This window comes from Procambarus clarkii, chromosome 38, assembly GCF_040958095.1.
Source record: "Procambarus clarkii isolate CNS0578487 chromosome 38, FALCON_Pclarkii_2.0, whole genome shotgun sequence".
NCBI lineage: Eukaryota > Metazoa > Arthropoda > Malacostraca > Decapoda > Cambaridae > Procambarus > Procambarus clarkii.
In genome coordinates this window covers 38,213,011-38,357,189 of record NC_091187.1, presented here as the reverse complement: position 1 = coordinate 38,357,189, position 144,179 = coordinate 38,213,011, and the positions used below count along the sequence as shown (strand labels likewise).

General features: G+C 44.4%; 2 protein-coding genes across 2 annotated transcripts; both read left to right on the top strand.

Moving 5' to 3' along the window:
- Positions 1-66,693: 66,693 nt before the first annotated feature.
- On the top strand, positions 66,694-82,965 carry LOC138372338 (tripartite motif-containing protein 59-like). The gene is made up of 2 exons (XM_069337619.1): positions 66,694-66,773; positions 82,267-82,965. Exons 1-2 carry the CDS (start codon positions 66,768-66,770, stop codon positions 82,963-82,965), a joined length of 705 nt encoding a protein of 234 aa, XP_069193720.1. The 5' UTR covers positions 66,694-66,767.
- A 625-nt stretch (positions 82,966-83,590) lies between these two features.
- Positions 83,591-130,166, top strand: LOC138372429 (uncharacterized). The gene is made up of 3 exons (XM_069337916.1): positions 83,591-83,855; positions 111,846-112,025; positions 112,142-130,166. The coding sequence occupies exons 1-3, from the start codon at positions 83,739-83,741 to the stop codon at positions 112,652-112,654; spliced, it is 810 nt and encodes a 269-aa protein (XP_069194017.1). The 5' UTR covers positions 83,591-83,738; the 3' UTR covers positions 112,655-130,166.
- The last annotated feature ends 14,013 nt before the right edge of the window (positions 130,167-144,179 follow it).

The window sequence follows — 144,179 nt, the reverse complement described above, 5'->3', positions numbered from 1 at the left end:
AAAGTTGTATTAGCTTAATTAGCAATAACATTATCCTGATTCATATAATCCTCTGTCAATTATATTATCCAAACTGGCAATTATATTAAGATGATTGTGAATTACATAAACCTTACTGGCAATTATATTAGCATGACTGTCAATTTATATCAAAGAGATATTTATTTATGTTGTGGTGCTCGTGGGTTCTAATACATCTATCAATGGAGAGTTTCAGATCAGGAGTAGCATTTAGGAACAAGGTTTTGTACATGTAAACAGCACAAGAGAATGTGTAGAGCGAGTGTATATTTAGCGTGTTCAGGGATTTAAACAGAGAGGCTGTGTGTTGTTTGAAGACAGTTTTATTGTTCTGATAACAGATTTTTATTGGGTGATGCAAATTACCTGATGAGCATCAGGTAATTTGCAGTGGATGAATGAACCCCATGCACAGATACCATATGTTCACATACCAACCCTGATTTTCAAAGAAACCTCTAGATTTTTAGCTCCAGCCATTTCAGTGCTCTACAACAAATCATTTGAACTCCAAACCTTTCCTGATATTCTAAGGGGAAAAAAAGCAGGAGTAACCTTAGTCCATTAAAGTGTCAATCTCACTAAAGTCAACAATTATAGACCAATATCAACTCTGCAGATTTTGTCTAAAATGTTTTAAAGAGTTAATCTACACGCAGCCTTAATCCTATTTAGCAAAACAAAATTTACTTAGTTCTTGCCATAATGGTTTCAGGCCCAAAAAAGGACCAATCATGCACCGATTAGTATGATTAACTTTATATATGCAGCTCTTGGAAGAAATGAGTACCCTTGTTCATTTATTTGTTGACCTACATTAAGACTTTTTTCACTGTTAACACATTAACTTTCTTAAATTACAACATTACGGAGTAAGAGGTTAATCCCTCCAATACCTACAATCTTACCTTAGTGACAGGCTCCAGTATGTCTCTGTGAATGATTCCAATTCACCCACTCTACCTATTAACACTGGTGTTACACTGGGCAGTATTCTTCACCCACTTGTCTTTCTCATCTCCCCCTCCCTTTCCAGCCCGTTGCCATCATGAGGGGGCTTGGTTGGCGGATGGTAGAGTGTGATGCTCCATGGGACAGTGTCCTCTGTCCTTTTGAAGCCTAATGCTCTTGCTGCCATCTTCGCTAATTGTGCTGAATACTTTTTCCTATTAAGTTTAATTTTTCCTTCCCAATTCTCCTGTTTAATTGCTATTTCCTTGTGACGTTTTGCAATTCTTGATTATTCTTTCAGATGTTTTCTTCTGTTTAGACACCGGGTTTTTGGGGAGGCACACCCTCTCACCCGTAAAACTGTGGTACTCGGCATTGTCGAGCAAGAGGACACCTTTATTGTGAATCTTTTCCTTCATTGCTGAGCCCAATTATATCGTGCTGAGCTTCCATTATATCTTGACGGACTGATGATTCCTATCGTTGCGATTGTAGGGCGTATATCTACAGTGCACCCCTGGGGGAGGGGGGCCTTTGTCTTGTTGGGTGTCCTATCCTCTAATTGTGGCTCCATGGTGGGTATGGGGCCTTGCTTGTTGATGAAATGTTTACTCATTCATTTACATGCTGATATCTGACCCTCTTTTTAACTTCTAAGATGAGAAGTGTGGGAGACCAGGCCCCCAAGTCGGACTGTGATGGAAAGCTGGGCTCTGTAGCCCACATTACACTGGTCCCAGATCAGGCAGCTCCTGACTCTCCCTGCTTGATGGGGTTCTGGGAGCTCTTCTACTACCTGACTTGTGAGTGCTTGGTCCACCAGGTCCCAACTACCCCTATCTGCTCCCCCTCCCACCTCTGTGGCTGGGTTGAGCCCCAAGCTCCCAATGATGACCACCTCATCACATGGAGTGGCTCCATCTCTCATTGTAACAACTGGGCCTCTTTGTCAGGTAACTATCAACAGTCTCTGTACCTAATGCCTATTAATTCCACTGACGTCAATGAGATAATCCTTTCCCTTAAAACCAAGTCTGGTGCCCTTGAGGAGACACCAACTTTAATTTACAAAAAAGCCTCCAGATCTTTAGCCCCTGCTATTGCATTGCTCTTCAACAAGTTACTTGAACTCCAAACCTTTCCAGATATCCTAAAAAAAAGCGAGAGTAACCCCTGTCCACAAATGTGGTGATCTCACAGATGTTAACAACTACAGACCTATAAAAATCCTGCCTAACTGGTAAAAATTTTTTGAAAAACTAATCTACAAGCAGCTTTACTCTTATCTAGCCAAACACAATATACTTAGCTCTTGTCAATATGGCTTCAGACCCAAAAAAAAGCACTAACGATGCACTTATTAGTATGTTTAACTTGATTCATACAGCTCTTGATAAAAATGAGTTCGCTGTTGGGTTATTTGTGGACCTGCGTAAGGCTTTTGACACTGTCAACCACCAAAATCTTCTTCTTAAATTACATCATTATGGAGTCAGAGGACACTCCCTGCAATACCTCAAATCCTACCTTACTGACAGGCTCCAGTATGTTTCTGTGAATAATTCAATTTCTCCCACCCTACCCATCAACATTTGTGTTCCTCAGGGCAGCATAATTGGCCCTCTCCTCTTTCTCATCTACATTAATGACCTTCCAAATGCCTCCCAACACCTCAAACCAATTCTATTTGCTGACGACACAACCTTCATTTACTCCAGTCCTGACCCCCTTGCTCTAAATGCCACAGTAAATACTGAGCTAAATAAAGTCCATCTTTGGCTAACTGCCAACAAACTCACCCTTAACATTGACAAAACTTTCTATATTCTGTTTGGCAATAAATCCTCTAATCAAATAAATCTCAAAATAAACAATACCCAAATTTGTAACAAATTAGATGGCAAATTCTTTGGCATTCTCATTGACCACAAGCTGAATTTCCAGGGACACATTCTAAATATATCAAAACAAGTTTCAAAAACTGTTGGCATTCTTTCTAAGATCAGATATTATGTACCCCGCCCTTCCCTGGTGACTCTCTATTACTCCCTCATCTATCCATATCTCAACTATGGTATTTGTGCTTGGGGTTCTACTACCCAAAATCATTTACGTCCTCTAATTACTCAACACAAAGCTGCTATTAGGACAATATCCAACTCTGGCCCCAGACATCACCCGGTACCCCTACTCAAATCTCTGAATATGTTAGATATTAAGTCACTGCACATTCTCTCATGTGTATTATACATATATAAAACGCTGAACTGTAATGCCAATCCTGACCTCAAAAGCTTCATAGAAGGTTGTAACAGAACCCATGAGCACCACACCAGAAATAAATACAGTTTTGATATTCCTTGAGTACGACTTAATCAAACTAGAAATGCTCTACAAATCAAGGGACCCAGAATGCGGAATGACCTTCCCAACCATGTTAAAGACTGTACCTCTTTCAACCAGTTTAAGATAAACATGAAGCTATACCAAATAAATTCCCTGTAACCTACCTTACCCCTCTATTGTCAACCAGTCTGTTTTTTTTTCTTTTTTAAATGACGCTGTTTGTCGACAGAATTGTATTTGTGCTGCTTTTTCAGCCATGTTCCCCCCTCTTTTTATCTCTTTTTTTATTTTGTTCTCAACTCATTTTATTCTTTTTGCTCAATTAGTATTAAGCTTTAGTCATTTAAGTTTTTCATGCCCGAAACGCTTTGCGTAATAGTGGCTTTAGGCATTGTATGTACTAGCCCTATCTGTAAATCCATCACTCTTTGTAAAATCTCTTGTATGTATGTACCTTACCTAAATAAACATTTGATTTGATTTGATTGAGTTAGGAACATGATATCTTATTTTGGAGAGTATTCCAACTGTTTTAGAGACTTTCTTAGTTATGTGTTGAATGTGGGTGCTGAAGTTGAGTCTCTTGTCTAGGAATAGGCCAAGAAACTTGCCATCATTTTTATTACTGATGTTAACGTTGTCTATCTCTAGCTGAATTGCATTTGATGATTTGCTTCCAAATAAGATGTAGTAGGTCTTTTCTATGTTTAGTGTTAGTTTGTTAGTTGACATCCATAAGTGGACTTTTTTTAATTCATTATTTAGTGTATGTGGGTTGGGGTCTGAATAGATAAGGGTAGTATCATCAGCAAACAATATAGGTTTGAGAATATTAGAGACATTAGGCAGATCATTGATATATATAAGAAACAGAAGAGGTCCTAAGATGCTGCCCTGTGGCACTCCAACGGTAATTGGTAGAGTGGAAGAAGTTGTGCCATTGATGGTTACACATTGGGGTCTGTCACTAAGATAGGATCGGATGTAGTCGAGGGCAAGGCCTCGGATTCCATAATGCTGGAGTTTAAGTAAGAGGTAGTTGTGATTAACAGTATCAAAGGCTTTTCTTAGGTCACTGAAGAGTCCAATCGGAAACTCATTTTTGTCAAGGGCTGAGTAGATTACGTCAAGGAGACTAATGATTGCATCATTGGTGCTCTTTTGGGACCGGAAGCCAAACTGGCAGGGGCTGAGTATGTCGAATTTTATGAGGTAAGAATAGAGCTGTTTGTAAATAATTTTTTCAAATATTTTTGATAGAATGGGTAGATTTGATATTGGTCTATAATTATTTATGTCCGCCGGATTGCCTCCTTTATGGACTGGCGTTACTCTTGCTTTTTAATGATATCAGGTAAGGTGTGACTTTTTTGGATGAACCATAGATGTGTGGCTCCTCTTGCATGATAGTATGATGATAGATGGAATTACTGGTGTCCATTTCACTTTGCCTCAGATCTACAAGATCTTGTTGAAGTTCTCGGTGTACTGCTGCTCTCAAATTGCTCATTGACAATCCAAGGTTACACTCAACATCTCCTGTAAAGGCAGATTCTTTGGCTAACTTATCAGCTCTATCATGAATTCGGAGGCCAACATGAGATGGAGACCACATGAAATGAACTTTGTTAGAATCCTTAATAATTTTGTCTAGCTTCAGACACGAGCACGTTACAGTTATGTGTTAAAGAGTTGAGAGCAATTAAGGATGATAAGGAGTCACTTACAATTAATGTATCAAGTTTGGAGACTTGTACACATTTCAGTGCAAGAAGCAAGGCAAATAGTTCGGTCTGAAGGGTAGAGGCCCAGTTGTTTATACGGACTCCCCACTCAAAGTACAAGCCATCGCCCATTGTCAGAACAACTGCACCCGTGGTGCGGTGTAGGGAACCATCAGTGTATATGATTTGAGAGAGAGAATGCTCTGTGGACAGAGCATCAATATGGCTTAAGGCATTGATCTTTGCCTCAAGACGAAGCTTGGGCTGCCCTCTAATTTGTTTCTTGGGTGGAAAGGGAGGGATTAAAATTGGAAAGGGTTAATCTCCCACGGTGCAGGAAAGTGTCGTTGTTGTTTCTCTTGGTACAAATTATAAACCTGATACATTCTGAGTTGAGTTCCAGTTTTTGTTATCCATTTGGAACAATGCTGATCTTCAATAAAGAAATTCTGGAGGGCTTCTGTGCAAGGGTTAGGATGAGTTAGCCTAAGCATTTTTATACCAATTTACCAGTTAATTTCAGTAACACGATCAACAAGAGCGTGTTTATTAAGATATTAAATAAGGTAGGACTGAGGACATCTCCCTGCGGGGTGCCTAGTTATCCATTGATGGATAACTTAGGCACCCCCTGCAGAGTGTCTAAGTTATCCATCCTTAGCTGGACCATCTCTGTGAATTACATAATTTATCAGTATTGTGCAGCCTGTGATCCCTGCCTGGCTGGACACTGATACCTAGGTAATTGTAAACATATGTAGTTTCACTTGGGCTTTAAATATGTCTATGGATATAGTACTTAATATGAAGCTTATGTTTCCGTCTTTCTTAAGACATATAAAACATCTTTGTTTATTAACGAATTTACGTGAAATAAACCTTGATGTGAGAGAGAGAGAGTAGCTCCGTCGATCGATCAAATATCTTCGGTTGTACTTAAAATATTTGTCTGGTAGATATCTTACATATAGTTTCCATTTCTGTCTTTATTCTGACTAATAATTTTGGTTTAATAAGTTATCAAGATGTTTTCAACAATATTCTTTCGGCGTTCGTCTATTCCAACATGGGGTGACAATTTTGAAAACGCGATACATTGGTTAACCCAACTGATACTTGGGTCTGTTTCCATTATTTTTCAGAACGCTTTAGACATATATAAATTTTAGGAGTTATAAATTTCCAATTTAAGTGGGTAATTACTTAAAATTAAATTTGTATTTACCCTGTATTTAGGTTAATAGTGCATAGGCGATATGCCTCCTTTATCACTATTAAGACCAAACTAAACTAAGTCCAAACTTTGGACTAAAAACCAAAGTTGGGAACATTAGTGAAATACCATCATGGTATTCAAGAGTACCTCCCATGCCCTTGCACCACCCATAGCTTTGCTGTGGGTGGTGCAACCCTTGCTCAGCCCTTGACAAAAGTGAGTTTCCGATTGGACTCTTCATTGACCTGAGAAAGGCTATTGATACCATAACTACCTCTTAATTAAAATCCACCATTATAGAATCCGTGGCCTTACCCTGAACTGTATCTGATTTTGTACCCCCCAAATGTATCCAAACCTATCATACTGACAGGCGCCATTATGTAGCCATCAGTGATACATCCTCTCCCACTCTACCGTAGGGGTGCCGCAGGGCAGCATCCTAGGACCTCTCCTATTTCGTATATACATCAATGATCTGCCTAATGTCTCTAACATGCTTAAAAAAAATTTTTGGTCAGGCTGAGTGAAGCCATGAAAGGCGATTTTGTTTTTATTAATAAACACTTTACTCCAACGCGGACACAAGATCGTGTCCGCCGGGGGTCACTTGAAACTGCCCGAGTAGTTTCAAGATTTACTTTTTGCCCGAGTTAGTTAGTTTAGTTCATTTATTATGCACCCCATACCCATCTTGTGGGCGGTAGTGGAAAGGGTCACTGAGGCACATAATGGGCTCAGGGACTGAACCCCACAATTCATTTAGCTAAGCAAGTTACAATCTTGATGAGCTAGTTACAAAATTCAATATAAGTCGTCACATCAACAATGGGTTCGAGATCGACCTCAAGTACAGGTTCTAAATTAAGCAACTGACATATGTGGAGAGCTAGTGTCACAATTGATATGTTTGTCCTGCACATCGCCCCCCATCCAGTGGGCAGCGGTGGATAGGTTACAATCACTCAATTACTATACCTACAGTTAGCAAACTGGGGATATTTGGCTAAAATTTCTGATAGCAGATCATTTTGAATGAAATATTCACACATCGCTGGAACATTGGTTATAGAATTGTCTCTAAATTCACGTATCTTTTCGCACTCCATCACATAGTGACGGAGGGTGTGCGAATAATTTTGTTGACACAGTTTACATTTGGTCAGGTCTACATCAGCAGATAATGAGAATTCCCATAGATACTTGTAACCGAGTCTAAGCCGAGCAGTAGTAACATATAGACGTCTGCTGATTTTATTGGATGATCCAGAGATGTGTGGCTCGTCTTGCATGATAGTATGATGATAGATGGAATTACTGGTGTCCATTTCACTTTGCCTCAGATCTACAAGATCTTGTTGAAGTTCTCGGTGTACTGCTGCTCTCAGATTGCTCATTGACAATCCAAGGTTACACTCAACAGCTCCTTTAAAGGCAGATTCTTTGGCTAACTTATCAGCTCTATCATGCATTCGGAGGCCAACATGAGATGGAGACCACATGAAATGGACTCTGTTACCATCATTAATAATTTTGTTGTATTTGTGTCTAGCTTCGGACACGAGCATGTTACAGTTATGTCTTAAAGATTTGAGACATAACTGCAACATGCTCGTGTCCGAAGTATTTTTATTTTTTTTTATTGCCCGAGTAAAAATTCAATTCTTATCCGATCGACTTGGGGATAGTATGAACATGTTTACCATAAAATTTACGTTTTCTCTAATAGCCACATAGCCTTTTTTGGGAGAACGGCATTGTTGAGATGTATAACATTAGAAGCTATTGACAGTCATCTTCAAATTCTCAAACCGACTGAATCCTATGCCTTTACTGATGGCTCTGTGCAGTTAGGACCTGGTAGAACAGGTTGTGCATGTGCAGTGTACAAAGGGAATGAAATGATCATGACTAGTACACAGAGATTGAACAACTGGGCAAGCACGACACAGACCGAGCTATTGGGTATTTATCTAGCCACTGAATACCTTAAGCTCAATGGTGGTGGAGTTATTTTCTGACTCTAAAAGTGCTCTGCTGTCCTTAAATAACCCATCACAATGTATGTTGGAAGTAGCTTGTAATATTAAATGGAATGTAATTTTTGCCAATGATAATAACTCTTGTATAAAATTTGTGTGGATCCCATCCCATGCTGGAGTTGGAAAACATGACTTTGTAGATCAATTGGCCAATGAGGCTTGCAGGAAATAAAACATTGATTATGACTTTGCACTATCTAATGCAGTTATTAGAAACATACAAATTAAAGAAATTAATTCAGATTTAGAAGAACTAAGAAATGCCCAGAGACCTGGAAGCTGCAGTATTAAAAGTTATGACAAGTTTTGTAATAACTGGTATTTGTATGGTCAGCACAGTAACCGAACCAGGCAGTGTGATGTAGTCACTGCGCGAATTCGCCTTGGCTATAGACACATCTGGCAGGTTAGTGAGGCTGAGTCACTACCAGAATACTCAGATTGTAAACTCTGTGATAAACCTTTAATGCATTCACTAGAACACTATATTGATGAATGTGAAGCCGTTAAGGATTTTAGACCTCCTGACCTCTTGTACCACCAACTGTGTAACTATTTTATTGACTCAGGTGTTCTGGACGACATCCTAACAATTTATCCAAAATTTGCTTGTCCATTTTAAAGAATGAAGAACAATTTTATTTATATTACTTCTAAGCTGCATCACTATGAACCCATCCCTGCCCTTCTGTGGCAGTACGCAGTAGAAAGTTGTTTTCACATATCCATACATTAAAACATTGATTGTAACCATGATATATATGTGCTTCAGCCTACAGTTTAAATCTATTGTCTTATGTATGACCCTCTGTCCTGCGTGACAGTGAATACCAGCATTATCCTCACTTTAATAACACTATCAAAATCCTCAGATTAGGCAAAATTGTAATTAATTTTGTCAATAAAGATGTTAATAATAAATAACTGTTAGTGGAGAGAATTAAAGTGTTATATTAATTAATTAATTAAAGCAGCCAGGATGAGTGAAGCCATTAAAGGTGATTTTGTTTTTATTAATTAAAGCAGCCAAATGTTGCTGGCAAATGGGGCAAAACTGCAAAAGTGGATGGTGTGGTGCTGCCTTCAGGTGTGGTGCTGCCTTCAGGTGTGGTGCTGCCTTCAGGTGTGGATCAGCCTTCAGGTGTGGTGCTGCCTTCAGGTGTGGTGCTGCCTTCAGGTGTGGATCAGCCTTCAGGTGTGGTGCTGCCTTCAGGTGTGGTGCTGCCTTCAGGTGTGGTGCTGCCTTCAGGTGTGGTGCTGCCTTCAGGTGTGAATCAGCCTTCAGGTGTGGTGCTGCCTTCAGGTGTGGTGCTGCCTTCAGGTGTGGTGCTGCCTTCAGTTGTGGTGCTGCCTTCAGGTGTGGTGCTGCCTTCAGTTGTGGTGCTGCCTTCAGGTGTGATGCTGCCTTCAGGTGTGGTGCTGCCTTCAGGTGTGGTGCTGCCTTCAGGTGTGGTGCTGCCTTCAGGTGTGGTGCTGCCTTCAGGTGTGGATCAGCCTTCAGGTGTGGTGCTGCCTTCAGGTGTGGTGCTGCCTTCAGGTGTGGTGCTGCCTTCAGTTGTGGTGCTGCCTTCAGGTGTGGTGCTGCCTTCAGTTGTGGTGCTGCCTTCAGGTGTGATGCTGCCTTCAGGTGTGGTGCTGCCTTCAGGTGTGGTGCTGCCTTCAGGTGTGGTGCTGCCTTCAGGTGTGGTGCTGCCTTCAGGTGTGGATCAGCCTTCAGGTGTGGTGCTGCCTTCAGGTGTGGTGCTGCCTTCAGGTGTGGATCAGCCTTCAGGTGTGGTGCTGCCTTCAGGTGTGGATCAGCCTTCAGGTGTGGATCAGCCTTCAGGTGTTGTTCCTCTTGGATGATCTTGTCCCTCTCTGTCTCACACCTGTAAGAATGAGTGATATGATTGATGGGAAACAAAGTGCAGGCAAGACAATGGAGGCCAGTAGTAATCAGCTTGTCAGTACACAACTTTTGCCCTTGCTTCAAAAGAGCCAGGATTCCACTATTATTTTTGGGTGATAAGTGCTTCTCTTCAATAGTGTACTTGTTAGCATCCTGTAATATATAAAATATTTAATGGGATTTAAGACATTTACAAATTTGTCTGAAAATACTAAAGAAATTAGAATATATAAATAATGAAAATTTTTTGATAAAAGTTCACATGTAAAGGACACCAGTATATTAAAACCATGGAATTGTCTACCTGACAAAGCCATAAATAGCAAGACATAAAGTATAAAATTAGTATATATAAGTCTAAAGTTCTGCTGGATAAATGTTTATGAAGAACTGAATTGTAACACACATTTAATTTAGGCTGTTAGCTTACCTTGCTTAGATATGAAGGGAAAATTCCACATAACTCTTTAGTATGTTTGGTTAAAATCTCTCTCTTCTTCTTGTAATATGTGAGATAATGCAGCATTTCTTGAATGGTATGTTGTTGCTCCTCTCTGGATCTCTTCTCAAGCTCCACATCTTCTACTGCCTTCTTTTTTTGAGCCAGGGACACTAATAAAAGAAGAAAATTTATTTATAATAATAATAATAATAATAATATTTATTTAGGTAAAGGTACATACATAAAGAGATTTTACAAAGTTTGTTTTCTTTATAGATAAAGCTAGTACATACAATGCCTAAAGCCACTATTACGCAAAGTGTTTCGGGCAGGAAAAAACACTAATGACTAAAGCTTAAAACTAATGGGTAAAAAGAACAAAATATGTTGAGTACAAATAAAAATAGAGGTAAAAGAGGGGGGAACATTGTTGAAAAAGCAGCACAAATACAATTACAAATTATTACAGAAAATTACATTCAAACAGCGTTGATTTGAAAAACAAGAAAAAACAAAAAACATACATGGGTTGACAATAGAGGGGTAAGGTAGGTTACAGGGAATTTATTAGGTATAGCTTCGTTTTTAACTTAAACTGGTTGAGAGAGGTACAGCCTTTAACATGGTTGGGAAGGTCATTCCACATTCTGGGCCCCTTGATTTGTAGAGCATTTCTAGTTTGATTAAGTCGTACTCTAGGAATATCAAAATTGTATTTATTTCTGGTGTGGTGCTCATTGGTTCTGTTACAACCTTCTATGAAGCTTTTGAGATCAGGATTGGCATTATAGTTTAGCGTCTTATATATGTATAATACACATGAGAGAATGTGCAGTGACTTAATGTCTAACATATTCAGAGATTTGAGTAGGGGTACCGAGTGATGTCTGGGGCCAGAATTGGATATTGTCCTAATAGCAGCTTTGTGTTGAGTAATTAGAGGACGTAAGTGATTTTGGGTAGTAGAGCCCCAAGCACAAATACCATAGTTGAGATATGGATAGATAAGGGAGTAATAGAGAGTCACCAGGGCAGGGCGTGGTACATAATATCTGATCTTAGAAAGAATGCCCACAGTTTTTGAAACTTTTTTTGATATGTTTAGAATGTGTCCCTGGAAATTCAGCTTGTGGTCAATGAGAATGCCAAGGAATTTGCCATCTAATTTGTTACAAATTTGGGTATTGTTTATTTTGAGGTTTATTTGATTAGAGGATTTATTGCCAAACAGAATATAGAAAGTTTTGTCAATGTTAAGGGTGAGTTTGTTGGCAGTTAGCCACAGATGGACTTTATTTAGCTCAGTATTTACTGTGGCATTTAGAGCAAGGGGATCAGGACTGGAGTAAATGAAGGTTGTGTCGTCAGCAAATAGAATTGGTTTGAGGTGTTGGGAGGCATTTGGAAGGTCATTAATGTAGATGAGAAAGAGGAGAGGGCCAAGTATGCTGCCCTGGGGAACACCAATGTTGATGGGTAGGGTGGGAGAAATTGTATTATTCACAGAAACACGTTGGAGCCTGTCAGTAAGGTACAATTTGAGGTATTGTATTTATTATTTACTGTAAGTAAACTAATACTCAATTTAATGTAATTACAGTTTAGGTACTTGCATAATACATTTATTTATTTATTTATATATATACAGAAGGTACATTGGGATAGAGGATACATAGCATAGTAATTACAACCTTGTAAAGCCACTAGTATGCGCAGCGTTTCGGCCAGGTCCTTAATCTAAGAAAATTTTAAGTAGGTAAATACTTTTAAAATTTATAAAAAATGATAACAGTTACAAAGCAAGAAAAAAAATAAAAGATGAGGGAAAATTGTAGGTATATTAAAACACAAATAAAATAATAAATAAATAAATGTTTATTTAGGTAAGGTACATACATACAAGAGATTTTACAAAGTTTGTTGGGTTAATACATATAGCTAGTACATACAATGCCTAAAGCCACTATTACGCAAAGCGTTTCAGGCAGGAAAAACATTAATGACTAAAGCTTAATACTAATGGGTATAAAGAATAAAATGTGTTGAGAACAAATAAAAATAGAGGTAAAAGAGGGGGGAACATGGCTGAAAAAGCAGCACAAATACAATTACAAATTATTACAGACAATTACATTCAAACAGCGTTGTTTTAAAAAAACAGACATGGGTTGACAACAGAGGGGTAAGGTAGGTTACTGGGAATTTATTAGGTAGTGCTTCGTTTTTATCTTAAACTGGTTGAGAGAGGTACAGTCTTTAACATGGTTGGGAAGGTCATTCCACATTCTGGGTCCCTTGATTTGAAGAGCATTTCTAGTTTGATTAAGACGTACTCTAGGAATATCAAAACTGTATTTATTTCTGGTATGGTGCTCATGGGTTCTGTTACAACCTTCAATGAATCTTTTGAGGTCAGGATTGGCATTGCAGTTCAGCGTTTTATATATGTATAATACACATGAGAGAATGTGCAGTGACTTAATGTCTAACATATTCAGAGATTTGAGTAGGGGTACCGGGTGATGTCTGGGGCTAGAGTTGGATATTGTCCTAATAGCAGCTTTGTGTTGAGTAATTAGAGGACGTAAATGATTTTGGGTAGTAGAACCCCAAGCACAAATACCATAGTTGAGATATGGATAGATGAGGGAGTAATAGAGAGTCACCAGGGCAGGGCGGGGTACATAATATCTGATCTTAGAAAGAATGCCAACAGTTTTTGAAACTTTTTTTGATATATTTAGAATGTGTCCCTGGAAAATCAGCTTGTGGTCGATGAGAACGCCAAGGAATTTTCCATCTAATTTGTTACAAATTTGGGTATTGTTTATTTTGAGATTTATTTGATTAGAGGATTTATTGCCAAACAGAATATAAAACGTTTTGTCAATTTTAAGGGTGAGTTTGTTGGCAGTTAGCCAAAGATGGACTTTCTTTAGCTCAGTATTTACTGTGGCATTTAGAGCAAGGGGGTCAGGACTGGAGTAAATGAAGGTTGTGTCGTCAGCAAATAGAATTGGTTTGAGGTGTTGGGAGGCATTTGGAAGGTCATTAATGTAGATGAGAAAGAGGAGGGGGCCAAGTATGCTGCCCTGAGGAACACCAATGTTGATGGGTAGGGTGGGAGAAGTTGTATTATTCACAGAAGCATACTGGAGCCTGTCAGTAAGGTAGAATTTGAGGTATTGCAGGGAGTGTCCTCTGACTCCATAATGATGATGTAATTTAAGAAGAAGGTTTTGGTGGTTGACAGTGTCAAAAGCCTTACGCAGGTCCACAAATAACCCAACAGGGAACTCCTTTTTATCAAGAGCTGCGTGAATCAAGTTAATCATACTTATAAGTGCATCGTTAGTGCTTTTTTTGGGTCTGAAGCCATATCGACAAGAGCTAAGTATATTGTGTTTGGCTAGAAAAGAGTAAAGCTGCTTGTAGATTAGTTTTTCAAATATTTTTGACAAGTTAGGCAGGATTGATATAGGTCTGTAGTTGTTAACATCTGTGAGATCATCACATTTGTGGACAGGGGTTACTCTTGCTTTTTTTAGAATGTCTGGAAAGGTTTGGAGTTCAAGTGACTTGTTGAATAGCAATGCAATAGCAGGAGCTAAAGATCTGGAGGCTTTTTTGTAAATTAAAGTTGGTATCTCCTCGAGGGCATTAGACTTGGTTTTAAGGGAAAGGATTATCTCATTGACATCAGTGGAATTAGTAGGCTTTAGGTACAGAGACAGTGGATAGTTACCTGTAAGATAGTCCTTAACATCAGTACTGGAAGATGGAATATCATTTACAAGGGATGACCCAATGGAAGAGAAGAACCTATTGAACTCAATAGCAGAATCAGAGGCTGAAAGCTGACCAACGTTATTGGACAGGAGTGTTGGTTTGTTATTTAAAATCTTCTTTGATCCCAATATTTGTGAAATTGTGTTCCAAGTTTTTTTAATGTTGCTTTTTATTTGGGTAAATTTATCTTCATAGTATTTAGTTTTGGCTCGTCTAATTATTTTAGATAGCAATAACGAGTAATTCTTTGAGAATTCTTTGGAGACGGTTCCTAACCTATACTTCTTCTCAAGGTCATGTTTTTTGTTAATGGATTTAAGTATTCCCTTTGTAAGCCAAGGATTGTTAAGCCTTTTGTTTGTGACTTGTTTTGTAAGCATAGGACAGTGGGTGTTATAAAGGCTAAGAGTTGTTTGTAGAAAAGATTGCACTGCTAGGTTGATGTCCCCTATGTTACCTAACTCGGACACCCAGTTGACATTATCAGCAGCAGTTATAAAATTGTTTATAGCAGTTTCATTGTGCAGCCTAAAGCTTAACTCCCTTGTCTCTAGAGGTGGTTTGCTAATGTTAGTTAAGAGAAATGTGGGGTAATGGTCTGTAGTGCTATTGGTGATTATACCTGAAGTAAGCGGAGAGGTTATGTTGGTCCAGATGTAATCTAGAGTCGTAGCAGTACTATCAGTGATTCTAGTAGGTCTAGTGATTAAGGGTATGAGGAAGCAGGAATTCATACAGTTGAGGAAGCTAACAGCAGTAGGTGTTCAGGCTTGCAGAGGTCAATATTAAAGTCCCCTGCGATAATTAGATGGTTTTTGTTCAGTCTGTTATCTAGTATTAGATTTCTAAGGTTTGAATAGAATTCGGACACATCAGTGTTAGGAATTCTATAGACTGCTCCCACAGTCAGGACAGACTCAGCACCCTTGACTCTGAAACTGGCGAAGATATACTCCCCACAGTAGTCTCTAGTTCTAATTATTTTTAAGCATGTTAGTTCTTGGTGGTAGTAAAGAGCAGTACCACCACCTCTCTGAATTTGACGACAGTTGTGAATTGCCGAGTATAATAGTAATATTACATTGCCGAGTAATATTACAGTATATTATATGACAAGTGAAATTCAGTTCCTTGTCAATGTGAACACTAAAAATAATTTTCCAACTACTCTGCTTTCAATTTGGGTGTAGTTAATGTTAGTGTAATATGGTCCATAGCAAGTCATTGAGCGTTCCTCGTACAACAGGTGTCAAGGTCACTAACCAGCAGAGTCACCCCATAAATGTATCTCGTTTTCTGTCAAACAAGAATCACAGAGAATGTTGAAATTTGTCAATTACATAAACTGTGTAACTTCAGAGATATCTAAGTCAATATGTGGATTTATTCCGTGATAGAGTGACAATTATAGACCAAGTAACATAAATAAGTTAAAATACATGCCTAAGGGACATGTGGGAGTACTGGATAAAACTGGGTTAAAATGTTTATCATAAAAATCATAGCTTCCGGTCCCTCACCGGATTTCCCTAACTGGACCGAGAATCAGTGGTTTGTAGCGAGTAAACCTATACTCACTTCATTATCTCAACATCTTGATGACATAACTAATTACACAAGCTATAATCCTCTCCCTATTTACAGGTAACGGGTTTTCCACCCTCCTATCTTACTGTGACGTGTAGTAACCGTATATAAGCCAGCGATAGCAGAATGGGAAACACACATCATTCCTGGCATCGGTAGCAGCAGCACGTCGTGCTCACAGTGAGATCTAGGCGATACGCTGTTTGAGCGCCCCCGCACCTGCAACCACCTGCCTCTGCATTATTGCAGCTACATGGGACCACCGTTTTAAGGCATCTGATATCACAACCACCACAGTGATAAAAGTTAGTTAGTTTAGTTCATTTATTATGCACCCCATACCCATCTTGTGGGCGATAGTGGAAAGGGTTACAGAAGCACATAATGGGCTCAGGGACTGAACCCCACAATTCATTTAGCTAAGCAAGTTACAATCTTGATGAGCTAGTTACAAAATTCAATATAAGTCGTCACATCAACAATGGGTTTGAGATCGACCTCAAGTACAGGTTCTAAATTAAGCAACTGACATATGTGGAGAGCTAGTGTCAAAATTTATATGTTTGTCCTGCACACCGCCCCCCATCCAGTGGGCAACGGTGGATAGGTTACAATCACTTAGTTACTACTTACAGTTAGCAAACTGGGGATATTTGGCTAAAATTTCTGGTAGCAGATCATTTTGAATGAAATATTGACACATCGCTAGAACATTGGTTATAGAATTGTCTCCGAATTCACGTACCTTTTCGCACTCCATCACATAGTGACGGAGGGTGTGCGAATAATTTTGCTGACACAGTTTACATTTGGTCAGGTCTACATCAGCAGATAATGAGAATTCCCAGAGATACTTGTAACCGAGTCTAAGCCGAGCAGTAGTAACATCTAGAAGTCTGCTGATTTTATTGGATGATCCATAGATGTGTGGCTCCTCTTGCATGATAGTATGATGATAGATGGAATTACTGGTGTCAATTTCACTTTGCCTCAGATGTATAAGATCTTGTTGAAGTTCTCGGTGTACTGCTGCTCTCAGATTGCTCATTGACAATCCAAGGTTACACTCAACGTCTCCTTTAAAGGCAGATTCTTTGGCTAACTTATCAGCTCTATCATGCATTCGGAGGCCAACATGAGATGGAGACCACATGCAATGGACTCTGTTGCCATCATTAATAATTTTAAATAAATAAATAAATATAAATAAATATGTTTATTCAGGTAAGGTACATACATACAAGTGATGTTACATTAATGGATCAATATATAGATAGAGTTAGTACATACAATGCCTAAAGCCACTATTACGCAATGCATTTCTTGCAGGGCAATTTTTGTTGTGTTTGTGTGTAGCTTCGGACACGAGAATGTTACAGTTATGTCTTAAAGAGTTGAGAGCAATTAAGGATGATGAAGAGTCACTTACAATTAATGTATCAAGTTTGGAGACTTGTACACATTTCAGTGCAAGGATCAAGACAAATAGTTCGGTCTCAAGGGTAGAGGCCCAGTTGTTTATACGGACTCCCCACTCAAAATATAAGCCATCGCCCATTGTCAGGACAACTGCACTTCCAGCTGCACCCGTGGTGCGGTGTAGGGAACCATCAGTGTATATGATTTGAGAGAGAGAATGCTCTGTGGACAGAGCATCAATATGCAGGAAAGTGCCGTAGTTGTCTCTCTTGGTACAAATCATAAGCCTGATACATTCTGAGTTGAGTTCCAGTTTTAGTTATCCATTTGGAACAATGTTGACCTTCAATAAAGAAATTCTGGAGGGCTTCTGTGCAAGGGTTAGGATGAGTTAGCCTAAGCATTTTTATACCAATTTGACAGTTAATTTCAGTAACACAATCAACATCGCTCAGAATATTAAGTTCCTTTCTCATATTAAGTATCTTTGTGGTACGAGGGCACCCAAGGATAATCTTCAAGGCTTCGTTCCGCAGTTTTTCAAGCCCCTCAAGCTTTCTTTCAGGCATCAAAACAAGCAGAGGTGCAGCATAATCCACTAATCATCTGATGTATGCAAGGTACATCATTTTGACAATTACAAAAATACAAATACAAATATTTATTCAGGTAGAGTACATACATACAGGGTAAGATACAAAAGTTGATGGATTTATAGATAGAGCTAGTACATACTAGCTCCTACCTCCTAGCTCCTGTAACCTACCTTACCCTTCTATTGTCAACCAATGTCTGTTTTTTTTTTTAAAGCGCGGTTTGTCGACATTATTGTATTTGTGCTGCTTTTTCATCTATGTTTTCATTTCTTGTTTTCATTCTACTCATTATGCTCAATTAGTATTAAGTTTATCATGCCAGAAACGCTTTGCGTAATAGTGGCTTTAGGCATTGTATGTACTAGCTCTACCTATAAGTCAACCAATCTTTGTAAAATTTATTGTATGTATGTACCTTACCTAAATAAACATTTTATTTTATTTTTTCATTTTTATACAATGCCTAAAGCCACTATTACGCAAAGCGTTTCGGGCAGGAAAAACACTAAGACTAAAACTTAATACTAATTGAGATTAAAGTATAAAATGTGTTGAGAAAAAATAAGGAAAAAATGAAAAAAGGGGGGGAGGGAACATAGCAGAAAAACAAAACAAAAGTACAATTTGGTTAACAAACAGCATTGTTTAATTGTTTAAAATCGTAGACATGGGTTGACATTTAAGGGGTGAGGTAGGTTACATTGAGTTAATTAGGTAGTACTTAGTTTTTATCTTAAACTGGTTGGGAGAGGTACAGTCTTTAACATAGTTGGGAAGGTCATTCCACATTCTGGGTCCCTTGATTTGTAAAGCATTTCTAGTTTGACCAAGTCGTACTCTTGGAATATCAAATAAGTATTTGTTTTTGGTGTGGTGCTCATGGGGTCTGTTACAACCTTCTAGGAAGCTTTTAAGGTCAGGATTGACATTACAGTTCAGCGTTTTATATATATGAAATACACATGAGAGGATGTGCAGTGACTTAATATCTAGCATATTCAGAGATTTGAGTAAGGGTACCGAGTGATGTCTGGGGCCAGAGTTAGATATTATACTAATAGCAGCTTTGTGTTGAGTAATTAGAGAACGTAAATGATTTTGGGTAGTAGAACCCCAAGCACAAATACCATAGCTGAGATAAGGATAGATGAGAGAGTGATAGAGTGTCACCAGGGCAGGGCGAGGTACATAATATCTGATCTTAGGAAGAATGCCAACAGTTTTTGAAACTTTTTTGGGATATATTTAGAATGTGTCCCTGGAAATTCAGCTTGCGATCAATGAGAACGCCAAGGAATTTGCCATCTACTTTGTTACAAATTTGGGTATTGTTAATCCTGAGATTTATTTGATTTGAGAATTTATTGCCAAACAAAATATAGAAAATTTTGTCAATATTGAGGGTGAGTTTGTTGGCAGTTAGCCAGTGATGGACTTTATTTAGCTCAGTATTCACTGTGACATTTAGAGCAAGGGGGTCAGGACTGGAGTAAATGAAGGTCGTGTCGTCAGCAAATAGAATTGGTTTGAGATGTTGGGAGGCATTTGGAAGGTCATTAATGTAGATGAGAAAGAGGAGAGGGCCAAGTATGCTGCCCTGAGGAACACCAATGTTGATGGGTAGGGTGGGAGAAATAGAATTGTTCACAGAAACATATTGGAGCCTGTCAGTAAGGTAAGACTTACGGTACTGCAGGGAGTGACCTCTGACTCCATAATGTTGTAATTTAAGAAGAAGGTTTTGGTAGTTGACAGTGTCAAAAGCCTTACGCAGGTCCACAAATAACCCAACAGGGAACTCATTTTTATCAAGAGCTGCATGTATCAAGTTAATCATACTAATAAGTGCATCGTTAATGCTTTTTTGGGGTCTGAAGCCATATTGACAAGAGCTAAGTATATTGTGTTTGGCTAGATAAGAGTAAAGCTGCTTGTAGATTAGTTTTTCAAATATTTTAGACAAGTTTGACAGAATTGATATAGGTCTGTAGTTGTTGACATCTGTGAGATCACATTTGTGGACAGGGGTTACTCTTGCTTTTTTTAGAATGTCTGGAAAGGTTTGGAGTTCAAGTGACTTGTTGAAGAGCAATGCAATGGCAGGAGCTAAAAATCTGGAGGCTTTTTTGTAAATAAGAGTCGGTATCTCCTCAAGGGCACTAGACTTGGTTTGAAGGGAAAGGATTATGTCAGTAACTTCAGTGGAATTAGTAGGCATTAGGTACAAAGAATGTGGATAGTTACCTGTAAGATTGTCCTGAATATTAGTACTGGACTGTACTAATTTGGACTTAACTCGACTGGACTTAAAGACTGTACCTCTCCCAATCAGTTTAAGATAAAAACAAAGTACTACCATATTAACTCCATGTAACCTACCTCACCCCCAAAATGTCAACCCATGTCTACTACTTGAAACAATGCTGTTTGTTGACCAAATTGTATTTTTTCTTTTTTCTTCAATGTTTACCCCTCCAACTTTTTTAATTTTTTTCTTATTTTTTCTCAACACAATTTATGCTTTAATCTCAATTAGTATTAAGTTTTAGTCTTAGTGTTTTTCCTGCCCGAAACGCTTTGCGTAATAGTGGCTTTAGGCATTGTATGTACTAGCTCTATCTATAAATCCATCAACTTTTGTATCTCACCTTGTATGTATGTACTCTACCTGAATAAATATTTGTATTTGTATTTGTATTTGTATTTGGAAGATGGAATATCATTTGCAAGGGATGACCCAATGGAAGAGAAGAACCTATTGAACTCAATAGCAGAATCAGAGGCTGAAAGCTGACCATCGTTATTAGACAGGAGAGTCGGTTTGTTATTTAAAGACTTCTTTGATCCCAATATTTGTGAAATTGTTCTCCAAGTTTGTTTAATGTTGCTCTTTATTTGGGTAAATTTATCTTCGTAGTATTTAGTTTTGGCTCGTCTAATTATCTTAGAGAGCAATAATGAGTAATTCTTTGAGAATTCTTTGGAGACAATTCCTAACCTATACTTCTTCTCAAGGTCATGTTTTTTATTAATAGATTTAAGTATTCCCTTTGTAAGCCAGGGATTGTTAAGCCTTTTGGTTGTGACTTGTTTTGTAAGCATAGGACAGTGGGTATTATAAAGGCTAAGAGTTTTTTGAAGAAAAGATTGCTCTGCTAGGTTGATGTCCTCTATGTTACCTAACTCGGACTCCCAGTTGACATTATCAGTAGCAGTTATAAAATTGTCTATAGCAGTTTCATCGTGTAGTTTAAAACGTATCTCTCTTGACTCAAGAGGTGGTTTGCTAATGTTAGTTAAGAGAAATGTGGGGTAATGGTCTGTAGTGCTATCGGTGATTATACCTGAAGTAAGCGGAGAGGTTATGTTTGTCCAGATGTGATCTAGATTCGTGGCAGTGCTATCAGTGATTCTAGTGGGTCTAGTGATTAAGGGTATGAGGAAGCAGGAATTCATACAGTTGAGGAAGCTAACAGCAGTAGGGTGTTCTGGCTCGCAGAGGTCAATATTAAAGTCCCCTGCGATAATTAGGTGGTTTTTGTTCAGTCTGTTATCAAGTATTAGATTTCTAAGGTTTGAGTTGAATTCAGACACATCAGTGTTAGGAATTCTATAAACTGCACCCTCAGACAGGACAGACTCGGCACCCTTGACTCTGAAGCTGGCGAAGATATACTCCCCATAGCAGTCTCTAGTTCTAATTTCTTTTAAGCATGTTAGTTCTTGGTGGTAGTAAAGAGCAGTGCCACCACCTCTCTGAAGTTGGCGACAGTTGTGAATTGCTGAGTAGTTAGGCATGTTAAAGAGTTGAGTAGTATCCTCTTTCAACCATGTTTCAGTAAGTATAATAAAAGAGAATTTGTTGTCAATAGCTTCAATCAAGGCATTAACATCATCGAAGTGTTTACCTAGGGATCTAACGTTCAAATTGATTACAGAGATATTGTGATTATGAGTTAATACATTGTTTACATCATGTGCTGCAAAATATCTGCAATTTAGATCATTAAAGTGATTATTGTCATAGATAGTGGATAAGAGGTTAAGTTCTGGGTCTATACTTGACTGCATAAAAAAAGCTGATTGCAGGAAAATCAAGGAAAGAAAGGCAAATTACAAGGTAGAAATAAGCTATAAAATAGGGGAAAAAAATGTACACAATACTGTACAAAACAAACACAAAAGGGGCTTACAGGGGTACAATGGAGTAAGGGAGTATGGCTAGGCTAGGCAACCTAGGTAATAAATGAGATTAAAGAAAAAACATATAAACATGGATTATACAAAACACAAGATATAGACATACAAAACAAAAATATAAACAAGACTAAGCAATACAAAAACAAATTGAGCAAAAATGAAAAATGAGGTAGATTGCTTACAAGTACTCTCAGGTACACTGTAAGTAACAATAGATAGATAATATATATCAATATAGATAAGAATGTCACGATACAATAAGATAAGCAATTACAGGAACAGATGAAAACTAATCTGCTGTAAAATAGAAAGTAATTATAGCAAAACACAACAATATAATAATATAACAATGGAGAAAGACATTAAAACGGGGGCATGAAAGGCAGAACTACTGAATGACAGAGACCGAGTTCATGGGGGAATTGTGTGAAACCTGGTTTGGCTTCAGTGGAAGCCTTGGGATCCTTGTGGGTGCAGTAGTACTCCAAGTTGCAATTCATTTGACCATGTCGTAGCGCAGTGGACTACAGCATGCATCTGAGAACACTCAGTGCATGGGGTTCGAACCCTCATCACAGTTCCTGTGATATATCACGATACTGTGATTTTTCTGTATACACATTTGATATTACTTTGAATCATGCAATTAGGCTAATAAAATTAAATACTATATACTTTACACAAATTAACCTTATTGTTATATTGCAAAAGTTCAAGCAGTTAATTCTAGGAAATGGTAGCTAATTTATAATGGAAAATATATGTAGTACATGATCTGAACCCATAGCTAACCTATAAATGCATTATAATACCTTTCACATATAAATACATTGATGGATGGAAAATGACAATGTCCAATCGAACAGCATTGCTCTGCTTTTTCCTTAATTAATCTCTGCATTTTTGAATGTGAAACCGTAAAGGACTTTAGACCTCCTGGCCTCTTGTATCACCAACTGTACAACTATTTTATTGACTCAGGTGTTCTGGACGACATCCTAACAATTTATCCAAAATTTGCTTGTCCTTTTTAAAGAATGAAGAACAATTTTATTTATATTACTTCTAAGCTGCATCACTTATGAACCCATCCCTGCCCTTCTGTGGAAGTGCACAGTAGAAAGTTGTTTTCACATATCTATACATTAAAACATTGATTGTAACCATGATATATAAGTGGTTCAGTCTACAGTTTAGACCTATTGTCTTGTGTATGACCCTCTGTCCTGCGTGACAGTGAATACCAGCATTATCCTCACTCTAATAGGACTTAATTGAAATCCTCAGATTAGGCAAAATTGTAATTAATTTTGTTAATTATATTTCGACCCCCTACCGACCCTGTGGGCGGCAGTGGACCCCCTACCGACCCTGTGGGCGGCAGTGGACCCCCTACCGACCCTGTGGATGGTAGTGGACCCTCTACCGACCCTGTGGGCGATAGTGGACCCCTTACCGACCCTGTGGGCGGCAGTGGACCCCCTACCGACCCTGTGGGCAGTAGTGGACCCCCTACCGACCCTGTGGGCCGCAGTGGATCCCTACCGACCCTGTGGGCAGTAGTGGACCCCCTACCAACCCTGTGGGCGGTAGTAGACCCCCTACCGACCCTGTGGGCGGCAGTGGACCCCCTACCGACCCTGTGGGCGGTAGTGGACCCTCTACCGACCCTGTGGATGGTAGTGGACCCCCTACCGACCCTGTGGGCGGCAGTGGATCCCTACCGACCCTGTGGGCGGTAGTGGACCCCTACCGACCCAGTGGGGGCAGTGGACCCTCTACCGACCCTGTGGGCGGTAGTGGACCCCTACCGACCCTGTGGGCGGCAGTGGATCCCCTACTGACCCTGTGGGCGGTAGTGGACCCCTACTGACCCAGTGGGGGCAGTGGACCCTCTACCGACCCTGTGGGTGGTAGTGGACCCCTACCGACCCTGTGGGCGGCAGTGGATCCCCTACCGACCCTGTGGGCGGTAGTGGACCCCTACCGACCCTAAGGGCAGCAGTGGATCCCCTACCGACCCTGTGGGCGGTAATGGACCCCTACCGACCCTGTGGGCGGTAGTGGACCCCTTACCGACCCTGTGGGCGGTAGTGGACCCCTTACCGACCTTGTGGGCGGTAGTGGAGAGTATACCAGAATGCAGCAATTTTGCTTTTTTCAGGTGCTGTGATACCTTGACATTTATATGCTAATGGCCAGCAATACCTTATCCCTATACCTGAGGTCGCTTTTCGCGACGTCGATAAACAACTACAACAACTGATCAGTAGAATGTATTTGTTTGTTATATATAATAAGTTAGGTTAGGATGGTTTGATCGGGTTTATGCATATTAGAAAATATGAGCAATGAGCGAAAATACGAGCCAATGTAGCTGAATATCAACTCTGATGAAGCACAGAGTACAGTTGAGGTATTAAGCCTGATTAAGAGTTCACACTTATGTGTGAACCTCCTAGGGTCCGCATTTAGCACGTTGGCGCCTTGCGCCGCATTAGGGATGATGACGTCAGAAAAGAAGGCCTTATATCAAAACATGAGAGGCTTGCTTTTACTGAATGTAGTATTCCTATATATGTACACTGAATGAGTATTTTTAATTGGTTATATGCTACAGTAAGGTGTGGGGGAGGTATGTTTTTGAGAGAATGTGAGATGTGCATATATATTTATGTACATGCATATATATTTATGCGTTATGAAGCTATATTGGATTCGTACTGAAATCGCATTGAAGTCACCATGCCTGGCAGGGGACTGTTTTCTTACAAATGGATGATAGTGGGTTTTCATTTTTATTTGCCCTATGCTCAATAAGCATTCCTTGAAGAAAAGATTGACAAAGCTTAAATTGCATTATCTACAAAGGCGAAGAAGAAATAGGGGAAACATGGCAAAAGGGATATTAATGGGTTATTAATACTGTAAACACGAAACAATGGACATAAATTGTAATAAGTTTTTGATTTAGGAAAATGATCTGGGTAAATACTGGTTGTGTAACAAGGTTGAACTCATTTCTTACTTTAATATGAAATCTCGCCTATAAAATGTTCTTAGACAATGGGAAACAGAATGGTAATACATTATTGAGAAAAACGAGCTTATAATGGTTAACGTCATTGAACATTAGGTTTGACAGAAGGCAGCATTTGAATCCCCCCTTTGCTATAAATATTGAAAATGGGAATAAATACACTATAACAGAAAACGGACTTATTCAGGGAAGATGAAAATGGGGTGACATCATTGTCCATTAGTGATGTCTGTCCATCGGTCACCGGGCTAACGATAAACGTGTATACCAGAACCCTGCAGTCAAATCTCACCGGGGTAACGGAAAACGTGTATGCCAGAACGCTGCAGTCAAATCTCACCGAGGTAACGGAAAACGTGTATATCATGGTTACAATCAATGTTTTAATGTATAGATATGTGAAAACAACTTTCTACTGTGCACTGCCACACAAGGGCAGGGATGGGTTCATAAATGATGCAGCTTAGAAGTAATATAAATAAAATTGTTCTCCATTCTTTAAAATGGACAAGCAAATTTTGGATAAATTGTTAGGATGTCGTCCAGAACACCTGAGTCAATAAAATAGTTACACAGTTGGTGGTACAAGAGGCCAGGAGGTCTTAAGTCCTTTACGGTTTCACATTCAAAAAATGCAAAGATTAATAAGGAGAAAGCAGGACAATGCTGTTTGATTGGACATTGACATTTTCCATCCATCAATGTATTTATATGTGAAAGGTATTATAATGCATTTATAGGTTAGTTATGGGTTCAAATCATGTACTACATATATTTTCCATTATAAATTAGCTACCATTTCCTTGAATTAACTGCTTGAACTTATACAATGTAACAATAAAGTTAATTTGTGTTAAGTATATAGTATTTAATTTTATTAACCTAAATGTATGAATCAAAGTAATATCAAATGTGTACACCGAGAAATCACAGTATCGTGATATATCACAGGAACTGTGATGAGGGTTCGAACCCCCATGCACTGAGTGTTCTCAGATGCATGCTCTAGTCCACTGCGCTACGACATGGTCAAATGAATTGCAACTTGGAGTACTACAGCACCCACAAGGATCCCAAGGCTTCCACTGAAGCCAAACCAGGTTTCACACAATTCCCTCCATTGAACTCGGTCTCTGTCATTCAGTAGTTCTGCCTTTCATGCCCCCATTTCAATGTCTTTCTCCATGTATTGATATATCACAATAATATGAATTCTATGTGTATTGAAAGGTCCATCAGAGGTAGAACTACTGGAGGTCATAGACCAAGTGCATGGGGAACTGCATGTACAACCGCCCATGGAATGGGGAAGGGGCTGCATAATAAAGAAAAAATGAATTGTGGGTGCAGTAGTAGCCTAGGTTGCAATTCTTTTGACCATGTTGTGGCACATTCGACTAGAGCAAGCATCTAGGAATGCCAAGCCCAGAGGTTCGAACCACTCATCACGGTTAATGTGATTTGTTCATTAAATTTATTATATTTTCAAATAGGCCAGAGAGACGGAAATAACAGTTTCAAATGAGATCGATAAACTTGATGTTCAAAAGTCATTGATTCAAGAATGGCGATCTGACCTACAAATGATTTGTAAGGAGTTAGAGTTAAACACTGGAACCACCTCGAGGAACATCAAATATTCTATTGAGGCAGTTGCAGACTCTATTAGGCATCGCAAAAATCTGATTGCCACTCATGTAGGTAGGCCTACTATTTGTCTTTGTTAACTCTGAAGCATTTTCTGTTTAACTCTTGTCTATAATTTCTATGTAGGTAAAGGATAAGGAAAATTTCGTAACAACTTTAAAACTTTCAGCCAAAAAAACTTTATTTGCAGCATCCAGTAAAATGCGCTGTTCACTCCAGCACAAAAATGAGTGTGACAGGAAAAAGCTTCAAGGCTTCATAAAAACCTACAATAGTGAAAACTCTGAAACTCTCAGTGAAAAGGATGCAATAGAAGGTATCCTGCCATGGCACAATTTACTGCCTCATACCTTACCTTGAGGTTACCTTGAGGTGCTTCCGGGGCTTAGCGTCCCCGCGGCCCGGTCGTCGACCAGGCCTCCTGGTTGCCTGGTTGCTCATCATAGCAAAAATGGTATGTAACTACATCTTATTTTATCAGGGGTTACAATTTGGCATTATCAAGACAAGTAACATTTAGCATGCATAATGGATAAGCTTTGCTTATTTTTAAAGACAAATATCATCACTACTATTTGTAAAATAGGCGCAGTATCATAATCTGTAGGTTTTTATCAGGTTGATACTGCACAATAAACTATGTATGCAATGTACCTAATTACCCAATCTCCCAATCTTTATGTACTTAACCCAAACAACTTTATCATTGTGTTCATTGCTGTCTTCTTTTATGTGCTAGCCATATGCTGTATTGTGCCTACTAATTTTTGTTAAACTGCCATTCAAGCTGTCATTGCAATCAATCTGAGCTACCTACCTTGAGGTTACCTTGAGGTGCTTCCGGGGCTTTGCGTCCCCGCGGCCCGGTCGTCGACCAGGCCTCCTGGTTGCCGGACTGATCAACCAGGCTGTTGGACGCGGCTGCTCGCAGCCTGACGTATGAGTCACAGCCTGGTTGATCAGGTATCCTTTGGAGGTGCTTATCCAGTTCTCTCTTGAACACTGTGAGGGGTCGGCCAGTTAAGTGTAGTGGAAGCGTGTTGAACAGTCTCGGGCCTCTGATGTTGATAGAGTTCTCTCTCAGAGTACCTGTTGCACCTCTGCTTTTCAACGGGGGTATTCTGCACATCCTGCCATGTCTTCTGGTCTCATGTGATGTTATTTCTGTGTGCAGGTTTGGGACCAGCCTCTCTAATATTTTCCACGTGTAAATTATTATGTATTTCTCCCGCCTGCGCTCAAGGGAGTTCAGTTTTATGCTCTTTAGTCGGTCCCAATAGTTTAGATGTTTTACTGAGTGGATTCTAGCAGTAAAGGATCTCTCTGCACGCTCTCCAGGTCAGCAATTTCTCCAGCTTTGAAAGGGGCTGTCATTGTGCAGCAGTACTCCACTCTAGAGAGCACAAGCGTTTTGAAAAGTATCATCATCGGTATAGCATCTCTAGTGTGAAAAGTTCTTGTTATCCAACCTGTCATTTTTCTTGCAGTTGTGACGGCTACTTTATTGTGTTCTTTAAAGGTGAGGTCTTTCGACATGAGTACACCCAGATCCTTTACATTGTCTTTTCGTTTTATGTTATTATTTGCCTGAGTTTTGTACGTGGTTTCCGTTTTTATATTTTCATTTTTTCCATAGCGCATGAGCTGGAACTTATCTTCGTTAAACACCATATTATTTTCTGTAGCCCATAGAAAGACCTGATCTACATCTGACTGGAGGTTTGCCGTGTTCTCTATGTTGCCTACTCTCATGAAGATCCTAGTGTCATCTGCAAAGGATGATACCGCGCTATAGGTTGTGTTCTTGTCTATGTCCGATATGAGGATGAGAAAAAGTACTGGAGCAAGCAAAGTACCCTGGGGGAGTGAGCTCTTCACGGTTGATGGGCTGGATTTTATTTTGTTGACTATTACACATTGGGTTCTGTTAGTCAAGAAATTGTAGATCCATCTGCCTATTTTTCCGGTAATTCCTTTTGAACGCATTTTATGTGTAATAACACCATGGTCACATTTATCAAAAGCTTTTGCGAAATCTGTGTAAATTACATCAGCGTTTTGTTTGTCTTCCATAGCATCTAATGCCATATCATAGTGGTCGAGCAACTGCGACAGGCAAGAGTGCCCTGTTTTGAAACCATGTTGTCCGGGGTTATGGAGATGCTGTGATTCCATGTATTTTGTGATCTTACTTCTTAGCACTCTCTCAAAATTTTTTATGATGTGCGATGTTAGTGCTTTCGGTCTGTAATTTTTTGCCTCTGCCTTATTTCCTCCTTTATGAAGTGGTGCTATCTCTGCTGTTTTTAGTATATCAGGAATAACGCTAGTATCTAGGCTTTGTCTCCACAGAATGTGGAGGGCCTGCGATAGTGGTTTTTTACAGTTCTTGATGAATATGGAGTTCCAAGAATCCGGGCCTGGTGCAGAGTGCATAGGCATACTGTTTATGGCTTCTTCAAAATTCAGTGGGGATAGGGTGACGTCTGATATATGATGTGGGAACCGACCTGTGAGATTTATATTTATTTAATTTATATGAATTTATATTTACGTTAATTTATATACTTCGATAGCAATTTGTATGATGATAAGTGGACTGTATTTCTGCAATAATCTCATAATCTCACAAATCGATCCTCTACACATTAGGGGGGGTTTATATTAATTTAATTTATATATATGCAGCCAATCAAACTACAGTATTAGACTACATATATTGAAGAGGTTCCTTATCTTATAGTACAGCAGGTCTTAGTCCACCAGGTATAACTAGGTTGTAGACACCACATTTTCCCTCTTTGAGGTAGCTTCCATCACCCTGGTAACTGATGCACAAAGCATGCTTCCTCGTCTTGACCTGTCAAAAAGGCGCTAGCTGTAAAGCCAGAATCCTATATATGACAGGTATATCAGAGAAACACTGTACATGGAACAATGAAGACCTGGCTTAATTACCTTTAGTATGAGGCTATGTCGTGCTCTAACTGGGTCACTCTATATAATGACATTAATGGCCATAAATGAAAGTTAATCGGGTTTCGGAAAGAACACTTAACTTGATTTGTTGACAGCGTGTTGATAATGGTACACCTTTGGTTTCCATAACACTTCGTCCAATTAAAATTAACAGGATCCGAATTTGCTCCCGTGAGCCTCTGGTCTAGTACAAACAATGCAACCCGTTCTCGCAAATTTAATAAGTCAATATTGACTTATTAGTTGCGTGCATAGGTGACATACTAAACATAAAAGTTTCCCTTGAAAAGCTTCATAGAAAACACCGACCTTACCTAACCTACTTAGTATGTTAAAATAAGCATCTTATAGCTTCGTAATTACAATTGTTACTTAACCTATTATAGGCATAGGTTAGGTAATAATTGTAATTACGAAGCAATAAGATGCTTATCTTAACATACTAAGTAGGTTAGGTAAGGTCGGTGTTTTCTATGAAGCTTTTCAAGGGAAACTATTATATTAAGTATGTCACCTATGCACATATTTAATAAGTCAATATTGACTTATTAAATTTGCGAGAACGGGTTGAAACAATGGCTGCCCCTCCCTCACCCTGACGCCTGGCTTACATTGTCCAGATGACAGAAAGTGATAGAAGGGTCACATTTACTCTACATTAATATTGATAATTAAGTTAATTTATATGAGATGTTTTATGATGGTAAAGTCTAAAGACTAATGTATTTAAGAATAATTCCCACCATAATAGGTGGTGAATATAATAGTATGTGGTGATGATATCCCGTTTTCTTTTGACGGTAATTCCACTACAAGTTACGTTTTCTATGGGTTAACTTGTTTATACAATACAGCTATTATCTGTCTGTATGATATGTTAAATGCTGTCGGATTTTCCGACATATGATTTGATGTTGGTATCATATCCATGAAAAATTCATTTGGGTTATCAATCTTTAGGGTGTTTAATGACTTGCTGAAAACAGTCGTACTGCTTCCTCAGTAGCTCGCTCATTTCTTTGTTGTCATCGGTGAAAGTTCCATCTTCCTTTCGCAGGGGCCCGATGCTAGTTGTGGTTTTTGATCTTGATTTTGCATAGGAGAAAAAATATTTCGGATTTCTCTCTATTTCACTGATGGCCTTTTGCTCTCTTTGCCTCTCCTGGGTTTTGTATGATTCTTGTAGCTTCCGTTCAATTGTTTCTATTTCTCTACCCAACCTTCTTCGCCGTTCTTGAGATAGGGTGCGACTCTCAAGTTGTTCCGCGATTCGTTTTCTTCACCTATATAGGGAACGACGTTCCCGTTCCAATCTGCATCTCTTCCTCTTTTTTCTTAGGGGTATGCGGTTTGGACATATTTCTAGTGCTACTGAGCTTATTTTTTCCAGGCACTGGTTCAGGTTTGCATTTTCTAGCTGTTCTTACCAGTTTATTTCTGTGAAGTCCTGGTTTATTTGCTCCCAGTTTATCTGTTTATCATTGAAGTTGAATTTGCTGAAATCTCCTCCACCGGGAATCTGGACTGGTTTTGAAGGTCTACTCCCCATGCTTGTCAGAACTTCAATTAAGTTGTGATCTGAGTAACAGTTATTTGTAATCATTATGTTCCTGATCAATTCATCATTATTAGTGAAAATGAGGTCCAGCGTGTTCTCCTTCCTAGTTGGTTCTACTATTTGCTGGTATAAGGCAAACCTGTCGCACATCCGTAGCAGGTCATTTGCATGTGCCTGTTCATTTAGGCTACTTCCTGGTATTCTTTCTGATATTACTGTATTAGCCAGGTGCTTCCATTTCAGGTGCCGTAGGTTGAAGTCCCCAAGCAGGATGATGTTCGGAGCTGGATTTGTAAGGTTTTCGAAGCAGTGTTCTATTTTCATTAGTTGGTCTTTAAACTGCTGAGGGTTTGCCTCCAATGACTTATATACAAGGACAATAACTACATTTAGAATCTCTATTTTGATTATCAGCACTTCCACCATATCATTTGAGGTGTTTAGCAGCTCAGTACAGATGAGTGTGTCTTTGATGTAGAAGCTGACCCTACCCTGCAGCCGGTGTTTCCTATCACATCTGAAAAGATTGTACTCTGAGATCCATATTTCACCATCATGGTAGTCCTTTGTGTGAGTTTCTGTTATGGCTGCAAACACTGCATTTGCCTCATGAAGGAGACCATCAATAAAGTGAACTTTGTTGGATTTGCGTGTTTTTATACCCTGGATGTTGGCAAACATAAATGATGTTATCGTGTTAGTGGAAGTGCTGGATGCCTTACTTGGTGTTAATATCTGGGGCTCTGGTAAGGAGGCCACTGTGTTTGCGTCCAGGGTGTGTTGTTTTGGAAGTTATTCGTCCAGTTTTGGTAGTAGGACGGGTGTTGTGTCGTGTAGTACCTGTGTGCTTGTTGATAGTTTGTATTCCAGTCTTGTGGGTGTCTCCCTTCCCCTCTGTAATCCTGTAGTGATTCCATCTGACTGTTCCTCTCTCTTATATTTACTACTCTGTTTCTGCCTTCCTCTAAAAAATTTCCAGTAGTGTCATATTGATCTTCCCGTCTATAACGCTGTGTACCTCTCACGTGGAATTCCGGACGCTGAAGATTGTAGCATTTTTTGTCCCTAATTGAAAATTGACATAATTTAGGGTGGAAGTATCTACACCCTGTTCCAAAACGGCATGTACCCCTCTCCAACATGTTCCTGCATTTTCGAGGATGCACAAAATGGCATTTTGCTCCTGATTTTCCATATTTGCATATTCCTTTAGCATAGAATTTGCAAATATGTTCAGGTTTTGCGTTTTTCAAGGTATTTATATCTCTGTCTGTCTTGTCTACCTCTTTATTGGAGCCATCTCCGTTTTTCGTCCCAATTCCTTTAACTATGCACTCTGTCTCACTGTTGCTCTCATTGTTTATATTACCTGGCTCTGCAATATTGGTTATTTTGTACCACAATAGCCTCTTCCTCCACACTACTGCTGCGGTTCTCTAAACTATCCTCTCCTTCTGGTCTTCCTTCCCGTCATTCTCCTCCGTCTCTCGGCTCACCACGCCACCTGACTGTGCGGGCCGATGTCCATCGCTCTCCTGGTGGTCATGTTGTTCGCTCGCGCTCTTCTTCTCCTTTCGAGGTGCTGGAGTCTGTTGCCCAGTACATTGCTGCGGGGAAACCTGTCTCTTTGAGTCAGAAGCAGAAACCTGGCTCCTCTCCTTCCACTACCCACAGGGTCCACTACCGCCCACAGGGTGAGTAGGGGGTCCACTACCACCCACAGGGTCGGTAGGGGGTCCACTACTGCCCACAGGGTCGGTAGGGGGTCCACTACCGCCCACAAGATCAGTAGGGGGTCCACTGCCGCCCACAGGGTCGGTAGGGGGTCCACTACCACCCACAGGGTCGGTAGAGGGTCCACTACCGCCCACAGGGTCGGTAGGGGGTCCACTGCCACCCACAGGGACGGTAGGGGGTCCACTGCCGCCCTCAGGGTCGGTAGGGGGTCAAAATATAATTAACAAAATTAATTACAATTTTGCCTAATCTGAGGATTTCAATTAAGTCCTATTAAAGTGTGGATAATGTTGGTATTCACTGTCACGCAGGACAGAGGGTCATACATAAGACAATAGGTCTAAACTGCAGGCTGAAGCACATATATATCATGGTTACAATCAATGTTTTAATGTATGGATATGTGAAAACAACTTTCTACTGTGCACTGCCACAGAAGGGCAGGGATGGGTTCAGAAGTGATGCAGCTTAGAAGTAATATAAATAAAATTGTTCTTCATTCTTTAAAATGGACAAGCAAATTTTGGATAAATTGTTAGGATGTCGTCCAGAACACCTGAGTCAATAAAATAGTTACACAGTTGGTGGTACAAGAGGCCAGGAGGTCTTAAGTCCTTTACGGTTTCACATTAAAAAAATGCAGAGATTAATTAAGGAGAAAGCAGAGCAATGCTGTTCGATTAGACATTGTCATTTTCCATCCATCAATGTATTTATATGTGAAAGGTATTATAATGTATTTATAGGTTAGTTATGGGTTCAGAACATGTACTACATATATTTTCCATTATAAATTATCTACCATTTCCTTGAATTAACTGCTTGAACTTTTGCAATATAACAATAAGGTTAATTTGTGTAAAGTATATAGTATTTAATTTTATTAACTTAAATGTATGATGCAAAGTAATATCAAATGTGTACACAGAAAAATCACAGTATCGTGATATATCACAGGAACTGTGATGAGGGTTCGAACCCCCATGCACTGAGTGTTCTCAGATGCATGCTCTAGTCCACTGCGCTACGACATGGTCAAATGAATTGCAACTTGGAGTGCTACTGCACCCACAAGGATCCCAAGGCTTCCACTGAAGCCAAACAGGTTTCACACAATTCCGTCATGAACTCGGTCTCTGTCATTCAGTAGTTCTGCCTTTCATGCCCCCATTTCAATGTCTTTCTCCATGTATTGATATATCACAATAATATGAATTCTATGTGTATTGAAAGAGCCATCAGAGGTAGAACTACTGGAGGACATAGACCAAGTGCATGGGGAACTGCATGCACAACCGCCCATGGAATGGGTATGGGGTGCATAATAAAGAAAAAATGAATTGTGGGTGCAGTAGTAGCCTAGGTTGCAATTCTTTTGACCATGTTGTGGCACATTCGACTAGAGCAAGCATCTGGGAATGCCAACCCCAGAGGTTCGAACCACTCATCACGGTTAATGTGATTTGTTCATTAAATTTATTACATTTTCAAATAGGCCAGAGAGACGGAAATAACAGTTTCAAATGAGATCGACAAACTTGATGTTCAAAAGTCATTGATTCCAGAATGGCGATCTGACCTACAAATGATTTGTAAGGAGTTAGAGTTAAACACTGGAACAACCTCGAGGAACATCAAATATTCTATTGAGGCAGTTGCAGACTCTATTAGGCATCGCAAAAATCTGATTGCCACTCATGTAGGTAGGCCTACTATTTGTCTTTGTTAACTCTGAAGCATTTTCTGTTTAGCTCTTGTCTATAATTTATATGTAGGTAAAGGATAAGAAAAATTTCGTAACAACTTTAAAACTTTCAGCGAAAAAAACTTTATTTGCAGCATCCAGTAAAATGCGCTGTTCACTCCAGCACAAAAATGAGTGTGACAGGAAAAAGCTTCAAGGCTTCATAAAAACCTACAATAGTGAAAACTCTGAAACTCTCAGTGAAAAGGATGCAATAGAAGGTATCCTGCCATGGCACAATTTACTGCCTCATACCTTACCTTGAGGTTACCTTGAGGTGCTTCCGGGGCTTAGCGTCCCCGCGGCCCGGTCGTCGACCAGGCCTCCTGGTTGCCTGGTTGCTCATCATAGCAAAAATGGTATGTAACTACATCTTATTTTATCAGGGGTTACAATTTGGCATTATCAAGACAAGTAACATTTAGCATGCATAATGGATAAGCTTTGCTTATTTTTAAAGACAAATATCATCACTACTATTTGTAAAATAGGAGCAGTATCATAATCTGTAGGTTTTTATCAGGTTGATACTGCACAATAAACTATGTATGCAATGTACCTAATTACCCAATCTCCCAATCTTTATGTACTTAACCCAAACAACTTTATCATTGTGTTCATTGCTGTCTTCTTTTATGTGCTAGCCATATGCTGTATTGTGCCTACTAATTTTTGTTAAACTGCCATTCAAGCTGTCATTGCAATCAATCTGAGCTACCTACCTTGAGGTTACCTTGAGGTTACCTTGAGGTGCTTCCGGGGCTTTGCGTCCCTGCGGTCCGGTCGTCGACCAGGCCTCCGGGTTGCCGGACTGATCAACCAGGCTGTTGGACGCGGCTGCTCGCAGCCTGACGTATGAGTCACAGCCTGGTTGATCAGGTATCCTTTGGAGGTGCTTATCCAGTTCTCTCTTGAACACTGTGAGGAGTCGGCCAGTTATGTGTAGTGGAAGCGTGTTGAACAGTCTCGGGCCTCTGATGTTGATAGAGTTCTCTCTCAGAGTACCTGTTGCACCTCTGCTTTTCAACGGGGGTATTCTGCACATCCTGCCATGTCTTCTGGTCTCATGTGATGTTATTTCTGTGTCAGGTTTGGGACCAGCCCCTCTAATATTTTCCACGTGTAAATTATTATGTACCTCTCCCGCCTGCGATCAAGGGAGTTCAGTTTTAGGCTCTTTAGTCGGTCCCAATAGTTTAGATGTTTTACTGAGTGGATTCTAGCAGTAAAGGATCTCTGCACGCTCTACAGGTCAGCAATTTCTCCAGCTTTGAAAGGGGCTGTCATTGTGCAGCAGTACTCCACTCTAGAGAGCACAAGCGTTTTGAAAAGTATCATCATCGGTATAGCATCTCTAGTGTGAAAAGTTCTTGTTATCCAACCTGTCATTTTTCTTGCAGTTGTGACGGCTACTTTATTGTGTTCTTTAAAGGTAAGGTCTTTCGACATGAGTACACCGAGATCCTTTACATTGCCTTTTCGTTTTATGTTATGATTTGCCTGAGTTTTGTACGTGGTTTCCGTTTTTATATTTTAATTTTTTCCATAGCGCATGAGCTGGAACTTATCTTCGTTAAACACCATATTATTTTCTGTAGCCCATAGAAAGACCTGATCTACATCTGACTGGAGGTTTGCCGTGTTCTCTATGTTGCCTACTCTCATGAAGATCCTAGTGTCATCTGCAAAGGATGATACCGTGCTATAGGTTGTGTTCTTGTCTATGTCCGATATGAGGATGAGAAAAAGTACTGGAGCATGCACAATACCCTGGGGAAGTGAGCTCTTCACGGTTGATGGGCTGGATTTTATTTTGTTGACTATTACACATTAGGTTCTGTTAGTCAAGAAATTGTAGATCCATCTGCCTATTTTTCCGGTAATTCCTTTTGAACGCATTTTATGTGTAATAACACCATGGTCACATTTATCAAAAGCTTTTGCGAAATCTGTGTAAATTACATCAGCGTTTTGTTTGTCTTCCATAGCATCTAATGCCATATCATAGTAGTCGATCAACTGCGACAGGCAAGAGTGCCCTGTTTTGAAACCATGTTGTCCGGGATTATGGAGATGCTGTGATTCCATGTATTTTGTGATCTTACTTCTTAGCACTCTCTCAAAATTTTTTATGATGTGCGATGTTAGTGCTTTCGGTCTGTAATTTTTTGCCTCTGCCTTATTTCCTCCTTTATGAAGTGGTGCTATCTCTGCTATTTTTAGTATATCAGGAATAACGCTAGTATCTTGGCTTTGTCTCCACAGAATGTGGAGGGCCTGCGATAGTGTTTTTTTACAGTTCTTGATGAATATGGAGTTCCAAAAATCCGGGCCTGGTGCAGAGTGCATAGGCATACTGTTTATGGCTTCTTCAAAATCCAGTGGGGATAGGGTGACGTCTGATATATGATTTGATGTTGGTATCATATCCATGAAAAATTCATTTGGGTTATCAATCTTTAGTGTGTTTAATGGCTCACTGAAAACAGAGTCATACTGCTTCGTCAGTAGCTCGCTCATTTCTTTGTTGTCATCGGTGAAAGTTCCATCTTCCTTTCGCAGGGGTCCGATGCTAGATGTGGTTTTTGATCTTGATTTTGCATAGGAGAAAAAATATTTCGGATTTCTCTCTATTTCACTGATGGCCTTTTGCTCTCTTTGCCTCTCCTGGGTTTTGTATGATTCTTGTAGCTTCCGTTCAATTGTTTCTATTTCTCTACCCAACCTTCGCCGTTCTTGAGATAGGGTGCGACTCTCAAGTTGTTCCGCGATTCGTTTTCTTCGCCTATATAGGGGAACGACGTTCCCGTTCCAATCTGCATCTCTTCCTCTTTTTTCTTAGGGGTATGCGGTTTGGACATATTTCTAGTGCTACTGAGCTTATTTTTTCCAGGCACTGGTTCAGGTTTGCATTTTCTAGCTGTTCTTCCCAGTTTATTTCTGTGAAGTCCTGGTTTATTTGCTCCTAGTTTATCTGTTTATTATTGAAGTAGAATTTGCTGAAATCTCCTCCACCGGGAATCTGAACTGGTTTTGAAGGTCTACTCCCCATGCTTGTCAGAACTTCAATTAAGTTGTGATCTGAGTAACAGGTATTTGTAATCATTATGTTCCTGATCAATTCATCATTATTAGTGAAAATGAGGTCCAGCGTGTTCTCCTTCCTAGTTGGTTCTACTATTTGCTGGTTTAAGGCAAACCTGTCGCACATCCGTAGCAGGTCATTTGCATGTGCCTGTTCATTTAGGCTACTTCCTGGTATTCTTTCTGATATTTCTGTATTAGCCAGGTGCTTCCATTTCAGGTGCCGTAGGTTGAAGTCCCCAAGCAGGATGATGTTCGGAGCTGGATTTGTAAGGTTTTCGAAGCAGTGTTCTATTTTCATTAGTTGGTCTTTAAACTGCTGAGGGTTTGCCTCCGATGACTTATATATAAGGACAATAACTACATTTAGAATCTCTATTTTGATTATCAGCACTTCCACCATATCATTTGAGGTGTTTAGCAGCTCAGTACAGATGAGTGTGTCTTTGATGTAGAGGCTGACCCTACCCTGCAGCCGGTGTTTCCTATCACATCTGAAAAGATTGTACTCTGAGATCCATATTTCACCATCATGGTAGTCCTTTGTGTGAGTTTCTGTTATGGCTGCAAACACTGCATTTGCCTCATGAAGGAGACCATCAATAAAGTGAACTTTGTTGGATTTGCGTGTTCTTATACCCTGGATGTTGGCAAACATAAATGATGTTATCGTGTTAGTGGAAGTGCTGGATGCCTTACTTGGTGTTAATATCTGGGGCTCTGGTAAGGAGGCCACTGTGTTTGCGTCCAGGGTGTGTTGTTTCGGAAGTGATTCGTCCAGTTTTGGTAGTAGGACGGGTGTTGTGTCGTGTAGTACCTGTGTGCTTGTTGATAGTTTGTATTCCAGTCTTGTGGGTGTCTCCCTTCCCCTCTGTAATCCTGTAGTGGTTGCATCTGACTGTTCCTCTCTCTTATATTTACTACTCTGTTTCTGCCTTCCTCTAAAAAATTTCCAGTAGTGTCATATTGATCTTCCCCTCTATAACGCTGTGTACCTCTCACGTGGAATTCCGGACACTGAAGATTGTAGCATTTTCTGTCCCTAATTGAAAATTGACATAATTTAGGGTGGAAGTATCTACACCCTGTTCCAAAACGGCATGTACCCCTCTCCAACATGTTCCTGCATTTTCGAGGATGCAAAAAATGTCATTTTGCTCCTAATTTTCCATATTTGCATATTCCTTTAGCGTAGAATTTGCAAATGTGTTCCGGTTTTGCGTTTTTCAAGGTATTTATATCTATGTCTGTCTTGTCTACCTCTTTATTGGAGCCATCTCCGTTTTTCGTCCCAATTCCTTCATCTATGCACTCTGTCTCACTGTTGCTCTTATCGTTTATATTATCTGGCTCTGCAATATTGCTGTTATTTTGTACCACAATAGTCTCCTCCTCCACACTACTGCTGCGGTTCTCTAAGCTATCTGTTCCTGAGTTTTGGTCGTTATCCAATGTTGACTTTTCCCAGTCCGCATATATCACTGGTAGCCTGTCTGTGAATGATAATCTCTGTGACTCGGGAATGTTTTTCATCAGTTTAGTTATGTTCTCTAACATTAATCTGTCATCTTTGCAAACCCAGTAAATTCCTTGCCTTTTTATGCATCCTGGAGCTAATTCTGTACAGCCCAGGTGGAATCTTATGCTACAGATGCAGCACGTTACGTCTGCATTTCGTTTTCCCAGTACTCCCGAACACTCGCCAAACCTCTCCATTGTCTGGTGTATTGTGTTGTATTTGAGAGTCACTGCATGGATCACTTGTTGATGTCAGTCCTTTTAACTCTTTATAAAATTATATGTATATGTTTAATATTTATAATATTATATGTATACCGTATATTTGTAATATTATGTATGTTATTTTGTTCAAACTTTATGGCAGGTACTTAGCGTAGGGTAGGGAGGCTGGTCCCCGGTCGGTACAGGTGACCTCTTGTGGCCCAGGTTGATGTCACCAGTTTCCAGTTACCCGATTTATAACCACTGATGCCGCCTCTTGCCACTATTCTATATTTCTAGTATTCTATATTTATAATATTCTATGCACGATTTTCCTTCACTTCCAACTTATATGTTGTTGTGATACCCGTTCCACATCACTGTGGAACGGGTATCGACTCGGTTACAAGTATCTCTGGGAATTTTCATTATCTGTCGATGTAGATCTGACCAAATGTAAACTGTGTCATCAAAATTATTCACACACCCTCCGTCACTATGTGATGGAGTGCGAAAAGATACGTAAATTTAGAGACAATTCTATAACCAATGTTCCAGCTATGTGTAAATATTTCATTCAAAATGATCTGCTACCAGAAATTTTAGCCAAATATCCCCAGTTTGCTAACTGTATGTAGTAACTAAGTGATTGTAACCTATCCATCGCTGCCCACTGGATGGGGGGCGGTGTGCAGGACAAACATATCAATTTTGACACTAGCTCTCCACATATGTCAGTTGCTTAATTTAGAAACTGTACTTGTGGTCGATCTCGAACCCATTGATGATGTGACGACTTATACTGAATTTGGTAACTAGCTCATCAAGATTGTAACTTGCTTAGCTAAATGAGTTGTGGGGTTCAGTCCCTGAGCCCATTATGTGCCTCTGTAACCCTTTCCACTACCGCCCACAAGATGGGTATGGGGTGCATAATAAATTAATTATCTGCTTTTGCGACTAGAGCTGAGGAATGTGGCCTCCTTATCTCTGTACAGAAAACTCGTGCCCTCATTCCATGTGGTATTCCACGAGCCAATTATCATATAGATGGGCGAGCACTTGAGAACTGCGAGTCTTACAGATACCTTGGTGTCCCCATTAACGACCCTGGGTACCTTTTTTCTCTCAAGAGGAGACTTTGGGAGAGATTAAAGCCATTGCGGGTCCTTGTTGGTGTCAATCATGGACTTAACGTGAGACTTGCTAGAATGTTTTATGTATCATTTATACGCTCTGTGATTGACTACAATGTTCTCCATCTCACACTGTATACTGACAAAGAGCTGAAATATATTGAAACCTTGCAAAATGAAGCTATGCGTCTCATCCTTGGGGCTCCAAAGTCCACGAGAATAGTTAATATGAGAGCAGAGTTAAAATTACCTACCATAAGTGAGAGAATTTTGTCTATTAGCACAGTTTTCGGCGTGAAGGCATTGAGTAGATCTCGGCAACACATGAAATTTCAAAGCTGAACTTTCTAATATGCTGCACTCACCTGAGGTCTACAGAAGAAGAACGAAATCTGATTATGTATATTGGTTCTACAAGGTAACCAACTCCATCAAAATGTGAAATATGTACCCAAATCAATTAATGATTACTCAACCAACTAATCCATGAGATAACTGGATCTATCAGTTCATAGATCTATCAGTGTACACCATACATCAGTAAAACAGTTAAAAGTATCACTGAGAGTACACAGGTTATGGGTAACAATGTGTATCAGTGCTATAATGTCCCTAACATTCTTAAACCTATATTATTTGCTGACGATACTACCCTCATCTACTCAGACCCCAACCCCCACATACTAAATAATTTTGTAAATAATGAATTAAAAAAGTCCACTTATGGATATCAACGAACAAACTCACACTTAACTTAAAAAAGACCTACTACATCTTATTTGGAAGCAAATCAACAAATGCAATTCAGCTTCAGATAGATAATGTTAACATCAGTAATAAAAATGATGGAAAGTTTCTTGGCCTATTCCTAGACAAGAGACTCAACTTTAGCACCCACATTCAATACATAACTAAGAAAGTCTCTAAGACAGTTGGTATTCTCTCTAAGATCAGTTATTATGTTCCAAACTCTGCTCTCCTCTCATTATATTACGCGCTAATCTATCTTTATCTTAGATATGGTATCCGTGCATGGGGTTATACCACTGCAAACTACCTCAAGTCCATCATCACCTAGCAAAAATCTGCTATCAGAATAATAACAAATTCTGCTTTCAGACAACACTCAGCCCCCTTGTTTAACTCCCTAAACAAGCTAAACATAAACTCACTCCACACATTCTTTTGTGTCAACTACATTTACAAAACCCCGTTCCTAAATGCTAACCCTGGTCTGAAACTTTTCCTGGACACATGTAATAGGACCCATTATCACCACACCAGAAATAAATATCTCTTTGAAATCCCCAGTCAAACTTATTCTGTGTAAACACTCTATGCAAATAAAGAGACATTGTTAATAGCACTCACTCCCCAAGGAATTGAAAAGCTGTCCAACTTTTGCCTTATTCAAAAACAAAAACAAAAAGCACCTAATTTCATCTTCATAGTTTCCTACCTGATGGTTTAAACTCTCACTGTATCTTGTGCTACTCAATCCTCCAATATATGTATCTAAGCCATACAACTTTACCATTGTAATCATTGTTATTATCTTATATCATGATTGTTATATTGAACGCATATTTTATTACATTATACCTTGAAATAATCCTCAAATTATGATACAAAGTACCTAGCACTGTTTATAATCCTCAAATGTTACTTTAATTTACCTATTTTGTCAAATTTTCTTACAATGAAGCTGTTAAATTTTATTAAATTATGCTAGAAATTACCTACTTAAAATTATCCATTAGATTAAGGACCTGCCCGAAATGCTATGCGTGTTAGTGGCTTTACAAGAATGTAAACACATCAATGCTATGTACTCTCATAACCCCAATTTACCTTCTTGTATATATATATATATATATATATATATATATATATATATATATATATGCGAACAAGCCTGAATGGTCCCCAGGACTATATGCGAATGAAAACTCATACCCCAGAAGTGACTCGAACCCATACTCCCAGAAGCAACGCAACTGGTAACTACAGGGCGCCTTAATCCGCTTGACCATCACGGCCGTCAAAAGGAAGTGATAGCCGAGGCTATTTGAGCCACTTCCCCGACGGCAACTCGGATGGTAATCTTGGGCATAGCATTTCACCAAATCACCTCATTCTTTGGGGCACACGTGAGGAACACAAATGCGAACAAGCCTGAATGGTCCCCAGGACTATATGCGAATGAAAACTCACACCCCAGAAGTGACTCGAACCCATACTCCCAGAAGCAACGCAACTGGTAACTACAGGGCGCCTTAATCCGCTTGACCATCACGGCCGTCAAAAGGAAGTGATAGCCGAGGCTATTTGAGCCACTTCCCCGACGGCAACTCGGATGGTAATCTTGGGCATAGCATTTCACCAAATCACCTCATTCTTTGGGGCACACGTGAGGAACACAAATGCGAACAAGCCTGAATGGTCCCCAGGACTATATGCGAATGAAAACTCACACCCCAGAAGTGACTCGAACCCATACTCCCAGAAGCAATGCAACTGGTAACTACAGGGCGCCTTAATCCGCTTGACCATCACGGCCGTCAAAAGGAAGTGATAGCCGAGGCTATTTGAGCCACTTCCTCGACGGCAACTCGGATGGTAATCTTGGGCATAGCATTTCACCAAATCACCTCATTCTTTGGGGCACACGTGAGGAACACAAATGCGAACAAGCCTGAATGGTCCCCAGGACTATATGCGAATGAAAACTCACACCCCAGAAGTGACTCGAACCCATACTCCCAGAAGCAACGCAACTGGTAACTACAGGGCGCCTTAATCCGCTTGACCATCACGGCCGTCAAAAGGAAGTGATAGCCGAGGCTATTTGAGCCACTTCCCCGACGGCAACTCGGATGGTAATCTTGGGCATAGCATTTCACCAAATCACCTCATTCTTTGGGGCACACGTGAGGAACACAAATGCGAACAAGCCTGAATGGTCCCCAGGACTATATGCGAATGAAAACTCACACCCCAGAAGTGACTCGAACCCATACTCCCAGAAGCAACGCAACTGGTAACTACAGGGCGCCTTAATCCGCTTGACCATCACGGCCGTCAAAAGGAAGTGATAGCCGAGGCTATTTGAGCCACTTCCCCGACGGCAACTCGGATGGTAATCTTGGGCATAGCATTTCACCAAATCACCTCATTCTTTGGGGCACACGTGAGGAACACAAATGCGAACAAGCCTGAATGGTCCCCAGAACTATATGCGAATGAAAACTCACACCCCAGAAGTGACTCGAACCCATACTCCCAGAAGCAACGCAACTGGTAACTACAGGGCGCCTTAATCCGCTTGACCATCACGGCCGTCAAAAGGAAGTGATAGCCGAGGCTATTTGAGCCACTTCCCCGACGGCAACTCGGATGGTAATCTTGGGCATAGCATTTCACCAAATCACCTCATTCTTTGGGGCACACGTGAGGAACACAAATGCGAACAAGCCTGAATGGTCCCCAGGACTATATGCGAATGAAAACTCACACCCCAGAAGTGACTCGAACCCATACTCCCAGAAGCAACGCAACTGGTAACTACAGGGCGCCTTAATCCGCTTGACCATCACGGCCGTCAAAAGGAAGTGATAGCCGAGGCTATTTGAGCCACTTCCCCGACGGCAACTCGGATGGTAATCTTGGGCATAGCATTTCACCAAATCACCTCATTCTTTGGGGCACACGTGAGGAACACAAATGCGAACAAGCCTGAATGGTCCCCAGGACTATATGCGAATGAAAACTCACACCCCAGAAGTGACTCGAACCCATACTCCCAGAAGCAACGCAACTGGTAACTACAGGGCACCTTAATCCGCTTGACCATCACGGCCGTCAAAAGGAAGTGATAGCCGAGGCTATTTGAGCCACTTCCCCGACGGCAACTCGGATGGTAATCTTGGGCATAGCATTTCACCAAATCACCTCATTCTTTGGGGCACACGTGAGGAACACAAATGCGAACAAGCCTGAATGGTCCCCAGGACTATATGCGAATGAAAACTCACACCCCATTCTGGGGTGTGAGTTTTCATTTTCAAATAGCCTGGGGTCCTGGTCCCCAGGACTATATGCGAATGAAAACTCACACCCCATTCTGGGGTGTGAGTTTTCATTCGCATATAGTCCTGGGGACCATTCAGGCTTGTTCGCATTTGTGTTCCTCACGTGTGCCCCAAAGAATGAGGTGATTTGGTGAAATGCTATGCCCAAGATTACCATCCGAGTTGCCGTCGGGGAAGTGGCTCAAATAGCCTCGGCTATCACTTCCTTTTGACGGCCGTGATGGTCAAGCGGATTAAGGCGCCCTGTAGTTACCAGTTGCGTTGCTTCTGGGAGTATGGGTTCGAGTCACTTCTGGGGTGTGAGTTTTCATTCGCATATAGTCCTGGGGACCATTCAGGCTTGTTCGCATTTGTGTTCCTCACGTGTGCCCCAAAGAATGAGGTGATTTGGTGAAATGCTATGCCCAAGATTACCATCCGAGTTGCCGTCGGGGAAGTGGCTCAAATAGCCTCGGCTATCACTTCCTTTTGACGGCCGTGATGGTCAAGCGGATTAAGGCGCCCTGTAGTTACCAGTTGCGTTGCTTCTGGGAGTATGGGTTCGAGTCACTTCTGGGGTGTGAGTTTTCATTCGCATATAGTCCTGGGGACCATTCAGGCTTGTTCGCATTTGTGTTCCTCACGTGTGCCCCAAAGAATGAGGTGATTTGGTGAAATGCTATGCCCAAGATTACCATCCGAGTTGCCATCGGGGAAGTGGCTCAAATAGCCTCGGCTATCACTTCCTTTTGACGGCCGTGATGGTCAAGCGGATTAAGGCGCCCTGTAGTTACCAGTTGCGTTGCTTCTGGGAGTATGGGTTCGAGTCACTTCTGGGGTGTGAGTTTTCATTCGCATATAGTCCTGGGGACCATTCAGGCTTGTTCGCATTTGTGTTCCTCACGTGTGCCCCAAAGAATGAGGTGATTTGGTGAAATGCTATGCCCAAGATTACCATCCGAGTTGCCGTCGGGGAAGTGGCTCAAATAGCCTCGGCTATCACTTCCTTTTGACGGCCGTGATGGTCAAGCGGATTAAGGCGCCCTGTAGTTACCAGTTGCGTTGCTTCTGGGAGTATGGGTTCGAGTCACTTCTGGGGTGTGAGTTTTCATTCGCATATAGTCCTGGGGACCATTCAGGCTTGTTCGCATTTGTGTTCCTCACGTGTGCCCCAAAGAATGAGGTGATTTGGTGAAATGCTATGCCCAAGATTACCATCCGAGTTGCCGTCGGGGAAGTGGCTCAAATAGCCTCGGCTATCACTTCCTTTTGACGGCCGTGATGGTCAAGCGGATTAAGGCGCCCTGTAGTTACCAGTTGCGTTGCTTCTGGGAGTATGGGTTCGAGTCACTTCTGGGGTGTGAGTTTTCATTCGCATATAGTCCTGGGGACCATTCAGGCTTGTTCGCATTTGTGTTCCTCACGTGTGCCCCAAAGAATGAGGTGATTTGGTGAAATGCTATGCCCAAGATTACCATCCGAGTTGCCGTCGGGGAAGTGGCTCAAATAGCCTCGGCTATCACTTCCTTTTGACGGCCATGATGGTCAAGCGGATTAAGGCGCCCTGTAGTTACCAGTTGCGTTGCTTCTGGGAGTATGGGTTCGAGTCACTTCTGGGGTGTGAGTTTTCATTCGCATATAGTCCTGGGGACCATTCAGGCTTGTTCGCATTTGTGTTCCTCACGTGTGCCCCAAAGAATGAGGTGATTTGGTGAAATGCTATGCCCAAGATTACCATCCGAGTTGCCGTCGGGGAAGTGGCTCAAATAGCCTCGGCTATCACTTCCTTTTGACGGCCGTGATGGTCAAGCGGATTAAGGCGCCCTGTAGTTACCAGTTGCGTTGCTTCTGGGAGTATGGGTTCGAGTCACTTCTGGGGTGTGAGTTTTCATTCGCATATAGTCCTGGGGACCATTCAGGCTTGTTCGCATTTGTGTTCCTCACGTGTGCCCCAAAGAATGAGGTGATTTGGTGAAATGCTATGCCCAAGATTACCATCCGAGTTGCCGTCGGGGAAGTGGCTCAAATAGCCTCGGCTATCACTTCCTTTTGACGGCCGTGATGGTCAAGCGGATTAAGGCGCCCTGTAGTTACCAGTTGCGTTGCTTCTGGGAGTATGGGTTCGAGTCACTTCTGGGGTGTGAGTTTTCATTCGCATATAGTCCTGGGGACCATTCAGGCTTGTTCGCATTTGTGTTCCTCACGTGTGCCCCAAAGAATGAGGTGATTTGGTGAAATGCTATGCCCAAGATTACCATCCGAGTTGCCGTCGGGGAAGTGGCTCAAATAGCCTCGGCTATCACTTCCTTTTGACGGCCGTGATGGTCAAGCGGATTAAGGCGCCCTGTAGTTACCAGTTGCGTTGCTTCTGGGAGTATGGGTTCGAGTCACTTCTGGGGTGTGAGTTTTCATTCGCATATAGTCCTGGGGACCATTCAGGCTTGTTCGCATTTGTGTTCCTCACGTGTGCCCCAAAGAATGAGGTGATTTGGTGAAATGCTATGCCCAAGATTACCATCCGAGTTGCCGTCGGGGAAGTGGCTCAAATAGCCTCGGCTATCACTTCCTTTTGACGGCCATGATGGTCAAGCGGATTAAGGCGCCCTGTAGTTACCAGTTGCGTTGCTTCTGGGAGTATGGGTTCGAGTCACTTCTGGGGTGTGAGTTTTCATTCGCATATAGTCCTGGGGACCATTCAGGCTTGTTCGCATTTGTGTTCCTCACGTGTGCCCCAAAGAATGAGGTGATTTGGTGAAATGCTATGCCCAAGATTACCATCCGAGTTGCCGTCGGGGAAGTGGCTCAAATAGCCTCGGCTATCACTTCCTTTTGACGGCCGTGATGGTCAAGCGGATTAAGGCGCCCTGTAGTTACCAGTTGCGTTGCTTCTGGGAGTATGGGTTCGAGTCACTTCTGGGGTGTGAGTTTTCATTCGCATATAGTCCTGGGGACCATTCAGGCTTGTTCGCATTTGTGTTCCTCACGTGTGCCCCAAAGAATGAGGTGATTTGGTGAAATGCTATGCCCAAGATTACCATCCGAGTTGCCGTCGGGGAAGTGGCTCAAATAGCCTCGGCTATCACTTCCTTTTGACGGCCGTGATGGTCAAGCGGATTAAGGCGCCCTGTAGTTACCAGTTGCGTTGCTTCTGGGAGTATGGGTTCGAGTCACTTCTGGGTTGTGAGTTTTCATTCGCATATAGTCCTGGGGACCATTCAGGCTTGTTCGCATTTGTGTTCCTCACGTGTGCCCCAAAGAATGAGGTGATTTGGTGAAATGCTATGCCCAAGATTACCATCCGAGTTGCCGTCGGGGAAGTGGCTCAAATAGCCTCGGCTATCACTTCCTTTTGACGGCCGTGATGGTCAAGCGGATTAAGGCGCCCTGTAGTTACCAGTTGCGTTGCTTCTGGGAGTATGGGTTCGAGTCACTTCTGGGGTGTGAGTTTTCATTCATATATATATATATATATATATATATATATATATATATATATATATATATATATATATATATATATATATATATATATATATATATATATATATATATATATATAAACTAATTAATCTAATTACCCAGGAAAGTGGATATACATCCTAACTCATTCAGTCCTAAACTAATTGAACCCCAGGGAGGAATTACTGACCCCGCCCAGGATACAACCCCATAACAAGCCGACTACCTCCTGAATGCCTACTCACTACTAGGTGAACAGATGCATTAAGTGATAGGAAATGAATCCAACCACTTCTGTCCCGCCCGGGATTCAAACCCGAAATTCTCGATTGTGCATTGAGAACGAACCCGACTGTGCATCCTGGACCCGTATCTTATCTGAAAACATCCGCTGTCTAGTTGTCTTATACTTACACTTCGTAATAATAATGGCAGGATAAATTAAATAAATTAAATCTAAATAATAATAATAATAATAATAATAATAATAATAATAATAATAATAATAATAATAATAATAGGCTAAATATTAAACTTAACTGCAAAGAAAACGATTAAACTTGAGTCTCATAAGAGTTTCCCAGTGTCATAAATATGACGTCACGCAGACTTTATTTATTATTTTTGCGTTATACTTGGGAAAGGTAGCTTAAAGTGTGTTAGATTAGGTTAGGCTAGGCCACATTAGGATATAATAGGCTTATTTAAAGAGCAATGATAACGTTGTATGGAATATCTCTTTGAGGGTTAGTGAACACACTAGCTGAAGTTGTCGTACATGCAGCGGGAGGCGACTCATGCGCAGTAGAGCCTCACACGACTGCTTCCCGTCCCACATGTAGAGGTGAGTACTGACGCTCCTCTCTAATACAATATTTGCCTTATAATAAGTTGTTCTAGGCTCTTAACAGTGCACGTAGGTGTTGCAGAGCAGTAATTATTGTGGCCGTGATAATAATTTGATCTCATAATTCTGCTACGTCTTGAAATATTTATTAGGGAAGGCAAATTACCGCTAGCCGCCCCTGCCTCAGTGGCTTATCAAAGTGTATGTGTAGGCGTTAATATATATATATATATATATATATATATATATATATATATATATATATATATATATATATATATATATATATATATATATATATATATATATATTTATATATATATATATATATATATCACTAAGAACTCTTTGACCCGGCCAGGATTCGAACCCATGCCGTCCAGGATCACCCCTAAACGTACACAGTACCGTGACCACCACACCAATGATCGTCTATAAGGGATACAAGACACTCCGTACATTGACAACATCGCACACTAATATTTTTACCACTTTGGACACCAGCTTTCGATGTTTCACATATGTGTACGTGTTCCATATTAAAACGACAATATAATGCTATTAACAATTAAAATCTTCTATTTAACAGGCATATAGTTATTAAATGAAGTTTAGTGATGTAATAGACATAATCCGGAGTTGGTAAGGACGCCGCCCGCCAGCGTAAACACAACACACCCGAATGCCCACAAACACGATACAACGCACAAAACACAACACTTCTGTCAGTTTTTGGATAAACTCCTTTTATATTTATTATGTGAGAGTTATACTTGTATAAAATGATAACTATTATAGGTAAGCGCCTAATATTTAATATTAATCAATAAAAAAGAAGTCAGAAGCCACACGCCTGTCTGTACATGTCTTTTGTGTAAAAGTATTTTGGGCGCTCATGTACTTGTGCGCTAGCTGGCGTTCACAACTGTTCTCGCCTACAAGCATTAGAATTAAACAAACGAATTTATTTTTCATTTATATACAAGAAGAGAAGGCTACCCTTCAGTCTGTAGTATTCATCTGATCACTGGTCTCCCATTTGTTCCTCATTTCTTTATCTTACTATTATTGAATGTCAATAACCGTATTATGAAATTTCAATTTCTTCTATTTCTTTCTTTATTATGCACCCCATACCCATCCCGTGGGCGGTGGTGTAAAGGATTACAGAGGCACATAATCGGTTCAGGAACTGAACCCTCTAGTTCGTTTAGCTAAGCAAACAACACTGTTTGACGCTAGTTACAAAATTATTAATGTTGTATACACATGTACACACACTCATACATACATGTACATATATATATATTAGTATATTTTGGTAGCAGTCTTTCCTGTAGACATATATTATTAAATATGACCGAAAAAGTAAGATTAATAATTCTAACACGAATTTTCTCAATCTTTCGTACATTACGCTTCACTGTTGGAGGTAAATCAAAAATCACTTCTCCAAAATTCATTTTTATTTCTAGTCTGACGCGACACGGGCGCGTTTCGTAAAACTTATTACATTTTCAAAGACTTCACAAATACACAACTGATTAGAACGTATCTCTGATTTTATATCTACATTTGAGTGAGGTGGGAGGGGTGATGTGGCATTAACACAAGACAGAACAAGAGGGGATATTAATAGGGTATTAAAAGTATCAACACAAGACAGAACAGAAACAATGGGTATTGAATAGAAGTGTTTGTAGAAAGCCTATTGGTCCATATTTCTTGATGCTTCTATATTGGAGCGGAGTCTTGAGGTGGGTAGAATATAGTTGTGCAATAATTGGCTGTTGATTGCTGGTGTTGACTTCTTGATGTGTAGTGCCTCGTAAACGTCAAGCCGCCTGCTATCGCTGTATCTATCGATGGTTTCTGTGTTGTTTACTAGGATTTCTCTGGCGATGGTTTGGTTATGGGAAGAGATTATATGTTCCTTAATGGAGCCCTGTTGCTTATGCATCGTTAAACGCCTAGAAAGAGATGTTGTTGTCTTGCCTATATACTGGGTTTTTTGGAGCTTACAGTCCCCAAGTGGGCATTTGAAGGCATAGACGACATTAGTCTCTTTTTTACGCGCCCGTGTCGCGTCAGACTAGAAATAAAAATGAATTTTGGAGAAGTGATTTTTGATTTACCTCCAACAGTGAAGCGTAATGTACGAAAGATTGAGAAAATTCGTGTTAGAATTATTAATCTTACTTTTTCGGTCATATTTAATAATATATATATATATATATATATATATATATATATATATATATATATATATATATATATATATATATATATATATATATATATAACACAAGGTCTACATATATAACACAATATATATATGTATATATATATATACATATATATATATATATATATATATATATATATATATATATATATGTATATATATATATATATATATATATATATATATATATATATATATATATATATATATATATATATATATATATATGTATATATATATATATATATATATATATATATATATATATATATGTCGTACCTAGTAGCCAGAACTCACTTCTCAGCCTACTATTCAAGGCCCGATTTGCCTAATAAGCCAAGTTTTCCTGAATTAATATATTTACTATAATTTTTTTCTTATGAAATGATAAAGCAACCCCTTTTCTCTATGTATGAGGTCAATTTTTTTTATTGGAGTTAAAATTAACGTAGATATATGACCGAACCTAACCAACCCTACCTAACCTAACCTAACCTATATTTATAGGTAAGGTTAGGTTAGGTAGCCAAAAAAAGCTAGGTTAGGTTAGGTTAGGTAGGTTAGGTAGACGAAAAAACATTAATTCATGAAAACTTGGCTTATTAGGCAAATCGGGCCTTGAATAGTAGGCTGAGAAGTGCGTTCTGGCTATTAGGTACGACATATATATATATATATATATATATAACACAATATATATATATACTATGTATATATAACACAAGGCCCCACAAGGTCTCCTCTGAATACTTTTTATTTTCTTCTCCGAGGCTATGGGTCCCCACATTGGCACCAGAGGTGGTACCCTCACAAACTTTTTTTAAAAAAAATATATATATATATTATATATATATATATATATATATATATATATATATATATATATATATATATATATATATATATATATATATATATATATATATATATATATATATATATATATATATATATATATATATATATCTACATTTGAGAGAGGTGGATGGGGTGAGGTGGCATTAATAGGGTATTAATTTCATCAACACAAGACAGAACACGAAACAATGGGTATTGAATAGAAGTGATTGTAGAAAGCCTATTGGTCCATATTTCTTGATGCTTCTATATTGGAGCGGAGTCTTGAGGTGGGTAGAATATAGTTGTGCATTAATTGGCTGTTGATTGCTGGTGTTGACTTCTTGATGTGTAGTGCCTCGCAAACGTCAAGCCGCCTGCTATCGCTGTATCTATCGATGATTTCTGTGTTGTTTACTAGGATTTCTAGAATTTCTAGGATTAGAAATCCTAGTAAACAACACAGAAATCATCGATAGATACAGCGATAGCAGGCGGCTTGACGTTTGCGAGGCACTACACATCAAGAAGTCAACACCAGCAATCAACAGCCAATTAATGCACAACTATATTCTACCCACCTTAAGACTCCGCTCCAATATAGAAGCATCAAGAAATATGGACCAATAGGCTTTCTACAATCACTTCTATTCAATACCCATTGTTTCGTGTTCTGTCTTGTGTTGATGAAATTAATACCCTATTAATGCCACCTCTTGTTCTGTCTTGTGTTGATGAAATTAATACCCTATTAATGCCACCTCACCCCATCCACCTCTCTCAAATGTAGAAATAAAATCGGAGATGCGTAAGTTCTATTCAGATATATATATATATATATATATATATATATATATATATATATATATATATATATATATATATATATATATATATATATATATATATATAAATATACATATATATACATATATATATAATTATACCAGTATAATCTAATAATATATACTGGTCTAATAAAATAATTAGACCAGTTAATGCTCTCACTCGTTGTGTTAGGATATGTTAGCATGATAAAACTGACTGTTCATTGTTGAGAAATGTGTTAACAAACAATATATCTGACTTATCAAGACTGTAGCTTGCTTAGCGAAAGAAACTTTATTAAATTTGGGTTCAGTTTAACTACCTCTCAATGGATGAGTAATTGGGGCATGATAAAGGAACTAAGGTGATAAAATGAAAGATGGGAAAATAACATTAGAGATAAACTCGAGAGACGTTTTCATGTTAACCCGAAAATTATTTGAGGAGCAAGACGGACTGCGGGTCAGGCAATTGGTCTTCATGCTATCGTTATGGGGGATCAGCCATTACACGTGTTAATGACTCTTGTATAGTTGTGTAGTTAAGGACAACAGGGTAAAGGGGTAATGGGCATTGTGGTTGATTGTTCTACCTGGGAATCCTCCACTGTTTTATATCTTATGTATGTATGTATGTATGTACTAACCTAGTTGTGGTTGCGGGGGTTGAACTTTGGCTCTTTGGTCCCGCCTCTCAACCGTCAATCAACTGATGTACAGATTCCTGAGCCTACTGGGCTCTGTCATATCTACACTTGAAACTGTGTATGGAGTCAGCCTCCACCACATTACTGCCTAATGCATTCCATTTATTAACTACTCTGACACTGAAAAGTTCTTTCTATAATCTCTCTGTGGCTCATTTGGGTACTCAGCTTCCACCTATGTTCCCTTGTGCGTGTACCACATGTGTAAAATAAATGTATGTATGTATGTATGTAAGGAGAGAGAGAGAGAGAGAGAGAGAGAGAGGGAGAGAGAGAGAGAGAGAGAGAGAGAGAGAGAGAGAGAGAGAGAGAGAGAGAGAGAGAGAGAGAGAGAGAGAGAGAGAGAGAGAGAGAGAGAGAGAGAAGGAGAGAGAGAGAAAGAGATGAAGACCGAGTCAGAGAAATAGATATAGACAGAGTCAGGGAGAGAATGTTAGACACAGACGGATAGATAAGGATATGCAAAGTCAGTGAGATAATGAAAGAGATAGAGCGAGGAAAGAGACATAGAGATACGCTGACACAGAGAATGGCAGAAACGAGGAGAGGCAGAGACAGAGGGACATGGACTGGAGCAAAGGGACAGGGACAGACAGACAGGGCCAGAGGAGGGACGGGGGAACAGAGGGGGGGGGCAGTGAGACAGGGACAGAGAGGGGGACAGAGACAGAGGGACAAGAACAGGGGGACAGAGAGAGGGACAGGGGGCAGAGATAGGGACAGGGGAAGGGGACAGGGACAAGGGGACAGAGATGGATAGGGGGACTGGAGGAAAGGGAGGGGGGCAGATGAAGGACAGCGGACAGAAAGAGTGGGAAGGGGGACAGAGAGAAGGACAGGGGGACAGAGATGGACAGGGGACATAGAGGAACAGGGGGACAGAGAGTGACAGAGAGAGGAACAGGAGGACAGAAAGGAACAGAGGGACAGAGAGAGACAGGGGGACAGAGAGAGGGACAATGGGATAGAGAGGGACAGGGGGACAGAGAGATGGAAAGGGGGGGACAGGGGGACAGGGGACAGGGGAAAAGGGATCGGGGACAGAGGACAGAAAATGTGGGCAAGGGGACAAAGTGAGGGACAGGGGGACAAAGATGGACAGGGGGACAGGAGGAAAGGGGGGGGAGATGTATGAGGGGGGGAATGTTTGCGAGAGATGGAGAAGGGGTATTTAGAACGGTAAGTTAGAGAGGGGACAACTAAGGCGCATCATTGAAAAGTAAATGAGCATCATTGCAATAGCAGGAGCCACGCACATCTTCAGCCTGCGTTGTTGAGACATTGTCAATTAAGCGGTGTCCAATAGCAGTATCTTCGGTATTTAAGCGATACCTTAAAAAATACTGGAAATATTGAAAGATATTAATCCAGATATTTATCCCCTTGTGCAACGCACACAAGAGGCAACAGCTTCTAGCTCTGCAAGCGGCAATATAAAATAGAGAACAGGCGATTGTTTTCACTCATAGTGTAATAAACCCACGGACCCACACACCCGCTGAAGCCGTAAATACCAAGACATTACTTCCGTTTAAAATTAAGCCGGAATAATCCTCAGGTATGTGGAGGATGTGGGAGGCCTTTGATCAACCGCCGACTTCCTGCCATGTCGACGGGGCCATCAGCCCTCAGTGTGCCCTCAGCCAAATTCATGTGAAACATGTATGTGTGTGTATTAAATATTTTAATTTATTATTTTCAAGATTTAGCTGTTAGCTCTTGGACCCCACCTTTCTAAGCGTCGGTTGTCTAATGTACCGACTCTCGCCCTCTTTTCCTCCATCATATCTAAACAACATATATTTTTATCTAACACACACACACACATCCCCAAGATGCAGCCTTTAGCAGCTTCCTGACTTTCAGGTTCCTATTTACTGCAAGGTGAATAGAGGCATTAGTGTGTGTATGTTTGTGTCTGTGTGTGTGTGTGTACGTGTGTACGTGTGTGTGTGTACGTGTGTGTATCTTTGTGTCTGTGTACTCACCTAGTTGTGCTTGCGGGGGTTGAGCTTTGGCTCTTTGGTCCCGCCTCTCAACCGTCAATCAACAGGTGTACAGGTTCCTGAGCCTATTGAGCTCTATCATATCTACACTTGAAACTGTGTAAGGAGTCAGCCTCCACCACATTACTTCCTAATGCATTCCATTTCTCAACCACTCTGACACTAAAAAAGTTCTTTCTACTATCTCTGTGGCTCATTTGGGCACTCAGTTTCCACCTGTGTTCCCTAGTGCGTGTGCCCCTTGTGTTAAATAGCCTGTCTTTATCAACCCTGTCGATTCCCTTGAGAATCTTAAATGTGGTGATCATGTCCCCCCTAACTCTTCTGTCTTCCAACGAAGTGAGGTTCAATTCCCGTAGTCTCTCCTCGTAGCTCATACCTCTCAGCTCGGGTACTAGTCTGGTGGCAAACCTTTGAACCTTTTCCAGTTTAGTCTTATGCTTGACTAGATATGGACTCCATGCTGGAGCCGCATACTCCAGGATTGGTCTGACATATGTGGTATATAATGTTCTGAAAGATTCCTTACACAAGTTTCTAAAGGTCGTTCTTATGTTAGCCAACCTGGCATATGCTGCTGATGTTATCCTCTTGATATGAGCTTCAGGGGACAGGTCTGGCGTGATATCAACCCCCCAGGTCTTTCTCTCTCTCTGACTCTTGAAGTATTTCATCTCCCAAGTGATACCTTGTATCTGGTCTCCTGCTTCCTACCCCTATCTTCATTACATTACATTTGCTTGGGGTTAAACTCTAACATCCATTTGTTCGACCATTCCTGCAGCTTGTCCAGGTCTTCTTGAAGCCTCAAGCTGTCCTCCTCTGTCTTAATCCTTCTCATAATTTTGGCGTCGTCAGCAAACATTGAGAGGAATGAGTCTATACCCTCTGGGAGATCATTTACGTATATCAGAAACAGGATAGGTCCAAGTACAGAGCCCTGTGGGACTCCACTGGTGACTTCACGCCATTCTGAGGTCTCACCCCTCACTGTAACTCTGCTTCCTATTGCTTAGGTACTCCCTTATCCACTGGAGCGCCCTACCAGTTACTCCTGCCTGTTTCTCCAGCTTATGCATCAACCTTTTAATGGGGTACTGTGTGTGTGTGTGTGTACGTGTGTACGTATGTGTGTGTTTGTGTGTATACTCACCTAGTTGTGATTGCGGGGGTTGAGCTCTGGCTCTTTGGTCCCACCTCTCAACTGGCAATCAACTGATGTACAGATTCCTGAGCCTACTGCGCTCTATCATATCTGCATTTGAAACTGTGTATGGAGTCAGCCTCCCCCACATCACTGCCTAATGCATTCCATCTATTAACTACTCTGACACTGAAAAAGTTCTTTTTAACATCCCAGTGGCTCATTTGGGTACTAAGTTTCCACCTGTGTCCCCTTGTTCGCCTACCACCTGTGTTAAACAGTTTATCTTTATGTACCCTATCAATTGCTCTGAGAATTTTGTAGGTAGTGATCATGTCTCCCCTTACTCTTCTGTTTTCCAGTGTCATGAGGTGCATTTCTCGCAGCCTGTCCGCGTAACTCATGCCTCTTAGTCCTGGGACAAGCCTATTGGCGTACCACTAAACTTTTTCAAGCTTCATCTTGTGCTTGACAATGTGTGTGTGTGTGTGTGTGTGTGTGTGTACGTGTGTAACACACACGTACTTATGTGGTACGTGTGTACTACATAATTGTAAGGCGTTTGCTGAATTAGAAAAGTCGGCTAGCAGTCCACCCTTAACGACACAATTAACTCATTACATAAAAAGTACGTGGCTGTGCAACAGTGTGTGGGAATTGGGGAACTGGTGATCATTCAGACGACTGGTGAGGACCAACAATGACGTAGTAGGATGGTAACAGCGTCTGAATCAAAGGGCAGTGACGGACAACTTGTTGGGAATTGATTACAAACTTGGACTGCCTTTGAGCAGCCTGAGGGCAGCAATATCCCAGGAACATCAACTAAATTTCGGAGACTTGAGGCAAAGTGAAATTCACACCAGTTACTCCATCTATCATCATTCTATTATGCAGGAAGAACCGCACGTCTATGGGTCATCCAATAATGTTAGCAGACTTCTAGATGTTACCACTGCTAGGCTTAGGCTCGGCTACAAGTACCTCTGGGAGATTGTAGCATCTGCTGATGTAGATTTGACTAAATGTAAACTCTGTCAGCAGAACTATTCGCATACTTTGCGTCATTATTATAATGGAATGTGAAAAAATTGCGAAATTTAGAGATAACACCATCAATAGTGTCCAAGAAATGTGTAAGTACTTCATTCATAATGATGTGCTGCTCGAAATCTTGGCGAAATATCCAAAATTTCCTTACTGTAGGTAATGCATGCACATGACTGTAAAGCTGTCGCCCAGTTGGGTGGGTGTGGAGCAAATGACTGTAAAGCTGCCGCCCAGTTGGGTGGGTGTGCAGCAAGACTAGTAACTGTATGACTCACTATAGATGTAAAGTGCCTTGTATAGTGACTGTTGTGAGCCTCTTGTTGATCACTTGTGACACAAAGATTATTGATGTGTGTATTTGTGTAGGTGATTAGATATGTATATGTGCATGTATATATGTATACGTATATATATGTGTACATTTATGTATGAGAGTGTGTACATGTATATATAATATTAATAATTTTGTAACTAGCGTCACAAATTGTTATTTGCTTAGCTAAACGAACTAGAGGGTTCAGTTCCTGAACCGATTATGTGCCTCTGTAATCCTTTACACCACCGCCCACGGGATGGGTATGGGGTGCATAATAAAGAAAGAAATTGAATTGAATTGGTCTGATTAAGACTTTATGACCATGTAATCTATGTTTTGCTCCACTACTTACTGGTTGAGTATGGGGTGCATAACAAATAATAGCCTCCTTCGGGGGCGCCTTGTTTCTAAACGTGTTAGTCTTAAATCCTTTAATCTCAAATCTTGCTACAATGTACCTCTTAATATATGTTATGTACTCTCGCAACCCAATGTACCTTCTTGTATATAAATAATAGATTTCAACTGTAAGCGGGTATGGTTTGCACCTTGTTATTCTAATAATGGATAAATAATTCTAATAATGGAAGCGCTAATTATATGAACAAGTGCCATGTATTTATTCAGACGAGAACAACAGCGAACACAAACCAGCGCATATACGAACGGAATGGTTTGTATGTACAAACTTCTCGGTGAACTTAGTTGTTTCTAGCCCGGTATCCGAAATTGCAGTAGACGACTTGACAAGTCCCCGGTGGATAGACGTCTCCACGACTCGTGAGGTTCGCCTGTCTTATTTTTTTTTTTTTGAGCTATATACAAGAGTTGTTACATTCTTGTACAGCCCCTAGTACGCGTAGCGTTTCGGGCATGTCCCTGGAATACGATCCCCCGCCGCGAAGAATCGTTTTTTCATCCAAGTACACATTTTACTGTTGCGTTAAACAGAGGCTACAGTTAAGGAATTGCGCCCAGTAAATCCTCCCCGGCCAGGATACGAACCCATGACATAGCGCTCGCGGAACGCCCGGCGAGTGTCTTACCACTACACCACGGAGACTTGTCTTAAAGACCTGTGTCCACAATACCCGCCAAATTGTCCCTCCCACAGTACTCTCAGGACACTTATGGCAGTGTAAGTGTGTGGTGAGGCCACACCACTGAAGACATTGAGGATATACCACGAGGGAGAGACAAAACTGTTGAAGGAAGGAGTCACTGGCTCCACCTGACCACCTTGTTCCTCGCACTCATCATCCTCCGTAAGTACTTGAGTGCATTACCTGCTTGATACTTGGTTGATGGGGTTCTGGGAGTTCTTCTACTTCCCAAGCCCGGCCCGAGGCCAGGCTCGACTTGTGAGAGTTTGGTCCACCAGGCTCTTGCTTGGAGCGGCCCGCAGGGCCACATACCCACCACAACCTGGCTGATCCGGAACTTCTCTTAGAAAACAGTCCAGTTTTCTCTTGAAGATGTCCACGGTTGTTCCGGCAATATTTCTTATAGTCACTGGGAGAACGTTGAACAACCGTGGACCTCTGATGTTTATACAGCGAAGAGTTAGGGGTGACATGATAAGAGGTTTACAAATGGATGAATGGACACAACAAAGGGGATATTAATAGGGTATTAAAAGTATCAGCACAAGACAGAACACGAAACTTAAATTGGATAAATTTAGATTTAGGAAAGACTTGGGTAAATACTGGTTCGGTAACAGGGTTGTTGATTGTTGATTTGTGGAACCAATTTCCGCGTAACGTGGTGGAGGTGGGGTCCCACGATTGTTTCAAGCGCGGGTTGGTCATGTAAATGAGTGGGATTGGGTGGTTATAGATAGGAGCTGCCTCGTATGGGCCAATAGGCCGTCTGCAGTTGCCTTTGCTCTTATGTTCTCTGATTGTGCCTATGGCACCTCTGCTCTTCACTGGTTCAATCCTGCATTTTCTTCCATATCATTCACTCCAGTACGTTGTTATTTTACTGTGTAGATTTGTAACGTGGCCCTCCAGTATTTTCCATGTGGATATTATTTGGTATCTCTCTCGTCTCCTTTCTAGAGAGTACATTTGGAGAGCTTTGAGACGATCCCAATAATTTAGGTGTTTTATCTCAACGATGCGTGCCGTATATGTTCTCTGTATTCCCTCTATTTCAGCAATCTCTCCTGCTCTGAAGGGGGAAGTGAGTACTGAGCTTTCTGCTCCACCATTGTCTGCTCCAACATTGTTTTACACCCCCAACATACAATTGTTAATAATAAAAATAATAAAAATTTATTTAGGAAAAGTATATACATAGTTGCAGACTTACAGTACAAACATTCTGTTTGATTTAAAGATAGAGGTAGTACATAAAATACCTAAAGCCACTAGTACGCATAGCGTTTCGGGCAAGGTGAGGTGGGGAAAAAAACACTTAGACTAAAACTTAATAGTAATTGAGCTTAAAGTATAAATTGCATTGAAAGAAAAAAATAAAAATAATAAAAGATGAAAAAAGGGGGGAACATGGTAGAAAATAGCCAATATACAAGTTGGTCAACAAACAGCATTTTTTTTTCTTCAACAAAAATGTTGGGGTATAGAAATAGGACTATGGAATTGTTGGAGGTGTAGATGTAGGCCAGTAGAATTGTTGGGGTAAATTATATGCCAATGGCATTGTTGGGGAGTGGACATTGGCCTATCGAATATTGATAACTTTTATAATAATAATAATAATGAGAAATTTCACTGGGACTGTGTGGTGTTGCAAACCCATGACCAAGGCATTTCCAGCTGCATACTCTACTACTGTACCACCACTGACTTTCTTACAATCGGATTTCTACTGATATCACAGGAAGTCTGTGATATCCTGATATCACAGTCCTGAAGCCAGTCCAAGTTTTATGTAAGACCCCCAAGCACTCAGGTGAAGGATAAAGTACTGTAGTTCAACATTTTATGCACAACTTCAGATACACAGAAAATCACACTAAGGTGATATACATCAATGAACAATCCACTGAGGCTGTGAGGTGACGCAAACATTGCAGGTTTGCATCATCTCACAGCCCGAGGGAATATTCTCATTGATGTATATCACTTTAGTGTGATTTTCTGTGTAAATAATAATAATAATATTATTATTTATTCAAAAGATTGTGCGTACAAAGAACATAAGAATATTGTTCAATTGAAGGGACAGAAGTTACACATACTAATGAAGCCACTATTACGCAAAGCGTTTCGGGCAAAATTAATAATAATATAGAAATTTTTTAATTAAAATTGTGACGGGATAAAACACTTAATACTATTAGAGAAGTAAGCTAACAAAATGAGAATGTTCAAGGAAAATAAAAAATTAATACAAAGAAGGTGATACTTAAGGATGACAAGCATAGACTATTACATTATGGAGTCAGTAGTTCTAGCAACAGTACAGTAGTTTATTTACATTAATTACAGAATGGAAATACAAGGTGTAATTTAGAAACGCAAGTGAACTATTGCTCATAACATTTTCTTGGAACATATCAGAACATAGAGTAACATACTATAATTTAAGGTTAATTTGGCCAACAGTTTCAAATAACCAAGATCATAAAGGACACGAGTAAACACTTTATCAAAGAAATGCATGAAATTAGATGACATTAAATGTAGATAGTAAATGTAGAAATTAAATGAGTGTACTCGCTTGAATGAACTATATGGGGCATAGCTGATTCATTCCAGTGTGGAATTCATTCCATCCGTTCCTCCCCAGCAACTCCCTCCCCCCCCCCCCCCCAAAAAAAAAAAAATACAATCACATTAATGCATATGCCAGTCCACATTTGCCTTATGAAAAATTTAAATAATAAAGAATTTGTATTGCAATGAAATAAATTGATATTGCACGTTACAGTACTGTACTTACCCTACCAGTTGAGTTTTGTAGTGCAAACTTTGTTAGTCTTAATATCCTGAGAGTGCCACACACATGAATATAAATTGTTTAAAGAACAGTAACTTTTCTAACAAATGTACATTATACACTACAGTCTGTACATAAAGTACAGACCACTAGAATCACACTACTGCAGTACACTTATATCATATAAACTACACTTTTTACATTTAATGTCATTAGAACTGTACTGTACAGCTCAATTGGTACTCCCAGGTAAGTTATGGCTAGTGCTGGGTGCTGGTCCAGTTGCCTGAGCATCCTTGGAAGGTGAGTCCTTGCTAGTGCTGGGTGCTGGTCCAGTTGCCTGGGCATCCTTGGAAGGTGAGTCCTTGCTAGTGCTGGGTGCTGGTCCAGTTGCCTGGGCATCCTCAGAAGGTGAGTCCTTGCTAGTGCTGGGTGCTGGTCCAGTTGCCTGGACATCCTCGGAAGGTGAGTCCTTGCTAGTGCTGGGTGCTGGTCCAGTTGCCTGAGCATCCTCGGATCGTGAGTCTTTGCTAGTGCTGGTCCAGTTGCCTGGACATCCTCGGAAGGTGAGTCCTTGCTAGTGCTGGGTGCTGGTTCAGTTGCCTGGGCATCCTTGGAAGGTGAGTCCTTGCTAGTGCTGGGTGCTGGTCCTGTAGGTCTACTGTGAAACCATACCCAAAACTTTGGAATCTTAGTTTGTTTCTTTGTTGTGAGCTTCATTATAATATCTTTCATGTCCTTTAGGTGCAGGTAATAATCTGTCAGTTCTTCATTATTAGTTACAGCAACCAAATCAAGCAGATCATTAACCTTTTGCAATGATGCAGCATATGGAATAGATAACACACTGTCATCTTCCTCTTCCACATCCTCATCATTATTACCAGTAACACACTGGATAATCTCATCATCAGTTAATTCACCATAACCTGGATCATCAGCATCATTATCTAACCACGCATTCACATCAGAAAGTTGCAAATCTTCCTCACCTGCATCTCTGAATGTCTCAAAAATCACATTATCAAAACCCTCAAAATCATAGTCATCTTCGTTTTCATTCTAACCAGGTACCGGACTCAGAATTTTATTCCATGCATTCTTTAATGTGGTGACCTTCAACTTGCTCCATTCTTTGGCCTAGTTGTAAATTGCGTATTTAATTGAATATTTCTTGAAGTTTTCTAGTGTTCTACTAGCCTTCATATCCTTATTAGGCATCTCGTCTTCCTCAGAGAGCAGAACTTCCATAATATCTGAATTCATAGCTCTTTTATAAAGCCTTTGAGAGCATAGATAACCCCTAATCCATAAGTTGTGTTACAGATGTAGTGTTTGGTGGTAAAGCCATACAAGTTATTTTGCCATCAGGCGATGTTAATTTAGCAATGGGGTGAGCTGGGGCATTATCTGTCAACAGCATTACCTTTACCTCAGCTGGATGAATTCTACACATATTGATCTGCTGCTTTTTTATTTCTTTACAAAATTGATTCTGGAACCAATCCTCAAAAATAATCTGTGTGAACCAGGAATTTTTTGTGTTGTAGTAGATGACAGGTAGTCTGTTCATGCATTTTTTCAATGCTCTGAGATTGACAGATTTCCCAACAATTGCGTACTGTACTTTGTTCGGTGACTGCCATCTGCATTACACCACGATAATGCTGAAATTCTTTCCTTCTTTACCTTGCAACCACAAATACTCTTCTCAAGCCTGAAGGCCAAGGTGTTTCTTTGAAGGCATTTCCAGTTAAAGCCTGTTACATCTGCATTGTACACTTAAAACCAGCTTAGATTATTAGATATAATGTGCTGAGAAAGTTTATACTTATATGCATTAGCACTTCCTACACCTGCACTTAATGCCTCGCCACAAGTTTTCTTGTTAATGATGCCATGCCTCTTATTTAAATCGACATACCCATTCAGTGCTAGCCTTCAAATTGTCAATGTTTAACTTTACAGCAAGTCTTTCAGCTGCATTTCTAATAGAATCAACTGAAACAGCAGTTCCTTTCGCACGATGCTGTGTAAATCATTTACATACATATTAGTCCAAATCCGTATACTTAGCAGGTTTCAATGTTTTCCTGTTGCCTATTGCATGAGTTTGAGCAAAGAATTTCTTAATATTATCCTTCTGCTTTTTTATAACACAAACTGTAGCTATACCGATGTTGAATTCTTGGGCGAGTCAAATGACAGAGTATCCACGCTCTGCTTTCTCTATCAAGTCAACTGTCTGATCAATTGACAAATGTTTTCTCTTTTGTTTTATACCTTCAATACCATGAATGCTGATCTGAGACATCTTGATAGATTAAATGAGTTCAAACAGTAAAATTTGTTTAAATTTATCACGAAAATCCTTCGCGAGCGAGCCCAACGTTTTTACCCCAGGAAGAGGAGAAGCACATGGTGCTAGTCATCTCATCCAGGCCGAACGCGTTGACATGACCTGTGCTTATTTTATAGGCATACTCAAAATTTAATGTACAAGTTACAAGTTGTCAAATGACTGTTACAAGTTGTTTTATTTAAAATATTATTATTGTTATAATTAGTGAAATATTGTTAGTTTGAAGTTTTATGCATTTTATACAATACACTTCTGTATTAACCCTTAAGCTGTGCATGGCATATATATACGACAGGACCTGATGGCAAAGTTCAATTTCTCAAATTTGCTCTAATGCTTTCCAGTTTTTTGTGCATACAGTACTAGCAAATCCTGCAACTTTGTCTAAATGATCATAAACGTAACTTGAAAAATAAGAAAATAAAAAATAATTATAAAATTGAATACTTGTATTGAAAACTTCAGATTTTGAGATCAGCTGCAAAAATATAAACTATCACCAATTGTTCATTTGGTGTTATTATGCTCTCAGAATAGTATATGATCTTCATTTTCATAGATTTAGAATATATGTTTTCAGTTTAGTTTACTGTAAAAAAAATTGTCAGTGTGGCATCTGAATTATGCGTAAAATTTAGAAAAAATAATTGATAACTCCAAACGTTTAGGGTTTGTGAAAAATCCAATCTAATAGGATTGTATAACAGACAGATGTGCACATTATTTGTAAAAATGGTGAGACGCAGTGAGAAACTGGATTTTTTTAAGCTGACTCAAAGTTGAAACTCTAGTTTTAGAGATAATTGAAGTTGAAGTTATCGACAATGAATAAGGTAGTTCTAATTCATTAATTTACTTATATGTTTTAATAAATATTGTTTGGCATTCGTACTCAAATATGTGAAAGTTGTAGGTCAATATGTGTTGTAATGATGTCAAGAAAAAATAACCCCCAAAAACAAAATATAGGGATAATTATAATGATTTAGGGGATAAAAATGTATTCTTTACAAAAGTGATAAAGTTCTAATCTGGTCCCTAATCATCAAAACAGCCTAAAGAGACAAATAAAATAGAATTTGAAATCTGTGAAAAACTCAGTAAAAAAATTCAAAGTCCCAAGTTCTGCCAGTTGTGACTGATTTATTTGGTGATCAATTTCATTCTATCTTGACATAGTTAGGGATGGGTATGCACTCTCCAGGATGTAGAGGTTACATCAAAATGAGATAATAAACAAAGGAGACAAAACCCTGAGTTCCAGTTAATAGGAGTTGTTCTCCTTATCAATAAAATGTTCTTTTTAAAAAAAATTGTCTAAAATACATTTCTGAAAATATTGGAATGAAACTTTCATGATGCTTATGCCAATAAGTTGGAGATTTGTTTAACATTTAATATTAATTTTCACATATTTCAAATATTTTTTGCCCAGCCCCAGCTTTTACAGCCCAGGCTATAGCAGCTTAAGGGTTAATGTATGTGGTTTGTATTACGTAGGCTGTCAGAGAGGGAGGGGAGGCAGCCGAGAACCCGCCCATACCCACTTCCCCATTCCTGCCCCACCCTCCTTACTCCTGCCCACCCTCCTTACTCCTGCCCACCCTCCTTACTCCTGCCCACCCTCCTTACTCCTGCCCACCCTCCTTACTCCTGCCTACCCTCCTTACTCCTGCCCACCCTCCTTACTCCTGCCCACCCTCCTTACTCCTGCCCACCCTCCTTACTCCTGCCCACCCTCCTTACTCCTGCCCACCCTCCATACTCCTGCCCATCCTCCTTACTCCTGCCCACCCTCCTTACTCCTGCCCATCCTCCTCACTCCTGCCCACCCTCCTTACTCCTGCCCACCCTCCATACTCCTGCCCATCCTCCTTACTCCTGCCCATCCTCCTTACTCCTGCCCATCCTCCTTACTCCTGCCCACCCTCCTTACTTTTGCTCAAAGCACAATACCTAAAAAAAAATTATTTAATTTTTCTAAACATTTACTATGTTTTGGTGGGAAAAATTTAGTCATGGAAACCTTAAATTTGTTTTATTTTGCCTTAATAGGTAATACTGCTTCCAGTCTCTGCTCGGCTACCCAGGACGATAGCAAACACAACTCTTGCCCATTAATGATGGTAAGGACAATTTTATTCTTACTGTACTACCAGTGTGTGTGTTTATCATGTTGATGTCAATAACCAGTGATGGCGAGTGTATTAATTATATTGTCATTACCCAGTGATGGTGAGTGTATTAACCCCTTAACTGCGTTGCCTCCAAATATGACACCCCCGCAGTGTGCAGGAAATAAACTCTCTGGATTTTTTTTTTTTAAGTGTCAAAAACCCTTCCCTGAATATGGGTATGTAAAAAAAAAAAGATCGAAATTGTACTTACTTTGGCTGCTATGGTGTCCATAAGTTGGGGGTGATGTCATCATTCCCCATTCGCCCGTGACGTACGCTCCTGGGGCCAGTAGGGCGTGGGGCGCGCGAGTTGCCGCAAATATATTTTTTTTCATTTTTTGCGCACAGTTCCAAATACATTTTATTTGTTTTTACGTGCTAATTCTATGTATAATGAACACGTACACTATATTATGGCAGTAAAACATCCGTACTGTCCGAAGACACTGTGTTACGTGCAAGACACATGTGTACACATATGTTGCACATATTTACCATGTATCATGCTAATTTATGTATATATACAATCTATTTACACACTATACACTGTCACACAGTATATACATTCACCATCAACATACACAGAACTCCTCGAGTGTGAGCAGCCACACCCAGCCAGCCAGTCCTCCCTTATTCCTCCAACATCGTACTCACTATCACCCCCCCCTCCCACCATACTGTTATTCACACCAATGTTTCAGGATCATTTATGTATATTTACAACACATTTACACACTCTGCACTGTCACACACCATAAACACACTCAGAACTCAGCGAGTGTGAGCTGCCACACCCAGCCAGCCAGTCCTCCCTCTCTCCTCCAACATCGTACTCGCCATCACCCCTCCTCCCACCATACTCTTACTGTTTATAATACACTATTTACATATGTTATGTATACCTATCTACATGTTTTATTCACCAGAACTATGCAAGTAAGCCGGTATTGTGTCCTAACAGTACAGTTGCTACCATACACTGCATGAGAAATCACACAGCAGACGACGCTGCGATTACGACGTCACCTCCCTCACAAAAATAGCTCCTCCCAACATACTCTTGTTGCTGTTATTATACTATATACACACACTGTATATACCCATGTACATATGTGTTCCCCGTAGTGAACCACTAAGCTAGTATGGTGAGCAAAACAAGATTGGCTCCCACACACAGTGGAGGCTACCTCAATTCTCTCCCTCCCTCCCTCACCAAAATTCCTCCTTCCACAATACTACACACAATGCTAATTATAGCCACAATCCTGGTCACTAATTCCTGTAAATGAATAATTGGCCACACGTTTATTTTGAAAAGGAACCTAAGAAGTCATTTGAAGATTCCAAATGGACGAAATAATGCTGTGGTGCTGTGAACATCGTGAACAGCATTGAATCCCTGATATTTGAACATTGTTCCAGGTCATTATCACACTCAGGCTCTTCTATAATACTATCATGGCTAAATAATACAGATTATATATATATTTTGACATTATTAGGCGATGCTGTGGTCACACGCTGAACAGCAGTGCTGTGCACTCATACTGCATGCGTCGGCCTTGGTTGCTCACTCACTACTGAGGCTCCAACACCCGGGAATGTGGACCACGATTTTTTTTAAAGATGGCGTCTGTTTACAAGAGCCCTGAGGAAGCTGATGTGAACCCCACGTAGCCGCTGGAGTTTTGAATGGAACGTGAAAAATAAAAATACCCGGAGGTGCGTTGCGCAAACCAGACGTGGGCCTGCAGGCGCATTGCGCAGTTTAAGGGTTAACCCTTGTGTTGCTAAGGGCTATTTGCACCTTGTCACCCACAGGTGCATAACAAAAAAGAAAAAAAATTGTTTCCTAACCTGTTAATTTGTGTTCCCTGACCACAAGAGAGAAAAAAATTAATCGTACATACAAATGGCATAAATGAGTCGACAATATGAGCGATGACGTCACACCCTGCATGCTTGCTCATGCAAGGTGCGGCCCAGAGGCATCGCGCGCAGTCTTCAAGCAGCCAGAATTGCTACGAATTTATTTTCGCTGCATTATTTATAGTGTCTACGCATATTTTATCACAAATACTCACTAATTGTGTTGCATATAATGTTACTTCATGTTCAATGGTAATAAATGTTGCATACATTGAGTATACACATGCGCACAAAAATGTTTTCCCATTATACCAATATAATATGTATTCACATTGTTCATTATTATATTTACACACACATGCACACACTATTTACAGGTTTTTGTAATATTATTGCACATTTAAGAAGTCTTGGAGAGAGTGGTAGGCATTGAAGCAGTTGACAGCACATAATGGAACTGCACACGCTTCACACCATGTTTGCACATGTTTACGTTTCTGATCTCTTTTTTTTGTTCTACAAACTAAGCAATCACGCTTGCCTATTGCATGCTTTCCAGCTGGTGGCAAATGTTTTAGTGTGTGTGCTTGAATGACCTCCATGTGAGCGTGCCTGGGTGTAGCAGCATGCTGCAACACTGGGTTCATGATGGGTCTTTGTGTGCCAGAAACATCTTTGCCAAACTTTGCTAATAACTGTGTCCCAAGTGTAAAAGCAAACGAATGGAAACTTGGTTTACGTCCAGTTTTCACCAGATACATATTATAGCTGTTCAGCATGCTTATGTCAACAAGATGGAAAAACACTTTTTTCTTCCACTTCAATGTTTTCCGCACACACTCGACAGTGTCCCCCAACATCATGTCAGATTTATCAACCAAACGCATGTTGATATTATAGTCAAGAACACAATCTGGCTTATGCCATATTGTGCCATAGGCACAATCAGAGAACACTGTATAAACATCAGAGGTCCGCGGTTGTTCAACGTCCTCCCAGCAAGCATAAGAAATATTGCCGGAACAACCGTGGACATCTTCAAGAGGAAACTAGATTTATTCCTCCAAGGAGTGCCGGACCAACCGGGCTGTGGTGGGTATGTGGGCCTGCGGGCCGCTCCAAGCAACAGCCTAGTGGACCAAACTCTCACAAGTCAAGCCTGGCCTCGGGCCGGGCTTGGGGAGTAGAAGAACTCCCAGAACCCCATCAACCAGGTATCAACCAGATATACTAGATCTTGCATTATTCGGTTCACCTTGCCACTGTTCACCATTGTACCATCATGAACTGTAGTCAGCAAATTCACTTCTCTCCTGTCTTTCCACCTGAGCGTATTTAATAACTTTTTCTTAGCTGGCAGTCAAGTTTATTGTCAAACAATGGCATTTCCCTTCTTCTTGGCTTTACTGTGCCGAACAATCCAGTTTTATTTTAAATCAAGAACCTAGCTTGCAATGGACTTGTATAGCAGTTATCCGTGTATAAAATGTGGCCCTTGCTCATCCTTGGTGCCATCAGTGACTTTACCACACTACCTGAGAAACCATGTTGGTCGTTACCGGGAATGTCTACATCGCTAGCAGAATATAGAATCATGTGTAACACGTATCCTGTTTCACAGTCACAAAGAACAAAGAATTTCAATCCAGATCTGTTGCGTTTGGAGGGAATATACTGCTTGAATGCAACACGTCCTCTAAAAAGCACAAGGGAATCGTTAATCACCAGCTTCTGTGCTGGTACATAGAAATCTCTGAACTTTCCAATCACTTCATTCATATACAGTAGTCCCTCACTCGCCAAAGTCTATCATCCTCTGTCCGGTCCTCATTACTTGCAAAATAAAGACACCTGAGGAGTATCTGAAACCTGTCTCGGGACATATATTTCCTGAAGAAAGGTGTTGGAATATTCTGGTCTTTGCTCCAATAATCTGTGATAGCGTGTTTGACACAATGTTTCATCAACATACATATTGTCAAAAATACATACATTTCACCTACAGAAGTGTTTTTCCAACGCTGCAATCGTGAATATTCTGTTATCTCTTTTCCAATGAGATGAGTCGCATGAAGGTTCATTTCGTATACAATATATTCCATGAGCGGCTCATCATAAAATGTTGTAAAGTAATCCATTTCACACATGTCCTCACCATTATCAGGGAAAAGGTCTGTAATCCCAACTTCTTTATTGCCAAAGGCAGGAATTAGAGTAATAAAATCGTCACCATCACTCCACACAAGTACAGTACACCTGCTGTCCTGCGAGACGCAACAGCGGCTCGACAGCGAGGAAACGTTGCACACCGTGGACCAGGAGCTGAAGCCCGTCTTCACAAAGTACGGCCGCTATGTGAACATGAGGTGAAATCACGTGAACATGAGGGTCTTGGTTCCTCATGTGGTGCCATGCGGCGGCGCTTGGCTGGGCGAGACGCTGCTGACGCGACAAATTCTCGCCCAGTATCACCACTGGTACTAGCAACAGGCAAGGTAACACTATGCTCTGAATCCACTTCACTAAAACCAGAAAATAAGTCACCTTCCTCTGACTCGTTGTCCAAAATATCCTCATACTCTAAATAAGCACAAGAACTGTGTGGTCGTGGGTGAATTGGAGTAGACACTGGGCGAGGAGGCACGAGTGAGCATGTAGGCCTCGCCAAGGGAGGAGACTGTATCTCATATTCACTGTCTGTGCTACTATCATCGGACAATTGTCTGTAGGCCTTATCAATGTCAGGGTCATCAAAAATCGCTTTCCTCACCATCAGAAAATAATTCACTAGTTATTTGCTCTTGAGTAAGTGATTGCATGGTTCGTGCTCTGGAGGCGTTTGGCCATGCGTTCGCCATGGTGACCGCTGCGTAATTGGGGCCTCCCATGCATTGGTAGCGTGAGCTGGATTTTATTTTTAACAAAATGGCAGCTGGTTTACTATAGCCCCTGGGCAGCATATGGGGGGCCCCCCTACCCCGCTGGCCATTCAAATCTTGTGCGGTATTCCATCACGTCATATGACGTGATGCACAATTTATAGCAAGTTACTCAACACATCATATGACGTGTTGCGTAGATTAAGGGTTAATCATGGTGTTATTACCAAGTTATGTTGAGTGTATTAACCCTCTGATATGCAAATAGCGCATAATTTTGCTCAATCAGGGTGCGCATAACACCTTAACCACTGCACTGCGCCAAACGACAAATGCCATTCGCCATTTACTGCACCAACTGACAAAAGTATTTTTTATTTCTTTGTATACGGTCGAAGCGCGCTTGCGGTAGGTTGGGTACAAAATGGACTCTTAGGACCTCCAGTGAGAGGCAGCCATCTTGGAAAAAATTCCCAGAATGTCATAGGGCTGCTGGCTGGGTTAGTACTGAGTGAGCAACAATGGGTGGCACACGCGCCTCTGGCTCCCAAACACCTGTCCAACGCGGTGTTGACTTGGGTAGAAGATGGATTCCTGAGGTGTTTGCCAGATTGAAAAAAAATCCCAGCATTCCCCAGTCATGGCCAGGCTCATATTCAAGGTAGCAACCATGTCGTATTCATCCATATCGAGCTCCCAGCCCTAGTCGGCCATTTTTTAAGAAAACATCATCTGATGTTGGAATACAAGGCATATTGCTTGAAGATGAGCATGCCAATGATTTTGATAACCCAAATCTGGAAAAAGACCTAACACAGGTGTCTGCTACTAGTGATATGGATATTGAAGTGAACGATGTGGAGAGTGTGTACAGTACACAGCTCTCACAACCCTGCCATGCCGGACTAGGTCATCACCATCAGTGGAACAACACAAATTAATTTTTGTATGTTCCACTGAACATTTAGTGCCAAATGCAATTCATTTGGACCATCCGGGAATTCGTTAGAGCGGGGTCTGTTAGAGCAGGGTCTGTTAGAGTGATGATGCACTGTATTTGAAAAGAAAAAAAGGCAAAAATAGAGAAGTGATTGTAAATATTATTCAGCAGATATGTAAGTAATAAAATTTAGCAGATATTGTATATAAGTAATAAAATGTACCAGATATAAAAGTAAAAATAATAAAGAACAGAAGAGTGGGAAATTAGATAATTAATCAAATTTAGGTTCCTAGAGTAAACGAATTAAGATTCAAATAATTAATCAAATGGAATACAAATAATTAGCTAATTTAAGAATTAGATTAATATTGTAATACATGAATATTATACGGTAATAATACAAGATGGGCAAGGATATGCAATATGAACGGGCAATACACAGGCAAAAAAAAAAAAAAGAGAACAAAGCGAGAATTAGACAATTAGATTAAGATTATGAATAAATAAATGGATTCAGATTCAAAATAATTAATAAAAAAGGAAACATAATTAATCAAATTAAAAATTCAGTAATCTCTTAAGATTGTAATACAGTAATATCATATGGTAATAAGACAAGTTGGATAAGGGTATGCAATAGAAACAAACACATATGGGCTGGAAACACTGATGCACTTAAAGCTTAAGAATTCATTAACAATACTGGAATATTAGACAACAAACAAGACTAGTAGCTAATATTAATGGGCAGATATATAAGTGAGAAATTAAATTATTAATTTTTAATTCACAAAGTAATGAATTAAAGATTCAGATAATTTGACAAATTAAGAGTTCAAGGTTTATAACATTTTGGGTAATTGAAGTGTTAGTATCAACAGATAAATGGGTAAGTTGCAAATATTGTAAGCTAAGAATCTGATAACTAGACAAATTAAGCATTCAAAATATTATTACATTTTATAAAATTGAAGTCAATGTAGTAATAGTTATAAGAGGGTAAATTATATGTATTTAAAACCATTTATATAAAAAAGAAGCATTTAGTAATTAATATACAAATATAAAAAAGCCAAAATTTAAATATGGTTAGGCTAGGTAAGGCCTGATCACTCATGTGTTACTCTCAGCAATGACATTGGAAGTTCGCTGACTTCCAGTTCTGTCACAATCAACAAAGAAAGTTAGTAATTGTTGGACACTTGATTTCATGTCTTTTGCTGTTCTTTCTTAGCAATGATCGTTCCATTCCTGGTGTAGCACTGCTTGATAAGATTTGGGTTTTGTTTGTGAATATGATCCAGTCTGTAGAGGAGGATCAATGCTGCTTGGTAAGGAACTCATTAATATAATATGATGCAGTCTGTAGAGGAGGATCAACGCCGCTTGGTAAGGCACTCATTAATATAATATGATGCAGTCTGTAGAGGAGGATCAACGCTGCTTGGTAAGGCACTCATTAATATAAAGGTTGGTTTTATATTTGTAGCTGATTGAATGACATCTTACTTATCACTGGGATAAGCTAGTTTAGTGAGCATCTGCCTGGTGCTGTGGTGATTGTTTTTATCTATTCTGACCCCCTCCCCGCTCAGCTCGTTGTTGCCGTGTGGGGGCTTAGTGGACGGCTGCCGGAGTGTGATGCTCCTTGGGACAGTCCTCTGTCCTTTTCTAGCCTTGTGCTCCTGCTGCTGTCCTCTCCAATTCTGCTGGGCATCTTTTCCTTTTCCTTCTGTTTCGTTTTTCTCCCCCCTCTTCTCCTATCTGCTTGCCGTTTCCTGCCGACCTTTTGCTCGTTCTGGTTTTTCCCTTGGACTTCTTCTATTTTGACGCCCAGGTGCTTGAGGAGGCATACTCTTGCACCCGTAGAACTGTAGTAACCGACGTCGAGAGCGAGGGGAACCTTTTATTGTCAATCCGCCTTTCGTCACTGAACCCGATCTCGACGGACTGTCGGTTTCTTAAGGTGGCGTTTGTGGGGCGTATACTCACGACGCACCCCTAGGAGGCCCCGGCAAGATCGGCGATAGCTTCTTGTTGGGTGTCCTGCCTCTAATTGTGGCTCCATGGTGGGTGTGGGGGCACATTCGTGAATGAATTCTTCTTTTCGTAATGATGATAACCCCTGGTTCGGCTGCTTCTGGTGTACCTTCTCAGGCTCGTGGGGTGGGCGACCAAGCCCCCGAGTCGGTCCGTATTGGAAGACCGGGCTCTGTAGCCTCCGCTGCATTGGGCCCCGACCTTGCTCCTCCTTTGGCCTCTCTGACTCCTTCCCCTGGCTCCCCTCCCTCCTCTGTGGTTGGGTCGAGCCCCAAGCCCCCAGTGGTGACTACCTCGTCCCCTGGCGCGGCTCCTTCTCTAGTTGTAACTACTGCGCCTTTTAACCCCTCTCTCTCTGGGGGTTCTCACCGCCGTCCTCGTCACGGCCGCCCTCGCTCGATTCCTTCCAGTTCTGCTACCTATCAAGCCTTGTTTGGTCCCGCTTCGTGGGCCAAATGTTTTGATCTCCTCCCTCTTGATTCTGCGCCTCCTGACGATTTCTCCCTCCATCGACATCTCGTTGATTCCGTGGATGCCTCCATTACTTTCAACCCCACTCGTCTCGGTACACGTGTCGTTGCTGCTCCTTCTCAGGATGCTGCTTCCCGCTTGGCTGCCTTATCCTGCCTTGGCGAGACCCCTGTTCGGGTCTCGAAGAACGCTCAGTTGAATGCCAGTGTTGGCACTATTTTGCTCCCGCCCCATGTTGCGACCGGTGTTCGGGACCTGCGCGACTGCCACGACGATATTCGACATATCCTTGCTGCCCAGGGCCATTCTATTCTCCAGGTGGACACGTTTACTCGTCCCCCTCGTGGTAGTCGCCGTCAACCCCTCTGGGTTGTGAAGATTACCTTTGATGGTAGGACCCTTCCACCCTCTGTCATTCTTGCTGGTGCCAGGTGCTCTGTCCAGGAGTACATTCCTTCTCCTCGGCTCTGCAACAAGTGCTGGAGGTTTGGGCATGGTGCCCTCCGCTGCTCCGGGACTGTCTCTCTCTGTCCTTTGTGTGGTGGCGAAGATCACTCTAAGTCGGAGTGCACTTCTCCCCAGGCTCGTTGCCGCAACTGCGGTGAGGCCCATCCTACTTTCTCCCGTGCGTGTGTCCATTACAAGCTTGAGGCAGCCGTCCTCAACTTGAAGCACTGGGAGCGTTTACCTTTTCCTGAGGCGAGACGCCAGGTTCGCCGGCTCCCGCCTTATGCTAATATCTCTTATGCTCGCGTGTTGCGCTCTTCCTCTCCTCGTCCTTCCCGCCTTCCTCAGACTCACAACCGTTTCCGGGCCTTGGACCCTGATGCACCCAATGCCCCCTCCTCTGTTCCTTTGGGTTCTCTCCCGAAGGATCCTCCTCCTGGTCCTCTGTCCGGGGTTCCCCTTCCTTCTACCCGGTCTGTCGTGTCTCCTGTGTCTTCTTCCTCGTCCCCCTCCGATCCTCCTTCCCGTCCTCTTCCTCCATCTATCGGCTCTCCCCACCGCCTGTCGGTGCGGGCGGATGTCCATCGCTCTCCTAGCGGCCGTCGTGTGTGCTCTCGTTCGGCTTCTCCTGTTGAGACACTGGAATCCGTTGCCCGGTACGTAGTTGCTGGGACACCGGTCTCTTTAAGTCAGAAGCGTAAGCCTGGCTCCTCTCCTTCCTCTTCCCCGGCGGGTAAGAAGGCTTCGCTTTCTTCCTCAGCTCCTACGTCTGGTTCTGTTGCTCCTTCCCCTCCCGTTTCAGTGATTGCGCCCCCTGTTCCTGCTATGGAGGTTTCTTTGGCTCCTGCTTCCCTTTCGGTTGCTGCTCTTGCTAGGGTGCGCTCCCCTCTTTCTACTCCCCCTCTTCCTGCTGCTGTCCTTGACTGCTCCTCTCCGTTGTCTCCTCCTCTTCCTCCTCCTCTTCCTCCGGACCCCGCCCGCCCACCTCTGATCTGTTCTCCCGTTTCCTTCCCTCCGTCTTTGCTCAGTTTACCCATGCCCCCTAACCCTGACTTTGCTGACCCTGATCCCGACCCTGATATTCTTTAACGTGCTCTGTTGCTCTTTCGCCTTGGTTTCTTCCTTGTTCTCTGGTTTTGTCCTTTCTCTTCTCGTCGTTGTCCATTCTTCAATGGAACGTTCGAGGTTATTACGCCAATTTCCTCGAACTCCAACTTCTGATTTCGCGGTTTTTGCCCCTTTGTGTCTGTCTCCAGGAGCCAATGCTTGGTGCTCGTCCTGGTCGTTTTCGTGGCTATTCCTTTCTTTCCCCCCCCCCCCAGCCATTGCTGGGGCTTCTAATTCTTCTGCTCTCTTGATTCGTGCTGATGTTCCCCCCCCCCAGCCATTGCTGGGGCTTCTAATTCTTCTGCTCTCTTGATTCGTGCTGATGTTCCCTTTGTCCCTTTACTTTTTCCTTCGCCTCTCCATTGTTCTGCTGCTCGTATCTTTGTGGGGAAATGGTACACAGTTTGTTCCATTTATCTCCCCCCGAGTGTCCCGCTCTCTCTTCCTGATTTGAAACACCTCCTAGACTCCTTGCCGGAGCCTGTGCTCCTGCTGGGTGACTTCAATTGTCGTCATTCCCTTTGGGGTGACGTTCTGACGAATACCCGGGGTCGCCTCCTTGCGCCGTTTCTCCTCTCTTCTTCCCTGTCTCTTCTGAATTCTGGTGAGCCCACTCATTTGGACTCTCAGACTCGCACCCTTTCTTGTCTTGATCTTTCTCTCTGCTCTTCTTCTCTTTACTTAGATTTCACGTGGCAGGTTCTTGATGACCTCCATGGAAGTGATCATTTCCCCATCCTTGTTTCCTTTTTCTCTTTTCGCCCTTCCCTCTCTTTCCCTAGATGGCAGTTTGCTCTTTGTCACTTTATGGTCATCCCCTTGAATACAAAGATTCCGCGAAGCTTTTGGGGTTATTCCTTGACACTCGTTTGTCTTGGTTTCCCCATATCTCTTACCTCCGTGTTGAGTGCTCTAAGGCCCTTACCCTCCTTCGGGTCTTGTCCCATACTTCTTGGGGGGCAGATAGGCGCACTCTCCTTGCTTTACATTCCTCTCTCGTCCTGTCTAAGCTCGATTATGGTTGCCCTGCTTACTCGTCTGCTTCTCCTTCTACTCTTCGCCGTATTGATGCTTTGCACCATACTGGGTTGCGCCTCAGTTCTGGTGCCTTTCGTTCGACTCCCATCCTTAGCTTGTATGTTGACACTGGCTTCCTGTCTCTCCAGGACCGCCGTGATCGCTACTGTCTTCGCTATCTTGCACGGTCCTTGCAACATCCTTACTCTCGCCTCTGTCGTGCTTTAACTTTTACCCCTCCTGCGGTTCCTGTTCCTCTTCACCACCCCCCTCTTTCTGTCCGGTTATCTCGCCTACAGGATTCTCTTTCCGTTCGTATTTCTGATGTTTCTCCTCGTGTTGTTCCTTCATTGCCCCCGTGGAGGGTCCCTCTTCCGCGGTTTTGTACATCCTTGACCCGTATCACTAAAGCTGTTACCCCTCCTACGGTTCTAAAATGCCTTTTCCTCGAGCACTTTTCTTCTCACTCCCGCTCCGTTTCTGTCTTCACCGATGGGTCTAAGTCAGCGGACGGTGTTGGCTACTCTGTTGTTTTTCCTGATCGCACTTATATGTGTCGCTTGCCTCCGGAGACTAGCATCTTTACAGCGGAACTTTATGCTATTCTCTATGCTCTTCGTCTCCTGCTTTCTCGTTGTCAGTCTTCCTTTGTAGTTGTTGTTGACTCTCGTAGTGCCCTCATGGCTCTCGGGTCCTTTAATCCGGTTCATCCAGTAGTTGTCGAGATCCAGCATTGGCTGTTTCTCGTTCACAGTAAATTTAAGTCGGTTGAGTTTTGTTGGGTTCCCAGCCATATTGGTGTGTCTTTATATGAGCGTGTGGATGCTGCCGCCAAGGAAGCTGTCCGCTCTTGTCCCATCTCTCATAAAGGCATTCCGTATTCCGACTTTTACCCGGTTATCCATTCCTCAGTCCTTACCCGTTGGCAGGCTTCTTGGTTGTCTGTTACTGGTAACAAGCTACGTACTCTTAAATGTTGTGTTTCCTCGTGGCCGTCCTCCTTCCACCGTAACCGGAGGTGGGAAACAGCTCTGGCGAGGTTGCGTATTGGCCATACTCGCTTAACCCATGGTCACTTGATGGAGCGCCGCCCTGCCCCTTATTGTCCTAGTTGCATTGTCCCTCTTACGGTCGTGCATGTCCTTCTTGAATGTCCTGACTTCCAGGACGAGCGTGTGTCTTGCTTTCCGACCGCCCCTCGCGGTCACCTGTCCCTCGATAGAATTCTTGGTGACTCGGATACTTTTGATATCGTTCGCCTTATGCGTTTTTGTTCTCGTATTGGCATCCTTGGTGATATTTAGCGCCCTCTGATTATTTTGCGTATTTGATGGTGCTACATAGCCTTCCCGGTTTGGTGCCTTCTTTTGATAATTACTTACTTACTTACTTTTATCTATTCTGATAGATTTAATAGTATCATTAAAGTTTATCTCTGATCTAATCAGTTGATGGGCTACACTTAAACAGTTTTGACCTTCTTGTTCTTCAGGCAGTTCAGTAGAGCTGATGATGAGTAAATCATGGAGTTTTTGTTAATACTGTTGTCTGGAGAGCCTGAAACACTTATAAATTCAGTACTACCTACCTAACTACACATGCTGTATTGCATATTAATGGGTTATAAGGCAGTCCAAACATGGTATAGTTATGAAATACTATAACTCTCATACTGGGTGGGGTGGATATTATGAGGGACTGGTGGCTCACAACAGTTGTCACTAACCTGTGTTGGTGAGTGTATTAATAACACTTTCACACTACGATGTCACTTTCCAGTGACATCCGTTTTTCTCCTGGGCCGTCTCGGTTGAAACAGTCTGAAATCATCCATTAAAATATTTGTTAAAAATTACAATTTTAACTGATCAATCTGGGTGTGGTTTCAAAATGAGCACCTTTAGATTGCACACAATTTGATGCCAAAATGAAAGACGTCACATGAAAATTGATGTCAGAACACTGGAAAGATATAAATAATTTTGTGGTGATGAGTGTTAAAAAGTGTCCAAAAGTTAAAATATGTTAAAATTCTATTTATTGTTTTATTATTATGGGACTAGTTTTAAAATACGCGCCTTTAGATTGCGCACAATTTGATACCATAATGGAAGACGTAACACAAAAATTGATGTCAGAACACTGGAAAAAATATTTAGTACAGTATTCTACTGTACTAAATAATCTTTCCTGCCTCTACTCTACACAGACGCCGTCTTGTAGAATCGGCTCTTATACACAATGTACCCAACATGATCTTGAGTCCTGGCTTTGTTGCTGTGGACTCTTCTCTTTCACAGCATATACTCAAATGCTCTAATCTTTCTAACAAACGTGACTTAACATAAGCTACCCCCTTCCATTTATCTTTCTTTTTCTCTTTCCTTTTCTTTCTCTCTTCTCCCTTTTTCTGTGCATTGTCTTCTCCTACGCTCCCTTGCTATCCTCTTCTTATTCCTATTACTATCTCCTTCGGTGGTTATAATAGGAGCTGCCTCGTATGGGCCAATAGGCCTTCTGCAGTTCTCATTATTACTACTATCCCCTACACCTTACTTTCCTCCTCAGCTCTCTCTTGCCTATTTATTGCCTGTCCCTACCTGTCCTCATCACAATCGACTTGAGAATGGTCCAGGACGGACCGAAACGTCGTCGTCCCTTCAACTTCTAGTGTGTGGTCTGGTCAACATACTTCAGCCACGTTATTGTGACTCATCGCCTGCATACAGTATTCTAGTATTTCTTTAGTTTTTGGCTATGATGAATTGTTCTAAAATTAATGGTAATTAGTGTACTGTAGTGTATAGGCCGCTCCACATCCCCCTTATCCCCCCAGGTTATCCCTCCCAACGCTCCCCTCTCTCCCGATACCAACCACCCACCTCACCCTCTCCTACACCATGCGCCTCGAGCCACAGCCGTACTGGATTAATACGGTACGGCCCGCGGCCTGGCTTTCATATCCGGACAATTCACTCCTTGTCTGGCTGACTGGATATTGCAACATTGGCAGCAAGTTAACCGGCCCAGATTTTTAACCGGACAAACACCTGATTTTCCGGCTCCTATGGACATTTTGGCCGGATATTGAGATAACTTTATCCGGTCACGATTTTGACCGTATAAGGGTGTTTTCCGGATATTCGAATCCCGGATAATCGAGTGTCTACAGTAATTATTTTGTGTGACTTGGCATTGGAATTGAGCTGTGTTTTTATCATACCGTAAATTTTGTGAGTATAGATTTTTGTTTTGTTTTTTCATTTAGTTTTTTTAACTGTTTTTCTTATATTTCAGTGATGGGAACATCAGATCATTTGATGTTCCCAATTTTCTAATGGGAACATCAGATCATTTGGGAATGCATCGGACGAGGGAGTGGGGAATGGTGGGGAGGACGAGGGGACGGGAGTGGGGGGGGGGGATTGTGAGGAGGGGTAATGAGGGGATGGGGGAATTGGGGATGGTGACATGGGGACCGGGAATGGAGAATGGTGGGGAGGACAGGGGGAGTGGGTGATGGTCAAGAGGTTGAGGGGACGGGGGAGAGGGGAATTGTCGGGCGGATGAGTTGATGGGGGAGTGAGAGATGGTTAGGAGGACGAGGGGACGGGGGAGTGAGGAATCGTTGGGAGGATGAGGGGACTGGGGAATGGTGGGGAGGACGGGGAGACAGGGAAAGGTTGCTGTGGCTCAACAACGCACATGTGTTGCTGAGCCACAACAATGTGTGGCCAAGTACAGCTAGTAAGGAATAATGTATATTGGATTAATTAGTTCCAAACCAAAAAAATAAATGCTGTATAGTTATACAATAATTAAATGGAATAAATGCTAACACACTACACTTTACCTGTACTTCGGAGAGTTGATGGCATATGTGGAAACTAGTGAGGCAGAGGAAGAGAGATGTTCTTTGGCAGGGGAGTTCCCTAACATTAAAACTTCTGGAAGTTGTGCTTCTGAGGTTCTTTCTCTTTTCTGTCTTTTTCTGTTTCCCTCATTACACTCACTGAATGTTTTCCTTACAAGAAACCTGTCCAAGGATGATTGTTTTTGCCTGTGCATTAAAATGTTTTTAAAATGAGACATAGCATTGTCATTCAACAGATTTTTAACACATTTTGTCAAGGTGATAATTTCAAGAAAAGGTTTGCACTTTCCCTCATTTTGCACACATTTCTTTTAATAGAGAACTAGATTTAGGCATAACAAACTCTGTAACAAGAGCTGACACTCAGGTACCACTCTCATATTTAGCTGTGAGTTCTTTCTTCATCTGTATCGTGATTCTAACCATTTTTCTTTTTGCTAGGCTCATATCACAAACTTTCATAGGTGTCATGGTGACTTATTTACAATAAGAATATAAAAAAATATCCAAGAGAAAAGTGTAGTAGGTTGTGCACTGAACAACAGCTATGGTGAAACTGATGCATCAGGGACGCGTGTTTACATCTGAATGCCGAGCAAACAGATGAATAACGAACATGAACACAGCGTCTGAATACCGAAAAGTGCAAATTATGAGCAGTGCAAATACCGAGGCTCCTCTGTACAAAGAAATTATGTAAATATTACGTAATTTGTATCGGTAAATACAGTACAATACTGTAATATTACTTTTGTTCTAATTTCTTCTAGCTTAACCAAATATTTTTTTCCACAGGATAACAACCCAGAGGAATGTTCACTGTGTTTTAACAATTATGAAGACAATCTGCTACGGCCTCGCACACTGCCTTGCGGACACACATTCTGCTCCCAGTGTATTGACAATGCTATCAAGAATGGGCAGCTGACTTGCCCCAGGTGCCTTGCCCAGCATGCTGCCACAGCTGCTACTCAGTTCTCAATTAATTATGGTATGGAGGCCCTTATCAGAAAACTAAAAGGTATCGAGGTTGAACCAGGAAAACCCATTAAAGCTCCTGCAAGAGGCATCAGTAAGACGTTACGTTCCTTGGTGCAGGAGCAGAAGAGCATCATCAGCAGCCTCATTACTAGCTGTGAAGAGGTACTGTCCCAGCTGGGGGAGTACCGGGGGCAGCTGGGGGACTGGAAGACTCACCACCTCCAGCTCCAGGACAGACTCTATGCTCTGGTAGAGCAGAACAAGTCAGCAATTAAGCTCTTGGAACTGGAGGATACGAGTGTGATGGATATGACAACACAAGGAGAGGAAGGGAAGACTCAGCTGCAGGCCATGTTGGGGAACCTCGACACAGTCAACACCCCACAGGAGGTTGACACAACCATAGACACAGCTGTTGGGTGCAAGATGAAGGTAGAAGATTGGCTGGAGAAGTGCCAGGAACTCTTCCCAGATGTCAAGACTGTCCACACCTCAGTGAAGGTACGCTGCTGAAGGTCACATTGTTCTCACCCAACTGAGTGTAGTATTGCCTCTATATAAACACTTTTGACATGGAGACACATCAAGATGAGAGTTGACTTTATAGATAGGAAACTTTTTGCTCTAACACCTGAAACATTTTTATTAATAAAGTCAACTGTTATCTTGGTGTTTCTCTACACAGTGGTCAGTGTAGAGACACAACATTACTTATAGTTTTCAGTTACTTTACTCAGAGCCTGATGCTTCATTATAGTCCAGTTACTTTACTGAGAGCCTGATGCTTCATTATAGTCCAGTTACTTTACTCACAGCCTGATGCTTCATTATAGTCCAGTTACTTTACTCACAGCCTGATGCTTCATTATAGTCCAGTTACTTTACTCAGGGCCTGATGCTTCATTATAGTCCAGTTACTTTACTCAGAGCCAGATGCTTCATTATAGTCCAGTTACTTTACTCAGAGCCTGATGCTTCATTATAGTCCAGTAACTTTACTCAGAGCCTGATGCTTCATTATAGTCCAGTTACTTTACTCAGAGCCTGATGCTTCATTATAGTCCAGTTACTTTACTCAGAGCCTGATGCTTCGTTATGGTCCATGTTCCACATTAATGTTTGTGTTGGTAATGCCAGGTGCAGGAGACCATCAGGGAGGCCCTGGAGATGATGACCACAGAGACAGGTGCCACAGCTGACCCCGTACACCTGGGAGACTCAGCCTCCACCATTAATGTTTGTGTTGGTAATGACAGGTGCAGGAGACCATCAGGGAGGCCCTGGAGATGATGACCACAGAGACAGGTGCCACAGCTGACCCCGTACACCTGGGAGACTCAGCCTCCAGCATCATGGATAAAGTTCAGGAAATCACTGGAGAGATCCCCCAGAAGCAATTAACAGTAAGTTTTTTTATTTTCTCTCATAGGTCATATCACATGATATTGAGTTGCGTTTTGAGGAGAGGAAGCCTGTTCTTAGGTTTATCGGGGTTCCCCAAGGTCAACTACTGACTTTCCTTAATATACAATACACAATAGTTGCCTACCTCTGGGATAAATATTTACTGGTAGGTGAACAGGTGGAACAGGTGAAAGGAAACATGTGAACCATTTCTGTCCTGCATGGTGATTGAACCTGCGATCCTCTATTGAACCCGGGATCCTGGCCCCCCTCACAGAGGCACAGAGAGCGGGTGACACTCGACCAAGTAGAGTGGTGGAGTGTCACCACTCTCCATCTTACCGGGAAAGCATCCAGGAAAATAGTGAAACAAAATAGACCACAGCTGGCTTCGAAGAGACTGATGCCTTGTAACTGCCAACAAACTCCCAAACAATGCCAGCACCAACCACCTGCCAGTAGAGGGGGGCTGGAGCTACACGTCCAGCACCAACCCCCTGCCAGTAGAGAGAGCTGGAGGTATAGGTCCAGCACCAAACCCCCCTGCCATTAGAGGGTGGGCTGGAGCTACAGGTCCAGCACCAACTCCCTGCCAGTAGAGAGGGCTGGAGGTATAGGTCCAGCACCAAACCCCCCTGCCATTAGAGGGTGGGCTGGAGCTACAGGTCCAGCACCAACTCCCTGCCAGTAGAGGAGGCTGGAGCTACAGGTCCAGCACCAACCCCCTCTTCTAGTAGAGGGGGCTAGAGCTACAGGTCCACCACCAACCTCCTGCCAGTAGAGGAGGGCTAAAGCTACAGGTCCAGCACCAACACCCTGCCAGTAGAGGGGGGGGGGTTGAAGCTATAGGGTCCAGCACAAACCTCCCCTGCCAGTAGAGGGGAGCTGGAGCTACAGGTCCAGCACCAACCCCCTGCCAGTAGAGGGGGGCTGGAGCTACAGGTCCAGCACCAACCCCCTGGCAGTAGAGGGGGCTGGAGCTACTGGTCCAGTACCAACCCCCTGCCAGTAGAAGGGGCTGCAGCTACAGGTCCAGCACCAATCCCCTGCAAGTAGAGGGGGGTGGGAGCTGGAGCTACAGGTCCAGCACCAACCTGCTGCCAGTAGAGGGGGGGCCTGGAGCTACAGGTCCAGCACCAACCCCCTGCTAGTAGAGGAGGGGGGGAGGACTAGAGAGACAGGTCCAGCACCAACCCCCTGCCAGTAGAGGGGGCTGGAGGTACAGGTCCAGCACCAAACCCCCTGCCAGTAGAGGGGGGTTGGAACTACAGGTCCAGCACCAACCAACGGCCAGTAAAGGGAGGCTGGAGATACAGGTTCAGTATCAACCCCCTGCCAGTAGAGGGGGGCTTGAGCTACAGGTCTAGTACCAACCCCCTGCTAGTAGAGAGGGGCTGGAGCTACAGGTCCAGCACCAACCCCCTGCCAGTAGAGGGGCGCTGGAGCTACAGGTCCAGCACCAACCCCCTGGCAGTAGAGGGGGCTGGAGCTACTGGTCCAGCACCAACCCCCTGCAAGTAGAGGGGGGGCTGGAGCTACAGGTCCAGCACCAACCCCCTGCCAGTAGAAGGGGGCTGGAGCTACAGGTCCAACACCAACCCCCTGCCAGTTAAGGGAGGCTGGAGTTACAGGTCCTGAACCAACCCCCTATCAGTAGAAGGGGTGGGGGCTGGAGCTACAGGTCCAGAAAAAAAACCCTGCCAGTAGAGGGGGGCTGGAGCTACAGGTACAGCACCAACCCCCGGCCTGTAGAGGGGGGGGCCGGAGCTAACGGTCCAGCACCAACCCCCTGCCAGTAGAGGGGGGGCTGGAGCTAAAGGTCCAGCACCAACCTCCTGCCAGTAGAGAGGGGCTGGAGCTACAGGTCCAGCACCAACCCCCTGCCAGTAGAGGGGGACTGGAGCTACAGGTCCAGCACCAACCCCCTGCCAGTAGACGGAGGCTGGAGCTACAGGTCCAGCACCAACCCCTTGCCAGTAGAGAGGGCTGGAGCTACATGTCCAGCACCAACCCCCTGCCAGTAGAGAGAGGGGTGAAGCTACAGGTCCAGCACCAACCCCCCCCCCCCTGAAAGTAGAGGGGGCTGGAGTTACAGGTCCAGCACCAACCCCCTGCCAGTTGAGGGGGGGCTGGAGCTACAGGTCCAGAACCCACCCCCTGTCAATAGAAGGGGTGGGGGGCTGGAGCTACAGGCCCAGAAAAAAACCCTGCCAGTAGAAGAGGGCTGGAGCTAAAGGTCCAGCACCAACCCGCCCCCCCCCCTGCCAGTAGATGGAGGCTGGAGCTACAGGTCCAGCACCAACCCCCTGCCAGTAGAGGGGGGCTTGAGCTACAGGTTCAAAACCAACCGCCTGCCAGTAGAGAGGGGCTGGAGCTACAGGTCCAGCACCAACCCCCTGCCAGTAGAGGGGGGGGGGGCAGGAGCTACAGGTCCAACACCAACCCCCCCCCCCTGCCAGTAGAGGGGGGCTGGAGCTACAGGTCCAGCACCAACCCCCGGCCAGCTGAGGGGGGCTGGAGCTACAGGTCCAGCACCAACCCCCCTGCCAGTAGAGGGGGGGTGGAGCTACAGGTCCAGAACCAACCCCCTGCCAGAAAAGGGGGGCTGGAGCTACAGGTCCAGCACCAACCCCTGCCAGTAGAGGGGGGCTGGAGCTACAGGCCCACCACTAACCCCATGCCAGTAGAGAGGGGAGTGGAGCTACAGGTCCAGCACCAATTCCTCCTGCCAGTAGAGAAGGGCTGGAGCTACAGGTTCAGCACCATCCCCCTTCCAGTAGAGGGGGGCCTGAGCTACAGCACCAACCCCCTGGCAGTAGAGGGGGGCTGTAGCTATAGGTTCAGCACCAATACCCTGCCAGTAGCGGAGGGCTGTAGCTACAGATCCAGCACCAATCCCCTGCCAGTAGACAGAGGCTGGAGCTACAGGTCCAGCATCAACCCCCTGCTAGTAGACGTGGGCTGGAGCTACAGGTCCAGCACCAACCTCCTGCCAGTAGAGGCGGGCTGGCGCTACAGGTCCAGGACCAACCCCATGCCAGTAGAGTGGGGCTGGAGCTACAGTTCATCACCAACCCCCTGACAGTAGAGGGGGGCTGGAGCTACAGGTCCAGCACCAACCCCCTGCCAGTGGAGGGGGGCTGGAGCTACAGGTCCAGCACCAACCCTTGCCAGTAGTGGGGGGTGGGCTGGAGCTACAGGTCCAGCAGCAACCCCCTGCCAGTAAAGGGGGGCTGGAATTTCAGGTATAGCATCAACCCCCTGCCAGTAGAGGGGGTGGAGCCCCTGCCAGTTGAAGTGGGCTCGAGCTACAGGTCCAGCAACAACCCCCTTCCAGTAGACGTGGGCTGGAGGTACAGGTCCAGGTGAGGTTGTACCCCCTGCCAGTAGAGGGGGGCTGGAGCTACAGGTCCAGAACCAACCCCTTGCAAGTAGAGGTGGGCTGGAGCTACAGGTCCAGAACCAACCCCCTGCCAGTAAAGGGGGGCTGGAGCTACAGGTCCAGCACCAACCCCTGCCAGTAGAGGGGGGCTGGAGCTACAGGTCCAGCACTAACCCCATGCCAGTAGAGAGGGGAGTGGAGCTACAGGTCCAGCACCAACCCCCTGCCAGTAGAGAAGGGCTGGAGGTACAGGTTCAGCACCATCCCCCTTCCAGTAGAGGGGGGCCTGAGCTACAGCACCAACCCCCTGGCAGTAGAGGGGGGCTGTAGCTATAGGTTCAGCACCAATACCCTGCCAGTAGCGGAGGGCTGTAGCTACAGATCCAGCACCAATCCCCTGCCAGTAGACAGAGGCTGGAGCTACAGGTCCAGCATCAACCCCCTGCTAGTAGACGTGGGCTGGAGCTACAGGTCCAGGACCAACCCCGTGCCAGTAGAGTGGGGCTGGAGCTACAGTTCATCACCAACCCCCTGACAGTAGAGAGGGGCTGGAGCTACAGGTCCAGCACCAACCCCCTGCCAGTAAAGGGGGGCTGGAATTTCAGGTATAGCATCAACCCCCTGCCAGTAGAGGGGGTGGAGCCCCTGCCAGTTGAAGTGGGCTCGAGCTACAGGTCCAGCAACAACCCCCTTCCAGTAGACGGGGGCTGGAGGTACAGGTCCAGGTGAGGTTGTACCCCCTGCCAGTAGAGGGGGGCTGGAGCTACAGGTCCAGAACCAACCCCTTGCAAGTAGAGGTGGGCTGGAGCTACAGGTCCAGCACCAATCCCCTGCCAGTAGCCTGGTTGCCTGGTTGACCTGGTTGCTGGGGTTCTGGGAGTCCTTCTACTCCCCAAGCCCGGCCCGAGGCCAGGCTCGACTTGTGAGAGTCTGGTCCATCAGGCTGTTGCTTGGAGCTGCCCGCAGGGCCACGTACCCACCACAGCCCGGCTGATCCGGAACTTCTCTTAGAAAACAGTCCAGTTTTCTCTTGAAGATGTCCACGGTTGTTCTGGCAATATTTCTTATAGTCGCTGGGAGGACGTTGAACCACCACGGACCTCTGATGTTTATACAGTGCTCTCTGATTGTGCCTATGGCACCTCTGCTCTTCACTGGTTCAATCTTGCATTTTCTTCCATATAGTTCACTCCAGTACGTTGTTATTTTACTGTGTAGGTTTGGGACCTGACCCTCTAGTATTTTCCATTTGTATATTATTTGATATCTCTCTCGTCTCCTTTCTAGAGAATACATTTGGAGAGCTTTGAGACGATCCCAATAATTTGGGTGCTATATCTCGTCTATGCGTGCCGTATATGTTCTCTGTATTCCCTCTATTTCAACAATCTCTCCTGCTCTGAAGGGGGAAGTGAGTACTGAGCAGTACTCGAGACTGGACAACACAAGTGACTTCAAGAGTACAACCATTGTGATGGGATCCCTGGATTTGAAAGTTCTCGTAATTCATCCGATCATTTTTCTGGCTGACGCGATATTTGCTTGGTTATGCTCCCTAAACGGTAGATCGTCTGACATCATTATTCCCAAATCTTAGACATGCTGTTTTCTACTATGGGAAGATTCGATTGTGTTTTGTACCCTGTATTATGTTTCAGATCCTCATTTTTGCCGTATCTGAGTACCTGGAATTTATCACCGTTAAACATCATTTTATTTTTTGCTGCCCAATCCAAAACTTTGTTATTATCTGTTTGTAGTTCATCAATGTTTTCAGCAGAGGTAATTTTCATGCTGATTTTTGTATCATCTGCAAGTAGAGGGGGGGCTGGAGCTGCAGGTCCATCACCAACCCCTTGCCAGTAGAGGGGTGGGGGGGGGGGTTGTAGCTACAGGTCCAGCACCAACCCCCTGCCAGTAGAGGGGGCTGGAGCTACAGGTCCAGCACCAACCCCCTTGCTGCAGAGGGGGGCTGGAGCTACAGATCCAGAACCAACCCCCTGCCAGTAGAGTGAGGGCTGGAGTTACAGGTCCATCAACACTCCCCCCCACCACTACCAGTAGAGGGGGGCTGGACCTTCAAGTCCAGCACCAACCCCCTGCCAGTAGAAGTAGGCTGGAGCTACAGGTCCAGCACCAACCCTCTGCCAGTAGAGGGGGCCTAGAGCTACAGGTCCAGCACCAACCCCATGCCAGAAGAAGCGGGCTGGAGCTACAGGTCCAGCACCAACCCCCTGCCAGTAAAGGGGGGCTGGAGCTTCAGGTCCAGTACCAACCCCCTGCCAGTAGAGGGGTGCTGGAACTACAGGTCCAGCACCAACCCTCTGCCAGTAGAGGGGGCCTAGAGCTACAGGTCCAGCACCAACCCCATGCCAGAAGAAGGGGGCTGGAGCTACAGGTCCAGCACCAACCCCCTGCCAGTAGAGGGGGGCTGGAGCTACAGGTTCAGCACCAACCCTCTGCCAGTAGAAGGGGGCTGGAGCTACAGGTCCAGCACCAACCCCTCCCCCCCTTGCTAGTAGAGTGGGGCTGGAGTTACAGGTCCAGCACCAACCCCCTACCAGGCGAGGGGGAGCTGGAGCTACAGGTCCAGCACCAACCCCCCATGCCAGTAGAGTGGGGCTGGAGTTACAGGTCCAGCACCAACCCACTGCCAGGAAAAGGGGGCTGGAATTACAGATCCCGCACCAACCCTCTGCCAGTAGAGGGGGGCGGGAGCTACAGGTCCAGCACCAACCCACTGCCAGGAAAAGGGGGCTGGAATTACAGATCCCGCACCAACCCTCTGCCAGTAGAGGGGGGCGGGAGCTACAGGTCCAGCACCAACCCACTGCCAGGAAAAGGGGGCTGGAGCTACAGGTTCAGCACCAACCCCCCAGCCAGTAGAGGGGGGCTGGAGCTACAGGTCCAGCACCAATGCCCTGCCAGTAGAGGGGGGCTGCAGCTACAGGTCCAGCACCAACCCCTGCCAGTAAAAGGGGGGCTGGAGCTACAGGTCCAGCACCAACCCCCTGCCAGGAGAAGGGGGCTGGAGCTACAGGTTCAGCACCAACCCCCTGCCAGTAGAGGGGGAGTTGGAGCTACAGGTCCAGCACCAACCCCTCTGTCAGTAGAGGAGGGCTGGAGCTACAGGTCCAGCACCTACCTCCCTGCCAGTAGAAAGGGGGCTGGAGCCACAGGTCTAGCACCAACCACCTGCCAATAGAGGGGGGATAGATCTACAGGTCTAGCACCAACGCCCGGCCAGTAGAGGGCGGGCTTGAGTTTCAGGTCCAGCACCAACCCCCTGCCAGTAGAGGAGGGCTGAAGCTACAGGCTCAGCACCAACGCCCTGCTAGTAGAGGGGGCTGCAGCTACACGTCCAGCACCAACCCCCTGCCAGTACAGTGAGGCTATAGCTACATGTCCAGCACCAACCCACTCCAGGAGAAGGGGGCTGGAGCTACTGGTCCAGCACTAACCCCGTGCCAGTAGAAGGGGGCTGAAGCTACAGGTCCAGCGCCAACCCCCTGAAAATCGAAGGGGGCTGGGGCTACAGGTCCAGCACCAACCCCCTGCCAGGAGAAGGGGCATGGTGCAACAGGTCCAGCACCAACCCCCCTGCCAGAAGAGGGAGGCTGGAGCTACAGGTCCAGCCCCAACTCCCTGCTAGGAGAAGGAGGCTGGAACTACAGGTCCAGCACCAACCCCCTGCCAGTAAAGAGGGGGGCTATAGCTACAGGTCCAGCACCAACTTTCCCTGCCAGTAGAGGGGGGGCTGGAGCTACAGGTTCAGCACCAACCCCTTGCCAGTAGAGGGGGGGGGGGAGGGGGGCTGGAGCTACAGGTCCAGCACCAACCTCCTGCCAGTAGAGGGAGGCTGGAGCTACAGGTCCAGCACCAACCCTTTACCAGTTGACGGGGGGGGTGGAGCTACAGGCTCAGCACAAACCCGCTGCCAGTAGAGAAGGGGCTGGAGCTACAGGTCCAGCACCAACCCCCTGCCAGGAGAAGAGGGCTGGAGCTTCAGGTCCAGCACCAACCCCCTGCCAGTAGAGGAGGGGCTGGAGCTACAGGTCCAGCACCAACCCCCAGCCAGTAGAGGGGAGCTGGAGCAACATGTCCAGCACCAACCCCCTGCCAGTAGAGGGGGGCTGGAGCTACAGATCTAGCACCAATGCCCTGCCAGTAGAGGGGGGCTGGAGCTACAGGTCCAGCACCAATCCCCTGCAAGTAGAGGGGGCTGAAGCTACAGGTCCAACATCAACCCCCTGCCAGTAGAGAAGGGCTGGAGCTTCAGAGGCTAGCACCAACCCCCTGCCAGTAGAAGCGGGCTGGAGCTTCAGGGCCAACACCAACCTCCTGCCAGTAGAGGGGGGCTGGAGCTACCGGTCCAGCACCAACCCCCTGCCAGTAGAGGGGGCTGGAGGTACAGGTCCAGCACCAACCCCCTTCCAGTAGAGGGGGGCTGGAGCTACAGATCCAGCACCAACCCCCTTCAAGTAGAGGTGGGCAGGAACTCCAGGTACAGAACCAACCCCCTTCCAGTAGAGGTGGGCATGAGCTACAGGTCCTGCACCAACCCCCTGCCAGTAGAGGCGAGATTGAGCTACAGGTCCAGCACCCCCCCCCCCTTGCCATTATAGGGGGCTGGAGCTACAGGTCCAGCACCAACCCCCCTGCCAGAGAAGGGGGCTGGAGCTACAGGTCCAGCACCAACCCCCTGCCAGTAGAGGAGCGCTGGAGCTACAGGTCCAGCACCATCCTCCTGCCAGTAGAGGGGGCCTTGAGCTACAGGTCTAGCACCAAACCCCTGCCAGTAGAGAGGGGCTGGAGCTACAGGTCCAGCACTAACCACCTGCCAGTAGAGGGGGCCTGAAGCTACAGGTCCAGCATCAACCCCCTGGCAGTACAGGGGGACTGGAGCTACAGGTCCAGCAGCAACCCCTGCCCAGTAGAGGATGGCTGGAGCTACATGTCCAACATCAACCCCTTGCCAGTAGAGGGAGGCTGCAGCTACAGGTCCAGCACCAATCCCCTGTCAGTAGAGGGGGGGGGGGGCTTGAGCTATTGGTCTAGCACCAACCCCCTGCCAGTAGAGAGGGGGCTGGAGCTACAGGTCCAGCACCAACTCCCTGACAGTAGAAGGGGGCTGGAGCTACAGGTCCAGCACCAACCCCCTGCCAGTAAAGGGGGGCTGGAGCTACAGGTCCAACACCAACCCCCTGCCAGTAGAGGGGGGATGGAGCTACAGGTTCAGCACCAACCCCCTGCCCGTAGAGGGGGGATGGAGCTACAGGTTCAGCACCAACCCTTTGCCAGAAGAAGACGGCTGGAGCTACAGGTCCAGCACCAACCCCCTGCCAGTAGAGGGGGGCTGGAGCTACAGTTCCAGCATCAACCCCCTGCCAGTAAAGGGGGGCTGGAGCTACAGTTCCAGCAGGAACCCCCTGCCAGTAGAGTGGGGGCTGGAGCTACAAGTCCAGCACCAACCCCCTGTCAGTAGAGGGGGGCTACAGCTACAGGTCCAGCACCGACCCTCTGCCAGTAAGGGCGGCTGGAGCTACAGGTCCAGCACCAACCCGCTGCCAGTAGAGGGGGCTGGAGCTACAGGTCCAGCACCAACCCGCTGCCAGTAGAGTTGGGCTTGAACTACAGGTCCAACCCCAACGCCATGTCTGTAGACGGGGGCTGGAGCTACATGTCCAGCACGAACCCCCTGCCAGTAAAGGGGGGCTGGAGCTACAGGTCCAGCACCAACCCCCCTGCCAGAAGAGGGGGGCTGGAGCTATTGGTCTAGCACCAACCCCCTTCCAGTAGAGGGGGGGCTGGAGCTACAGGTCCAGGGCCATCCTCCTGCCAGTAGAGGGGGGGCTGGAGCTACAGGTCCAGCATCAACCCCCTGCCAGTAGAGTGGGGGTGCTGGAGCTACAGGTCCAGTACCAACCCCCTGCCAGTAGAGGGGGCTGGAGATACAGATCCAGCACCAACCCCCTGCCAGTAGTGGGGGGGCTGAAGATACAGGTAAAAGACCAACCCCCTGCCAGTTGAGAGGGGCTGTACCTACAGATCCAGCACCAACCCCCTGCCAGTAGAGGGGGGAGGCTGGAGCTACATTTCCTGCACCAACCCCCCCTCCCCTGCCAGTAGAGGGGGTCTGGAGATACAGGTCCAGGACCAACCCCCTGCCAGTTGAGGGGGGCTGTAGCTACAGATCCAGCACCAACCCCCTGCCAGTAGAGGGGGGAGGCTGGAGCTACATTTCCTGCACCAACCCCCCCTCCCCTGCCAGTAGAGGGGGGCTGGAGATACAGGTCCAGGACCAACCCCCTGCCAGTAGAGGGGGGGGGGCTGGGGCTGAAGCTACAGGTCCAGCACCAACCCCCTGCCATTAGTGGGAGGCTGAAGTTACAGGTCCAGCACCAATCTGCTGCCAGTAGAGGGGGACAGGAGCTACAGATCCAGCACCAACCCCCTGCCAGTAGATGGGGGGGGCTGCAGCTACAGGTCCAGCACCAATCCCCTGCCAGTAGAGGAAGACAGGAGCTACAGGTCAATCGCCAACCTCCTTCCAGTATAGGGGGGCTGGAGCTGCAGGTCAAGGACCTACCCCATGTCATTAGAGGGGGGGGGGGTGCTGCAGCTACAGGTCCAGCATCATCCCCCTGCCAGTAGAGGGGGGGGGGCTTGAGCTATTGGTCTAGCACCAACCCCCTGCCAGTAGAGGGGGGCTGGAGCTACAGGTCCAGCACCAACCCCCTGCCATTAGAGAGGCGCTGGAGCTACAGGTCCAGCATCAACCCCCTGCCAGTAGAGGGGGGCTGGAGCTACAGGTTCAGCACCAACCCCCTGCCAGTAGAGGGAGGCTGGAGCTACAGGTCCAGCACCAACCCCCTGCAATTAGAGAGGCGCTGGAGCTACATGTCCAGCATCAACCCCCTGCCAGTAGAGGGGGGCTGGAGCTACAGGTCCTGCACCAACCCCCTGCCAGTAGAGGGGAGCTGGAGCTACAGGTCCAGCACCAACACCCTGCCAGTAGAGGGGGGCTGCAGCTACAGGTCCAACATCAACCCCCTGCCAGTAGAGAGGGGCTGGTGCTTCAGAGGCCAGCACCAACCCCCTGCCAGTAGAGGGGGGCTGGAGCTACAGGTCCAGCACCAATCCCCTGCCAGTAGAAGGGGGCTGGAGCAACATTTCCAGCACCAACCCCCTGCCAATAGTGGGGGGCTGGAGCTACAGGTCCAGCACCAATCCCCTGCAAGTAGAGGGGGCTGAAGCTACAGGTCCAACATCATCCCCCTGCCAGTAGAGATGGGCTGGAGCTTCAGAGGCTAGCACCAACCCCCTGCCAGTAGAAGCGGGCTGGAGCTTCAGGGCCAGCACCAACCCCCTGCCAGTAGAGGGGGGCTGGAGCTACAGGTCCAGCACCAATCACCTGCCAGTAGAAGGGGGCTGGAGCAACATTTCCAGCACCAACCCCCTGCCAATAGTGGGGGGCTGGAGCTACAGGTCCAGCACCAATCCCCTGCAAGTAGAGGGGGCTGAAGCTACAGGTCCAACATCAACCCCCTGCCAGTAGAGAAGGGCTGGAGCTTCAGAGGCTAGCACCAACCCCCTGCCAGTAGAAGCGGGCTGGAGCTTCAGGGCCAGCACCAACCTCCTGCCAGTAGAGGGGGGCTGGAGCTACTGGTCCAGCACCAACCCCATGCCAGTAGAGGGGGGGGGGGGGGCTGGAGCTACAGGTCCAGCACCAACCCCCTGCCAGTAGAGGGGGGCTGGAGGTACAGGTCCAGCACCAACCCCCTTCCAGTAGAGGGGGGGCTGGAGCTACAAATCCAGCACCAACCCCCTTCAAGTAGAGGTGGGCAGGAACTACAGGTACAGAACCAACCCCCTTCCAGTAGAGGTGGGCATGAGCTACAGGTCCAGCACCAACCCCCTGCCAATAGAGGCGAGATTGAGCTACAGGTCCAGCACCCCCCCCCCCCTTGCCATTAGAGGGGGCTGGAGCTACAGGTCCAGCACCAACCCCCCTGCCAGAGAAGGGGGCTGGAGCTACTGGTCCAGCACCAACCCCCTGCCAGTAGAGGAGCGCTGGAGCTACAGGTCCAGCACCATCCTAATGCCAGTAGAGGGGGGCTGGAGCTAATCGTCCATCACCAACCCCCTGCCAGTAGAGGGGGCCTTGAGCTACAGGTCTAGCACCAAACCCCTGCCAGTAGAGAGGGGCTGGAGCTACAGGTCCAGCACTAACCACCTGCCAGTAGAGGGGGCTGGAACTTCAGGTCCAGCACCAACCCCCTGCCAATAGAGGGGGGCTGGAGCTACAGGTCCAGCACCAACCCCCTGCCAGTAGAGGGGGGTCTGGAACTACTGGTCCAGCACCAACCAACTGCCAGTAGAAGGGGGGCTGGAGCTACAGATGCAGCACCAACCCCATGCCAGTAGAGGGGTGGGGGGGGGGGGGGCTGGAGCTACAGGTCCAGCACCAACCCCCTGCCAGTAGAGGGGGGGCTGGAGCTACAGGTCCAGCACCAACCCCCTGCCAGTAGAGGGGTGCTGGAGTTTCAGGTCCAGCATCAACCCCCTGCCAGTAGAGGGGTTGCTGGAGCTACATTTCTAGCACCAACCCCCTGCCAGTAGAGGGGGGGCGGGGCTTGAGCTACAGGTCCATTACCAACCCCCTGCTAGTAGAGGAAGGGCTGGAGCTACAGGTCCAGCACCAACCTCCCCCTACCATTTGAGGAAGGGAGGCTGGAGCTACATGTCCAGCACCAACCCCCTGCCAGTAGAGGGGGCTGGAGCTACAGGTCCAGCACCAACCCCCCTGTCAGTAGTGGGCTGGAGCTAAAGGTCCAGCACCAACCCCCTGCCAGTAGAGGGAGGCTGGAGCTACAGCTCCAGCACCAACCCCCCTGCCAGAAGAGGGGGCTGAAGATACAGGTCCAGGACCAACCCCCTGCCAGTAGAGGGGGGCTATAGCTACAGATCCAGCACCAACCCCCTGCCAGTAGAGGGGGGGCTGAAGATACAGGTCCAGGACCAACCCCCTGCCAGTAGAGGGGGGCTATAGCTACAGATCCAGCACCAACCCCCTGCCAGTAGAGGGGGGCTGGATATACAGGTCCAGGACCAACCCCCTGCTAGTAGAGTGGGGCTGGTTACCTTGAGGTGCTTCCGGGGCTTATTGTCCCCGCGGCCCGGTCGTCGACCAAGCCTCCTGGTTTCTGGACTGATCAACCAGGCTGTTAGACGCGGCTGCTCGCAGCCTGACGTATGAGTCACAGCCTGGTTGATCAGGTATCCTTTGGAGGTGCTTATCCAGTTCTCTCTTGAACACTGTGAGGGGTCGGCCAGTTATGCCCCTTATGTGTAGTGGAAGCGTATTGAACAGTCTCGGGCCTCTGATGTTGATAGAGTTATCTCTCAGAGTACCTGTTGCACCTCTGCTTTTCAACGGGGGTATTCTGCACATCCTGCCATGCCTCCTGGTCTCATGTGATGTTATTTCTGTGTGCAGGTTTGGGACCAGCCCCTCAATTACTTTCCACGTGTAAATTATTATGTATCTCTCCCGCCTGCACTCAAGGGAGTACAGATTTAGGCTCTTTAGTCGGTCCCAGTAATTTAGATGTTTTACTGAATGGATTCTAGCAGTAAAGGTTTTCTGCACGCTCTCCAGGTCAGCAATTTCTCCAGCTTTGAAAGGGGCTGTCATTGTGTAGCAGTACTCCACTCTAGAGAGCACAAGCGTTTTGAAAAGTATCATCATCGGTATAGCATCACTAGTGTGGAAAGTTATTGTTATCCAACCTGTCATTTTTCTTGCAGTTGTGACGGCTACTTTATTGTGTTCTTTAAAGGTAAGGTCTTGACATGAGTACACCCTGATCCTTTACATTGCCTTTTCGTTCTATGTTATGATTTGCCTGAGTTTTGTACGTGGTTTCTGTTTTTATATTTTCAATTTTTCCGTAGCGCATGAGCTGGAACTTATCCTCGTTAAACACCATATTATTTTCTGTAGCCCATACAAAGACCTGATCTACATCTGATTGGAGGTTTGCCGTGTCCTCTATGTTGCCAACTCTCATGAAAATCCTAGTGTCATCTGCAAAGGATGATACAGTGCTATAGGAAGCACTGTAGCTACAGATCCAGCACCAACCCCCTGCCAGTAGAGGGGGGCTGAAGATACAGGTCCAGGACCAACCCCCTGCCTGTAGAGGGGGGGCTGTAGCTACAGATCCAGCACCAACACCCTGCCAGTAGAGGGGGGCGTGAGCTATAGGTCAAGCAGAAACCCCCTGCCAGTAGAGGGGGGGGGCTGGAGCTACAGGTCCAGCACCAACCCCCTGCCAGTAGAGGCGAGCTGGAGCTACAGGTCCAACACCCCCCCCCCCTTGCCATTAGAGGGGGCTGGAGCTACAGGTCCAGCTCCAACCTCCTGCCAGTAGAAGGGAGCTGGAGCTACAGGTCCAGCACCAACCCCCTGCCAGTAGAGGGGGGCTGGAGTTACAGGTCTACCACCAACCCCCTGCCAGTAGAGGGGGGGGGGCTGAAGCTACCGGTCCAACATCAACCTCTGCCAGTAGAGGGGCGTTGGAGCTACAGGTCCATCACCAACCCCCTGCCAGTAGAGGCGGGCTGGAGCTACAGGTCCAGTACCAACCCACTGCCAGTAGAGGGAGGCCTTGAGCTACAGGACTAGCACCAAACCCCTGCCAGTAGAGAGAGGCTGGAGCTACAGGTCCAGCACCAACCCCCCTGCCAATAGAGGGGGGCTGGAGCTACAGGTCCAGCACCAACCCCCTGTCAGTAGAAGGGGGGCTGGAGCTACAGATACAGCACCAACCCCAGGCCAGTAGAGGGGGGGGGGCTGGAGCTACAGGTCCAGCACCAACCCCCTGCCAGTAGAGGAGGGCTGGAGCTACAGGTCCAGCACCAACCCCCTTCCAGTAGAGGGAGGCTGGAGCTACAGGTCCAGCACCAACCCCCTGCCAGAAGAGGAGGGCTGGAGCTACAGGTCCAGCACCAACCCCCTGCCAGTAGAGGCGGGCTGGAGCTACAGGTCCAGCACCAACCCCCCTGTCAGTAGAGGGGGGGCTACAGCTACAGGTCCAGCACCAACCCCCTGCCAGTAGAGGTGGGCTGTAGGTACAGGTCCAACACACACCCCTTGCCAGTAGAGTAAGGGCTGGAGCTACAGGTCCAGCACCAACCCCCTGCCAGTAGAGTCAACCCGTTCTCACACAAGACAGCACATATATGACTTAATGCTTAAAGTCAATATGTTGAATATGAATTAGTAAATATGTGATATATTCCCAGTTACTTTTTTTCCAAGGCCCAAACTCTTCCTCACGTACCAACTTGCGTCTCACAGTACCCGTCCGTCAACCTAGATAGCAGAATAGTCGTGATTGGTTCAATTATAAGGAAAATTGTACTTTTCAGGTCCCACATGGGTTGTGAAATTTACCTACTATTGTCCATGCTCTTAGAATATTATAGATCAGCTACTTCCTATTGAAGGTTCGTAGTTTTGTTTTGAGAAATATTAGTTGTTCTTAGTAAATTATAATAAGCACAAAAAATTATTACATAGAATAACAGTCCTTCACCAATCAATATTATATACCATAGTTGGTGCTTTACAAATCTTTAAAGGATGTTTTGTAGGAACGCTAACAGAAAACGATTGTTCATTGGAATGTCTATGGGGTAAACTACTCTAAACAGGATGGTATTGTGTCTACTATACCAACTACAGGATCGGTATATTGTCCACTACCACCTGTTAGGTGAGTAAGGGGTGCAATACCACCCACAGGACGGGTATGAGGGTCACATCCACCCAGAGGATGAGTATGGGGATCACATCCACCCACAGGAAGGGTATGGGGTCCAATACCACCCACAGGATGAGTATGGCGTCCACTACAACCCACAGGATGGGTATGGGGCTCCAACCACCCATAGAATGGGTATGGGGCTCCAACCACCCATAAAATGGGTATGGGGTCCAATAACACCCACTGGATGTGTATATGGCGTCCATTGCCGCGTGTCGAGCTCGAAAACCGCAGCATTCATCTCAGAACCATGCCTATTTCACGCAGATTCCTTAATAAACGTAAAAGTTTTATATGTCACAAGAAAGATAGAAATATAAGCTTCATTCTAAATACCTTACCATGGGCATATTTAAATTTAAACCGAAGATACGTGTACTTTTATAATAGCCGAGCTCCGACCCCGGACAGATCGATCGACCGAGCAACTCTCTCTCAGAACAATGTTTATTTCACGTGAATTCGTTAGTAAACATATATGTTTTATATGTCTCAAGAAAGACAGACATATAAGCTTCACTTTAAACACTTTACTATAGACATATTTAAATTTCTAATGAAGATTATTGTATTTTAAAAATTACGGAGCTCCCACCCTGTACAGACTGAACGACAGAGCAACTCTCTCTCAGATCAATGTTTATTTCACGTAAATTCGTTAATATACACAAATGTTTTATAAGTCTTAAGCAAGATAGAAATAAGAGCTTCATTTTAAATACATTACAATAGACATATTTATAGCTCAAGTGAAGATACATATGTTTTTATAGTAGCGCTCAGTAGCTTGTCGGGCATGGAGTGCAGACGCCTACGCACTTGCCGATATATTGTATAATTAACAAAGATACGCTAATAAAGCCTAAAATCTTATATGCCTCCAGAAAGACCGATATATGAACATTATTATAATTGCACCAAATGAAATATATCATGTTCGAGAACAAAGATATATCAATTTTAAATTAAGTTTCGACTCTCTCTCGGGTGAGAGAGATGGGGCAACTCTCGCCCCATCTATTGGAGATTCTGTGCACTAAATACCCAAAGCTACTCAAACCCTCCTAGCATTATTTAAGTAATGAAGTAATATGGTATATTTACTCACTATAATGTGGGTGCTGAATGCAGAACATGAGAAAACATATATTTACTCCAAACTAATATAATTTCATTATGAAATAAGTAGCATCAAAGGAAGTCGATGGTCCAAGCAGCAATGTTGTGGAGCGACTTATCCAAGATATATCGTTGTTTGGAAAGTGTTTGTTGGCATATCCAGTTGTCGCACTTCTCTGCTCAAATTATCACAAATTTAAATTATAATGTTAACAAGTAGAATACGTATTTTTAATAAAATCTAACATAACTAGCCAGAAAACATTTAACATTAATTAAAAAATATATGTTTGGAAGTTAAATCGACTTCATAGGACAATGGTTTTGTTATATATACTCGTTATTCGTTGACATGCGTTCGCTACTTAAACTACCATGTACTGTACTTATGTAAAATCTCCCATGTCTCTTCGCACATCTCACCGAACCCTACAGGCTCTGTGATATATTGTTTAATTAATTGAGATTCACAAATAAAGCTAATAATTGTATATGTTATCAAAAAGGCAGAGCTTAGTTTAGTTCATTTATTATGCACTCCATACCCATCCTATGGACGATAGTTGAGTGTTACAGAGGCACATAATGGGCTCAGGGAATGAGCCCCACAATTCATATAGCCAAGCAAGTTATAATCTTGATAAGCTAGTTACAAAAGTCAATGCACATTGTCACATCAACAATGGGCTCGAGTCCGACCACAAGTACAGTTAATAATTAAAGCAACTGACATATATGGAGGGCTAGTGTCACAATTGATATGTTTATCCTACACATAACCCCCTCTCCCCCATCCAATGGGCAGGGGTGGATAGGTTACAATCAAGTCGTTTTTTGCGTTTTATTCAGAGATTAGATCTTATTGGGTGAGGAAAGATATTCATATTTTAAAGAAGGCTTCTTGGCTGATGCTCTCCATTGATGGAAAATATACAACCTTTTGAAAATCAATGTTAGTTTGATCTAGATATTGTAATTAACGAAAGTATTTATGTCATCTGAAAGGTAGAAATATAGGCTACATTTAAAATCCTTTGTCATAAATATAACTGAAGTGAAAACGAAGATATATGCGTTTTGATAGTTACTTGATGGCTTGCTCTGAGAGTGTGAAGCCCTGCACACCAGCCAATAAATTGTATAATTAGTTTCCATATATTTTAATTAATCTTAAAAATCTATATGTCAGAAGAAAGGAAGATGTAGCCGTTAATGTGACAACATTTAAAAATATATATATCTTAAGTTAAATAAATAATACCACCTTATTGCCGGTGTCCGGACACATGAAAATTACCTAGGTATCAGTATCCAGCCAGGCGGGGATCACAGGCTGCACAATACTGATAAAATTATATAATGCACTACTTGTGGTCCATCTCGAACCCATTTATGATGTGACGACTTATAGTGAATTTTGTAACTAGCTCATCAAGATTGTAACTTGCTTAGCTAAATGAATTGTGGGGTTCGGTCCATTCATTTTCTTTCTTTATTATGCACCCCATAATACACATCCCGTGGGCGGTGGTGTAAAGGATTACAGAGGCACATAATCGGTTCAGGAACTGAACCCTCTAGTTCGTTTAGCTAAGCAAATAACAATCTTTTGACGCTAGTTACAAAATTATTAATGTACACATACTTATGCATACATGTACATATTCATACGTATACATATATACATACACATACATATTTAATCACCACCACAAATACACACATCAGTAATCTTTTGTGTCACAAGTGATTCAACAAGAGGCTCACAACAGTCACTATACAAGGCACTTTACATTTATGGTGAGTCACACAGTTACTAGTCTTGCTGCACACCCACCCAACTGGGCAGCAGCTTTACAGTCATGTGCTCCACACCCACCCAACTGGGCGGCAGCTTTACAGTCATGTGCTCCACACCCACCCAACTGGGCGGCAGCTTTACAGTCATGTGCTCCACACCCACCCAACTGGGCGGCAGCTTTACAGTCATGTGCTCCACACCCACCCAACTGGGCGGCAGCTTTACAGTCATGTGCTCCACACCCACCCAACTGGGCGGCAGCTTTACAGTCATGTGCTCCACACCCACCCAACTGGGCGGCAGCTTTACAGTCATGTGCTCCACACCCACCCAAATGGGCGGCAGCTTTACAGTCATGTGCACCACACCCACCCAACTGGGCGGCTGCTTTACAGTCATGTGCTCCACACCCACCCAACTGGGCGGCAGCTTTACAGTCATGTGTATGCATTACCTACAGTAAGCAAATTTTGGATACTTCGCTAAGATTTCGAGCAGCACATCATTATGAATGAAGTACTTACACATTTCATGGACACTATTGATGTTGTTATCTTTAAATTCCGCGATTTTTCACATTCCATTATATAATGACGCAAAGTATGCGAATAGTTCTGCTGACAGAGTTTACATTTAGTCAAATCTACATCATCAGATGTTACAAACTTCCAGAGGTACTTGTAGCTGAGCCTAAACCTAGCAGTTGTAACATCTAGAAGTCTGCTAACATTATTGGATGACCCATAGACGAGCATAGGAGCATAGTTCCATGGGCATAGGAGTGTAACGAGATTTTTTGAACTTGGCACTCCACAGGGAGGTGTCCTCAGTCCTACTCTGTTCAATGTGTTAATCAGTGCACTTTTAAACTTTGTAACTAGAAGGTCCAGCGAACACATCATTAGCTATGTGGATGATATACTGATCCACACCAATGGGTATACCAACACCCAAAATGTTCTGAACTCTGTATTGTCCACATGTCAGGAACTATGCTTAGTCATCTCAGTAGAGAAAACAAAGATCCTGAACCGACACCCACCCAGACGGGGTGGGGCCGATCGCAAAATGCAGTTGGATGATGGCTCTCTGCTCGACTAGTTACCAGATACAAATACCTTGGTCTTGAGGTTCTACTGTACCGCAATGTTTAGCCAGACTGGGTCGCCAATGTAGAGAGAGGCTCCGTGCTCTCAAGGCTGTGGCAGGCTGTGGCAGGCAAACACAACTGTACTGTACAGTGTTATATATTTATTTCAATTTGAACAATTTTTAACATTAAAGGATACCTGGTTGATGGGGTTCTGGGAGTTCTTCTACTCCCCAAGCCCGGCCCGAGGCCAGGCTTGACTTGTGAGAGTTTGGTCCACTAGGCTGTTGCTTGGAGCGGCCCGCAGGCCCACATACCCACCACAGCCCGGTTGGTCCGGCACTCCTTGGAGGAATAAATCTAGTTTCCTCTTGAAAATGTCCCCGGTTGTTCCGGCAATATTTCTTATGCTTGCTGGGAGGACGTTGAACAACCGCGGACCTCTGATGTTTATACAGTGTTCTCTGATTGTGCCTATGACACCTCTGCTCTTCACTGGTTCTATTCTACATTTTCTTCCATATCGTTCACTCCAGTACGTTGTTATTTTACTGTGTAGATTTGGTACTTGGCCCTCCAGTATCTTCCAGGTGTATATTATTTGATATCTCTCTCGTGTTCTTTCTAGTGAGTACATTTGGAGGGCTTTGAGACGATCCCAATAATTTAGGTGCTTTATTGCGTCTATGCGTGCCGTATATGTTCTCTGTATTCCCTCTATTTCAGCAATCTCTCCTGCTCTGAAGGGGGAAGTGAGTACTGAGCAGTACTCAAGACGGGACAACACAAGTGACTTGAAGAGTACAACCATTGTGATGGGATCCCTGGATATGAAAGTTCTCGTAATCTATCCTATCATTTTTCTGGCTGTCGCAATATTTGCTTGGTTATGCTCCTTAAACGTTAGGTCGTCAGACATTATTATTCCCAAATCCTTTACATGCTGTTTTCCTACTATGGGTACATTTGATTGTGTTTTGTACTCTGTATTATGTTTAAGGTCCTCATTTTTACCGTACCTGAGTACCTGGAATTTATCACTGTTAAACATCATGTTATTTTCTGATGCCCAGTCGAAAACTTTATTAATATCAGCTTGAAGTTTTTCAATATCCACAGCCGAGGTAATTTTCATACTGATTTTTGTGTCAAATCCTTTAATTAAATCATTTAAAAAGGATAAATCCTTTAATTGGTTGAAATTGGTTTTAACATTCGAAATCTAATTTGTTGATGTTAAATAATATAATATGTTGATGTTGATAATATAAGGTTCAAATTTATTAAGATACATACTTTAAAAACTATTTCTATTTGATACCAACAGTATCACGTTAAGAGAAGCGTCTCGCCTTGCTAACCCAAGTATAAAATATATAAAGAAACGGTGCAACTGTACTGGTATCTGCAGTACAAATTTATGTCCCTATTTAAAAAAAAAAATAAACTGAACCAATCACTGCCACTCCTCACACCAATGCAACAATAAGGAGAGTGATAACAGTGCTTCACATTCGACAATGTTAAATTATTTAACAAATGACGAGATAATGAACATTGGAACAAATGTACAGCTCTCTGACCTTCATATAAAATCTGCATGTGACCTCATCAAACAAACTGTGCCAAGCCTAGAAGGCCTTCATGACCCAGCGTGGTAGCGGGACCTCTCCTGGCCAGTTACAATTGGTGAATTTATTCAAAGTATCCAAGTTGATGGTTGTCACTGGGTCACCGTTTCCAACATTGGAGTAACTGGACAAATTAACATATACGACACCAGGCATAAATTACCATCCAAATCTACTGAAGTTATCTTGTATGCTCTTGCTAATTGCCAGGATGATAAGCTGATATGCAATATAATGAATGTCAGCAGACACAAGGACTCAAGTATGAGTGGGGTATATGCTGTGGCGTTTGCTGCATCACTTGCAAGTGGTGTAGATCCGGTGAACCTCGTATGATGTGCAGAATGAGACAACATCTTCCAGAGAACTTTAAAGGAAAGTGTCTCATCTCATTCCCTGCAGCTCAGACACTGAGAAGAAAACGAATCATCCGGTCATGCTCGATGGAAGTGTACTGCATTTGCAGAAAGCCAAATGATTTGAAGCTGATGGTATGCTGTGACCGTTGCAATATTTGGCACCATGGATCATGTGTAGGTGTTACAGAATGTAATGATGATTCGTGGATTTGTTTATTGTGCGCTAGCAAGTTGTAAATTATAATTTAAAATACTTAATTAATACATTATTATTATTATTATTATTATTATTATTATTATTATTATATAACCTTACCAAATGCTTTGCTGAATCAAATAATGTTATTACTTTCAATGTGTTACAATAGCATAATTAAGTGCTGCAACTATCAGGTCTTTTATATAGTCGGTATTTTTTATATTCTGTACTCTTTTAATGTTATTTAAATTTCAAATAGAAATAGTTTTTAAAGTATGTATCTTAATAAATTTGAACCTTATATTATTTAACATCAACAAATTAGATTTCGAATATTAAAACCAATTTCAACCAATTAAAGGATTTATCCTTTAATGTTAAAAATTGTTCAAACTGAAATAAATATATAACACTGTACGGTACAGTTGTGTTTAATTATGTTTTGCGATTCCTTTGGAAAAGGTATTTGTGCAATTAAGTACTACTAGGTCATTATGAGATATGCTGAATGTTGTCAATATACCATCTGAATACGCCTCACTTTGCGTTAATCATTGAACGTCCTAATGATTAAGGTCCCCAAAAGGACTTAATCAGACCTCAGTGGATATTTTTACTCTCCCTCTCTCTCTCTCTCTCAGAGCATCCCTTTATGTGTTGTATGTGGGTGCTGAAGTTCAGTCTCTTGTCTATGTACCCAAGCAAACCCAAGCAAACTACTGTGGAAATGTGCAGGACAAACATATCAATTGTGACACTAGCTCTCCACATATAGCATTTGCTTAATTTAGAAACTGTACTTGTGGTCGATCTCGAACACATGTTGTTGATGTGACGATGTGTTATGAATTTTGTGGCTAGCTCCTCAAGATTGTAACTTGCTTAGATAAATAAATTGTGTGTTCAGTCCCTGAACCCATTATGTGATAAATTAACTAAACTAAAAACTATAGTCTGGCGACGAAACCTGAACTGCATAATGTAAATAGGGATTAACCAGAAAAAGATATAGGTGAAGAATAACACCAGGTAACTGTAAAGCTGCCGCCCAGGTGGGTGGGTGTGGAGCACATGACTGTAAAGCTGCCGCCCAGTTGGGTGGGTGTGGAGCAAGACTAGTAACTGTGCGACTCCTCATAGATGTAAAGTGCCTTGTATAGTGACTGTTGTGAGCCTCTTGTTGAATCACTTGTGACACAAAAAATTACTGATGTGTGTATTTGTGTGGGTGATTAAATATGTATGTGTATTTATATATGTATACGTATGTATATGTACATGTATGCATAAGTATGTGTACATTAATAATTTTGTAACTAGCGTCAAAAGATTGTTATTTGCTTAGCTAAACGAACTAGAGGGTTCAGTTCCTGAACCGATTATGTGCCTCTGTAATCCTTTACACCACCGCCCACAGGATGGGTATTATGGGGTGCATAATAAAGAAAGAAAATGAATGGACCGAACCCCACAATTCATTTAGCTAAGCAAGATACAATCTTAATGAGCTAGTTACAAAATTCACTATAAGTCGTCAAATCATAAATGGGTTCGAGATGGACCACAAGTAGTGCATTATATAATTTATCAGTATTGTGCAGCCTGTGATCCCCGCCTGGCTGGATACTGATACCTAGGTAATTTTCATGTGTCCGGACACCGGCGATAAGGTGGTATTATTTATTTAACTTAAGAGATAAATATATTTAAATGTTGTCACATTAACGACTACATCTTCCTTTCTTCTGACATATAGATTTTTAAGATTAATTAAAATATATGGAAACTAATTATACAATTTATTGGCTGGTGTGCAGGGCTTCACACTCTCAGAGCAAGCCATCAAGTAACTATCAAAACGCATATATCTTCGTTTTCACTTCAGTTATATTTATGACAAAGGATTTTAAATGTATCCTATATTTCTACCTTTCTGATGACATAAATACTTTCGTTAATTACAATATCTAGATCAAACTAATATTGATTTTCAAAAGGTTGTATATTTTCCATCAATGTGTAAGTTTGTTACAAATGGAGAGCCAAGAAACCTTCTTTAAAATATGAATATCTTTCCTCACCTAATAAGACCTAATCTCTGAATAAAACGCAAAAAACGACTTGATTGTAACCTATCCACCCCTGCCCATTGGATGGGGGAGAGGGGGTTATGTGTAGGATAAACATATCAATTGTGACACTAGCCCTCCATATATGTCAGTTGCTTAAATTATAAACTGTACTTGTGGTCGGTCTCGAGCCCATTGTTGATGTGACAATGTGCATTGACTTTTGTAACTAGCTTATCAAGATTATAACTTGCTTGGCTATATGAATTGTGGGGCTCATTCCCTGAGCCCATTATGTGCCTCTGTAACACTCCACTATCGTCCATAGGATGGGTATGGAGTGCATAATAAATGAACTAAGCTAAGCTCTGCCTTTTTTATAACATATACAATTATTAGCTTTATTTGTGAATCTCAATTAATTAAACAATATATCACAGAGCCTGTAGGGTTCGGTGAGATGAGCGAAGAGACATGGGAGATTTTACATAAGTACAGTACATGGTAGTTTAAGTAGCGAACGCATGTCAACGAATAACGAGTATATATAACAAAACCATTGTCCTATGAAGTCGATTTAACTTCCAAACATATATTTTATAATTAATGTTAAATGTTTTCTGGCTAGTTATGTTAGATTTTATTAAAAATACGTATTCTACTTGTTAACATTATAATTTAAATTTGTGATAATTTGAGCAGAGAAGTGCGACAACTGGATATGCCAACAAACACTTTCCAAACAACGATATATCTTGGATAAGTCGCTCCACAACATTGCTGCTTGGACCATCGACTTCCTTTGATGCTACTTATTTCATAATGAAATTATATTAGTTTGGAGTAAATATATGTTTTCTCATGTTCTGCATTCAGCACCCACATTATAGTGAGTAAATATACCATATTACTTCATTACTTAAATAATGCTAGGAGGGTTTGAGTAGCTTTGGGTATTTAGTGCACAGAATCACCAATAGATGGGGCGAGAGTCGCCCCATCTCTCTCACCCGAGAGAGAGTCGAAACTTAATTTAAAATTGATATATCTTTGTTCTCGAACATGATATATTTCATTTGGTGCAATTATAATAATGTTCATATATCGGTCTTTCTGGAGGCATATAAGATTTTAGGCTTTATTAGCGTATCTTTGTTAATTATACAATATATCGGCAAGTGCGTAGGCGTCTGCACTCCATGCCCGACAAGCTACTGAGCGCTACTATAAAAACATATGTATCTTCACTTGAGCTATAAATATGTCTATTGTAATGTATTTAAAATGAAGCTCTTATTTCTATCTTGCTTAAGACTTATAAAACATTTGTGTTTATTAACGAATTTACGTGAAATAAACATTGATCTGAGAGAGAGTTGCTCTGTCGTTCAGTCTGTACGGGGTGGGAGCTCCGTAATTTTTAAAATACAATAATCTTCATTAGAAATTTAAATATGTCTATAGTAAAGTGTTTAAAGTGAAGCTTATATGTCTGTCTTTCTTGAGACATATAAAACATATATGTTTACTAACGAATTCACGTGAAATAAACATTGTTCTGAGAGAGAGTTGCTCGGTCGATCGATCTGTCCGGGGTCGGAGCTCGGCTATTATAAAAGTACACGTATCTTCGGTTTAAATTTAAATATGCCCATGGTAAGGTATTTAGAATGAAGCTTATATTTCTATCTTTCTTGTGACATATAAAACTTTTACGTTTATTAAGGAATCTGTGTGAAATAGGCATGGTTCTGAGATGAATGCTGCGGTTTTCGAGCTCGACACGCGGCAATGGACGCCATATACATATCCAGTGGGTGTTATTGGACCCCATACCCATTTTATGGGTGGTTGGAGCCCCATACCCATTCTATGGGTGGTTGGAGCCCCATACCCATCCTGTGGGTTGTAGTGGACGCCATACTCATCCTGTGGGTGGTATTGGACCCCATACCCTTCCTGTGGGTGGATGTGATCCCCATACTCATCCTCTGGGTGGATGTGACCCTCATACCCATCCTGTGGGTGGTATTGCACCCCTTACTCACCTAACAGGTGGTAGTGGACAATATACCGATCCTGTAGTTGGTATAGTAGACACAATACCATCCTGTTTAGAGTAGTTTACCCCATAGACATTCCAATGAACCATCGTTTTCTGTTAGCGTTCCTACAAAACATTCTTTAAAGATTTGTAAAGCACCAACTATGGTATATAATATTGATTGGTGAAGGACTGTTATTCTATGTAATAATTTTTAGTGCTTATTATGATTTACTAAGAACAACTAATATTTCTCAAAACAAAACTACGAACCTTCAATAGGAAGTAGCTGATCTATAATATTCTAAGAGCATGGACAGTAGTAGGTTAATTTCACAACCCATGTGGGACCTGAAAAGTACAATTTTCCTTATAATTGAACCAATCACGACTATTCTGCTATCTAGGTTGTCGGACGGGTACTGTGAGACGCAAGTTGGTACGTGAGGAAGAGTTTGGGCCTTGGAAAAAAAGTAACTGGGAATATATCACATATTTACTAATTCATATTCAACATATTGACTTTAAGCATTAAGTCATATATGTGCTGTCTTGTGTGAGAACGGGTTGGTAGAGTAAGGGCTGGAGCTACATGTCCAGCACGAACCCCCTGCCAGTAGAGGGGGGGCTGGAGCTACAGGTCCAGCACCAACCCCCCTTCCAGTAGAGGGAGGCTGGAGCTACAGGTCAGCACCAATCCCCTGCCAGTAGAGGTTGGCTGGAACTACAGGTCCAGCCTCAACCCCCTGCCAGTAGAGTAAGGGCTGGAGCTACATGTCCAGCACGAACCCCCTGCCAGTAGAGGGGGGGGGGCTGGAGCTACAGGTCCAGCACCAACCCCTTGCCAGTAGAGGGGGGGGGGCTGGAGCTACAGGTCCAGCACCAACCCCCTTCCAGTAGAGGGAGGCTGGAGCTACAGGTCAGCACCAACCCCCTGCCAGTAGAGGAGGGGGGGGGGCTGGAGCTACAGGTTCAGCACCAACCCCCTGCCATTGGAGGAGGGGGGGGGGCTGGAGCTACAGGTCCAGCACCAGCCCCCTACCAGTAGAGGGGGGCTGGAGCTACAGGTCCAGCACCAACCCGCTGCCAGTAAAGGGGAAGGGGGGCTGGAGCTACAGGTCCAGCACCAACCCTCTGCCAGTAGAGGGGGCTGGAGCTACAGGTCCAGCACCAACCCTATGCCAGTAGAGGGGGGGCTGGAGCTACAGGTCCAGCACCAACCCCCTGCCAGTAGAGGTGGGCTGGAGCTAATGGTCCAGCACCAACCCCCTGCCAGTAGAGGTGGGGGGGGGGGGCTGCAGCTACAGGTCCAGCACCAACCCCCTGCCAGTAGAGGGGGGCTGGAGCTACAGATCCAGTTCCAACCCCGTGCCAGTAGGTGCTTTCCTTGACTGGCTTCAGTTTATGTGTAGCGTAATGTGCTGATTGTGGTGAATGTGGTAGGTGTGATTGACTGATAATGGGTCTCTCACTGACTAAAGGTGATAATGGGGCTGACATTGTCCACAGATGATAATAGAACTGACACTGTCCACAGTTGATAATGGGGCTGACACTGACCACAGGTGATAATGGGGCTGACACTGTCCACAGGTGATAATGGGGCTGACACTGACCACAGGTAATAATGGGGCTGACACTGACCACAGGTCATAATGGGGCTGACACTGACCACAGGTCATAATGGGGCTGACACTGTCCACAGGTGATAATGGGACTGACACTGACCACAGGTCATAATGGGGCTGACACTGACCACAGGTCATAATGGGGCAGACACTGACCACAGGTCATAATGGGGCAGACACTGCCCACAGGTGATAATGGGGCTGACACTGACCACAGGTCATAATGGGGCTGACACTGACCACAGGTGATAATGGGGCTGACACTGACCACAGGTCATAATGGGGCAGACACTGCCCACAGGTGATAATGGGGCAGACACTGCCCACAGGTGATAATGGAGCTGACACTGACCACAGGTGATAATGGGGCTGACACTGACCACAGGTGATAAGGGGGCTGACACTGACCACAGGTGATAATGGGCCTGACACTGACCACAGGTGATAATGGGGCTGACACTGTCCACAGGTGATAATGGTGCTGACGCTGACCACAGGTGATAATGGGGCTGACACTGTCCACAGGTAATAATGGGGCTGACACTGACCACAGGTGATAATGGGGCTGACACTGTCCACAGGTGATAATGGGGCTGACACTGTCCACAGGTGATAATGGGGCTGACACTGACCACAGGTGATAATGGGGCTGACACTGTCCACAGGTGATAATGGGGCTGACACTGACCACAGGTGATAATGAGGCTGACACTGACCACAGGTGATAATGGGGCTGACACTGTCCACAGGTGATAATGGGGCTGACACTGACCACAGGGGATAATGGGGCTAACACTGACCACAGGTGATAATGGGGCTGACACTGTCCACAGGTTGAGGACCTCCGCAGGATGAGGGAGCCCGTCAAGAGGCTGTTGGAGGCTGGCCGGGTGTTGGCCGTCCAGGAAGACCAAGATGGCCGCCGCTCCGCCAGGATAACTCTACAAGACCGACAGCTGTACCTCCACTCACTCCCGCGTCAGCCCACGCCCGCCCACGCCCACACCCTCCAGGTTACTTTATTACACCCACTAGTCTTACTGACATTACTGACTTACTAAGTTTTGATAACTAATATGATAACATTTTGTTATACAGTTATCAGCATGATTTATTTCATTTTCTGCAGGAGAGTGAGGTTGTGGGCGTGCTGGACCCCTCCTGCACCCTGGCGTTCCTTGACCTCGGGTGGGCGGGGTCAACAAGAGGGCGGGTCACCATCCGGCTGACCCCTGACACTCCGCTGGCCAGACAGTTTGTGTTGTTGTGTACGGGCCAGCGGGGCCACACCTACCGCAACACTAAACTGTTGCAGGTGTGGCGCAAGGGTCAGCCGGGGGAGTGTGTGGGGGGCGGAGACTACGAGAGTAATGATGGTGAGGGAGGAGCCCCACTGCTGCCTGACCTCCAGGGGCAGTACCGGGAGTCAGGCCGGGCAGGAGCTGTGTTGGCCAGGTGGAGTCCGGAGAGTCGCAGGTGTGCCCAGTTCATCATCATCACCAGGGACCGCCAGGATGGTGTCCATTGGTCATTTGTCTTCGGTGATGTGGTGAGCGGCCTGGATGTTGTGAGGGCAGCAGTCAACCACAGTGACATTAGGGAGGTGACTGTGGTGGACTGTGGTGTTGTGCTGCCACTCTAGTTCACTGTACCATCACCATCACTACTGTGGTGTTGTGCTGCCACTCTAGTTCACTGTACCACCACCATCACTACTGTGGTGTTGTGCTGCCACTCTAGTTCACTGTACCACCACCAACACTACTGTGGTGTTGTGCTGCCACTCTAGTTCACTGTACCATCACCATCACTACTGTGGTGTTGCGCTGCCACTCTAGTTCACTGTACCGCCACCATCACTACTGTGGTGTTGTGCTGCCACTCTAGATCACTGTACCGCCACCATCACTACTGTGGTGTTGTGCTGCCACTCTAGTTCACTGTACTATCACACTCTAGTTCACTGTAAAACCACTATCACTACTATGGTGTTGTGCTGCCACTCTAGTTCACTGTACCAACACCATCACTACTGTGGTGTTGTGCTGCCACTCTAGTTCACTGTACCATCACCATCACTACTGTGGTGTTGTGCTGCCACTCTAGTTCACTGTACCATCACCATCACTACTGTGGTGTTGTACTGCCACTCTAGTTCACTGTACCACCACCATCACTACTGTGGTGTTGTGCTGCCACTCTAGTTCACTGTACCACCACCATCACTACTATGGTGTTGTGCTGCCACTCTAGTTCACTGTACCACCACCATCACTACTGTGGTGTTGTGCTGCCACTCTAGTTCACTGTACCATCACCATCACTACTGTGGTGTTGTGCTGCCACTCTACTTCACTGTACCACCACCATCACTACTGTTGTGTTTTGCTGTCACTCTAGTTCACTGTACCACCATCATCACTACTGTGGTGTTGTGTTGCCACTCTAGTTCACTGTACCAAAACTATCACTACTGTGGTGTTGTGCTGCGAATCTAGTTCACTGTACCATCACCATCACTACTTTAGTGTTGCGCTGCCACTCTAGTTCTCTGTACCACCACCATCACTACTGTGGTGTTGTGCTGCCACTCTAGTTCACTGTACCATCACCATCACTACTTTAGTGTTGCGCTGCCACTCTAGGTCACTGTACCACCACCATCACTACTGTGGTGTTGTGCTGCCACTCTAGTTCACTGTACCACCACCATAACTACTGTGGTGTTGTACTGCCACTGTAGTTCACTGTACCAACACAATCACTACTGTGTTGTTGTGCTGCCTCTCTAGTTCACTGTACAACCACCATCACTTCTGTGGTGTTCTGCTGCCACTCTAGTTCACTGTACCATCACCATCACTACTGTGGTGTTGTGCTGCCACCCTAGTTCACTGTACCGCCACCATCACTACTCTGGTGTTGTGCTGACACTCTAGATCACTGTACCGCCACCATCACTACTGTGGTGTTGTGCTGCCACTCAAGTTCACTGTACCATCACACTCTAGTTCACTGTAAAACCACTATCACTACTATGGTGTTGTGCTGCCACTCTAGTTCACTGTACCACCACCATCACTACTGTGGTGTTGTGCTGCCACCCTAGTTCACTGTACCACCACCATCACTACTGTGGTGTTGTGCTGCCACTCTAGTTCACTGTATCATCACTACTATGGTGTTGTGCTGCCACCCTAGTTCACTGTACCACCACCATCACTACTGTGATGTTGTGCTGCCACTTTAGTTCACTGTACCACTACCATCACTACTGTGGTGTTGTGCTGCCACTCTAGTTCACTGTACCATCACTACTATGGTGTTGTGCTGCCAATCTAGTTCACTGTACCATCACTACTATGGTGTTGTGCTGCCACTCTAGTTCACTGTACCACCACCGTCACTACTGTGGTGTTGTGCTGCCACTGTAGTTCACTGTACCATCACTACTGTGGTGTTGTGCTGCCACTCTAGTTCACTGTACCATCACTACTGTGGTGTTGTGCTGCCACCCTAGTTCACTGTACCACCACCATCACTACTGTGGTGTTGTGCTGCCACCCTAGTTCACTGTACCATCACTACTGTGGTGTTGTGCTGCCACTCTAGTTCACTGAACCACCATCGTCACTACTGTGGTGTTGTGCTGCCACTCTAGTTCACTGTACCACCACCATCACTACTGTGGTGTTGTGCTGCCACTCTAGTTCACTGTACCACCACCATCACAACTGTGGTGTGCTGCCACTCTAGTTCACTGTACCATCACCATCACTACTGTGGTGTTGTGCTGCCACTCTAGTTCACTGTACCGCCACCATCACTACTGTGGTGTTGTGCTGCCACTCTAGATCACTGTACCGCCACCATCACTACTGTGGTGTTGTGCTGCCACTCTAGTTCACTGTACCATCACACTCTAGTTCACTGTAAAACCACTATCACTACTATGGTGTTGTGCTGCCACTCTAGTTCACTGTACCAACACCATCACTACTGTGGTGTTGTGCTGCCACTCTAGTTCACTGTACCATCACCATCACTACTGTGGTGTTGTGCTGCCACTCTAGTTCACTGTACCACCACCATCACTACTGTGGTGTTGTACTGCCACTGTAGTTCACTGTACCATCACAATCACTACTGTGTTGTTGTGCTGCCTCTCTAGTTCACTGTACCACCACCATCACTTCTGTGGTGTTCTGCTGCCACTCTAGTTCACTGTACCATCACCATCACTACTGTGGTGTTGTGCTGCCACCCTAGTTCACTGTACCACCACCATCACTACTATAGTGTTGTGCTGCCACCCTAGTTCACTGTACCACCACCATCACTACTGTGGTGTTGTGCTGCCACCCTAGTTCACTGTACCACCACCATCACTACTGTGGTGTTGTGCTGCCACTCTAGTTCACTGTATCATCACTACTATGGTGTTGTGCTGCCAAACTAGTTCACTGTACCACCACCATCACTACTGTGATGTTGTGCTGCCACCCTAGTTCACTGTACCATCACTACTGTGGTGTTGTGCTGCCACTCTAGTTCACTGAACCACCACCGTCACTACTGTGGTGTTCTGCTGCCACTGTAGTTCACTGTACCATCACTACTGTGGTGCTGTGCTGCCACTCTAGTTCACTGTACCATCACTACTGTGGTGTTGTGCTGCCACCCTAGTTCACTGTACCACCACCATCACTACTGTGGTGTTGTGCTGCCTCCCTAGTTCACTGTACCATCACTACTGTGGTGTTGTGCTGCCACTCTAGTTCACTGAACCACCACCGTCACTACTGTGGTGTTGTGCTGCCACTGTAGTTCACTGTACCACCACCATCACTACTGTGGTGTTGTGCTGCCACTCTAGTTCACTGTACCACCACCATCACAACTGTGGTGTGCTGCCACTCTAGTTCACTGTACCATCACCATCACTACTGTGGTGTTGTGCTGCCACTCTAGTTCACTGTACCGCCACCATCACTACTGTGGTGTTGTGCTGCCACTCTAGATCACTGTACCGCCACCATCACTACTGTGGTGTTGTGCTGCCACTCTAGTTCACTGTACCATCACACTCTAGTTCACTGTAAAACCACTATCACTACTATGGTGTTGTGCTGCCACTCTAGTTCACTGTACCAACACCATCACTACTGTGGTGTTGTGCTACCACTCTAGTTCACTGTACCATCACCATCACTACTGTGGTGTTGTGCTGCCACTCTAGTTCACTGTACCATCACCATCACTACTGTGGTGTTGTACTGCCACTCTAGTTCACTGTACCACCACCATCACTACTGTGGTGTTGTGCTGCCACTCTAGTTCACTGTACCATCACACTCTAGTTCACTGTAAAACCACTATCACTACTATGGTGTTGTGCTGCCACTCTAGTTCACTGTACCAACACCATCACTACTGTGGTGTTGTGCTGCCACTCTAGTTCACTGTACCATCACCATCACTACTTTAGTGTTGCGCTGCCATTCTAGGTCACTGTACCACCACCATCACTACTGTGGTGTTGTGTTGCCACTCTAGTTCACTGTACCATCACTATCACTACTGTGGTGTTGTGCTGCGACTCTAGTTCACTGTACCATCACCATCACTACTTTAGTGTTGCGCTGCCACTCTAGTTCTCTGTACCACCACCATCACTACTGTGGTGTTGTGCTGCCACTCTAGTTCACTGTACCATCACCATCACTACTTTAGTGTTGCGCTGCCACTCTAGGTCACTGTACCACCACCATCACTACTGAGGTGTTCTGCTGCCACTCTAGTTCACTGTACCACCACCATCACTACTGTGGTGTTGTACTGCCACTGTAGTTCACTGTACCATCACAATCACTACTGTGATGTTGTGCTGCCTCTCTAGTTCACTGTACCACCACCACCACTTCTGTGGTGTTCTGCTGCCACTCTAGTTCACTGTACCATCACCATCACTACTGTGGTGTTGTGCTGCCACCCTAGTTCACTGTACCACCACCATCACTACTATGGTGTTGTGCTGCCACCCTAGTTCACTGTACCACCACCATCACTACTGTGGTGTTGTGCTGCCACCCTAGTTCACTGTACCACCACCATCACTACTGTGGTGTTGTGCTGCCAATCTAGTTCACTGTATCATCACTACTATGGTGTTGTGCTGCCACCCTAGTTCACTGTACCACCACCATCACTACTGTGATGTTGTGCTGCCACCCTAGTTCACTGTAACACTACCATCACTACTATGGTGTTGTGCTGCCACTCTAGTTCACTGTACCATCACTACTATGGTGTTGTGCTGCCACTCAAGTTCACTGTACCACCACCGTCACTACTGTGGTGTTGTGCTGCCACTGTAGTTCACTGAACCATCACTACTGTGCTGTTGTGCTGCCACTCTAGTTCACTGTACCATCACTACTGTGGTGTTGTGCTGCCACCCTAGTTCACTGTACCACCACCATCACTACTGTGGTGTTGTGCTGCCACACTAGTTCACTGTACCATCACTACTGTGGTGTTGTGCTGCCACTCTAGTTCACTGTACCATCACACTCTAGTTCACTGTAAAACCACTATCACTACTATGGTGTTGTGCTGCCACTCTAGTTCACTGTACCAACACCATCACTACTGTGGTGTTGTGCTGCCACTCTAGTTCACTGTACCATCACCATCACTACTGTGGTGTTGTGCTGCCACTCTAGTTCACTGTACCATCACCATCACTACTGTGGTGTTGTACTGCCACTCTAGGTCACTGTACCACCACCATCACTACTGTGGTGTTGTGCTGCCACTCTAGTTCACTGTACCATCACCATCACTACTGTGGTGTTGTGCTGCCACTCTACTTCACTGTACCACCACCATCACTACTGTTGTGTTTTGCTGTCACTCTAGTTCACTGTACCACCATCATCACTACTGTGGTGTTGTGTTGCCACTCTAGTTCACTGTACCATCACTATCACTACTGTGGTGTTGTGCTGCGACTCTAGTTCACTGTACCATCACCATCACTACTTTAGTGTTACGCTGCCACTCTAGTTCTCTGTACCACCACCATCACTACTGTGGTGTTGTGCTGCCACTCTAGTTCACTGTACCATCACCATCACTACTTTAGTGTTGCGCTGCCACTCTAGGTCACTGTACCACCACCATCACTCTTTGGTGTTGTGCTGCCACTCTAGTTCACTGTACCACCGCAATCACTACTGTGGTGTTGTACTGCCACTGTAGTTCACTGTACCATCACAATCACTACTGTGTTGTTGTGCTGCCTCTCTAGTTCACTGTACCACCACCATCACTTCTGTGGTGTTCTGCTGCCACTCTAGTTCACTGTACCATCACCATCACTACTGTGGTGTTGTGCTGCCACCCTTGTTCACTGTACCACCACCATCACTACTATGGTGTTGTGCTGCCACCCTAGTTCACTGTACCACCACCATCACTACTGTGGTGTTGTGCTGCCACCCTAGTTCACTGTACCACCACCATCACTACTGTGGTGTTGTGCTGCCACTCTAGTTCACTGTATCATCACTACTATGGTGTTGTGCTGCCACCCTAGTTCACTGTACCACCACCATCACTACTGTGGTGTTGTGCTGCCACTCTAGTTCACTGTATCATCACTACTATGGTGTTTTGCTGCCACCCTAGTTCACTGTACCACCACCATCACTACTGTGATGTTGTGCTGCCACCCTAGTTCACTGTACCACTACCATCACTACTGAGGTGTTGTGCTGCCACTCTAGTTCACTGTACCATCACTACTATGGTGTTGTGCTGCCACTGTAGTTCACTGTACCACCACCGTCACTACTGTGGTGTTCTGCTGCCACTGTAGTTCACTGTACCATCACTACTGTGGTGTTGTGCTGCCACTCTAGTTCACTGTACCATCACTACTGTGGTGTTGTGCTGCCACCCTAGTTCACTGTACCACCACCATCACTACTGTGGTGTTGTGCTGCCACCCTAGTTCACTGTACCATCACTACTGTGGTGTTGTGCTGCCACTCTAGTTCACTGTACCACCACCGTCACTACTGTGATGTTGTGTTGCCACTGTAGTTCACTGTACCACCACCATCACTACTGTGGTGTTGTGCTGCCACTCTAGTTCACTGTACCACCACCATCACTACTGTGGTGTTGTGCTGCCACTCTAGTTCACTGTACCATCACCATCACTACTGTGGTGTTGTGCTGCCACTCTAGTTCACTGTACCGCCACCATCACTACTCTGGTGTTGTGCTGACACTCTAGATCACTGTACCGCCACCATCACTACTGTGGTGTTGTGCTGCCACTGAAGTTCACTGTACCATCACACTCTAGTTCACTGTAAAACCACTATCACTACTATGGTGTTGTGCTGCCACTCTAGTTCACTGTACCATCACCATCACTACTGTGGTGTTGTGCTGCCACTCTAGTTCACTGTACCATCACCATCACTTCTGTGGTGTTGTGTTGCCACTCTAGTTCACTGTACCATCACCATCGCTACTGTGGTGTTGTACTGCCACTCTAGTTCACTGTACCACCACCATCACTACTGTGGTGTTGTGCTGCCACTCTAGTTCACTGTACCACCACCATCACTACTGTGGTGTTGTGCTGCCACTCTAGTTCACTGTACCACCACCATCACTACTGTGGTGTTGTGCTGCCACTGTAGTTCACTGTACCATCACCATCACTACTGTGGTGTTGTGGTGCTACTCTAGTTCACTGTACCATCACCATCACTACTGTGGTGTTGTGCTGCCACTCTACTTCATTGCACCACCACCATCACTACTGTTGTGTTTTGCTGTCACTCTAGTTCACTGTACCACCATCATCACTACTGTGGTGTTGTGTTGCCACTCTAGTTCACTGTACCATCACTATCACTACTGTGGTGTTGTGCTGCGACTCTAGTTCACTGTACCATCACCATCACTACTTTAGTGTTGCGCTGCCACTCTAGTTCTCTGTACCACCACCATCACTACTGTGGTGTTGTGCTGCCACTCTAGTTCACTGTACCATCACCATCACTACTTTAGTGTTGCGCTGCCATTCTAGGTCACTGTACCACCACCATCACTACTGTGGTGTTGTGTTGCCACTCTAGTTCACTGTACCATCACTATCACTACTGTGGTGTTGTGCTGCGACTCTAGTTCACTGTACCATCACCATCACTACTTTAGTGTTGCGCTGCCACTCTAGTTCTCTGTAACACCACCATCACTACTGTGGTGTTGTGCTGCCACTCTAGTTCACTGTACCATCACCATCACTACTTTAGTGTTGCGCTGCCACTCTAGGTCACTGTACCACCACCATCACTACTGTGGTGTTCTGCTGCCACTCTAGTTCACTGTACCACCACCATCACTACTGTGGTGTTGTACTGCCACTGTAGTTCACTGTACCATCACAATCACTACTGTGATGTTGTGCTGCCTCTCTAGTTCACTGTACCACCACCACCACTTCTGTGGTGTTCTGCTGCCACTCTAGTTCACTGTACCATCACCATCACTACTGTGGTGTTGTGCTGCCACCCTAGTTCACTGTACCACCACCATCACTACTATGGTGTTGTGCTGCCACCCTAGTTCACTGTACCACCACCATCACTACTGTGGTGTTGTGCTGCCACCCTAGTTCACTGTACCACCACCATCACTACTGTGGTGTTGTGCTGCCAATCTAGTTCACTGTATCATCACTACTATGGTGTTGTGCTGCCACCCTAGTTCACTGTACCACCACCATCACTACTGTGATGTTGTGCTGCCACCCTAGTTCACTGTAACACTACCATCACTACTATGGTGTTGTGCTGCCACTCTAGTTCACTGTACCATCACTACTATGGTGTTGTGCTGCCACTCAAGTTCACTGTACCACCACCGTCACTACTGTGGTGTTGTGCTGCCACCCTAGTTCACTGTACCATCACTACTGTGGTGTTGTGCTGCCACTGTAGTTCACTGTACCATCACTACTGTGGTGTTGTGCTGCCACTCTAATTCACTGTACCATCACTACTGTGGTGTTGTGCTGCCACCCTAGTTCACTGTACCATCACTATCACTACTGTGGTGTTGTGCTGCCACTCTTGTTCACTGTACCATCACTACAGTGGTGTTGTGCTGCCACTGTAGTTCCCTGTACCATCACCAACACTACTGTGGTGTTGTGCTGCCACTCTAGTTCACTGTACCACCACCATCACTACTGTGGTGTTGTGCTGCCACTGTAGTTCACTGTACCATCACCATCACTACTGGGGTGTTGTGCTGCCACTCTAGTTCACTGTACCATCACCATCACTACTGTGGTGTTGTGCTGCCACTCTAGTTCACTGTACCATCACCATCACTACTGTGGTGTTGTGCTGCCACTCTAGTTCACTGTACCACCACCATCACTACTGTGGTGTTGTACTGCCTCTCTAGTTCACTGTACCACCACCATCACTACTGTGGTGTTGTGCTGCCACCCTAGTTCACTGTACCACCACCATCACTACTATGGTGTTGTGCTGCCACCCTAGTTCACTGTACCACCACCATCACTACTGTGGTGTTGTGCTGCCACCCTAGTTCACTGTACCACCACCATCACTACTGTGGTGTTGTGCTGCCACTCTAGTTCACTGTATCATCACTACTATGGTGTTGTGCTGCCACCCTAGTTCACTGTACCACCACCATCACTACTGTGATGTTGTGCTGCCACCCTAGTTCACTGTACCACTACCATCACTACTGTGGTGTTGTGCTGCCACTCTAGTTCACTGTACTATCACCATCACTACTGTGGTGTTGTGCTGCCACTCTAGTTCACTGTACCATCACCATCACTACTGTGGTGTTGTGCTGCCACTCTACTTCACTGTACCACCACCATCACTACTGTTGTGTTTTGCTGTTACTCTAGTTCACTGTACCACCATCATCACTACTGTGGTGTTGTGTTGCCACTCTAGTTCACTGTACCATCACTATCGCTACTGTGGTGTTGTGCTGCGACTCTAGTTCACTGTACCATCACCATCACTACTTTAGTGTTGCGCTGCCACTCTAGTTCTCTGTACCACCACCATCACTTCTGTGGTGTTGTGCTGCCACTCTAGTTCACTGTACCATCACCATCACTACTTTAGTGTTGCGCTGCCACTCTAGGTCACTGTACCACCACCATCACTACTGTGGTGTTGTGCTGCCACTCTAGTTCACTGTACCACCACCATCACTACTGTGGTGTTGTACTGCCACTGTAGTTCACTGTACCATCACAATCACTACTGTGTTGTTGTGCTGCCTCTCTAGTTCACTGTACCACCACCATCACTTCTGTGGTGTTCTGCTGCCACTCTAGTTCACTGTACCATCACCATCACTACTGTGGTGTTGTGCTGCCACCCTAGTTCACTGTACCACCACTATCACTACTATGGTGTTGTGCTGCCACCCTAGTTCACTGTACCACCACCATCACTACTGTGGTGTTGTGCTGCCTCCCTAGTTCACTGTACCACCACCATCACTACTGTGGTGTTGTGCTGCCACTCTAGTTCACTGTATCATCACTACTATGGTGTTGTGCTGCCACCCTACTTCACTGTACCACCACCATCACTACTGTGATGTTGTGCTGCCACCCTAGTTCACTGTACCACTACCATCACTACTGTGGTGTTGTGCTGCCACTCTAGTTCACTGTACCATCACTACTATGGTGTTGTGCTGCCACTCTAGTTCACTGTACCACCACCGTCACTACTGTGGTGTTGTGCTGCCACTGTAGTTCACTGTACCATCACTACTGTGGTGTTGTGCTGCCACTCTAGTTCACTGTACCATCACTACTGTGGTGTTGTGCTGCCACCCTAATTCACTGTACCACCACCATCACTACTGTGGTGTTGTGCTGCCACCCTAGTTCACTGTACCATCACTACTGTGGTGTTGTGCTGCCACTCTAGTTCACTGTGCCACCACCGTCACTACTGTGGTGTTGTGCTGCCACTGTAGTTCACTGTACCACCACCATCACTACTGTGGTGTTGTGCTGCCACTCTAGTTCACTGTACCACCACCATCACTACTGTGGTGTTGTGCTGCCACTCTAGTTCACTGTACCATCACCATCACTACTGTGGTGTTGTGCTGCCACTCTAGTTCACTGTACCGCCACCATCACTACTGTGGTGTTGTGCTGCCACTCTAGATCACTGTACCGCCACCATCACTACTGTGGTGTTGTGCTGCCACTCTAGTTCACTGTACCATCACACTCTAGTTCACTGTAAAACCACTATCACTACTATGGTGTTGTGCTGCCACCCTAGTTCACTGTACCACCACCATCACTACTGTGGTGTTGTGCTGCCTCCCTAGTTCACTGTACCACCACCATCACTACTGTGGTGTTGTGCTGCCACTCTAGTTCACTGTATCATCACTACTATGGTGTTGTGCTGCCACCCTACTTCACTGTACCACCACCATCACTACTGTGATGTTGTGCTGCCACCCTAGTTCACTGTACCACTACCATCACTACTGTGGTGTTGTGCTGCCACTCTAGTTCACTGTACCATCACTACTATGGTGTTGTGCTGCCACTCTAGTTCACTGTACCACCACCGTCACTACTGTGGTGTTGTGCTGCCACTGTAGTTCACTGTACCATCACTACTGTGGTGTTGTGCTGCCACTCTAGTTCACTGTACCATCACTACTGTGGTGTTGTGCTGCCACCCTAATTCACTGTACCACCACCATCACTACTGTGGTGTTGTGCTGCCACCCTAGTTCACTGTACCATCACTACTGTGGTGTTGTGCTGCCACTCTAGTTCACTGTGCCACCACCGTCACTACTGTGGTGTTGTGCTGCCACTGTAGTTCACTGTACCACCACCATCACTACTGTGGTGTTGTGCTGCCACTCTAGTTCACTGTACCACCACCATCACTACTGTGGTGTTGTGCTGCCACTCTAGTTCACTGTACCATCACCATCACTACTGTGGTGTTGTGCTGCCACTCTAGTTCACTGTACCGCCACCATCACTACTGTGGTGTTGTGCTGCCACTCTAGATCACTGTACCGCCACCATCACTACTGTGGTGTTGTGCTGCCACTCTAGTTCACTGTACCATCACACTCTAGTTCACTGTAAAACCACTATCACTACTATGGTGTTGTGCTGCCACTCTAGTTCACTGTACCAACACCATCACTACTGTGGTGTTGTGCTGCCACTCTAGTTCACTGTGCCACCACCGTCACTACTGTGGTGTTGTGCTGCCACTGTAGTTCACTGTACCACCACCATCACTACTGTGGTGTTGTGCTGCCACTCTAGTTCACTGTACCACCACCATCACTACTGTGGTGTTGTGCTGCCACTCTAGTTCACTGTACCATCACCATCACTACTGTGGTGTTGTGCTGCCACTCTAGTTCACTGTACCGCCACCAACACTACTGTGGTGTTGTGCTGCCACTCTAGATCACTGTACCGCCACCATCACTACTGTGGTGTTGTGCTGCCACTCTAGTTCACTGTACCATCACACTCTAGTTCACTGTAAAACCACTATCACTACTATGGTGTTGTGCTGCCACTCTAGTTCACTGTACCAACACCATCACTACTGTGGTGTTGTGCTGCCACTCTAGTTCACTGTACCATCACCATCACTACTGTGGTGTTGTGCTGCCACTCTAGTTCACTGTACCATCACCATCACTACTGTGGTGTTGAACTGCCACTCTAGTTCACTGTACCACCACCATCACTACTGTGGTGTTGTGCTGCCACTTTAGTTCACTGTACCATCACCATCACTACTGTGGTGTTGTGCTGCCACTCTAGTTCACTGTACCATCACCATCACTACTGTGGTGTTGTGCTGCCACTCTACTTCACTGTACCACCACCATCACTACTGTTTGTTTTGCTGTCACTCTAGTTCACTGTACCACCATCATCACTACTGTGGTGTTGTGTTGCCACTCTAGTTCACTGTACCATCACTATCACTACTGTGGTGTTGTGCTGCGACTCTAGTTCACTGTACCATCACCATCACTACTTTAGTGTTGCGCTGCCACTCTAGTTCTCTGTACCACCACCATCACTACTGTGGTGTTGTGCTGCCACTCTAGTTCACTGTACCATCACCATCACTACTTTAGTGTTGCGCTGCCACTCTAGGTCACTGTACCACCACCATCACTACTGTGGTGTTGTGCTGCCACTCTAGTTCACTGTACCACCACCATCACTACTGTGGTGTTGTACTGCCACTGTAGTTCACTGTACCATCACAATCACTACTGTGTTGTTCTGCTGCCTCTCTAGTTCACTGTACCACCACCATCACTTCTGTAGTGTTCTGCTGCCACTCTAGTTCACTGTACCATCACCATCACTACTGTGGTGTTGTGCTGCCACCCTAGTTCACTGTACCACCACCATCACTACTATGGTGTTGTGCTGCCACCCTAGTTCACTGTACCACCACCATCACTACTGTGGTGTTGTGCTGCCACCCTAGTTCACTGTACCACCACCATCACTACTGTGGTGTTGTGCTGCCACTCTAGTTCACTGTATCATTACTACTATGGTGTTGTGCTGCCACCCTAGTTCACTGTACCACCGCCATCACTACTGTGATGTTGTGCTGCCACCCTAGTTCACTGTACCACTACCATCACTACTGTGGTGTTGTGCTGCCACTCTAGTTCACTGTACCATCACTACTATGGTGTTGTGCTGCCACTCTAGTTCACTGTACCACCACCGTCACTACTGTGGTGTTGTGCTGCCACTGTAGTTCACTGTACCATCACTACTGTGGTATTGTGCTGCCACTCTAGTTCACTGTACCATCACTACTGTGGTGTTGTGCTGCCACCCTAGTTCACTGTACCACCACCATCACTACTGTGGTGTTGTGCTGCCACCCTAGTTCACTGTACCATCACTACTGTGGTGTTGTGCTGCCACTCTAGTTCACTGTACCACCACCGTCACTACTGTGGTGTTGTGCTGCCACTGTAGTTCACTGTACCATCACTACTGTGGTGTTGTGCTGCCACTCTAGTTCACTGTACCATCACTACTGTGGTGTTGTGCTGCCACTCTAGTTCACTGTACCATCACTACTGTGGTGTTGTGCTGCCACCCTAGTTCACTGTACCATCACTATCACTACTGTGGTGTTGTGCTGCCACTCTTGTTCACTGTACCATCACTACTGTGGTGTTGTGCTGCCACTGTAGTTCCCTGTACCATCACCATCACTACTGTGGTGTTGTGCTGCCACTCTAGTTCACTGTACCACCACCATCACTACTGTGGTGTTGTGCTGCCACTGTAGTTCACTGTACCATCACCATCACTACTGGGGTGTTGTGCTGCCACTCTAGTTCACTGTACCATCACCATCACTACTGTGGTGTTGTGCTGCCACTCTAGTTCACTGTACCATCACCATCACTACTGTGGTGTTGTGCTGCCACTCTAGTTCACTGTACCACCGCCATCACTACTGTGGTGTTGTGCTGCCACTCTAGTTCACTGTACCACCACCATCACTACTGTGGTGTTGTGCTGCCACTCTAGTTCACTGTACCACCACCATCACTACTGTGGTGTTGTGCTGCCACTCTAGTTCACTGTACCACCACCATCACTACTGTGGTGTTGTACTGCCTCTCTAGTTCACTGTACCACCACCATCACTACTGTGGTGTTGTGCTGTCACTCTAGTTCACTGTACCACCACCATCACCATCACTACTGTGGTATTGTGCGGCCACTCTAGTTCACTGTCCCATCACCATCACTACTGTGGTGTTGTGCTGCCACTCTGTTTCACTGTACCATCACTACTGTGGTGTTGTGCTGCCACTATAGTTCACTGTACCACCAGTATCACTATTGTGGTGTTGTGCTGCCACTCTAGTTCACTGTACCACCACCATCACTACTGTGGTGTTGTGCTGCCACTCTAGTTCACTGTACCATCACCATCACTACTGTGGTGTTGTGCTGCCACTCTAGTTCACTGTACCATCACTCCTGCATCACCATGGACAGCGTGTTTTGATGTCAATGTAATTTAAGGACAGACCTTTATCACTATATCCTCATAACTTCACTATCATTGGTGTTTAACACTTTGGTATCATATACCTGACAATCACGGCTGTATCACCATCAATGCTATATCTTCTCAGTACTGTAACCTATCATTGTTGTATCACTAAAGCTTCACTATCACCGCTATATATCACCATCACCTCAGGCCCCACACTTGGGGTCATATACTGACCATGTTGATTAACAAATTGTTGGTGTCACCATATGACAGCTGTTGTCACTGTTATATCACCAATAGCTCACTATCACATAACACTATCATTGCTACACCAACATCATTTCACTGTCTCTGCATTATCACCTCACACTGATATTTTTTCCTCCTTACATTCACTGATATATCACTATCATTGCTACAACACCAATACCTTACTGTCACTGCTATATCACCACAATACTATCACAGTTATATCACAATCACTCAGGTGTGTTGTGATATTACCATACTGGACCATGGTGTGTTGTGATATTACCATACTGGACCATGGTGTGTTGTGATATTGCCATACTGGACCATGGTGTGTTGTGATATTACCATACTGGACCATGGTGTGTTGTGATATTACCATACTGGTCCATGGTGTGTTGTGATATTACCATACTGGACCATGGTGTGTTGTGATATTACCATACTGGACCATGGTGTGTTGTGATATTACCATACTGGACCATGGTGTGTTGTGGTATTACCATACTGGTCCATGGTGTGTTGTGATATTACCATACTGGACCATGGTGTGTTGTGATATTACCATACTGGTCCATGGTGTGTTGTGATATTACCATACTGGTCCATGGTGTGTTGTGATATTACCATACTGGACCATGGTGTGTTGTGATATTACCATACTGGACTATGGTGTGTTGTGTTATTACCATACTGGTCCATGGTGTGCTGTGATATTACCATACTGGACCATGGTGTGTTGTGATATTACCATACTGGACCATGGTGTGTTGTGTTATTACCATACTGGTCCATGGTGTGTTGTGATATTACCATACTGGACCATGGTGTGTTGTGATAATACCATACTGGACCATGGTGTGTTGTGGTATTACCATACTGGTCCATGGTGTGTTGTGATATTACCATACTGGACCATGGTGTGTTGTGATATTACCATACTGGTCCATGGTGTGTTGTGATATTACCATACTGGTCCATGGTGTGTTGTGATATTACCATACTGGTCCATGGTGTGTTGTGATATTACCATACTGGTCCATGGTGTGTTGTGATATTACCATACTGGTCCATGGTGTGTTGTGATATTACCATATGGGTGTGAGGTTATGACCACACATACACCAGTATGATCATACTGTAGCTGGTGTATGATGTGCTCAAACTGTATAGTGATGTTTTGGCTGATTAGCCTAGTGTCATGAATATTAATTTATGTAGTTATTCTTTTTTCGACAACACACTAGTATTAAATGTGTATTGCCAATGTATTCCATATATATCTATGTATATTATATATCTGTACTATAAGTCCTTGCCATGTATTTGTGGATATATATTAGAAGTCTAGTGAATAGCAGTAGCCTAATGTCATGTAGCTTGAAAAACATCCGTATAATCTTATATTATGGAATGCTACATAATGCTGTATAGGAAATATTATGTGAACTATGATGGAGAATGTATAAATTTAAGTCTCGGATGTATTACTGTCATGTATACTGTGTAATTTCCCTTTCATTATTGTTCATTACATTGTCCTCTAACATTAAATTAGATTTTGGCACTGTGAGATGTATTCCACATAAACATGGTTTTGATACACATGTTTTATATATATATACTTTATATTGTATTCATGTATACTTATGTATAATGGCTGGCTGGCAGACGTCTTGAAATCCTCCCTTAACCCCTCCTCCCCTCTCCCGCCAGTGTTACCATGTCTTGCCAATATGATTTCTTTGTTCACATATTTTTATATCATGATATAATCTTTAATGTACTGAATTATTGATATGTATTATTATGTAAGGTTGTGTATTATAGTCTTTATTTTGTTGATATATGAATTAGAAGTTCTTGATCGAGATATGTCTGTATATGAGCTTGAGATATTTGAAAGAGAGGCGTCAGCTGACTCATAGAGGTGGATACAGTGTCGCTCCCGGCCAGCATGGCTCTGGGTGGTCACTCTTTGATTTTCTCAGTTGATTATTATTATTAACATCTTTATAGACAAAAATAATTACAATTTTGCCTAATCTGAGGATTTTGATAAAGTCTTATTAAAGTGAGGATAATGCTGGTATTCACTGTCATGCAGGACAGAGGGTCATACATAAGACAATAGGTCTAAACTGTAGGCTGAAGCACATATATATAATGGTTACAATCAATGTTTTAATGTATGGATATGTGAAAACAACTTTCTATTGTGCACTGCCACACAAGAGCAGGGATGGTTCATAAGTGATGCAGCTTAGAAGTGATATAAATAAAAATTGTTCTTCATTCTTTAAAATGGACAAGCAAATTTTGGATAAATTGTTAGGATGTCGTCCAGAACACCTGAGTCAATAAAATATTTACACAGTTGGTGGTACAAGAGGCCAGGAGGTCTAAAGTCCTTTACGGTTTCACATTCAACAATATTGTGTTCTAGTGAATGCATTAAAGGTTTATCACAGAATTTACAATCTGAGTATTCTGGTAGTGGCTCAGCCTCTAACCTGCCAGATGTGTCTATAGCCAAGGCGAATTCGCGCAATGACTTCATCACACTGCCTGGTTCGGTTACTGTGCTAACCATTCAAATACCTATTATTACAAAACTTGTCATAACTCTTAATACTGCAGCTTTCAGGCCTCTGGGCATTTCTTAGTTCTTCTAAATCTGAAGTAATTTCTTTAATTTGTATGTTATTAATAATTGCATTACATAGTCCAAAGTCATAATCAATGTTTTCTTTCCTACAAGCCTCATTGGCCAATCGATCTACAAAGTCATGTTTTCCAACTCCAACATGGGATGGGATCGACACAAATTTTATACAAGAGTTATTATCATTGGCAAAAATTACATTCCATTTAATATTACAAGCTACTTCCAACATACCCCCCTCCCCGCTCAGCTCGTTGTCGCCGTGTGGGGGCTTAGTGGACGGCTGCCGGAGTATGATGCTCCTTGGGACAGTCCTCTGTCCTTTTCTAGCCTTGTGCTCCTGCTGCCGTCCTCTCCAATTCTGCTGGGCATCTTTTCCTTTTCCTTCTGTTTCGTTTTTCTCCCCCCTCTTCTCCTATCTGCTTGCCGTTTCCTGCCGACCTTTTGCTTGTTCTGGTTCTTTCCTTGGACTTCTTCTATTTTGACGCCCGGGTGCTTGAGGAGGCATACTCTTGCACCCGTAGAACTGTAGTACCCGACGTCGAGAGCGAGGGAAACCTTTTATTGTCAATCCCCCTTTCGTCACTGAACCCGATCTCGACGGACTGTCGGTTTCTTAAGGTGGCGTTTGTGGGGCGTATACTCACGACGCACCCCTAGGAGGCCCCGGCAAGATCGGCGATAGCTTCTTGTTGGGTGTCCTGCCTCTAATTGTGGGTCCATGGTGGGTGTGGGGGCACATTCGTGAATGAATTCTTCTTTTCGTCATGATGATAACCCCTGTTTCGGCTGCTTCTGGTGTACCTTCTCAGGCTCGTGGGGTGGGCGACCAAGCCCCCGAGTCGGTCCGTATTGGAAGACCGGGCTCTGTAGCCTCCGCTGCATTGGGCCCCGACCTTGCTCCTCCTTTGGCCTCTCTGACTCCTTCCCCTGGCTCCCCTCCCTCCTCTGTGGTTGGGTCGAGCCCCAGGCCCCCAGTGGTGACTACCTCGTCCCCTGGCGCGGCTCCTTCTCTAGTTGTAACTACTGCGCCTTTTAACCCCTCTCTCTCTGGGGGTTCTCACCGCCGTCCTCGTCACGGCCGCCCTCGCTCGGTTCCTTCCAGTTCTGCTACCTATCAAGCCTTGTTTGGTCCCGCTTCGTGGGCCAAATATTTTGATCTCCCTCTTGATTCTGCGCCTCGTGACGATTTCTTCCTCCATCGACATCTCGTTGATTCCGTGGATGCCTCCATTACTTTCAACCCCACTCGTCTCGGTACACGTGTCGTTGCTGCTCCTTCTCAGGATGCTGCTTCCCGCTTGGCTGCCTTATCCTGCCTTGGCGAGACCCCTGTTCGGGTCTCGAAGAACGCTCAGTTGAATGCCAGTGTTGGCACTATTTTGCTCCCGCCCCATGTTGCGACCGGTGTTCGGGACCTGCGCGACTGCCACGACGATATTCGACATATCCTTGCTGCCATTCTATTCTCCAGGTGGACACGTTTACTCGTCCCCCTCGTGGTAGTCGCCGTCAACCCCTCCGGGTTGTGAAGATTACCTTTGATGGTAGGACCCTTCCACCCTCTGTCATTCTTGCTGGTGCCAGGTGCTCTGTCCAGGAGTTCATTCCTTCTCCTCGGCTCTGCAACAAGTGCTGGAGGTTTGGGCATGGTGCCCACCGCTGCTCCGGGACTGTCTCTCTCTGTCCTTTGTGTGGTGGCGAAGGTCACTCTAAGTCGGAGTGCACTTCTCCCCAGGCTCGTTGCCTCAACTGCGGTGAGGCCCATCCTACCTTCTCCCGTGCGTGTGTCCATTACAAGCTTGAGGCAGCCGTCCGCAACTTGAAGCACCGGGAGCGTTTATCTTTTCCCGAGGCGAGACGCCAGGTTCGCCGGCTCCCGCCTTATGCTAATATCTCTTTTGCTCGCGTGTTGCGGTCTTCCTCTCCTCGTCCTTCCCGCCTTCCTCAGACTCACAACCGTTTCCGGGCCTTGGACCCTGATGCGCCCACTGCCCCCTCCTCTGTTCCTTTGGGTTCTCTCCCGAAGGATCCTCCTCCTGGTCCTCTGTCCGGGGTTCCCCTTCCTTCTACCCGGTCTGTCGTGTCTCCTGTGTCTTCTTCCTCGTCCCCCTCCGATCCTCCTTCCCATCCTCTTCCTCCATCTATCGGCTCTCCCCACCGCCTGTCGGTGCTGGCGGATGTCCATCGCTCTCCTAGCGGCCGTCGTGTGTGCTCTCGTTCGGCTTCTCCTGTTGAGACACTGGAATCCGTTGCCCGGTACGTAGTTGCTGGGACACCAGTCTCTTTAAGTCAGAAGCGTAAGCCTGGCTCCTCTCCTTCCTCTTCCCCTGCAGGTAAGAAGGCTTCGCTTTCTTCATCAGCTCCTACGTCTGGTTCTGTTGCTCCTTCCCCCTCCCGTTTCAGTGATTGCGCCCCCTCTTCCTGCTATGGAGGTTTCTTTGGCCCCTGCTTCCCTTTCGGTTGCTGCTCTTGCTGGGGTGCGCTCCCCTCTTTCTACTCCCCCTCTTCCTGCTGCTGTCCTTGACTGCTCCTCTCCGTTGTCTCCTCCTCTTCCTCCTCCTCCGGACCCCGCCCGCCCACCTCTGATCTGTTCTCCCGTTTCCTTCCCTCCGTCTTTGCTCAGTTTACCCATGGCCCCTAACCCTGACTTTGCTGACCCTGATATTCTTTAACGTGCTCTGTTGCTCTTTCGCCTTGGTTTCTTCCTTGTTCTCTGGTTTTGTCCTTTCTCTTCTCGTCGTTGTCCATTCTTCAATGGAACGTTCGAGGTTATTACGCCAATTTCCTCGAACTCCAACTTCTGATTTCGCGGTTTTCGCCCCTTTGTGTCTGTCTCCAGGAGCCAATGCTTGGTGCTCGTCCTGGTCGTTTTCGTGGCTATTCCTTTCTCTCTCCCCCCCCCCAGCCATTGCTGGGGCTTCTAATTCTTCTGCTCTCTTGATTCGTGCTGATGTTCCCTTTGTTCCTTTACTTTTTCCTTCGCCTCTCCATTGTTCTGCTGCTCGTATCTTTGTGGGGAAATGGTACACAGTTTGTTCCATTTATCTCCCCCCGAGTGTCCCGCTCTCTCTTCCTGATTTGAAACACCTCCTAGACTCCTTGCCGGAGCCTGTGCTCCTGCTGGGTGACTTTAATTGTCGTCATTCCCTTTGGGATGACGTTCTGACGAATACCTGGGGTCGCCTCCTTGAGCCGTTTCTCCTCTCTTCTTCCCTGTCTCTTCTGAATTCTGGTGAGCCCACTCATTTGGACTCTCGGACTCGCACCCTTTCTTGTCTTGATCTTTCTCTCTGCTCTTCTTCTCTTTACTTAGATTTCACGTGGCAGGTTCTTGATGACCTCCATGGAAGTGATCATTTCCCCATCCTTGTTTCCTTTTTCTCTTTTCGCCCTTCCTTCTGTTTCCCTAGGTGGCAGTTTGCTAAGGCAGACTGGACCCTATTTACCCTCAGTGCTGCTCTCTCTGACCTCTCCCTTCTGCCTCTCTCTCGCGCTCTCCTCCTTTTTCATGACACTGTCTTCAACGCTGCCCTCCGCTCTATTCCTCGCTCTTCCTCTCGGGGTCCGCGGAAGTGCGTTCCCTGGTGGAATGCGGACTGTGCTCGGGCTGTCCGCTGTAAGCGTGCAGCCTGGAAGAGGCACCGCCATAGGCAGACGACCGATTCTTTTCTTTTCTTTCGGAAAGCGAGTGCGGTGGCCCGTAGGGCCATCCGTACGGCTAAACGTGAATGTTGGGCATCTTATGTCTCAACAATTACGTCCGAAACCCCTCTGGCCCAGATCTGGAAGCGTATCAGCAAGATAGCGGGTAAGTTCGTTCCCGATGTTTCACTGGTCCTTCACCTCCATGATACTCTTGTGGCGGACCCGTTGCAGGTCGCTTCCGAACTGGGTTCCCACTTTTCTTCTGTTAGCTCTGGTCTTCATCTTCCCCAATCTTTCCTTCTTCGTAAACCTGTCCTTGAGTCTCGTCCTTTAGATTTCTGCACTCATCTTCAGCTTCCCTATAATGATCCCTTCTCTCTCTCTGAACTTCGTTCTGCCCTGGCCCTCTGCGGTTCTACGGCGGCGGACTCCGATGGTATTCATTATGAGATGCTTCGCCATCTCCCTCCGAGCACGTCTCAGTATTTACTGAGTCTGTATAATCGGATCTGGGAGTCGTCGTCAGTCCCTGAGGACTGGCTCGATGCCGTTGTCCTCCCTGTTCGCAAACCGGGGACTCTGGGTACTTCCCCTAAGGACTTTCGCCCTATTGCTCTCACAAGTTGTGTCTGCAAACTCTTTGAACGTATGGTTAACGTTCGTCTGATGTGGTTCCTGGAACACCATCACCTCCTCTCCCCTTCTCAATTTGGTTTCCGCAAGTGCCGCAGCACGACAGATGTCCTGGTGAACTTGGAGGTCTATATTCGTACTGCTTTTGCTGCGAAGACCTCCGTTGTTGCCGTCCTTTTTGACCTGGAAAAGGCTTACGACACCACTTGGCGTTATCATATCCTATCTCAACTTCATTCTTTTGGCCTTCGTGGTCATCTCCCTCTCTTTCTCCGCAGCATCCTCTCTCGTCGTTCCTTTCGGGTGCGCCTTGGTACCGCTCTCTCTCCCTCTTTTCAGCAATACGAAGGTGTGCCCCAGGGTAGTGTTCTGAGCACTACTCTTTTTCTGGTTGCCCTCAATGGTCTTCTTTCCTCTCTTCTTTCTGGTGTCTTCTCCGCTCTCTATGTCGATGATCTTACCCTTTGTTGTCAGGGTGATGATTCGCCTCTCCTTCAACGCCGGCTTCAACTTGCTATTGATGCTGTGTCGTCTTGGGCCACAGATCATGGCTTCAAGTTCTCTACTTCTAAGACTTGTGCCATGACTTTTACGCGGAAACGGGTTGTTCTTTGTCCCTCTTTGTCACTTTATGGTCATCCCCTTGAATACAAAGATTCCGCGAAGCTTTTGGGGTTTTTCCTTGACACTCGTTTGTCTTGGTCTCCCCATATCTCTTACCTCCGTGTTGAGTGCTCTAAGGCCCTTACCCTCCTTCGGGTCTTGTCCAATACTTCTTGGGGGCAGATAGGCGCACTCTCCTTGCTTTACATTCCTCTCTCGTCCTGTCTAAGCTCGATTATGGTTGCCCTGCTTACTCGTCTGCTTCTCCTTCTACTCTTCGCCGTCTTGATGCTTTGCACCATATTGGGTTGCGCCTCAGTTCTGGTGCCTTTCGTTCGACTCGCATCCTTAACTTGTATGTTGACACTGGCTTCCTGTCTCTCCAGGACCGCCGTGATCGCTACTGTCTTCGCTATCTTGCGCGGTCCTTGCAACATCCTTCCTCTCGCCTCTGTCGTGCTTTAACTTTTACCCCTCCTGCGGTTCCTGTTCCTCTTCACCACCTCCCTCTTTCTGTCCGGTTATCTCGCCTTCAGGATTCTCTTTCCGTTCGTATTTCTGATGTTTCTCCTCGTGTTGTTCCTTCTTTGACCCCGTGGAGAGTCCCTCTTCCGCGGTTTTGTACATCCTTGACCCTTATCACTAAAGCTTTTACCCCTCCTACGGTTCTAAAACGCCTTTTCCTCGAGCACTTTTCTTCTCACTCCTGCTCCGTTTCTGTCTTCACCGATGGGTCTAAGTCAGCGGACGGTGTTGGCTACTCTGTTGTTTTTCCTGATAGCACTTATATGTGTCGCTGCCTCCGGAGACTAGCATCTTTACAGCGGAACTTTATGCTATTCTCTATGCTCTTCGTCTCCTGCTTTCTCGTTGTCAGTCTTCCTTTGTAGTTGTTGTTGAGTCTCGTAGTGCCCTCATGGCTCTCGGGTCCTTTAATCCGGTTCATCCAGTAGTTGTCGAGATCCAGCAATGGCTGTTTCTCGTTCACAGTAAATTTAAGTCGGTTGAGTTTTGTTGGGTTCCCAGCCATATTGGTGTGTCTTTAAATGAGTGTGCGGATGCTGCCGCCAAGGAAGCTGTCCGCTCTTGTCCCATCTCTCATAAAGGCATTCCGTATTCCGACTTTTACCCGGTTATCCATTCCTCAGTCCTTACCCGTTAGCAGGCTTCTTGGTTGTCTGTTACTGGTAACAAGCTACCTACTCTTGAATGTTGTGTTTCCTCGTGGCCGTACTCCTTCCACCGTAACCGGAGGTGGGAAACAGCTCTGGCGAGGTTGCGTATTGGCCATACTCGCTTAACCCATGGTCACTTGATGGAGCGCCGCCCTGCCCCTTATTGTCCTAGTTGCATTGTCCCTCTTATGGTCGTGCATGTCCTTCTTGAATGTCCTGACTTCCAGGTCGAGCGTGTGTCTTGCTTTCCGACCGCCCCTCGCGGTCACCTGTCCCTCGATAGAATTCTTGGTGACTCGGATACTTTTGATATCGTTCGCCTTATGCGTTTTTGTTCTCGTATTGGCATCCTTGGTGATATTTAGCGCCCTCTGATTATTTTGTGTATTTGATGGTGCTACATAGCCTTCCCGGTTTGGTGCTTTCTTTTGATAATTACTTACTTACTTACTTCCAACATACATTGTGATGGGTTATTTAAGGATGGCAGAGCACTTTTAGAGTCACAGAAAATAACTCCACCACCATTGAGCTTAAGGTATTCAGTGGCTAGATAAATACCCAATAGCTCGGTCTGTGTCGTGCTTGCCCAGTTGTTCAATCTCTGTGTACTAGACATGATCATTTCATTCCCTTTATATACTGCATATGCACAACCTGTTCTACCAGTGCCTAACTGCACAGAGCCATCAGTAAAGGCATAGGATTCAGTCGGTTTGAGAATTTGAAGATGACTGTCAATAGCTTCTAATGTTATACATCTCAAAATGTCAGTGTTATACATTTATTTTACACTGATGGGAGTATAATGCAGAGAGACCTCCACATCTTTCCAAGGGGGAATATAGTGAACAGTTTTATCAGGGTTAAGAGACACATTCAGTTTCTGAAGATTATAGGCACAACAACTGAGCCACACACTGTAGGGAGCTTTTTGCGGCGGATTGAGGGAACAGTCAGAATTGTTTAGAATGGATCTCAATTTAATTTGAATAGAGCTGGGGGGACCATTATTTTTCAAAGTTTTGGCGCAAAACATAGTACTAAGTAGAACTGTTCTTTCGTAAATGGAAGGTAAGTTTAGTTCCTTTCTCATGTTAACAATTCTGACAGTTCTAGGACAACCCAGGATGATGCGCATGGCATCATTCTGTACTACATCTAGGCCTTGTAATTGTTTAAGAGAAAAATTAAGAAGATGCAAGGCATAATAATCTACAACAGATCGTGTAAAGGCAATATGAAAACTACGAGCATATTTTATGTTAATGCCAAATCCTTTGCCAACAAGAGTTTTGAGAGGTTTAAGACGCTCAACTAGTTTTTTGCCCAGGTTGCTGACGAGATTTGTATCATTAACCTCGACTCCAAGATATTTATAAGACTCGCAAGTCTCCACGGGCATTCCATTAATAGTATAGTTAACATGAAGAGAATGGGGAATAAGAACCCTTGTTTTATGAACAGAGATTATGAGGCCACATTCTACTACTTTCTTGGAGAATGCATCAAGTAACACTTGTAGCCTTGGTTTACTGTGTGCCATAATACAAATATCATCAGCATAACATATAACAGTTTCCGTAGGTTGTACAGGTATGTCATGGATAAGTTTGTGCATAAGTATATTGAAGAGCATAGGGCTTAGGACACCACCTTGAGGTGTGCCTAGTTCGAATGCACCTGTTCTTGTACTTTTAACTCTTTTAAATAGGATACTAGCACGCCTGTTGGATAGGTAGCTCTTTATCCAACTCAGAAGATTACCTTTGATTCCAAATTCAGCAAGTTGCTCTAATATTATTTCGCCATTCGCTACATCGAAAGCTGACTTTAGGTCAATAAAGGCTGCCTGTGTCCCATCCTGGGAGTGTACAAAATATTCAGCAAAGCATGTTTGTGTGCTACACTTGGTAATGAACCCATATAGGTTTGGGGCCAGTTTTTCTTTGACCTGAAACATGACACGATTGAGAACAATTCTCTCCAAGACTTTACACATGCAAGATGTAAGGGAAAAGGACCTGAATTTTTGAGAGTTAGGTTTAGGAACTGGTATTATGAGACTTTGTGTCCATTTCTTTGGCAAGATACCTTGTGAGAGACTCATTTGATAGAGGTCAAGCAGAGGGTAGCTAGGGACATCATTCAGTAAGCTCAAGATGTTATAAGTTATACCATCCTCACCAGGGGCAGTTTGCTTAGGTTTTCCTAATGCTGATGTTAATTCAAAGGGGGTTATAGCAAGCTGATTTGTTAAATCTGGTGAGGTGCGTGCTATTTCAATATTAAAGTTTGTGTTAATGTTGGTATGTCTTAAATGCTGCTGTATATCTGGGAGTAAGGAAGAAATTTGTGAGACACTAGACCATTGAGCTAGGAGCATGTCAGCATATTCTGCAGGAGTATGATGAAGCTGAACTGGGGCTGAAGGTTTGGTAATGTTTTTAATTTTGTTCCACATTTCTGATAATGTTGTAGTTCTATTGATACCTTGTAGAAATTGTACCCAATATGTGTTCTTAACTTGACCCTTAAGCTCGCGAAAATCTCTGTTGGCATTAAGGAATGCAAGTAAATTGTCAGCTGTTTTGTCTCGTTTATAACAGCCAGCAGCTGAAGCACTTTAGCTTGCTCTGCAATAATAATAGGATCCTCTGTCCATGAGGAAGAACGAGTGTTCTTTTTTTTCCTTGATTTAACCCAGGTATCATAATAACTGGTAATGATACTGACAAGATCATTGTAAAAGTGGTCCACTGATACAGGTCTATACCCAGTGTACCACTTATGTACATAAGCATTAAAGTGCTGTTTAAGATTGTCTGGAATGTTAATTTTAACTCTAGGATGAGGACTGGACCTAATATCCGCCACATTGTATTCACAATATATTGCAAAATGATCACTTACTAGTTCTGGGATGAGCTTAACGTTAAGATTGCTATCTACTAGGCTGTATCCAATCACATAATCCAGTCTACCCCCCAATAAATGGGTCTGTTTATCAGTATCATACACAGTAATATTATGATCATTAAGGTATTTCAAGAAGACCCTTCCATTGTTGTTACACTGAACCTCACCAAGAGCAGTGTGACGAGCATTAAAGTCACCCATACATAACATAGCTGTGTTACCTGTAGGTGTCGGTAGCAGGTCTGCTTTAAGTACACTACATCGTCCATATATGTTATACAGTAGGAAATGGCTATTTGCAGTTTGTAATTTGAATTTTTGATAATGTATACTATCACTCCTGTGATTTTTAATTAGTTTACAGATTAATCCACTCTTAATATACGTGAGTAGACCAGTTCCAATACTGTTGTTGTATGCTATATACCCAGGTATCCTGGGTGGGACCTTCTTGATAGTTGTGGACGTATATGGTTCCTGTAAACACATCACATCCACGTCTCTCATTTTAGCATACAAGATTACGTCATTTATCCGAAGATAAACACTTCGAATGTTCCAAGAAAGAAACTTAATTGTTTTTGTTTGATGAGCCATGGTTAAGTGGCAAGGGAATTAAGGTAACATTTAAGCTCGTTAAACACTTGGACAACATAAGCAACTTTGTTCCGTGTGTCCTGAGTACTTTTGTCTAGGAGGCGTTTAACCTGAGTAGGAGTTGGTGTTCTCTTAAACTCTCTACCTGCAACCAAACCAAGGGTGTCTTGACGATCCCTTGAGTTTGCTAGAAAACCTAGTTCGACGTCACGTGGCTATAGAAGCTTAGCCGGTCAAACGGCTAAGACCAAGTGGCGTGGGACTCGGCTATAGAGTATACTCTGGGGTCCTTTGGAATTCGGTTTAAGTTTCAGTAAGCATAGTCACGGACAGGGTAAAGGACAGAGTAGAGCCAATACCATCCCGTGTTACAACTGCCATATCCACCTTCGGTAAGAGGCAGAACAAGTCAGCAGATTGGTTCGAGGCCATTGCAGAGGAACTCTTACCCCTTGTAGAGGAAAAGAGACAAGCTCTCTCATCCTACAAAAACCTGCCCTCAGAAAGGAACCTACAGGCCCTCCGTACTGCCCGCAGTAGAGTTCAACAAACTGTGAGGTGCTGTGCTAACGATTACTGGCTCCGACTCTGTTCCAGCATCCAGACTGCGGCCACTGTTGGCAACATAGGAGGCATGTACGAAGGGATCAAACAGGCAACAGGCCCTACACAAAACAGGACGGCTCCTCTTAAGTCAGCCACTGGAGAGATCATTAAAGACAGTGATCAACAGATGAATCGCTGGGTAGAGCATTACTCCGAACTCTACTCCAGAAAGAACTTGGTCAGCGTAGAAGCCTTGCATGCAATCGAGTGCCTGCCCATCATGGAAGAACTTGACCTTGAACCGACTGTGGAAGAAGTTGAGAAAGCATTGGATTCACTTTCCTCAGGGAAGGCCCCAGGAGACGACGGGATTCCGCCTGAAGTTCTCAAGTGCGCTCGTGGAACACTTAAAACTGAGCTTCATGAACTTGTGTGCCAGTGCTGGAGGGAGGGCTCGGTGGCACAAGACATGAGAGATGCAAATATCATCACTCTCTACAAAAATAAAGGTGACAGAAGCGATGTCAACAACAATCGTAGCATCTCCCTCCTCAGCGTCGTCAGCAAACTCTTCGCCAGGGTCGTCTTGGTCAGGCTTCAGATTCTTGCTGAAAGAGTGTACCCTGAGTCACAGTGTGGTTTCCGAGCAGAGGTCGACCACTGACATGGTGTTCACCCTGAGACAGCTTCAAGAAAAGTGCAGGAAGCAGAGAAAAGCCTTGTACATTGCCTTCATTGACCTTACAATGGCCTTCGACCTCGTGAGCAGGGACGGACTCTTCAAGATCTTGGCCAAAATTGGCTGTCCACCCACCCTACTCAGCATGATACAATCGTTCCACAAGGACATGAAGGGCACGGTCGTGTACGACGGCTCAACTTCTGAACCATTCAACATCAACAGTGGTGTTAAACAGTGGTGCATTCTTGCTCCAACCCTGTTTGGCCTCTTCTTCGCGATCCTCGTCAAGCATGCCATTGGAACAACCACAGAGGGCATCTATCTCCGTACAAGATCTGATGGAAAGCTCTATAATCTATCCAGACTCCGAGCAAAGATAAAAGTACAGATGCGAATCCTCAGGGAGTTCGTCTTCGCCGACGATGCAGCGATCACCACAAACACAGCATAAGGCCTGCAGCAGCTACTCAGCCGCTTTGCCGCAACCTGTTCCGCTTTCGGCTTGACAATGAGCCTGAAGAAGACACAGGTGATGGGACAAGACGTCAATGAGCTACCCTGTAAACATAGCAGACTATGTGATGGAGGCAGTTCACGAGTTTGTGTACCTGGGCTCCACAATCTCAGACACCCTTTCCCTGGACACTGAACTCAACAGGCGTATCGGGAAGGCCGCAACAACACTGGCCAGGCTCACAAAGCGCGTTTGGGAAAATGCCAGACAGTACACACCAAGGCACAAGTCTTCATGGCATGTGTGGTGCACTTCACACATGTGTGAAGTGTGGTGCACTTCACATGCACTTCTCTACGGCTTGGAATCCTGGACCCTGCGCTCTCACCAGGAGAGACGGCTTAATACCTTTCACATGCGGAACCTGAGACGCATCCTTGATATCACATGGAAAGACCACGTCACCAAGAATACAAGACTCGAGAGAACATGAGTCTTCTCTGAGGAAGCGAGATAAGGTAAGGTAATTATGAGGTGAAAGTACTAGGCCCGTATGATTATTCAACACTTGGAAGGGATATTAAGATCATCTGGGATATATAAGGACGAAGTGAAGGAATGGAAAGCTGCCACTTGGACCAGCGGGGATCGAACGTGGACCTTGCAAGAATTGAGAGGACGGAGTGGAGTAACGGTGCCCAAGCACTGGGACCATCGGGGATCGAACACAAGAGTATTTTATAAGCAGCACAGATCTAATAAATTTTAGCAAACTGAAGTGAACACAACTTGTTCTCACCAGTTCTTTAAGGTTTATCAATTAGTTATTGAACTTAGTTAATGAATCAGTATTAAAGTTATGTTTATCAGTTAGTTATTGAACTACGCCTGGAACCCGTAGGTGCGGGACTCTGAAGTCCTCCTCCTTGGGCTCTAGCAGCCCCAGGCTCTGCTTCAGGAGGCTGGGGTCGTTCTTGCACTTGCTGGGGTGGTTCTTCTCCGGCCCCGACCACGGCGGTCTCCGGGTTATGAGTCCCTTCACCAGCTTCCAGGTCACCTCCGGAGCTCACAGTTCCTGCGACGGCGCTGGAACCAATCGTATTGGTGTTTGCCTTTCCATTGGAGACTTTCGGCGCCGTGGAGAGGGCGGACCTGCTGCATGGTTGACAGCTTCTCCCCCGTATCAACCTACCCTGGCTTTGTGCCCAGGAGAGGCCACTCCAGACCGAGGTTATCTTGAGATCTTGAGATGATTTCGGGGCTTTAGTGTCCCCGCGGCCCGCTCCTCGACCAGGCCTCCGACAACCAGAGCACAACCATATAGTCTCCTGAGACTGATGGATGCCTGCTACTACTACTACGACTAGAAGATATAGGTAATAATATATATGTAATAGTATTAGTTAATACAAAAACTATATATTGGAGGAACTCTACAACCTGTAATAAGAAGTCTTGTACTTTGAATGTAACCAATGTTGTAACTCTTTTTGTGTAATGACATTTTAAATAAAATAAAATGACAAAATAAAAAAATATAGGGGATGGTATGAGAAGACAATATGTGTACGCGGGTGCCCCACAAGGCTTCCCCGGATGCTGCATGTCGTCTTCTTCGAGGTCGAGGGTCCCTACAAACGCCACCAAAGATGGTACCCCCTATATATTTATATAACCAATATCTATAAAATAGAATGTTTATCCGAGGTTGGTGACCAGACACTTGGTGGGACTAGCCTCGCCCAGCTTTCCAAGATGAGTCATGTTGGGTAGGGGAGCGTCATAGCCTAGTCGGTGTCGGCCGAATAGTAATACTTTAAGAAATATCGGCATTTATATTAATAGCCTAAGACAACCGTGCAGTAATAACATCTATGTAGGAAAAATCCACAAGGGCCGTGACGAGGGTTCGAACCTACGTCCGAGAGGATCCCAGACGCTGCCTTAATCGACTGAGCTACGACATGGTAAAAGTATTGCAACCAGAAGTTCTTCTGACCTTACTTGGATCCTGCAGCCTCTCCGAGACACAAACCAGGATTTTACACAATTCTCCCCATGCACCCGAGCTCAGTCAATAAGCCGTTCTACCTCTTCGCCCTTACTTCATTTTGTAAAGAAGTAGAACGGCTTAGTGACAGAGCTCGGGTGCATGGGGGGAATTGTGTACAATTCTGGTTTGTGTCTCGGAGAGGCTGCAGGATCCAAGTAAGGTCAGTAGAACTTGTGGTTGCAATTCTTTTACCATGTCGTAGCTCAGTCGATTAAGGCAGCGTCTGGGATGCTCTCGTACGTAGGTTTGAACCCTCGTCACGGACCTTGTGGATTTGTTCATTTGATGCATCACGCTATTGTGATTTCTGTGTGTAACCTATGTAGGAGCATATGATATATTAATAGCAGTGCTTATAAGCAACACATCCATCCTCCATCGTACATATATTGATGTAATGGACAATTGGATAGTAGAAATTGGTATTATTGAATTTGGATAAACCGCAACATTTTTGTCAAATCAAATCAAATGTTTATTCAGGTAAAGTACATACATACAAGGTGAGATACAAACATGTTGTTGGATTTATAGATAGAGCTTGTACATACAATGTCTAAAGCCACTATTATGCAAAGCGTTTTGGGCAAGGTTGGCCCAAACCTTTGTATTTGTTTCTAATAAAACTTAACGTAATTTACCATCCAAGGTCTAATACATGCTGAGGCCAGATATAGTACATATATATGTTATACTAGGCCTAGGAATATATCTGTTTGATTTTAGCTGTATTTTTTCCCGACTATAAGGTGAATAGTACCAAGTTCTACTATGTAA

What these genes read in the sequence shown, in the direction of transcription:
- LOC138372429 (XM_069337916.1), top strand. Translation starts at nt 83,739, where the DNA reads ATGATGACCACAGAGACAGGTGCCACAGCTGACCCCGTACACCTGGGA. An exon ending in TCCCCCAGAAGCAATTAACA is followed by an intron (nt 83,856 to 111,845) that starts GTAAGTTTTTTT and finishes CACTGTCCACAG; the next exon opens with GTTGAGGACCTCCGCAGGAT. An exon ending in CCCACGCCCACACCCTCCAG is followed by an intron (nt 112,026 to 112,141) that starts GTTACTTTATTA and finishes CATTTTCTGCAG; the next exon opens with GAGAGTGAGGTTGTGGGCGT.